The 116,622-nt window shown below is 39.3% G+C and overlaps 9 protein-coding genes and 2 long non-coding RNA genes across 14 annotated transcripts; 6 read left to right on the top strand and 5 right to left on the bottom strand.

Moving 5' to 3' along the window:
- Positions 1–5,504: 5,504 nt before the first annotated feature.
- Positions 5,505–5,825, bottom strand: LOC135652333 (inactive protein FON2 SPARE1-like). Its single transcript, XM_065173177.1, has one exon. It carries the CDS (start codon positions 5,823–5,825, stop codon positions 5,505–5,507), a length of 321 nt encoding a protein of 106 aa, XP_065029249.1.
- Positions 5,826–7,188: 1,363 nt separating this feature from the next.
- On the bottom strand, positions 7,189–9,550 carry LOC135652234 (uncharacterized). Its single transcript, XR_010502094.1, has 2 exons — positions 9,412–9,550; positions 7,189–7,430 (listed from the first exon to the last, which is right to left on the bottom strand). It is a non-coding gene; the product is annotated as an uncharacterized LOC135652234 (long non-coding RNA).
- A 475-nt stretch (positions 9,551–10,025) lies between these two features.
- On the top strand, positions 10,026–15,110 carry LOC103970579 (transcription initiation factor TFIID subunit 8-like). Its single transcript, XM_009384402.3, has 3 exons — positions 10,026–11,629; positions 14,742–14,930; positions 15,051–15,110. The coding sequence occupies exon 1, from the start codon at positions 10,428–10,430 to the stop codon at positions 11,511–11,513; it is 1,086 nt and encodes a 361-aa protein (XP_009382677.2). The 5' UTR covers positions 10,026–10,427; the 3' UTR covers positions 11,514–11,629; positions 14,742–14,930; positions 15,051–15,110.
- Positions 15,111–17,939: 2,829 nt separating this feature from the next.
- LOC135653333 (uncharacterized) lies at positions 17,940–20,305 on the bottom strand. Its single transcript, XM_065175209.1, has 5 exons — positions 20,099–20,305; positions 19,000–19,383; positions 18,825–18,874; positions 18,337–18,421; positions 17,940–18,212 (listed from the first exon to the last, which is right to left on the bottom strand). The coding sequence occupies exons 1-5, from the start codon at positions 20,118–20,120 to the stop codon at positions 18,166–18,168; spliced, it is 588 nt and encodes a 195-aa protein (XP_065031281.1). The 5' UTR covers positions 20,121–20,305; the 3' UTR covers positions 17,940–18,165.
- A 556-nt stretch (positions 20,306–20,861) lies between these two features.
- LOC135653334 (uncharacterized) lies at positions 20,862–21,708 on the top strand. Its single transcript, XR_010502393.1, has 2 exons — positions 20,862–21,190; positions 21,631–21,708. It is a non-coding gene; the product is annotated as an uncharacterized LOC135653334 (long non-coding RNA).
- Positions 21,423–39,527, bottom strand: LOC103970576 (uncharacterized). 2 transcript variants are annotated; one of them, XM_009384398.3, is made up of 15 exons: positions 39,342–39,527; positions 38,683–38,787; positions 38,536–38,604; positions 35,885–35,974; positions 35,712–35,795; positions 34,120–34,284; positions 32,868–33,055; positions 31,843–31,915; positions 28,982–29,035; positions 28,472–28,729; positions 25,992–26,198; positions 25,786–25,889; positions 22,634–22,778; positions 22,255–22,389; positions 21,423–21,806 (listed from the first exon to the last, which is right to left on the bottom strand). In XM_009384398.3, exons 1-15 carry the CDS (start codon positions 39,450–39,452, stop codon positions 21,633–21,635), a joined length of 1,962 nt encoding a protein of 653 aa, XP_009382673.2. In that variant the 5' UTR covers positions 39,453–39,527; the 3' UTR covers positions 21,423–21,632. The 2 variants fall into 2 exon arrangements, with proteins under 2 accessions (XP_009382673.2, XP_009382674.2); XM_009384399.3 differs by having other exon boundaries at positions 38,536–38,600; positions 39,342–39,481.
- Positions 39,528–41,443: 1,916 nt separating this feature from the next.
- On the top strand, positions 41,444–54,763 carry LOC103970575 (uncharacterized). The gene is made up of 11 exons (XM_009384397.3): positions 41,444–41,839; positions 43,826–43,894; positions 45,028–45,120; positions 45,329–45,450; positions 47,678–47,873; positions 48,507–48,682; positions 51,107–51,236; positions 52,548–52,708; positions 53,002–53,093; positions 53,331–53,424; positions 54,368–54,763. Exons 1-11 carry the CDS (start codon positions 41,546–41,548, stop codon positions 54,411–54,413), a joined length of 1,473 nt encoding a protein of 490 aa, XP_009382672.2. The 5' UTR covers positions 41,444–41,545; the 3' UTR covers positions 54,414–54,763.
- A 991-nt stretch (positions 54,764–55,754) lies between these two features.
- LOC103970918 (uncharacterized) lies at positions 55,755–94,824 on the top strand. Its single transcript, XM_018820266.2, has 4 exons — positions 55,755–55,833; positions 55,910–56,262; positions 90,543–90,615; positions 93,418–94,824. Exons 2-4 carry the CDS (start codon positions 56,062–56,064, stop codon positions 93,882–93,884), a joined length of 741 nt encoding a protein of 246 aa, XP_018675811.2. The 5' UTR covers positions 55,755–55,833; positions 55,910–56,061; the 3' UTR covers positions 93,885–94,824.
- Positions 94,825–95,523: 699 nt separating this feature from the next.
- LOC135652075 (ATP phosphoribosyltransferase, chloroplastic-like) lies at positions 95,524–109,103 on the top strand. 2 transcript variants are annotated; one of them, XM_065172720.1, is made up of 12 exons: positions 95,524–95,772; positions 98,680–98,914; positions 99,009–99,068; positions 99,981–100,094; positions 102,487–102,552; positions 102,650–102,757; positions 102,842–102,925; positions 106,238–106,339; positions 106,445–106,558; positions 106,640–106,720; positions 108,359–108,478; positions 108,670–109,103. In XM_065172720.1, the coding sequence occupies exons 2-12, from the start codon at positions 98,687–98,689 to the stop codon at positions 108,763–108,765; spliced, it is 1,173 nt and encodes a 390-aa protein (XP_065028792.1). In that variant the 5' UTR covers positions 95,524–95,772; positions 98,680–98,686; the 3' UTR covers positions 108,766–109,103. The 2 variants fall into 2 exon arrangements, with proteins under 2 accessions (XP_065028792.1, XP_065028793.1); XM_065172721.1 differs by lacking the exons at positions 102,487–102,552; positions 102,650–102,757; positions 102,842–102,925 and having other exon boundaries at positions 95,638–95,772; positions 108,670–108,929.
- Positions 109,104–109,262: 159 nt separating this feature from the next.
- Positions 109,263–112,306, bottom strand: LOC103970573 (beta-glucosidase 32). Of its 2 annotated transcripts, none has more exons than XM_009384393.3 (11): positions 112,058–112,306; positions 111,648–111,711; positions 111,490–111,548; positions 111,321–111,396; positions 111,168–111,239; positions 111,009–111,096; positions 110,664–110,919; positions 110,264–110,600; positions 109,960–110,184; positions 109,776–109,884; positions 109,263–109,570 (listed from the first exon to the last, which is right to left on the bottom strand). In XM_009384393.3, exons 1-11 carry the CDS (start codon positions 112,193–112,195, stop codon positions 109,369–109,371), a joined length of 1,626 nt encoding a protein of 541 aa, XP_009382668.2. In that variant the 5' UTR covers positions 112,196–112,306; the 3' UTR covers positions 109,263–109,368. The 2 variants fall into 2 exon arrangements, with proteins under 2 accessions (XP_009382668.2, XP_009382669.2); XM_009384394.3 differs by having other exon boundaries at positions 109,960–110,172; positions 112,058–112,304.
- A 1,814-nt stretch (positions 112,307–114,120) lies between these two features.
- On the top strand, positions 114,121–115,623 carry LOC135653427 (protein ROOT PRIMORDIUM DEFECTIVE 1-like). The gene has a single exon (XM_065175393.1). It carries the CDS (start codon positions 114,251–114,253, stop codon positions 115,556–115,558), a length of 1,308 nt encoding a protein of 435 aa, XP_065031465.1. The 5' UTR covers positions 114,121–114,250; the 3' UTR covers positions 115,559–115,623.
- Positions 115,624–116,622: the final 999 nt, after the last annotated feature.

The following is a 116,622-nucleotide window of genomic DNA, read 5'->3' as shown; positions in this document are numbered from 1 at the left end:
CAACACTATGGCTTGTAATTCCAAATTTTTGGTTCCTCGATTTTTTAATATTTTAGTTAATCTTCTTTCTAGGACAACATTTCTCGTGAACATATTAGCCTGACCAAGCTTTAAATGGGATAATTAGTTGTTGCCGCAATGTATGTTTTTGAGTCAAATTTGGAAGATGATTTTGTTCTCATTATGTCTATGATCAATGCTATGATCAACATATGTTTCCAAGCTGAATGGAGTATGTCCATGATCAATGCTAATGTTTGTTCTCGTTATTTCTATCAGCACTAACTTTGGACACATAGTAATGTAAATATTAGAGGAACATAGAGTTACATATATGCATTTATATAGGTTTACATGCTATAAATATGTAAAATCTGATCTGTCAGGCTTTGATGTTTTGGAAAATTAAAGGGTTTAGCTTTGGAAAGCATAACAATGTCTTCTTTGGTTATGTATGATGTTGCAGAATAATTTGACTGGAGCATTAGATAATTTATACAATAAACTTAGCTACCTGCTTCTCACTGTAATCTTAATCATTTTGATGTAGTTTTGTCTTACATTTGGAGTGCTAAATTATGTCTTTTATAGTAATAGTGTTCTTTTGGTTGCTGCTAATGCCTATGTGTATTTCATATTATCATCTTCTCAGAATAGCTTATTTATTGCAGTGAAGTCTTGATTTGTGATCTAGTGGCAATTTGATCATTAGCAAGTCATTTTGTAGGTTTTCAATAAAACATTATTATATCTGGTTTTGTCTTTTTTTTTTGCCTTCTTCATGAACTGCAGCTGTTAGCATGTGTCTTTATTTATGGAGACTGCATATTTTTCATCGTTGTTTCTTGGTGTCCTTTTTTCATATATCTGTAGTTGCTTCATGACCTACTCTTCTGAGTTTTAATCTCTAATTAACTACTGATACAATCATATTTGTGCTTCAGAAGAAATGGATCTGTCATTGAATCAGCATCAATCATACCCTTAAATTACCTGAACTTTATTATTTATTTGACTAAACTTTTGTTCCTTTAGCTGTTTGATCATATGGTAAAACTTCAGTAGACAAGTCATTTGGAACTAGCTGGCTATTCATCAAATATATTATTTGACTATGATAAGAAATAACTGGAATAAGAACCAATCAAGAGCCACACAGGTTACAAATTGCAGCCTCTGCTCTGTTTAGCTGAGGCCTTTGCTTGTTTTATATCATCTGATATGTTAATTTGTTCAAGTCCTAAATAATATGCAATCATTTGTTTCTTCCACAACCATTTTGAAGTAGAAAAGTTTGTACAGTAGCATCCATTGTGAACCCATTAATGCATCTCTTAATTGACCTTTACCCTGTTCAATAACAAAAACAACAAGAAGCCATAAAATAGTTCATTGTGTGTTAAATGACATTTTTATTGAAATCATAGTTCATTCATTCAAATGAATTTCCAGAATTTCTTGTGTTACTCCTAATCATAAAAAACTATGATCGATTTTGATCAAATTTGGTTGTGTAAATTGATGTTGTAATTCATATTGCTACTAATTCTTCGATAGGTGTGCCTTCAAGTTTTATTGCCCAGGTATGCAGCTTATTTTGCACTAACATTTGTGCTTCTCTTGTTACAGAATTAAAGATACACGTAAGATTATATTTCTTACTTAAATGAGTAAAGAGAGAGTTGTCATCCCAGTAACCCCTAAGGTATATAATAGAATAACAACTACAAATTCAACAGCAAAGCCAAATACCATGGCTTCACTTTCTTCTTCAAAGAGTGATGATATCTGTCAATATGGAATTAAGCATGTTTTTGATGTCAAGAAAAAGCATCTCATTTTCCCAAGGTTCTTAGGCTTGCCTGTTGAAGAATACAGTAAATCAAATTTTATGACTCAGCGGCAAAGAAGGCAGAAACTGGGGCGAAAGCAAGATCCAACATATACAAAAGATGCACTCATTGATAAGATTGGATTAATCAAGCAGATGGATCTGCCACCAGAGAAGATAATTAGTATTTCTGATTTAACTGCCAACCTAGCTGAAGGATCAGCTAGTGAATCATCAATCTTAAAGCATAATGCTGGATTGCAGGACCAAATAAATGATGCATGCCCTGAGCATTCTGTTGCTGATCAAAATGAAAAGTTGTCTGATGAATCTATGGTCATTGCATCTAAGGAGCAAGTATCAACTTACCAATCCAGTGGTTTATTTCGAGAACCAGAAACCACAAGACTCGATAGAAATAGATTACTGAATGATGTTGCAACTGAAGAGCATGTGCCCATCACTCAGGTTGGAGGATCATTTGACAAACCTGTCAGGAAAAAAATTGTGATTTCATCAGCAATTCAGGAATGTGTTACTTCTGTTGTGCATAAGTATGCAGATCCATCAAAATTATGCAGTGTGTTTGCTGAGTGTCAAACAGCTGATGGAACAGAAAAATCATATGGTAATCTGGTAGATGTCAAGGTGAAGACACTTTCTGGATCATCTGATCAACAAGCAAGGTTGAAGCTGAAGAATTATAAGACCAAATCACATGCTACTTGCAGACCTGTTATTCATGCAGATGTAGCATCCAAGGAAGTTTCAAGCATGAAGCTAAAGACACAATCAATTCAGAAAAATATCTACAAACCAACTGGTCTAACAAGTTTCTCAAAAGAACACACACAGATGAAGAGCTTGAGTATAGGTGAGAAAGTAAAGAGAGAGGTGAACAAGCCAAAGAATGGAAACAAAGACAGTGGAGTCTCCAACAGACATAAAGTAAACAAACAGGAACGAGATGAGACAACTAGGGAACCAATTTTTGTCAAAAAGAGTTATGCACTAAGGAAAACAACAAACTCAGTCAAGTTTCCAGCTGAACAAAAGGGCCAATCATATGCTAAGAGCACCATTGAATCTCTCAGACCCAGAGTAATCAAGAAGGAAACTTCATCCCCTTCTAAGACAACTGGCTCATCTGCTGAACCTGCAATGTCTTCAAAACTAGACAAGTTGGTGATGAAATCCTCATCCCCATCTATGTCTTCAATAGATCTATCTGGTCGAAGGAACCAGGAGAAGCTAATTAAGGAATTGGGCAAGTCAGATGTTGGTAAAAAGAAAGTGTTTTCACCAGTGTCAACCTCTCCATCCACTGAGCTTAAGTTTACTAGGGTATCAAGCATGAAGCTGAGGAAACATCGGGGAGTAATATCCCCCATCACAGTGAAGAATCAAGCCAAATCTGGAATATCTTGTACCAGTGAGAAAAATTGGAATGCCACTAAGCATAATCTGGGGAATGTATTTACTAAAACCTTCAATCAAAAGCTCGGGAATCGCAAATTATATCCAGACAGGAAAGGAGAAAATGTGGAATTTCTGTTTGAACTTAGTAGAGTGACTGAACCTAATTTGTACAGACAGGTAACTCAGAGAACCTACAGAGGTGTTCCAAAAAGTGTAATAAAGAGTAGACCAGGAAGTAGTAGTGTTAATTCAGAAGATAATGTTGTGGCTCCTCACAAGTTAGATTTCATCAGAGACAAGATAGCAAATCTTCATTCTGAAAGCAATAGTCCAAAGAGACTCAAATATAGGCTGGCTAACATGGCGGGTGACGATCAGAATGGTAATGTTTCAGAGTCCAATACTTCTCTGGAGAAGACTAGAAACGTTGTTTTCAGGCATCAAGATGAACATGCACAATGTTTGTTTAATCAGCTGATTGAGGAAACTGCAAGAGAGCTTCTTGCTGCTAGGAAAAGCAGAGTTAAGGCCTTAGTTGGTGCATTTGAAACTGTGATCTCTTTTAAAGAAAGCAAAGTAGCTCCACTAGTTGCAGTTCCCCGATTGCTTTCTGATGCTTCATTAATATTATGATGCAATTACCATATAATCATTCTTCATACACTGGTTAAGTGCCATTACTGGGAGGATCTTGGTACATGTATGTGCAGTGTAAAGAAGTAGCAACTTGAGAAAGCTGGATTTGCTTTGCAAGGCATACAAGCTTTCCATGATTGTTGTTGTTGTTGTCCCTATCCTATAATGCACTGATGATTCAAACAATCCCTGAGATTGTGATATAAATAAAGTGCACAACATTCAGACCAGTTCTGCCTTTCAGCAAGTACTTCTACTGTAATGAAAAAAACTTTGATTCCTCTTTGTATATGAAGATTTTATGTTGTTACTCTAAATAATATGATCTGTTTCTGTCTATATTCCCTCTGGTTCATTTGGTGCATGCATCTACACTTTTCCTTGTCTCTGTGGCTTAAGTTGTAATGCTGAAAACTTTGCATGGGTCTGCTCTGCTATTACAATATTCTACTGTGATGTAAATTTTAACAGCTTCAATCCATCCTTGAGCATAAGTTTCTACAGAAAGCTGCAACTGAACATGGACTTCTTTTACTTGCATAATTTGATCAGATACTTCACTCCAATTTGTACTGTATCCTTTGACATTTCTTGATGATATAAACTACTTATACAGTTTGTTGGATCCAAGAACCCCTTTTTTTTCTTAAAGTTACAGATTACACTCAAGAACTTGAATTTTCTTTTCCATTGACTATAGTAATTACTATTTGGTGTCATCCTTTAATCCTAAAATTGACACGACTTGCTAAATTTTGATCTTATTTATAAATGCATCTCTCTTGCTTTGTTTCAGCCCTTCAATTTCTCTCCAATCTTAATCGAGTATGCATCTATTAGTTTTCTTAAACCTCACAATTAATGTGGGCAATCAACCCCTCTGTTCCTTGTCATGCCCTTTTCTTTCTCTTTCTCTTGCAGTGGGCTCATTTTGAGACATTAATCTGCATCTGTTTCTTCATTACATTTAATAGCTTAAGAATATTATCTTATGAGTAGGTTCTGCAATCAGCCTTGCAGATTTACAAATGTAGGAAGTTACATTTTAATTCGATGCAAACATTGCACACTCTGAGTTACATCTGATAGCTTCTTCAGAGTTCTTCTCAGAACTGACATCTAGCTTTGTAGCTTTCCAAATACAATGTTTCATCTGATAGCTACATGAAGTGCAACCCCCCAAAGAGCATGTTTTAACCTCCCTTTAATGCCTACTTTATTGCTGTGTGGCATTGCCAAGATAGACAGTGAAATCACAGTGCGGGGAATAAGAGAAGGATTTGTGAGGCTCATGCATTCCCCATGACTCAGGACAACACATGAATGCATTGAGCTCTCCACCACCATCCAATTTAATGAAATCATGAGCCTCTTTTGAGTCGAACATATTGTAGAGAGAGAAGATAACTCAGATGAACTCCATGCACAGTCATCTCAAGAACTCAAACAACACTGGGAGATTTAACGCAGCAACAACTAAAGCAGTAAACATCCTCCATTGTGATTCCTTTCCGCATCTCTTACACTATGGATGGAAACCAAGAAAGCGCCACAGGTTAAAGGGAAAGAAAGGACAAGAGAGGATGAAAACGCCAACCACCGGGACTGATACAAGAACTCAGTTGTGAAGAGGATTGGGCCCGGTCGGCACGAGCCGCTTCTCGACGCCGTATCGGGGATCGACCTCCTCCTCCTCCTCCCCGGGCGGCGGCTGCGGACGGGGCTGAAGCTGGCCTGGCCGAGGACGGAGGCACCACGAAGGCAACCCACGCAATAAGGAGGAAGAACTCGCAGCTCGGTGGTGGCAGTGGCGGCCGCAAACGTAGGCCGAGAAGGTATCATCATCCTGAGAGAGACGACTCGTGGACGCCGGTGAGAGGAAGACGAGGACCAAGATAAGGGCCCAAAGCGCTGCAGAAGGAAAGGAAGAACTCGTCATGGCTCTCTCGGCCGCAGGAGATCATCAAGAAAGAGCGTCGCTATGATCCAAGAGAAGGAGAAGAAAGGAAGAGGAGAGAGAGAGAGAGAGGAGGTGATGGGCTTTAAACAGCATGGCGAGAGACCTATGAACAGATGGGGCTCCTCGGCAGTAAATGCATGCAAGGAGGACAGGGAGTGGAACTACAGCTTGTAGTAACTTTTATCTGGTCGTATTGCTCTGATAACACGTGTGGGAAGACAATGCATGCAAGAAGAAGAGAGAGAATACCATTGTGTTCATCATATGGACAAATGATAATATTCAATCTATTACGTAGATAATGGATCTTAGAGTTTGGTAGACGACCGAAATTGATATAAGAGTAGTCGAGCATTGAGTAGAGTAGCAGAGTTCATCTGGACTCAAGTTAAGTACTTGTAGTCGTAAGGATGAGGATTCACCTTCTTCTTCACCTTCACCTTCACCTTCACCTTCACTTGCCTTGCAAGCAAAGGATAATATCCAGTAGATTTGAGATCTAATGATGTCCCTTCCAACACAAACCAAAAATTACGCAGGGAGGTGTGGGCATGCAGCCAGATTGATGATTTGATACTGTAGGTTGACATGAAATGCTCTGAATGATTCAGCCAGACCTATATTTTTCTCTACCTCTCATTTTGCAAAACTCACTTGCAATATTGGTTCCTATAATCTTCGTATAGTTATGGATAAACAAATACAAAGATAGATTTTTTTTTGTTGTGTGATTATAAACAAATACAAAAATCTAAGGTTAAATCTATCACATATATACACTATTTAAAATAAGATTTATATATATTGACTCTCAAATAGAAGTTTCATGTACTGAATCTTATTTTTATTCCTTATCCATGAGGATGAATAGAACAAATTATGAGAAAAGGGGCAAAAAATATAAGAGCTAGCTTTCAGCATGCATAATTCATTTCAAACACCACAGTATTGTGATTCTGTAACTCAAACATCATGTTACCAGAGATGACATGCCTTCAAAAGTTACATCTTGTCATCATTTCCAGAAGCAAGCAAAACAACCATACATTTTTTTCTCAAATTTGAGACACAATTCAACCCACCATTATTGCGATATTACATTGTAAAACTCAAAACTAAAATTTGAAAAGCTTTAAACTCATTTTCTCACTTCATTTACAACAACCGGCAAGTAAAGTAGCCCTAAATTGAGTCTTTTGGGATGATAATAACTTACATGTTAATGGCACAGCAAAAGAACCCAGACTGGGGCAAGATAATATTAGTAAGAACCAAAAAAGGCCGACAAGAATGATTTAATAGGCAAGCAAACCATGCTACTGTACCAAATGCCATATGAACGTGATACCTGAAAAGCATATGCAGCTTATGACATAAACTGCAAGCAAAACATCTGAAATAACATTTAAGTATATAAAAGAAGAATTACAATCCGCTAACAAGATTGGAAGCAAAACATCCTAAATAACATTTAAGTATATAAAAGAACTACAATCCACTACTTCAGCTTTAGATAGCCATAAGATCTCCAAAGTTGCGCATTAGAACTATAGATGCAGCAAACAGCCCGGCAGCACGTAGCAGCTTCTGTAACAAAGTTAAGTGGGTAAATGAAAAATCTAGTATGAAGCTGGAAGGCTGTTAACACAAGAATATTATAAATGATTGACTACGATAAGCGAACAGGTAAAAAATGAACAAGACAAAATTCACTTTCCACTCCAATTATACGAAACTGTTAAATAATAAAAAAAGTAAAGGTACCGATATTAGAAAAAGACAACAAAAAAAAAGGTATGTGCCATTTAAGTTGTGTTGCAATAGTATTTGCTAGTTTCTCAGTTATGCAGATGTTACATTCACATCATATCCATATTAGACCATGCATTTAAGACTCCGGAAAGAACCTACCACACATAAAACATCATCTTGATTACTAGAAAGCATTAAAAAGGAGCAACTAAGATAATTTGATATTGTTTATATTTAGTAATACAAAAATATTGATGACGCTAGAAGGTTAGAATGCCCACTATGAGAAAGGTGCTGGCCATTTGCTGAGCAGACAGGTGGACAATTTTTCCCTCAAATGTCATCAATTAATGAAGTACAAAAGCAAGACTGCAAAAACCAAAGAAATAAAGAACGAGGAGTAGCTTTGCAGAAAAGCAAGACTGGGAACAGAGGATATTTAAAAAAAAAGACCAAGAGAAAGAAAGAAGCAAATTAAAAGTGGTGGGAAGAAGCAAAGGAAAAGTTTTGAGGGAGTGGAGGACTAAGATGATGGAAAAAAGAAAGAAAAGAAGAGGCTGCATGATTTAATTTTGTATTCTTTCTTCTATCATCCCCTTTGTTTTGGTAGCTTGTTTTTTACTTCAATTGCTGTAAAAATTCTAGGCATGAATTATCTGGATGATTGAAGGATAATATAATACATGAAAAAATGCATAGGTAATGTAAACAGCTATTTATCTGAATATTCAGCTACTGCACATCACATGTAAGCCGCACAAGCCCTGGATAATTTTTTGAGGGATTTTTAGGGTCAAGACATAAGAAATACAAGAGATCAATTTCTAAATATCTAATACCTAAGGGATAATATGTTAAAATAAACTACAGGATTTACAACAAGTTACATCTCTGGCGTAGCAAGGCACAAGAAATTAAGGGGAGAACTCATATAAAACAAGAAGACAACCAGTTTACTTCTTTCCTGCAAAACTCCTGAAAGATGCACAAAGTTTATGGATTCAGCATAACACCTACAATGTTATAGGGCACTATCATCAACTTCTAGTCAAACCTGCCACCCATATGTCGAACCGGTAAGCTCCAAAAACACAATGCAGTCATGAATTCGCAAAGAACGTACATAATTGTCAAATAATTTGCTAAAGCAGCCATACGAGTATATTTAGATCTTTTGGTATTTAATATTTACCAATAATATCCAATACAAGAAAGCAAATAATGGAGCAAACTGCAGCAGTTAATATGTCCTCTTCAACAAAAATAAAAATAAAAAATCAATTGATTCAAATCATAAAGCAAATTGCAGAACTTAATACCCTAATTCTTCAGATAAGAGCATTAACTTGATCACTCTTTAAAGAACTCCAAAATAATTTCTCGCCAATAATATGCTCACTTTTATAATTGAACACTACCACTAGCACCTTAAGTTCATAAAGTTATAACTGCTCTCCAAATTTTAGTAGGTATTACTTTATCAATCGAGAGATGATATAACTAGCAGATTTACCGGCATAAAACCTCCAAGATTTGGGCTTTAAACGACCAAACACTGTATTCTTGCTATCTAGTATTTCTTGCAACGGAGCATGTACAGAAAAAAGATTTGCTTTAACGGTTCAAATAATCAGCTCAACAACCACTTCGTGGTAAGAGAATAAATCCGATGATCATCAAACAATAAAGGAGGGCAGAAGAGAATAACTTAAGCAAACAATCACAAGGATCAAATGAAGCATTAACCTTTGAAGATTTCTGAATCCCATTATACCACGGGAACTCAGAAGAAACATAACAAAGGGAGATTTACCGAATTCAGAGCCCACTTCTCCTCGTCACTGATCTGAGAACTCAAGAATCCCTTAAGCTTCTCCATGGACGTCGACGATTTCGCCATCGATATTGCTCGCTCTAGGTTTAGGGTTTTTGGTTCGCTTTTCCTGGATGTCGAGGGTTTTTGCCTCAGCACCACTGCGCCAAAAATCGTGAGCCCGATCAACTCGTGATTGATACGTCTTAAAATCCAACGGCGGAAAGGGACATCTTACATACGGGGAAGCCATGTGACGCGAAGCAGTACTGATGCGTTACACTGAACACCAAGCACTAGTTATCACGATTCGCATAAAGACACGTAACATACGGTGACGTTGATGTGAGGCAGAGGGTTGGCCATGGGACGCCTGTGTCGATGTGTTACGTGCTGAAAACGTGTCCGTGAGACACCCAATCGAGACCACGCGGAGGCGGGCCCCACTCCACGGCCCTGAGATCCACTGCTCCGCCGGAACAGCATTACCCGCACCCCTACACATTCGAACTACAAACCTTCCCCAATGTATGCTCGCCACGTGTATTCATCGTCGCATGGATAAAACTACCCCGTCGACCCATCTGAAATCCTTCGATCCTTCTCTCGTGCTTCTCGAAATTTAGGGTTTATCGAGGGGTTTCTTTTGCTGAGTCTTCCCTTCCTCATATTCTGTTGTATTTTTTATCCGTTGCCGTCGATTCCTTCCTTTCGCAAACCTAGATTTTGTTCTTCTTGCGTTTAGTTAGTTCTTTTTCCCGATCTCAAAAGCTGTCGAGATTCATTGAGGAGCCGCTTTGTAACTCCGGACGCGTTCGCCAGCTTATAGAATTCTGCTGTGCGTTGTACTGCGGCTTCTGGTTCAGAACCTGCTAAATCCTGGTGGGTTAGAGGATCGCGCTGGCTTTTGGGATGTGATGACCTGATCGCGAGCTTCATAGGCGCGGCGGATGAACTAGGAGTGGCGGAGATTGGGCGAACCCTTGTTTTGGCGCTGGTAATATGATCGATCGAATATGAGCGATGGAAGAAAGAATAGTGGAAGGGGTCAACAGATCAGCTCGAAGAAGAGTCGGCTGTCAGGAGGTGACGATTTTGGTCATGCCATCGCCAAGATCGCAGTTGCCCAGCTTTGTGAGTCGACCGGGTTTCACTACTCCCGTCGCTCTGCGATTGACGCTCTTGCAGAGGTTGCCGTCCGGTACATTTGCGATCTAGGCAAAAGTGCCAATTTTTATGCCAATTTGGCTGGAAGAGCGGATTGCAATGTGTTTGATGTCATCCAGGGAATACAGGATTTGGACTCGTGGAGAGGGTTTTCTGGTGCATCTGGTGTTCACCGTTGCCTAGTGAATGCTGGTGTAGTTCGAGAGATCACCCAGTTTGTAAGCACAGAAGAGGAAATCCCATTTGTTCAGCCCATTCCTAGATTCCCTGTATCTCGAATGCCCAAGCCTGCACCTAGCTTTGTTCAGGCTGGGGAGGAACCGCCGGGAGAGCACATACCTAACTGGCTTCCAAGGTTCCCTGATCCGCACACCTATGTCCACACACCAGTTTGGAACAAGAGGGACACTGATGTCAAAGCAGACATGGTTGAACTAGCAAAGCGGCGGAAGAAGGCTGAGAGGTCTTTGTTAAGCTTACAACAGCGGCTTGCCTGCAACAGTACAGCTGGGTTTCGTCCAACCAAAGATGGCCATGTTGGGAATGGCAATCAGGTTAATAACAATCCTTTTCTGGCCTCACCTTTACCATATGGTGAGAAAGAAGTATCTGAAATTGCCAGTCCACTGAAAGCGTATGCTGGCAAGAGGTTGTCTGTTCTTGAGACTTTTGTCCCTGTCATCAAGGCGGCAAAGGTTGGTTCTCTCGACTTCAATACTAATGAGAGAAAGCTTCTTCATGGAATCAGGCCTACAGTGCATTTTAAGGTTAGGACTGTCAAGAAATCTGTAACAGCATCACTCCCTTCTGACACTTTGATTGCTGATAAGGATTCATGGACTCTCAAGTACGATGAGAAGGATGACAAGAAGAAGAGAGCAGAGATTATATTTAGAGCAGTAATAGACAAACCACATGAACTTGCTCAGCTATAAAGAACATCTAGACACGCTTGCAGAGTGGAAATGTAACTGTATTGTATGGCATGTCAAATTTGGTCGATTGTGCACTTTTCTGTTCCCAACGAGTTGGGCTGTGTGAGAAATTCTAGGTATGTGACACACTCCATTTGGAAGTCCTTTTCACCCTTTTCTCTCGTTTTCTCTTTATAAATAGCAAAGATCACATTTTTTACTAGGGTCGGCGACAAGACTGGTTGGTTGGTGTTTGGTACAAACTCCTAAGTAGCTCCAGTCTATATCTGCTATCCCTAACTCATCACCCATTTATAAATGGGTTGAAGGAAGTTAAACATGTTGGCAACCTTTTTTTTTCTGTAATTGCCTGTAGATAACTTGCTGATCTCTTGAATGGGAAAAAAATTAATTTGTTTTTTTGGTGGGGATTATGGAATACTCTGATAAATGATTAAAAAATTAATAAATGAAATAAATTTAAAAAATATGGAGTGACACAAATAACCACTCACTCCCTTATATTCGATGTCCCAAATGAATGGGACATATTATTTTTATCCATCTCATCCTCATCATCATTATCAATAGGTGTTCAGACCAAACTTCTTGAAATTCATGAATTCCTTTCCTAATAAAAAAAGTTTGATGGTTACCTTTTTTCTTCTTTTAGAAGTTTCAGAAGGAGAAAGTTTCTACTTCTGAAAATAGGGAAACTTTTGTTAAATACTTTCTAAGAACTTCAATCGAAAGAAAATTTGCCAAACATTTTTTCTAACAAGTACTTATAAGGTCTTAATTTTATAAGTAGAATGACACAAATCGTGAGTAATGCCAAATATCTCTTAATGAAAGCCAATATTTAGGACTTCAAGTATCAGCTCCCAGCACATATTTATAATGAAAATATGCTGAAAAATTAATATGATTGGTTTTTCATCCATCATATTCCATTTGGAAAAACCATACCGACCTCTCTTGATCTAGTGGGTGTTAGGATGACCCCAACCAATGCATACAAAGAGATTGTAGCTTTATAGTGTCCTTTGGAGTATTATTGTTGCCTTTCAACAATGCTTTATGCTGTTACTTGCTTCAACAAATTTCCATTTGATGATTAAGAAATGGATCTTTTGTCCATGGACTAGCTTAAAGAGATAAGGTTCTTTAGTCATGTACCATAGTTGAGTCTGGATTTCTCTATCAATTATGTCTCTCATTATATTCAATAATAAATCGTTGAAGCAGGTAGTTATTATACCTCACTTGAAGGTCATAAAAGGCAAATTCTTTTCCTAATTGGATTATTGTGGTTATTCACATGATGAATCAGTCAAATTTGCTCACACGGTTGCTGTTGGCAAGAATGACATAATGTCAGGAACTAGCGTGCAGTAATCCAAATATTAGAACCAGGGTTTACATCAGTTTGGTGCAATTGGTTGGATTGGAGGCATCGGTTGGATTGGATTGGTAGGCTTAAACATCAAAGTAGGTCAACAAAAAAAGTTATAATAAAAAACCATAAAAATTGTGAAATATTATAAGATTTTCCTGCTTATTCCAGAAGATATTTAACTTTTGAAAGCATAATGGATTGAAAATTATTACCCAGTGCACGAGCATTTGCTATTGTGAAATTAGCAATGGTAACAATAAAATCATAACAGATAATATTTTTATTAAGTAGAACATTGATATGTTTTTTAGAAATAATATTAATTATATTATACAAAGATGTTATTGTAGTACAAACTATTTACTTTTCAAAAAGTATAGTATATATGCAATGCAAGAAGATCTAGAAGTTGTCTACTTGTATCTTTTAATATAGAAATAGGTGTATGGTCTTAAGTCGTCCCTAATAAATTTTGTGGGTGAATTGTTAGACAATGCAAAGACACCTAAAGGACTCCACCTAAAGAGAGCTTTCACATGATTTTATGATGACATTCCTATTCATTAAGAAGTGTTACTCTCTCTCGTTCCTTTTTCTCTTACCCTTTTCTCTCCATATCATGTGGTGGTAGACAATGAACATTGCAATACTGGTGGGGGATGTCTAATGTAAATGCTGCAATGAGTGGTGAATACAATTGCAGATGCATGTTTTTCCTTGTTTCACAATCATAGTGATGTCTTTTTCTTCCCTTTCTTTGACTTTCCTGCACATGCCCTCCTATTATTGTGCTTGTGGTGACCAACTGACCATTGGCCTCCTCCCTTTCCTCTTCATTTTTTCTAAAATCATTTCAAGGTTATCAAATCTACCAAAATTGAAAAGAATGGGCCAATTCTGGCCAAGTTCAGTTTATTCAGGTGATTTTTCACCATTCTGGGATAAGGCTAAGAAATCAGTCAAAAATCAGGTTGTCCCTGGATGCTATTGATACGGATTGGGTATATCATATTAGATATGATCGATGTCATGAGCTGTGCTAAGACATCTGAATTCTGTTTTTATTTTTTTGAAAAATTTCTTCAGATACCAAGTTTGAGTTAGTTATATTCATGTGAAACAGCACGTGCATCCATGATGAGCATGCCATGCCTCTTCCTGATTATGTTTGAGTATGGGATTGTTGCTGTCAATACTTCATTGCCAGGAAAGAGCCAGTTTCATAGGACAGCATAGGTTATTGCTTGTGGCAATGAGTATTTTGTGATATATTATGTTCCAGTATGCCTTCTATCCTGGCACTTCTATGCATGTAATAGATTGACACTGTTCATGCACTTTGGTGAATTGCTTGTCTTCCTGGCAGACAGTCCTGGACTTGCAGCACCAATGAACCCCTCCATGGCATCGGTAGGGCCTCTAATGTCACCTGTGAAAAAAAAAGCATCATAAGTCTTTTGTGGAACTTGTCAAACCATGGAAATTCATAATGGGGTGGAATACCGGCGGTGCAACATGACATTGTGTATCTGATGTCTACCATACTGATATCTTTGCTTACTGTGTGCATTTGAAAGTTTTGATAAGCAGAATGATGCAAATCCTGTGGTTATTTTACTTTCAAGTTTTGGCATTTCATCTTAGGTGATTGAATTGCTAGTACCAATGCCAATTTGTGATCGATGTCCCAATGAACATGTGAAGCTGCTTAAGTTGATCAATTTACCTGAATTTACATGTATAATGCAGTAAAATGGTCATGACCTTACTGTTGAGTGTCGTATAATCACCTTTCACATTTCCTAGCAACTCAACACGATTTTACAAGTTTATTGTGTTTGTAATTGTAGGAACTTGGCAAGAAGAAAGATCTGCATCAGCTGAGATCCACTTACGGGAGATCAAAGCTTCTTTTTTTTTCTGATTTCTGGAGTAATTATAAAGGTATGATGCTTGGAAAGTGTTAAATATCTGGATCCTTGAAGAGTTGAATTTGTATCATGCTTGGAATGCGTGGATTAGTCAACCAGATTGGGGAGGTAGTTTTATACATTCTTCCATGACAAATTGATGTGTTTCTTTGTGTCAATGTGTTGAATTTGTGTCTACTCGTTCCACTGGCTACTCTTATTGACTTTGATTTGTTGTCTTCTCTGTAGCAAGTTGCAGAATAGAAGGGCAGAAAAATATCATCAAGGTGAGTCATTGTTATACATTCATCCTCCATTATTGCATTCTGTGATCAGATGCTTAGAGTAAATGCTGCTTTTGCTGATAGTTGTGATTTGAAATTGTCACCGGAACTTGGTCACAGTTTCCGTAGTGAGAATACAACCTCAATCACTCAAACTGAGAGTTTGAGAATGAAATAGATTTGTTTGCCCAGAAGTTGTCAATCCGAATTCAGATTTCAAATCTTGATACAGTTCGAGAATCATCTAACAACATGAAAATTGAGAGGGTACAAGTGACTATAGAGGTCTTTGCTATTTTTCTTAAGTAAAGACTGTTACCGAGATGAGTCTGATATCCATCTAATACTCAAGTTAGTTTAGTTAACGGTGACACAGGCCAAAATCCTAAAATAGTGGAGGGGTATTTGGAGTAGAGGGGAGAGACAAATCTATTGGTGCTTTGGTGGTCTATCTGTTCTCTTGTCTCAAGTGTGAGATTGGGGTATTTGGAGTAGAGGGGAGAGAAAAATCTATTACCCCCTATCAACATTCATATGTATATGGGATGTTGCAAAGTTAGTCTTTATCCCTACTCCAATTTGATTAGCACAACGGACGACAGCAAGTTGGATTCTTTTTTCGATTATTCAGATCCATATGTATATGGGATGTATATGAGAGTTGCTTTGTTACAAGTCTCTTGCTCTTCTTTTCCTTGTCCAATATGCCTTGCCTCCTCCCTATTCAACTGTCTTCTCAGATGCTGGCTTTTACGTTCTTCCAAAGCAGTGGTTGCAGAGATCACAGATATCAGATGGAGCATCAAATGGGTAGTTGGGTTGAAACCAAAGGTCGGTTTCCTTTCTTTCTTGTTGTTCCTTTTGATGCTATGGAGAAGGAAAGGAAGAGAAGTTTAGAGAGGCAAAGGATAGGATGGTCTTGTAATAATAAAACAATAATCATAATAATTATTAAATATTAATCAGCATAATAAAAAAAACTATTAATAAATATAATCATGATAAATCATAAATCATGTTTTTATGTAAAAAAATAAATAATATTTTATAATTGTAAATATATGTATGTGGATAATAAAATAAATGTTTAAAAATAATAATTAAATTTGTATCTAGTATATATAAAATATTATCAATATGTCATATGAAAAAACTATAAAGAAAAATTATAATTTATATTTTTAATTTTGTACGAAACTCTTATATTAGTTAATCCTTTTTAATTGGATAAGTCTAAATTTGGATTAATTATTCAAATCAGGCTCATAAATTTGGGTTAACCATTTAAAAATGGATCAAAATTTGATTAACTATAGTCATGATCAAAGTCATATCAAAATATTTAATTAAAATAGCTTAAATTAATCAACTTTATAATTGAGAATATAAGTTTAAAAAATTTAATTTTTAAAGGGTAAAACTATAATTTTATTTGGGATATATGTTGGAAATATATAGTTTCTCAAGAATAGAGCTATTAATAGAACATAAATTATAATTAAAATAATATATAAGGGTAAAACTGTAATTTCAATAAATGAAACCCTAAACATGCTCTCGCAACCATTGTGTTCCACCACACCCATTACATGGGTTAACGTTGCAATTTGTTGCTCGCAATGACGTGGCTCTTCTCACGTGACTGACCAATGATTGTTGCTTTCCTCACTAATGGAACACATCTGTGGATCGAGCATCACTGACGAATTGTCTCACTACGCAATCATGCATATGCGTCAACTAGCGACCCCCACGATTACCATAAGTTTTATTTGGGATATATGCTGGAAATATATAGTTTCTCAAGAACAAAGCTATTAATAGAACATAAATTAGAATTAAAATAATATATAAGGGTAAAACTATAATTTCAATAAATGAAACCCTAAACATGCTCTCGTAACCATCGTTGTGTTCCACCATACCCATTACATGGGTTAACGTTGCAATTTGTTGCTCGCAATGACGTGGCTCTTCTCACGTGACTGACCAATGATTGTTGCTTTCCTCACTAATGGAACACATATGTGATGCATCGTTGATCGAGCATCACTGACGAATTGTCCCATTACGTAACCGTGCACATGCGTCAACTAGCGACCCCCACGATTACTGCAACTTGCAGTTATGCCCACGGGTCTGTTACGTAGCTGTTGGGAGTCACGACCTATGACGTCCAAATGATGCCTGCCACAACCAGCAAATGGTGCAGTAATGTTATTGCAAGTAGCAACACTGTCGTAGCCATCGCAAGCAATGACCATAGCCACCTACAATCAAGTCAAGCCAATCATTGTAAGCAGTCGTGCATGTAGTCGCTGTCGGTTGTCACACCCTCCGATGCTTCCTCCGCATACATAGCCGAAGCTTGTGATTGGGTTGGCAACCATCGAAGGTCGTCGCCCACAATAATATTGTCGTCGATAATAAGCTGTCAACGGTGGTCCATCGAACTACTGTAATATGCTATTGCTATACAGAAAACTTTTTAGTGTCAAAAATTAAAATAAAATAATATATATTAAATATACGATGTATATCATTCGATGTCAACCAAAAAGTTTTTATCTGATGTACAAGCGTATCATCGTCGGATCTGAAAGCTACAACAATGTCGATTTGTAAAGATAACTAAACTCATATTTTCCTCTCTTCCTATCCTTTCCGCTATAAGTGATGGATTAGGAACAAGAGAGAGATAAGAAAAAATATATAGTATCACACATCCACATTCAGTTCCTAGTAGGTCATATCTATTTATAAACAAGACCACTTCTAAAAAATTAGGAAAGTATCTCTTATTAATGTTCTAGTTAGATTGTTCGAGATTAATATGCATTAGATGGGATGCTAATTCAATCTAAAAGTTTAAGATAAACTATTAGAATGTAGACAAACTTAATATACATCATCTGACTGTTTTAATGTTTATACAAATATTAGCGAATGCCTCGTACACCACCAGCTTTGTTGGCTTATTAGTCTAATTGGTGTCTAAAGAAGGACAATAGCAACATGAGTTATTATATATATGACATTAGAGAGAGAGAGAGAGAGAGAGATGTTTGCTCCATCACTCTCTAGCCTGTGAAGAATCTTTTCCAAGACTGCCATGGGAGAAATCCACCTGAGAATGAGCGCATTAAAACACATATTTAGTCAAATCATTTATTGTAGTTGGAATCTACAATTAATCGCTCTATTAAGTTCAAGAATGTGAGAGCAACTACAAGGAGATGAGTTGGACATACCACAGCCAGGACATCGGACATAGCTCTTGTCCTTAAGAAGAACAAGACCAGAGCCTGCACAAACTTCACATTTTCTTTGTGCTATCTGCAATAAAGATTGATCAAATTAGACCTTAAATAAGGGCTAATTATAAGAAAAATTAGACTCTTAGATTTGTTTGCATATACGAGATTGAAGAACACCAATAAAACTCAAATTCTTAAAAGTTGTGGATCGAATAATTCATCTCTTTGCATTTCACATGCATCAATATTTCCAACATTCTCTTATTTTTGTATGTCTTGGATCAAATTTTATTCAATACAACTCAAAAGCTTATTAAACTTATATATATATATATATATATATATATATATATATATATATATATATATATATATATATATATAATCACCCAAATCATTTAATTCTTAGTAATTTGAGACTATTTTTTGTAGTTTATCTTTCTTAATCCGAAAGTATGCATAAGTGTAGAAATGGAACTCACGATTCTCTTGCTGAACTCGATCCCGGCAACCACGAAGGGTGTAATTCCAGCTGAAAGAATCCACGCGCTAAGCAGTTAATTAATGGAAGATGAAGTGGACATGGCAGGTGAAGGTGCGCGAGTAATAGATAGATAGATTGTGAGAGAGAGAGAGAGAGAGAGAGAGAGAGAGAACCTAATGCGCCGACGGCGATCTGCCAGGTGATCTCAACAGGGGCCAGATCGGTTACTCCGACAGCGTTCACCCTCGTCGGAGGCTGTCCACGGCCGCCGAGTTGATGAAGCCGAGTGTTGGTTGTTCCTGTGGCAGTAACCGCAAGACGATCAGACGAGATGACTCTCCTTCTCTGAGGAATTGGAGGAGGAAGGCGACATCGAAGAGGAAGTGGAGTAGCTGCCATCAGGCGGATAGACTGATACGAACGTGAACAGCGGAGGGCTTCTCTGTCGTCTCTCTTGGAGGGCTTCACTCGGATCCACACAATGCATGAAGCGATCAACACCAGAGAATGCACTAAGCTGCTGCTGATCCTTAGCCACACAATTCTGACTGCAAACTCTTCACATTAACCATGAAATAATTGCGTCAAAAAAGTTAAAATATGATGCCGATTATTAACGTCAATTTTCAAAGTCCCATTGCTGATCTTATCGCTTTGCATAATAATGTTGAACAATTAAGTTTAATAATTATTTATATTTATTTCCCATCTGTTCTAAATTTTGTTTACTAATGTTATTTTATCGCGACCTATTATCTTTAAAGTTAACTTTGTTCTATCTGTTTTACCATTTTGAATTATAACTTATGTTCCTTCTTTTTCTAGAAGAAGCAGATGATGATATGTTTTCATCAAGAACAAAAGTAAGCGTAAAAGGGAAATCTAATGCATAAGGTTGCCGTGGATGGTCAATGTACGTAGTCTTCTTATCTTTCTAATCAGAGAGAATATTTCCGAGACACAAAACTAAAGAATGTTGTCATATAGGCATCAAACTCAAGGAAAGAAAAGAAAAAGTTTCATAACATGAAGAATGAGACATTTTGGACTTTGTCACCAAATAGGAATAGCCAAAGCACTGTAAGTTCTGCATGCTTGCTTGTGGGGAAGACTAAGACTAAAACTACATTGATCACAAGCCATGTTGTCACAAATTAGCAATTTAGAGACTGTTCTTGAAGCTACCAAGATGAAACATCCACACTACATGCTGAAGCAACACCATGAAAAGAGACGCACAAATCCAAAACTCGAAGGAAAGAATCAAGGTACCTTTTGGGAGGAATATTAGCATCACATCTGTATAAATTGCTGCTCCACTGCCACAAGAACATACGGAAACACAGCCAGAGGAGAAGAGCAAGAGCAAGAGCAAGATGATCACTGCTGTGCCAAGGTTGCTCTCACTAGTTCTGATCCTTGTGGTACTGACACCAAGATCAGGTAATGCACACAAGCACAGTCCGGATGATGTCTGTGTTCTAAGTCTTCATTTTCTTCTTTATGTCGAGTGAGATCAGAGTCGTCTACCTCCAACATTTCACCAGAATTGGGGGTGGTGGCAGATGGCGGTGGTCAAGGGAATCAGTGGTGCATAGCAGATGAGCAAACGGCGGCTGATGTTCTACAAGTGGCTCTCGATTGGGCATGTGGCGCTGGGGGTGCAAATTGCAGCATGATCCAACCAAACAAGCCCTGCTATCTTCCCAACACTGTCAAGGACCATGCATCCTACGCTTTCAACAGCTACTGGCAAAAACACAAACACCAAGGAGGCACCTGCTACTTCAATGCTGCTGCCATGGTCACAGACTTGAACCCAAGTACATACACGCCCTTCGATCTTCATCTTCCTCTAATGCAGTCGCTTCGCTTGGAGGATGGGCCAGTCGTGAACCAAAATACTTTGGTCCGATGCATGTTACCTATATGTCAGAATGCCTCGGAGACTTTAATGATAGCGATGAATGCCATGGCCTTGACTCGTTGATCCATGCTCGCAGGTCATGATGCTTGCCAGTTCGAATCGCTGCCTTGAGGCAGCTGAGGAGGGAACTCGATCGCCGTGTTGGAGTTTGTCCGAATAATATGCTGCAGGTCTTGACATCTGCCATTGGAAGTTGGAAAGGAAGTCCTACCATAGCCCATTCAGGTCTGATGTTTGCCGTTCCAAATGACAAAAGTCGAGTAGAAGTTGATTGCTATCAAACTTCACTAGTCAGTTGAAATTATTGGTTTTGCGAGCCATTTCTCTGATCTAAACTCTCACTTTATCTTGACGAGGCATACCCACATCAGCTTGACAAGACATCACGACCTCATATTTCCTGACTAAGATGTTTGCTACTGGAAGATTCTAGAAAGGTATATAGAGCTGAGTTTGTGCTTTTATTATATATGAACATAAATATGGTAAATTATATCCCAAAAAAATATTGAAAGAATGATTGCAAAAAACATCGTTTTCAGAATTAAATGCAGACCAAATTAATCCGGTGAACGTTTCCTCTCATGCGCACTAAACCTACTACAATGAACACATTTTATCACACAGATAATATTGCAAGTTAGACGAAAAATATAGAACAGTTAAGGGTGCGTCAATGGTAAGCATTGTTGTGTTGTGATGTGTTCTTAAGATCAGGCAATGACCTGATATCATAGATATTTTTTTACATTTGTTTATGACAATCAAAGAAAGAAAACAATATAGGAATAAAGTGTTTTCTGTCCTATACCTACATAAAAAAATTAAGATATTTCCGAACATGCACAGAAAACAATCATGCAGATTTTTTTTTCAGATTCAACTCACGTACTCGGATGCACTTGAGTACTCCCCATGTTCTTCGAAGTATTCAATTAGGCGCTTCAAGAAGTTGTCATGACTAACGGTATCGGTGTCGCATACAAGACAACACTGTCTTCTGGCGCGTGTCACTGCAACGTTCATTCGCCTATGGTCGCTCAAAAAGCCAACCTGAAAACATGGAAAGTGATATCATGTAACAGAATGCTCTTTTCTACTGGCAAGTACTATTGAACAAGATGGAAGATAACAGCCGTCCAGCTGAGAGTAAAGGACGGGGTTATAGCTTCTCTACCATCAGATTTAATTTTTGAAATCCCTATGAAATATTTATTTCTTGGATTTTAGCAAACCACTAATGCAGAATACCACAGCTCAGTGCCCAATGTCAGGCACAACTCTTGCAGATAGGGCACATCCATAAGCACTTGACCCACCAATTCTCACCCTCTGAATGTGCACCATATCCGACTCATGTCTCATGATAAATAGCGCTATTCCACATGAGATATTGGACAAGCTTGCTACCCATTCTAGGGAGCACTTGAGTTTAAAAGTAATTGAAAAGCTACGATGCATGCATGCCAACAAAAGTCATGGCAAGTCTTTCTTAAGATACCTCCTTTTTTGAATTAGATCGAACCATTGAAATGACAATGGCTTCTTTCTCCCGGCCTTGGAACCCATCGACTGTTGAAATTTCTACATCCTTCAATATGTTTTCTTTGCTCCTCATCATTTTAAGATAGGTCACCTGTAAGCGTATGTAATCCAATTATTATCCAAATAAACCAGCTAGCAGAATGAAAGCATCACACGTAACATGAAGCAAAATGGAACTAGACATGGCTTTGTCAAGATGGAGAGGATAGCGAAGAATCTGAAAACTAAATTGAAACCATTAAATTCAGATTGCAAATAGAAACTGACCATAACATGATAGGAACACTAACCAGATATCACATAAGGATGAGATTACATGAGGGAAAGAGTGAAACCTGTGCAGCATACGGAGTGATTATTCCAATATCAGATGCCTGAACACCACATTCAATAAGCTGCTTTGCATGAGCTATAGTAACTGCAGCCTCTCCCTCATTCATAGTGCTTTCTTCTTCGTCTTTCTTCTCATCCATGTCACACCTGTACCACAAGTACAAGTATTCAATACAAAAGATCCCCTGAGACAGACACACAGTAAAAAATATTAATCAACATATTGAGAGCCATAGTATAGAACAATTGAAACTGAAAACCAATGACTTCAAAAAGTTTGGCTGGATTTGATCGATATATCAACAAACTAAAACCTGACTGAAAATTATGGTCACAACTCAACTGTTTTCAGAACATGGCGAGTTTAAGGTACCATCTGCTTAAACTACAACTTCAGTAGTCTCCAAGTGTTGCCATAGATCTTGTTCCCATGTATGGACAAAAGGATAAGAAGTTCCTTTTATTTTTTGGTGCTTGTCAGCTTTCATTTTTCTCCTTTGCTTGTTTGAAGCGAAATCTCCACTATATTTTCCTAGTAACAAACAAGTAGGAGTATTCCAAACCACCATTCAAAACATGATGATGCAAAGGAAGCCATGATTATCATTACTATAATGATATGCCAGAAGTTGAAACAAAAAAACATATTACATATTTAGGCATGACCTTTTATATGTACATTCATCTGAAATGGCAAGTTTGACCTGTTTAAGTAACAGGAACATAATCATGTATAAACAGACACCGTGAGGATAACATTGTCATATTGCAATTTACACGGTTCTCTTGATGAATTCTATCAGCAACTGTGGAAGATTTTTCCACAACACTAAAGGATATTAATTATTATAACTTCTTAAATAAAGCATTAGGGTAGGTGTATGATAAGTTGTTTAGCTAGGAGGCTCAGATTCGAGGATAAGTTGTGCCTTAGGATAGGTTTGGTTAGCTTGGGCTTGGACAAGCTCCAACAAAACCAAACGTAGATCGAGTTGCAAGGGTAAAATCAGTGAAGGTTCAATCTTCAAAATTTTGAGCCAACAGCAAGCACAATAGTCAAGCATTTCCGTTAAAATAGTTAAACAATTATAGAGAGATTAAGAAGGGTAGAAGTTGTCAAAGCTAGTGAATGAGATAAATATGGAGAGGGAACAGCAAAACAGAGGTCATTCTCCAGAAAAACACAAAAAGAGACAAAACATGATGAACACGGGTGGTGGTGTCACTTTTGTGGTTGTGAATTGCAGCTACCAGTGCAAACTCAACATAGCCTTGTCATTCAGATTCGATCAAGGCATCATTGTCTCCCTTTTCTTGTGACAATATTTTACAAAAGAATAATTTCCAATATTCTGCATATGGGATTGCCCATAATACCCACCACACAAGCCACATGCCAAAAGCATATGTGATTGTTCTCAAGTTCAGTAGTGCACTTGAGATTATTCAATTTATATCAGATGTGAATCAAGGGAAAGTGAAAGACCAAAGAATATGCTAGAACCAATAGAACAATGGAAGAACATGATTATTCTCAGGCAGATAAAAGTTAAGCGGCCTTACATGGCAAATGTAGGTAAAAAGTTCCATGTAGTAAACCAAAATATGTGAACTTACAGCAATGCTAATTGTTCTTATAGGCAAGGTAGGCAATACCACCGGGCGGTACATACCAATCCGACGGCATACCGATACACGGACCACCCGCAACCGGGCGGAACGGTTAAAAGCACCCTGTATCGGACGATACGGGGTAATATCAGGCAGTAACGATCGAAATTTCGTCCGTTACCGCACTCGGTAACGGTCGAAATCGATCGTTACCGCACTGTAACAGTGCTACAGTGCTCCAACGGTCAAATTGATCGTTACCTCACTGTAACATTGCTACAGTGCTCCATCGTATTATGGAGAATCATACGGGCAACAACAGTATGGTGATAATTGGTCATCCTTCTCTGAGCAATAGTATGATACAGAACAGCAGATCAATAACAAAAGTAGAAGCTTTGACATTCACCAATATATGCCGCAAGAGCTACCTCGGACAAATATGATTCATGACGATCAGCCTACGATCAGCACCACATTGATGCATCAATGGCATACAATGTATCAATACACTATGTCATGGGATCAATTTCATGATTAGGTCCAACAAACATATCATATTGATATGCAGATGTATAGGATGGAGGACCCCGATCCACCACCCATGGAGGCCCGTCGTTCATTTTGGTGATAGAATCAACAATCAGGTATATCTATATATGTGATTATTTAATTCATTTGAATTTTAGAGTTTATATTGTAACAAAATAGTCTAACAATTCAAATAATTTTTCTGTAGATATTTCAATATTTACATAAGGACAATCCATAACGGACTGAAATACGAACCTTAAACAAGGCTTCCTCAAAGCCCGAAAAAGATATGTGATACTATTCTTACCTAATTTATATTGATTTTGCTAAACTTATACTATTACTATATTTATTTCTAACTTAAAAACCCTATCCTAACTTTTTTTTTATTTTCAGATATTTTCGGATGGTTTTACACCCTAAATTAGGTGTACCGCTCGGTACACTGTACCGTACCGAGCCAGCCTCGAAACACCGATACGGTACGGTATTGCAGACCTTGCTTACAGCAATACTACTTACATGAACACAAATAGATTAATTCCATCAATATCTAGCATATCAATGACATCACATGGTCGTGAAAAAGTATGCAGTTTTGTCCTGCTAAACACGGATTAAAATCTCAGCCCAATACCGGAAACATACCAGACCAGTACAGTAATGGTGCACCAGTTGCTATACCAACCTATACCGCCTAGTATTATTGAATAGAATAATAAAAATAACAAGAACGAATGATATTATACCTGGTATTTAGGTATTGAGCTATAGGTTCCAACACCAATACTTGGTTGGACTAGTAAATATCGATCCATGCCAATCGGTAGCATAGAGATATGAAAACTAGCTACCAAACATGGTTAATCATCTTGAAGTGCAACAGATAAATTTTCAAGCAATTATGATGATTCATTCTAAGCAAACTGTACAGTGACTATATGTTAATCTGTTTTGTTGTTCACCCAATCAACATTTACAAAAAAGTAATGGCAGAAAGAACACTTGCCCTGCTGTATCTATAAGAAGAAGGGTCGGTGTTGTTGATGATGAACTCTTCACACCTTCAACATCATGGAGCATATGTGCAGCTACACTAGAGTGGGCTTTCACCTGACATTTGATGATTTTATTAAAAAAAGCCATAAGTACTGAATTTCTTATCCCATATTTGTCAAGATGGAAAGAGCCAAAAAAATGAATAGGTTGAGCTACCTTATTATCGTAGAATTCTTTAGATGACCAGTTCATAATAAGCTCATGCATTCGGTATTGGACCGTGAGCATAGACATGACTTCCTCCCCGTACAAGCCTGCTAAACGTTCAAAGAGGGTTTTCCCTAATCCCTTCCTCTCTGCTTCTACACTTTGGATTGTAGGGGGAAGCTGAAGATGGTCTCCTGCAAGCACACACCTTGGTCCCTGCAACAGCACAGCAGAATTATTTATTTATGCACCCTGATAATCCAAGTAGTTACATTCTATCCTAGGATATCACGATCCACCTAGAGTACCTATAAAATAGCTCACCTTTTTCATGGTTTCTTGATAAATATAGAGCTACTGTGTAAAAGATATATTATCTATATTACTATATAGATGTCCAAATTTCCAAGCATCAAATGTATTTGTCACCGTCTAATTTCGTTGTTTGCATTAACTCTCTGACACTACTCACACAAGCATATTATCTTTGTTCTACCATTCGTGAAGGACAAAGAGTGGCATTTAACAAAGAAAGATTCATAGAATACATGACTAATCTCAAATTCAGTGGACACCTTCTTTAAATAAATTTGTCTAAGTTTGTATTTCCAGTAACTAACACTTCACACACATTATAATTAGAGAATTATCTAAGCTACAATAAGGTCTATAACTTTTTTCAAAACTTCAGGTGAATAAGTTTAAGGCTTTCGTATAACATCTATAAAATAGTTACGTACTATATTAAAATATTTGTATAATATGGCTATTATTTAAACAATATTTTTTTTATTGTCCTTCCGTAAAGTTTCTATATCTTACATTTTGTTTCAAGTCCTTTCAGAAAGTTATATGGAGGAAAAATATTTAAGCATATAATATTTTTATTTTTATTTTCTCATACTTACTTTCCCAAACTTTTTTTCATGATTTTTTATATATTTAAATTTAAATTATTTTCAAATAATTCTGATTCTATTGATATATCCACCAATTTTTTACTCAAGATCATATCATTCTCGATCACAGCACTGACAATGATTTTGTGAAGTAACCATTGTGCTTGCATATCATGATTAACGTAAGTAATTAAATAGCATTCAAGAATTATTCATCAAGAAAGAGATTGTTTCTATCTATTAATATAGTACTTCAGAAATATAGATAAGTTATCAAAAGTTTGCAATATTCAACATGAAATTTTTTTAATTTCATTAACCATGATTTCATGCTTAATAAAAACAATTCTATCAATATATCAAAATATCTCTTCATTATAGTTACTAAAAAAAATCAGTTTCCAAAGAAGACAAACTTCTTCGGCAAGAAGCATCCCCAAAGTATCCGTGAACTATCCCTAAGTATCCTAAAAGTAATTAGTCTTTATAATAACAATTTATAAGCACATACATACAAGAGTATCTAAAACATAATATGGATATGGCAAGCAATTCAAAATTTTAGTATTTCATAGACTCTGGGAGTAGTAAATCTTTCTTTTTCACTCACAATACACTGTTATTCTCAAGCTATAATTGAATAACTTACCTCATTGACTTGTACTTGTTGATTGAAAATTAAGCCAACATATAAAAGTCTTCAGAAGCTCACAGCTGTGACTGTGAATATCCAGACAGGTCAACTGATCTTCCTTCTGGTCCTATCATCAGACAACTGCTAAACAGCTGTCTAGATTTATGTTCATCTTTTACCTTGCATGAACTTAATTGCATCAAGAACAAAAGTATGTATGCAACCTTAACCCTGCAAGTAAAGAGATTGTTTCCTTCTCATGAACTCTCATCACCCATGTTGCAAAGGCAACTTCATTGGTGTTTCCATATCACGAACTCTCATCACCATGTTACAAAGGCAACTTCATTGTGATGCCAAGGCTCACCTTCAACATGTTAAACAACAACCGATATATCACTTTTCAATATTCATGCATAGTGCAAAGAACCTGCCAGTGTATGTCCAATAGTGTAGTTATGCACATGGTTACATTCAAATGTATTTAATAATTTTAGAAAGGACCTTCCATGTCAGCAAATATTTTGTTTATGAGTACATAAGGAAACATTTTTTTATATATCATGCAACCTATTTATATCCACTTTGAAGCTCAAACTAAATTCTCATGATCCTATTCACAAGAGAATACCCATAAAATATAGATATGAAATAAAAGGGGTGATCCAGTGCACAAGGTTTCAGCCAATATGAGTTTGGAGTGTCAATATACATAACCTTACCCCCTAAATAAAGAAGTTATTTCCATGACTCGAATTTTGGTCATCTAGATTGCAAGAATAGCCTCACCATGACACCATGGTTCACCCTCATAGACAGAAAAAAAAAACAAAAAAAAGCAAAAAAAAATGTAGGAATGTTAAATAAAAAGAACTTAAGACATGAACAATATTAAGCAAAATGTCCGGCACCATAAGAGCTACGTCTGTGGTTGTAGTAATTAATGAGCAACACACCTTGAGCAATGCTATCCAACATGCTACTTCAAGTGCCTGAGCAGCTTCATCAATTATAACCAAGTCAAACGCACTGCCCTCAAGTTTGCGAGAAAATGCACCAGTCAAAGTTGTCAAAACTACATCTGCCCGTTTAATAACATCTGTGACTGCCAGCTGCTGTCTCTTCCTCTCTTCTTTGGCAAGGGTTCTAAGCTCTTTCCTGATGTCTCTTTTGGTATTTCTATCTTTAGCTTTTAGCAGCTTCCCACTCAAAACCTGATAAAATGATTATAATCTTATAAAATAAAGAATAAGAAATGAACAAAAGGAGGAGTCTAAAATGGACAACTGCTGAATACAACAGAAATGTATGACCAAGTGGGGATGACCCATGTTATTAATCTGAATTACATGCAGCTCCAAATATATACTTCAACAAGTACATAGCATGCATGGCTTCTAATTCCACAACCACAACCACAATCCTATCAAACTCTTCAAGCATACTGTTGTCAAATACATGATTACCTTCATTTCCTTGCGAATATCATTTGCCAAGGCACTATTATCACCTCGCAGAACCTAGTCATGAATGGCAACAATATTTAGAATCACAATATATGGAACAAATAAAAACTGTATTCGTAACTCAGAAATAAAAACTTGATATACTAATTTCCAGCTGAAGTCCTTTTTGCACGTATATTGCACTTTAACTTTTAGTTACACCAGTGCTAAAATTCATTATGATAATGGAACAGTAACTATCCACATCTCACATACAGTTGATAAGGCAATACAAGATGGGAATTCACAATTAATAGCAGCAAATATAACCATGAGTTGACAAGTAAATAGAATAAACAACTAGCATTACAGAAGAAAGAAAACAATGAATCATGAAAAAGCAAGGACTGGCCAGAGCCAACTTAAGAAGTATAAAAAGGATAAAACAAAACCTTATATAGTACAATCATTTGTAAGGATGGTTGTGTCAGAAAATCATAAGTCAGCATTAAAATATTAAAACCTGAATTGAACTGTCGCTGGCTCCCCACTGCAAGTAACTACTCAAACCATAATTTCAAATTCAGGAACCAGATCTATACCAATCACTTACAAGATCGGTATGAGTCCAGTTCATACCAGTACGTGCTGCAATACCGAGAAGGGAGTTAGAAGGTTACCCAGGACAACAGCAACAGGCAATGGGTAGCACAAGCAATGGGTGGGTAAGAAGGCTGATGGTAGCGAGTGTGTGTGTGTGTGTGTGCATGTGTGTGTGTGTGTGTGTGTGTGTGAGAGAGAGAGAGAGAGAGAGAGAGAGAGGGAGAAGTGGAAAGGGGATCGCTGTTTAACCCTAATAAAAAGAAATGAATGGAGCCGGACCACTTGAAAAGGAACAATCCGAGTTCCGGTTCAGATCCAAACCAGAATATAGTGCCAGGTACATATCGATCAGGGTGCAATTAGGAACCTTGACTTGAACCATGATTGTCAATGCAACTAGCTATAATGGAACATGAAGTCTATATGCACTGTTCTAACACCATGCTGACACAATCATGGCAGTGGCAAATTAGAAGAAAAAGAAGCCAGTATCTGAGTGTGTGCGTGTGTGTGTGTGAGAAAAGAGAGAGAGAGAGAGAGAGAGAGAGAGAGCAAAAGAGAGTACATCAAGCCTCACAGTGCATGATGGATGCTACCACCGTTTCCACCACCAGGAAATTGGTGGTGGTCCTAACTCTCCATTGGTAACATGGTGTTGATTTGGTGTTCCATGTCTCCTCATATCACTGATGAGTGCTTAAAAAGAGGCCTTAAGCACAAACATACAAAAACTGATAGACATATTTTCCACCCATGAAGAACGCCTATATTACCCAGAGTGACAAGATCATTCCCTCATAAACAAAGAATGTTTTAGCCAAGTACACATTTCAGACAAAACACAAATCATGAAATAAATTTCCATCTATAAAAACCAAGGAATCCCGTTTCATGTATCAGACCCATATCGATCCCTGATCAGACTGGTAGGTACCAGTCCATACACATGTACCAGTGTTTCGAAGACGAGGAAGAAGAGAGAGAGGAAGGAACAGTGGAGGAAGAAGAAGGACGAAGGAGAAAGAGGTGGTGGTGGAGGAAGAGGAGGAAGAAAAAGAAGAGGTGGCAGTGGAGGAAGAGGAAGCGGTGGAAGAAGAAGAGGAGAGAACGGTGGCCAGCAAGTGGCAGGTGACGGGCAACAGGGGGGCTCGCATTCAGGCAAAGAAGGCTCACGAATGAGCCCTAAAAGTTTGAATGAGTCGGAGTGGACCAGTTTTAATGGGTCGGAGTGGACCACCCAAAATGAGGGTCGTTCGCGCACCGATTCATGCTCGGACTGCTACATTCCACCCATTTCATACCAGTCTGGGTGAAATGGCAGTTCTTGATCGTTGTAACATTTGTTATCCAAGACCTGAAAAGTTAGTGGTAGATACCTTAAATTGTCATGTTGCAGGAAATGGACAAAGATAAATGGAACCATATCCAAAGTTCAAAAGATCATGAATAGAAAGCAAATCCTAAAGCAAGGTGGATTCATAAAAAAAAATCAAGATCTCTTAATCAAGGTTTAAAAACTCGGTCCGGTGCTAATACCAGTTGGCAACTGGATCTGTACAGTCCGATGTTATTTTTACCTATAAGTATAGACTACAAAAGATTCAAGGACTGGAAAAGGAATTCCTATCTTAGGACAACAGATTTCGCTGCATGAGTGTTCAAAAGAGGCGGACAGAGAAAATGAAGGGGGCAAAGATAGCAGAGATAGAAAAGGGGAACGGAGACCACAAAAGAGGCAGAAAGAGAGATCTAAAGTGACAGATGTAATATCACACTAAACAAGAATAAAATAATTTACAACAAAAGCAATCTGAAAATATAAAGATCTACCTACCTATCAAATTTTCCTATATATTTTCAGCCGAGACCTATGACTTAAAGTTTTCCCAACTCGATTCTTAAACTAGAAGTAAATACATCTATACTAAGAAAATATAATGACCTAAAATAGCAAGAACAATAAAAAAACATATACACTAGATATAAGTCAACCTAAATCCAAAACCAACCACATGTTACATGAGTTGTTCGCCTCACTTCCTCAGGTGTGCCAAAACATGTTCCAATTCATATGGCACGATGCTAGTAGCATTTGATGATATGTGAAATGATGAAAGAAGCAATTTCTTGTATTACAGGTCAAGAGAAGGAAAAGCTAGCAAGTTTCAACAATCTAAGAAAACAGTGGAACTCCAAAATAAGATCTCTGTATGACTGCAAAGAAATTTACACAAGCATGAAAAAGCAAGTTTTAAGAGAGGCAAGATATGCCTCAATACCTGTGCATCAAGTGCACTTTCCAAAACTTGAGGTAACAAGCGAGCAGGATGTCCCAATCTCACCAACTTTACCCTATCAATAGAAAAGTAAAATTAACTCAAAAAAAATATTATTAAGCAATTAAAAAGGGCAGCAAAACAATTAAAGGTTAATTTGATATTGTCAGTTCCATAAACAAATCAAATTACAATTTATCAGAAAATGATTATCCAATTCAAATATTCAAAATCAAGTTAGGCATTTGGTACAAAAGGGAATGAATGAGATTACTGCATGTAAATCAAGGGAGATAAAGTGGAAAGAGAATTACAATAAAAAAATGGAAAGGGAATTACAAAGTGATTAAAGTTTATATAATATCATCAGTTCCATAAACATTCAACAACAACAAAGCCATAAGTCCCAACATTAAACATTAAAGAAAGAAAATTTCAATTTCTAAAAAAGTGATATATCCTAGTCAAATATTCAAAAACAAGTTAGGCATTTGGTACAAAAGGGAATGAATGGGATTAACGCATGTAAATCAGGGGAGATAAAGTGGAAAGGTAATTGACGGTGCTGCAGTCGATCAGCAAAAACCATTAATTCAGAAGCAAAATTTTACAGTATTTCAATATCTTATTTCAAAATTTGGAAGATCTGTAAAACAGTAAAAGCATGCCCAGAAAATCTAGTATACTCTAGATGAGAATTGAGGTAGATCAGTGATCTTGTTAGTTGTTAGTCAAGATAGTAAAGCAACATTGGGATTTGTGGAGTCAGAGGTAGCATCAATCTACAAAATAAAATTATGGTGCCACATTGACGTCCAAAGAAATGAAGCAAGCCACCTCTAGTCTAAAAATACAAAATGCCTGAAATAAGAAGTTCATAAACAAATGAGAGGATACAAAATCTAAAAGCATGAAAACAAGTTTTTACGACTAGTGATATGCGTGTGCATATCTTGACTACACGTTTGAATAAGATGGATTTGTAATTTGTGAAAGAGAACATAAGAAGATATACAATTTAAACTTACCTGAATGGAAAAAGGCGTTCAACTATGTTATCAACAGCAATATTGGAAGCAGCGCATGCAAGAATTTTAGATCCACGTTTGACTTCTTGTAATATAATCTCAATCACAGTTGTTGTTTTCCCTGTTCCTGGGGGCCCATGAAGCAAAAATACATCCTTGCAGGAAAGAGATTTCAAGACAGCATCTCTCTGCAAAATAAATTTAAAAAAAACTAGTAGCTTAGTAGAAAAAATGACAAATTAGATCTCAAAGAGCATGGAAAATGACTGATAAAACATGGTATTTGGTACTGCTGATTAAAAGGAATCCTTCAAACTGGTCAGGTCTTTAGCTGAAGCGATTAAAAATTTACTAAGGCCGCCATTGATAGGAAATAATTTTGTTTGACCAATGCAAATAACCAGATGAGATATAATTCAGCTAAGTTCATGACAGATGGGTGACTTAACAAATACAACATCATATACTGTCTTAAGTGTCATTAAGAGTCGGTATCATCTGGACCGAGAAAGAGAGAAGAGGACAGGAGCAAGCAGGACAAAGGAGAGAAAAAGAGATGAAGAACAAGAAAGGCAGTAGCTGCAAAACAAAGTAACCTGGACTTTGCAATGGCTGCAAATGCAAGCAGCAGTGGCAACGAGGTCCTAGGATTTGGAAACAGTGTTGTAGCTCTAGATGAGAAGCCGGTTGTGGTCTCAACTCCCAAGGAAGAGGAGATTCACAAGATGTTTGGCAACAAGCTCAGGAGGACAATAAGGAGGCAACAGAAGATTTTGGAAGATAATCTTATCAAGTGGGGCACCCCATTGGAACCATACCAGACAAAATTGACCATCCTAAGAAGGGTGAAAATGTTGTCCATCATGTTCAATGTGTTTTCTTAATATACATATGTCAAATATTCTCCTTTTCACTCTTCCCTTTATATTCCAGATATCCCATTATACTCTGTCATAGAGTTACATCACATGATTACTCTCTCATCACTTCTGTCATGTCTTCTGTATCAATTATCCTATCAGTGAGTCAAGTCAATAAAATCATGTTGAAGTTGTCATGGTTTCCAAAACATGAGATCAGTATGTGTAAGGTTTCCTTTAACTAAATTTGGGGCACATGAGCTGGCATTGCAATTGCTGCAAAGTGGGGGAAAGATCTTATAATACCTTGTACAGAACATTCTAAATAACAAAAATAAAGTACAAAAACATGAACAACATTTGCATGGAAGAATAACAGTGAAAAGAAACACCTGTGAATGATCAAGATTCTTGTTAAAGGGACTGAATTGAGTGGCTTTCTTTGAAACAACTGGCGGTTTCTCACCAAACAATACAGGAACCAGGTCTTCAGCTGGTCCCCTCTGTATGCCCTTGCCAAGTTGAATTAATGCATTCTTCATACTGCGATAGGTTACCTAAGTAAAGATTCAAAATATCAGTCTATAAATGAATGATAAAACTTGCAGTCCAGTACTCATGCGATTTTTTCAAATCATGTCCAATATTATCCACAACTCTTCATAAATGAAGCTCTCAGTACAAGTAAATGATTTAAGTTTAAACTTCGTATTGAAAAAGATAAGGAACTCAAAAATATCTTACAACAAAACCATTTTCTTAGAAATACATCATTAACTTACTAATGAGAAGCAGTAGACACTTCATAGTTTGTAGAATTGATGGAAAAAAAAAAAGAAACAAACAGGATAAGTGTCCCATCTCAAACAAAGTGAAGTATGTTTCAGAGAGAGTTATTGAGAAAGGGTATGTTTCAAAACAAAAACCATATGATAACTGGCTAACGGCAGGTATTCGAATTTCAACATAAAGCAGATTAGATTAAAGTAAAATATGCCAATTCCATTCACTTAATGCATCATGTTTCAGTTCATAGTTCTTTAAATAGAGAAATATATAATTGACCAATAAAGAAATCAAACTACCACTTATATAAAGGAACTAAAGACAGACCATTATACAGTTAACGGACTATTGACCAAGATTGAAAAAAAGAAATCGGCTCATATTGAGTTCTTTTTTCCTCTCTCTTTCTAAGAAAGTTGGACCATGTCCCAATGACCTCAACTTCAACAAGGTATCAGAAATAGTACATCATTTTTCACTGTTACTTTGCATTAACTCTTGCCTTTACTTGAATTTTTTTTGTGCCATACTATGATTATTTATCAAAGGACACCATCAAACCCATGCCTGGTGTCTTCTATTTCCTTGCAGATTGGAACTCCAAGCTTTAGGTCAGTTTGATGAGATGGTGCTTTCTCAGCGTAAGAAGGACCTGCTGACCAGGTCAGATCCACCATCTCATGTTAGTCAAACAACCAAAACAAGTCTCATCTTATCAGACAACTGAATGGAAATTGTAACATATGAAACATTTTTTATCGGACAACAATAATAATGATAAAGAATCATTGGAGAACAACAATAAAGAAAGTGGACAAAAAGAAGGCTAGGAACAAAAGAATTACCATTTATATATAATTTGTGTGGCCTGTTTTACAAAAGTTGACATCATAGAAAGGACCCATAGAAATAAAGTAAATAATAAAGAAAATTGAGCAAGTAATTGAATTCCTATAATAGACAAAATAAATTCACATTGCAGTTATCCATTTGTATTTATTCCTATCAAACAATGTGCTCATGAAAAAAGTTCTTAAAAAGCACATAGCTCATTAGGGTGTCTTAAACTACATTAACCAAGAAAACTGATCTTAAACAGAATTTTGGAACTTCCTGAAACCTAATTAATTGTTGAAAGAAATGAGTAAAAAAGCATAACAGAAATCCTTGCCAACATGTTCTATAGCCAGTTGAGTACCTCATTTGCAACCTTCTCAAGACGCAAAGGGCCATTTAATCCATCTTCAGGAATATCATCGAAAGCAACAATGATGGAAGAATCCTGCTTATTTCAACAGGTCAAGACGAATAAATATAAAATGTCATTTGCAATCCCAAATTTATCAAGCATTATGTGCTTGTGTTACATACCTTAAGGCGATAAACCACACCTTGACCAAGTAGAGGAGAACTTGAATCAGCCTTATTTGGTTTCACAATAACTACATCATGATTTGAGAACTGCATTAAAAAAATATCAGTTAAGAAACCACCTATAAGAACAATTTAGCATAACTATTATCCCACAAGAAGCCTACTTGCATAGTACAGTTTGATTTAGACTATAAAGAAAAATGAACTGGATGTGTCAACAAGCAACAGAACAAGTGGTACATTTAATGAGATGAAGGATTAGAATATTTTATATATAAAGGAAACTCAGTAGACATTAAAAGTTGAAAATATGATACATCTACTATATCATGACTTCTTGCTCAAAAATTTAGAAAATTTGAAATATGTGTTGATGGTCACAAAGTAATGAGATTTGTCATGAGTCACAAAGGGAATATCTAATAATTAAAGAAATTATCACAAATTGGAAAAGGAGAAAATTAAGAATTAATTTGATAGTCTTCTGTAAAATATCGTTAGCTAGAAATAGCATGCATTGATGTGGTAATTGATGATGTTGAACTAATAACAGTGGGAGATACAAGGATGAGCTGTGAAAGTCAACGAGAAGATGCTATTCATTTTTCATGATATTATGCATTTATGCACGGATCAGATAATCATGGACAATTCCTCAGAATTCAGTCTTTGAGGGTTTGAAAGTTATGCAACATTGTTTGTCCAACTTAAATCTAGTCAATTTGAAACAAAGACTACCGGCAGTGACCTAATTTCAACTAATTGGTCAACCTTACCATCGAAATATGCTTCAACAGCCAGAATTAGTTGAATTCCTATCAATCTGGTAATTGAGTTCCAAAAACCAATGAACAATTGATACCATACATGACCCCACTATATAGATGTCGTGATAAGGACAATAGCAGCATCCATATTGAAAAAGATAGAGGCAAAAGCACAGAACATCAATTGTTTCATTAATAATCATAGTTCAGTTCATGCATTAACAAAGAGACTCATCGAGTGGAAACTCCTACAACCTGGTGTTGACTCAGATTGTCCCCAACATCATCTCCTTCAAGTCTAACAGACAAAGAAAGACAAGACTCAAAACTACGTTTATATTTAGCTCATCCAATGGGAATTCCATGGAAAAAGGTATTTTTGTCCTCAAAATTCTGAGATGCAGTGGTTGAGATCATTGTCATTGTGAACCATTGTACGTAATCTTACACCAAATTGACATTAAAAAAATACATATACCACATTATAAACACTACCACAAAGAAGATTAAAAAAACACCCTCTAACCTAGAGATGTTTGAACCCTTCCCCTTGACCATTGATTGAAGATGGGACACTTAAATGTTGAGAGATTCTTATGTGATAGATAAAAGGTGATATATATTTCCAGTTGCCTTCAATTCTAAATGATAGTATTTCATAATTTATAATAAACATCAAATTATTAGTCTGATATATGTTACCACTTCAATCATGTATGCCAGTGCTAATACAATCTGGCCACTAATAAGGACCTCTTACTTGACCTTCATGATGTCATCAATAGATTGGAACCAAATGTCTCAAATGCAATCAGTGTGATTTATGAGGCATATGATTACCTTATTATTATGAGTCTTTTAATTCACTACACATGAACAACTGACTTTTTGGTGTATGCAACCTTTATGAGTGCTTTTCCAAAGCCTTGTAAAAGACATCGTCAAAAGGCCCTCTATTTCTTAATTGCTTTTCCACTGGAACTGCTGCCCTTGGTGACCATTTTCCTTAATAGTTGAACATTTCCACGATGCTTCCAACTATATCTTCCTTGCCATCTTTGCTAGCACCCACTACCTCCACCCTCATCACCTTTACTATTTAGTTTCAGCCACTTTCTACAAAAACATCAATCTTCTTTCCCTCTTGAAACTACACCATTTAATATTAATGCGGTTGTCCAAATTAAGGTTCTGAATATCGTACCGTACCAATATACCAATCAACTATCGATACGGTATACACTGAGCTGTACCGAGCATACCGACACATGGTACACTAAGGTGTACCGATGTATCACCCGTACAGGTCCTCTATTGGACCGGTACATACCGCCCATATCGAGCGGGACAGTACGATATTGCAAACCATGGTCCAAATCCTATATGTTCCTCTCCGACATCGGCATAATCGCATCCTTCTCCTGCAACTTAACCCTCTTGTGCCTCTCCAGTGTTCATTCCTGCTTCTCACTTTTGTGCCTCCACTACTTAAAGACGTGATCTTCAACCATGAAGAGTGCTTGAACTGATGGTTGCTTCCAAAGACATGGTGTGTTGTAGCAATAGATCTTTCAGGATGATAAATTGGAGGAAGCAACCAAAGCCCGAAAACAAAACAATTAATAAGCTTGTTTTGCATTTTTCAAAGCCAGCGGGGAACGAAAGGTGCATAACTGAAATCACATGCTACTACTGACCCTTTTTATCCTCAAAAGTTAAGTTTTCATATCTTGCATTAGACTAAAAACTGTAAATAACAACAATTTTATAGAAATGCAACCTTAAACTGACAATATGAACATCCATTTTTTTTCTTTCACCTATATATCTATTGAGAAGTACAGTTCTATATATACATCATAGCATATAAATGATCATGACCTTGTGAGCAGGAAGCAGGTCCCCCTTGTTAGATTGGAATTCAAGAAGTACTTTGCCCATCAACCCTGTCTAGTAACGAATAATTTTAATAAGAAGTCATTGCAAAGGAAGAGCAAATTAATAAGAAAGCAGAGAGCATATACAGACCTGAGCATCGGTGCATTTAAGATTAAGAAGAACGGAGCCTTTCTTTTGAGCAACCTCCAGGCTCTTTGATGAAGCTGAACCAATAGATGCTGTTATTTCAGCTTCCTAAAGACCATAAGCAAAAACATTTCAAAATTAAGAGCTTGACAATCTCATGCGACGATAGAGGAATTTACTATAAATGGACTATCAAAAACACACAGTTTCAACTTAACGAAGTAAAGAATGCAATGGTATGACGTAACAAACCATAACTAGTAAAGAAACATAAGAAGAAGATATCAGATATCATATAATCATGTACCGGAGGATCTTTACACGGGAACACAACTACCTCCCCCGAGTGAATCCCATCTCACTATATTTTACATCAAGAAAGCAGCTTCAGACGAAGAAAATGAAATGAGACCGAGAACGCGAATGGAATCACGACTTAAAAGGGAAAAAACCAAACCCTAAACCCAGAGCCCATATAGAAACACTTCCATCGCCCAGAGCGTGCGGGTTGATCGGATTCAGATACGCAAATGCGCTCACGTGGATGACATTTGACGAGAGGCACGAACAAATGAAGTGAACCGACCATCAGATGAGAGGAAGAGAAAACAAGTGATACGATGGGGACAATGAACGATGGAGGAGGAAAATGAGAACAAAACCTTCTCCAGATCGATCAGAGGGGCCATGAGCGACACGAATTGGTCCACCGACATAGGAGACGAAGAGGATCGGGTGCTGTGGCGGGAAGAGTTTTCTCCGGCTCGCTCCATCGGCGGCTTCTTTGGTCGAAAACCTCAGCGGCGGCAACAGCGCCACGGCAGTAGCAGCGAGACGGTAGTCCCAAATCCTGTCGTCGCAATTTAATCGTCTCTACCCAGTCCTAACATCAGAGCCGTCCAAAGAAATAGGATTATCCAATCACTGTGCTGATCGCCCACTAGTTGTGAGCCTCAACCGTCCGATGAGCACGCCTTGTCTCCGCTATTTTTGTATTTTTGGCATAATTTCATATTATATATATATACTAAGTTACATAATTGCCCATAATCTTAGAATATATTTCCTTATGAAATGCCAAATATCATACTAATGCATGATATATTGTTACATATCAAGAACATAATAATGGAAGAAGGAAAAAAAGAACCAATGGGAAAGATAATGGAATAGACATCAAATGAATAATGTCTTATTAATGATATCATAATTACCTTACAATTGTCTTTAATCTAATATGCATCGAATGATGGCACAAAGCTATTAATATCACTCTCAACTTTAACCATTAAGACTTATTTTTTCATGTGAACAATATCCTTATAATAATTTATATTCGGATACAAAATATCATAAACATGTACTTGTAACTATTTATCAAACTTAAACTACATCATTAGTTTTTCTCTTAGTTTATACTTCATATATTCAGTGTCAGCTATATTTAATTCAAAACCTTTTTTTAAGTTATATCCATAACTCAATTGTGAGATTAAAATATTTTTTTCAAAATAACAAGGAATTTTAGATATTTAAAAAATCAATGATGACCATTATAAATAGTAGTTAACTCAAATTTGGGCAACCATAATAAGAGTGCCAATTGTGAATTATTCAAATAGTTGAAAAATCTAAATTTTTAAAGGCATATATATAATGATAAGATTTAGAGGGGCAAATATCCTACTTCAAGAACTATACTAATCTTTTATATTTTTTTAATTAATAAAAAAACGATGAAATAAATATTGGATGATTTAGCATCCATCATCTAGAGGTTCATAAATAACATATTTTCCTCTTTGAATTTTGTTATTGTATTCATGATTATTCCTTCAAAAAGTATTCTTTCAAAGATTTTAATCTCTTATATATGCCTCTATCTTTAATATTGGTACCAAAAATTTAAATTAAGTTTCTTTTGAAAAAATAAAAAATATATATCATTGATCTATCATTTGGTATAATAGTTGAAATAAAATTTTCATACCAATAATAAAAAGAGTGGTTAGCTTTAGTTAGATCCGTAAAGTTTTATGTATTTATGTTCAATATCATAAGGCGGCTATATACATGTTATCCCTTTAATTAGTTATTTTTAGTATATTTAATTTTTTATATTTTAAAAAATTATATTGAGATCTCTATACTTATAAAAATAAAATATTTAATCATGTTTCTCTTTATGTCATCAACTTTATTGATGAAAATATCATGAAGTTTACCATCGAGTACGTATGGTATTTTCGTTAGTAAAATTGATATTATAAGGAGAAACGAGATTAAATATTTTACTTTCGTAAGTATAGAGATTTTAATGTAATTTTTAAATATATAAAATCGAGATAATAAAGATAACTAATTATAGAAATAATATATAATTAGTCCATCATAGAAGCCATGTCCAAAATGATATTACAAGGTTTCTTATACTCCAAGAGATTTTTTTTATGGAGTTGATGAACTAGATATGATTTGAGCCAACAAGAATATTTTTGAAACCGAAAAATATTATAGAGACCATCCAAGACAGCAACATGGGCTTGAAGCATAGTGTATAACCAGTTCATCAGAATAATCATGAATACCAATATTATTTTTTTAAAAAATAAAATATCTAAATACCTTTTTATTATCTTTAATAAATATTTAAATATCTAATTAATTTGTAGGAGCAAATATAAATCACTACTTTTGAGGATATATATGTAATTTTTCAGAGAATAAAATAAATAAACACGAGTTTTGGAAATGTGGAAACTAATCTCGCCTCTTCTCTCTTTTTGGTCCATACAACCAAAGTAGCCTTCGACCCCTTTCGCTCCTCCATGGCCTTCATATACTGGTAACAGACGCCAAAAATCCAATGGCGCTCTCCCTCTCCTCCATCTCCGTCGTCGTCCCCCCCTCCAAACCCTCCTCCTGCTCTTTCCGTAGCCGCGGCCTTGACCTCTCCCGGCGCGCCCACCTCCGCTCCGCCGCCTTCTCCGTCGACCCCTCTCTTGCCCTCCGCCAGCGCAGGAAGGCCCGTCGGCGGGGGCGCGGCGATGGCTTCACGAGCTTCGTCAGCGCGTCCGCAGACTACTATTCCACTCTCGGAGTGCCCAAGTCGGCCAGCGCCAAGGAGATCAAGGCCGCTTATAGGAGATTGGCTCGACAGGTGCTTATTTGTTGTTATGATTTTAGTTTATTTTTTTATTGTTTCTTTTTATTAATGGATTGGAATGTTAGGCTTTTTAATAGTTGCGTGAAACATTTGGAAAAGAACCGTTATTACTTTGTTACAATTCACTTAAGATCATTCCTTGCTGGTGTTGATGCGATTGAAGTTGTTTGAACTATGGGTTGTACCACTAGCAGGCATCATTTGTTCGTCCAAGTGAAGTCGCACTTTGCGAGCAACTTTGCATTTGGCTCAGTTGTCGAATGTGAGGATCTCGAATATTGCTGTTTGCAGTGTTAAAAGTATGCAGTCCAGAAGGATGGTGAAATTTTGCTTCTTCCACTTAAAGACAAAGCCTCGGAGGATGGATCTGTATATCATCGCTTTAATGAAAATAATAATAATCTAGAAACATGAGTAGAGGAACTTGGATTATGAAATCGTACTAATTGACAAGTTTCAGTATGCTGTCTGCTTTTCTGATCTAAATACTTGGACTCTAAAGGTTTAGATCATAGAATAACTTGCATTCTTAATATTTCTGTCTCACCGTACCGAGGCCCCTGATGAATGCTGATAAAAGGTTATTCCAGTTTTAGTGTTGTTTGTTATCTGCACAGAATTGCCTTTTTTCCCTTATAATGGGAATCAATGCTATTATGAGCCATTTGACCATTACTACGATGAAATTTGCTCTTGCAAAGGCTTTGGTCTTTCAGACAATTTTGTGTAGTCTGATTTTATTTATCTAACTAAGACCTTATTGTGGTCATCTAGAGGTCCCTTTAAGAAAACTTGTGATGAATATCCTTCGTGTAGATATATAGCAAGTGAATGTGAAAGCTTGAATCCAAACCGTGAATCACATGTTTGAGAGACAATGCGTCATTGTGCTTATTCTGATAGTCACAATGACTGATGGTTTGTAGGGCTTCAATCTTAATATCAAACCAATATTTTATTTCATGTTTTTCTGTTTCACCAGGACTGGTACGTACAGGGAGCAGTACTTACCGGTCCAAGGGTGAAAGGAGATGCTGACCACCCCTAACCGGATGGTCTGCATGCGAGTCAGGCGGTAAGCCTACCTGCAGGTCTTTGGAGCTCAAAGAGAAGCATTGGGTCTCTTTTGAGTTGTAAAAGAGGGCTGACAAACCCTCTTCTAACAACTATATTTCCTTACCCTTACTGTTAACTCCTCTTTTCACTCTATAAACCAACTATTATCAACCCCTGTTTGCTTTCATCTATCTCTCTTTCCCTTCCCTCATATCAATCCTCTTCTCAAACCTTCTACCTTCCACTCAAATCTCTTTCATATTCAAGAGTTTACTGAAGGGGAAATTTAATTTCTCAAGGTGAATGTTCTAATCGAAGATCCATCAGCTAATGTCTTCAAAGTTAGGTAAATCCAAACCAAGGTTTGCAATACCACACAGTACAGTATGGTACAGGCGGTATTTATCAGGTCAATAACTTACCGAAATGCGGACTAGGGTAAACTGCATGGTATGTCCAGTATAGGGCCTGTACCACCCGTGATGGTACAGGCCCTGGACAATTTTTTTTTGTTTTTTGTTTTATGTTTTTCAGACCTTTTCATTTAAACCTTGCTTAATAAATTTTGTTCACACCATTTTATGGATTGTAGGATCCAGAAAAAAAAATCCATTTGCTAGTATGTTTCTTTTACTTTTAATTAGTTTCCAAGATCCATGCTATTTTGCAAATCCTTGCTTATCATGAATGTTAAAAGTTGTACTATAATTAAATACTGTTAGTTGTACTTGGCAGATATTACTATATTAGTATGCTTGATACAGTTTTCTACTTAAATTATTTTTTCTGTACCATGGACTGAGCATGATTTTACCTGTAAAGCGTCCAGATGAAGAGCCTTCTATTTTCCGAAAGTAATTGCACTTTTGAATCCTTTGTGTTGCATCAGCAATAGTTTTCTGAAATTTGTTTTATGTGTTAAAGTATCACCCTGATGTCAATAAGCAACCTGGGGCAACAGAAAAATTCAAGGAGATAAGCACTGCATATGAGGTACTCAGTTGTTTCAGATGATTCAAGTTCTTTGATGTCTCCATTATATTTGTTCCTTTAATTCGAGTTCTTTGACTCTTCAGTTATATTTGTTCATGTTAACTTTGCTTCTTGTATTTGATCTTGAGGATAGTTATGTTATAGAATTATCATTTTACTTCTTTCTGTGCCATTGACTTGGTTTTGATCATTAAGTTTGGAATTACTATGGATCGGCTAGTGTTCTTCCTTTTTCCTTTTGATCCTTTTGTGACATCAACTTAATTATCTCAACAAGAGAATTATTTGTTTTGTGCTATGGACACAATCCAAACTAGTCTCCAGCAAGCATAGTGGCATTCACTAATTTTAAATTGATGTCCGAATTCTGTTTGCAACTTTTACTAGCCATCATAAAACAGTGGTAATCCTTAAAGATCTACCTGAAACAAGATTTCTTGTGCAAGAGAAGGCTCCTGTTGGAATGTGTGCTTGTTTATTCGGATCCAAAGATTATTAACCATATATGCTGTCGTGGCTTGAGAGACTACGATAACTATCTTTAACATCCATAAGCAGGGTCTGCAGCATGTGACACCTAAATACACTCACTCAAAATGACTAATATCATATTGCTTGAGCTTTTTAGCATTCCACTAGAACATGAAAATTGGTTTCTAACCAAGACTGCAAGTTGACCTATTCAGTCTTCAGTCATAGGATAGGAAGACTAGTTGTGTCAATCTGAAGCTTTAATCACTGTTTAGCTTCAGATTCAACAGAAGTTTTGAGCCTGGGATCAGCATGAAACCTGAAAATTGTCTGGCTTTTGGTCTTAATTCTGTCTACTGAATACCACAATTTGTCAGTCTAAAATATGGATTTTAGTTTTAAATTTTGTAGCAATAGAGGTTAAGTGATAAATGTCTATTCTATTAGGTAAACTATATGCCTTTGTGCAACCTTGAATTCTGTGTTTTGATTTTTTTTTTCCAAATTTGATATGGACTATACAATTACTTGTTTTCTCAGTTCTGTTCTTTTTGCCATATCATATATTTTAGTTTTTTCATAATTAATGTTTAATAGTTCAGAACTTCAGATATTATATAGTGGTCTTTCCTAACTATATTGGCTTGTTCTTGCATTTAAAGGTTCTGTCAGATGATAAGAAGAGGGCTTTGTATGACCAATATGGTGAAGCTGGAGTTAAGAGTGGGGTAGGAGGTCCAGCTGGAGCATACACGGTAATCTATGTTGCCTTTTAATTTGTAAGATGTTTCCAACTATACTTTTGTCCTTTCCTTTTCACACTGAAAGTATTCAAGAGTCTTGTTATAGGATTCAATTAGATTTATGGCAAGGCAAAGTTATTAGGTTACATTTAAGGGTTTCCAGAGCTGCAAAATGATGTTATTGAAGTATCTACATAATTCTGGTTTTCTTTTTCCGCAGACCAATCCTTTTGACCTCTTCGAGACTTTCTTTGGTGCAAGCATGGGTGGTTTCTCTGGGATGGATCAAACTACATTTAGAACACGTAGATATGGTGCCGCTGTGAAGGGTGAAGATATACGGTAAGTACATTTGAAGAGTTTGTTACAATTATTATTGGTCTAAGATGAGCTATAATTTTAGGTTAAGTGCAAACTGTGATTTTATAGTTCATGTGGACTTTACTTTTGCATACTCTGTAACCTTTCTATTTCCTTATTATAATGAGTTTGAATGAGGCTTTGGCCTATTTTTCGCTTCAAAATAGAGTTAGATGTAGTTATAGAACTCTGTTTATTCTTTAACCTGAGAGATTATGTCTAAACTATAACGATTTTTTATAACCTTTTTTCTCTATATATTCAGTCAGAGAATGTGTTTTACTCTAATTCAGCTTTAACCACTGTTCACTGAAGGACAATTTCATGTTGATTTGGTTATGCTCTCTCTGCATTAAAGTATTTATTCAATTACCCCACTTTTATAATAAAGGGCTTGATTTTAAAGATATAAAGTTCAGTGTGGTGCCTGCTTTCTTTACGTTAATGCCTTTTCTAATAGTTTGTGAGGAAAAAAACTATGTTATGACCTAACTAATAGTTGGTAATTTGTTTATTGTTGTCAAGTGGCAGTTGGTTGGCAATTGGAATTGCAATTAGAATTGAAATTGGAATCAGCAGTTTAAATTATGTGAAGTGGAATTGTAATGGCCAATTTTCTTCCTGTGTTTGGTTCTTTCAACTTTGAAATGAATATCTCTTTCAGCTTTGGATCCAAGATCCAAATCAGAATTGCGGTATTTTTGCCTTTGAAATTCCTTTTTGGGAATAAATAAATATGGTAGTGTTTGTCATTGGCAGTCTTGTTCATTCCATTAGAATGGGAATTGAATTGAGATCACACTGGTCTATCTTCCCCAGAAGGGAATTTGATTTCCCTAAAAAAGGGGAGTCGATATTTAGTTGCTCCCAGACACTATCAAGAATTGGTACAGATGTCGACTTAGATTTGAGATGTAGAGTTTTTAAAGTGGTTTAGACATTACACAAATTTATCTCTGTCCATTTAACATGAAAATTGATAAAGGAGGGGCAACCCTATATTTCTTAGGGAAAAGTCAACGGCTGAATTTAAAGGTTCTTCTAGACATCATCGAAAATTTATTTAATCAGTGTTGCAATACAAGGTCTGTAATTTCGTATCGTACCGGAGTTTCGACGTTCGCTCGGTACAGTACGAAATTGTATACCGAGCGGTATACCGAAGCGACGTTGCCTCTCTCTTCTCCCAGGCGAAGCGACGTCGCCTCATATATATATATATATATAAATTAATATATATAAAAGATTATATATATATATATATTTATATATATATTTTATTTAAAAGGCGACGTCGCCTTTTCCTTCCCCACGTGGGGCGACTTCGCCGAGGCGATGCGACATTGCCTTGTTTATATATATATATATATATACATACATATATATATATAATTTTATTATTATTTTTTGTTCTGTCCGATAGCGGGCGGTCCGCGTATCGGTATGCCGTCGGACCGGTACGTACCGCCCGTACCGGACAGTATCATTCGGTATTGCCTACCTTGTTGCAATATATGTAATTCAAGCAAAAATTAACTGTGGATACAGGTGTAGTGATAAAGTTATTAATTTTGTATTATGTGTTGATGAGTTTGTAGAAATTGGGAATTTGTTTATTGATGTTATGAAATCTTCGTGACAGAAAACTTAAATTTTGCGCAAGAAAAGAAAATTGTAGCCGATTACCAACAAAAATGAGGACACTTTGGTCAATTAACTGTTACTCTAATGGTACATGGAAGATGGAACATACTTTTCAGAGCCTACACATATAATGTTTTGCTCCTAGGAGATCTTGAAAATTCTTTAGATGTAAAATAGAGCTGGGAGAACTTGCTGTCTGAGAAACTAATTTGCAATTAATAAGTTGCTGTTATGTGTGTGTACTGTGTATATTTATCTTTGCATCCAAATGGTGCACATAGCTCATTCATTCCTAGGAAAGGCAACCTGGCATCCAAGACTGCCAATGTAGGGTATGGGATGCCAATACTCTGATGGACAGCTGGCTATTTTACTGCCAGGTATTTGACCTGCTTTTCAACTGTTAAGCAGTCATGCATATAATTAACTATTTTTAGGACCTGAGGGATACATGCTTCAGTTATGCAATTATCTTTAGGTCTTTTTAAGAAATCTCTTCTTTATGTTTTTTCTTTTGTCTCTGTTCAGGAAATCATAGAGTTATTTAACTGAAACAAATTCTCAGGTATGACATAACTTTGGAGTTTCCAGAGGCCATCTTTGGAGGAGAAAGGGAAATTATCTTGTCACATTTGGAGACATGTGATGCTTGTACTGGTACTGGATCAAAAATTGGCTCCAAGATGCGAATATGCGCAACTTGTGGTGGAAGAGGTCAAGTAATGCGAACTGAGCAAACACCCTTTGGCCTATTCTCTCAGGTTTTTAAGTGCTTTTTTTTTTAAATTTTTTTTGCTTTAATTAGTGTACTGACAAAGGATTAAAGTATCTTTCCTGAAAGCTGCAGTCCATAACTTTTGGAGAAAGCTGGAGCTTTTTGATAAAATACATTAGAAAATTTTAAAAATGAAATAGAGAAAGCCTGGAGCTTTTGGTAACATACATCGGAGAAGTTTAGAAATGAAATAAAGAATGCCTGAAGCAACTTAATAGAGCTTCAAAATTTTGTATCCTGGATAAGTATGGATAAGAAATTTAAAATATTTTGAGTGATTTTGAATTTTTATAACATCTGATTTGTACTCTCTGCTGCTTTTGTCTCTTCTATAGTCCATTAAATTTTATATTTGTTTGAATTTTTATTTAATAACTTTGGTACAGCAGTCTGGACCCCGGTCTAACATATAGGAATACTTTCTTTTGTCTATTCATTTGATAATACAACACATTTTAGGGATCATAAACTGATATCACCTAAAAGGAGTTCTATTCATATACACTACTGCATTTTTCTTGACTCCCAATTATTCCCTAAACCTCACTGTCTTTAAGCAACCACTATATAGACTCTATACTGCTACCTCATTCTCAATTTCATATGCTACTTCCTGTAGGTTTCTATATGTCCAACTTGTGGCGGAGAAGGTGAAACTATTTCAGAGTATTGCCGGAAGTGTGCTGGAGAAGGGCGATTACGTGTTAGAAAGGATATTAAAGTAAAAATTCCTCCTGGTGTTAGCAAAGGTAGTACTCTTCGTGTCCGTGGTGAAGGTGATGCAGGACTCAAAGGGTATGGAAATGCTTTGCTATTGCTAGTGTTTGTTTTTTTTTCAATTTTTTTTGAAAGATTTCATGTTTTCTGCCGCAACTTAATTTAACTCTATTTCTTGGAATTTCAAGTTTGATTAATTGTGCTTATACCAAATGAATTAGTTATTAAATGTTAAATCTCTTAAATTACTTGTCATGTGTTTGGGGAATTATAACCAAGGATTTAAATCTTGGCCTGATCTTGATTTTTGTAACTTTCTGACTGGTATGGTACCAATGTACCAGATGGCAAATCAACCTATACAGTATACAGCTTGGTATTATTGAATAAAACAATAATTACTTGGTGGAACATTAGTTACGAGGTCGTACCTTCTAGTATGATCGAGATTGGGAGCCTTGATTACAGGAACTACCAGATCAGGCTTTCAGAATTAGTTCAATTTAGCACGAAGAATCAACGGATCAATAGGTTCTTGTCCCAATCAAGTATAAGGGAAAACCAAGGAAGCCTAACTTACACATGTTTTCCTGGGCTCCAATTTTGTGTGTAACCTCAGCTGTCTTGTTCTTTTTAAGCTCAATGAATTCCGGCAAACTTTTTAATAATGCAACTGTCAATTATTTGGCTGCTAGGTTTCCTTCTGATGGCTGTATAACTACAGACTTGACTATATGCTCAACTTAAATTGTCAATGAAATGAACTTGTGAATAATCAAGATCCTTCAGACTCATTTTGGTTTCATTTTTTGGCTATAGGGTATCAATATGATAAAGGCTGGTCGCCGCTCATCTTTGTTAAAAATGAAGTTTAACCAAGCACATTAAGCTTTTCAACTATTAGGTGGCATCAATTAATCCTACTTTTCAGGCTTGAAACAATCTTACGAAAATTTGATCAAGCCTGGGGTCTGTGAATTTGATGGATTTCAGGATCAATAAATACCTAATATGGTGGTCTTTAGATCATTTTGTGGTATAGAACACTGTTTTGCTGAGTTGAGTTAAACAGGCAACCTTGTGCATTAGCCAACATTGCATTTTCTATTCCATTTTTGTGCAGGAAATTCTACTATATTGAGCTTGATGAAGCTTCACTTGGGAAGGATATGCCTTACTTGTATTGACAAATGATTTAGCTTGGACAAAGAGCATTTAACTAGTTGAAGATGCTATATTCAGTGCTATGACATCTATTAATCTCTTCACCAAACTGACCATATATTTTTTGAACAAGTTATGAATTCCAAACTCCGCATCTAAGTGTTTTCCATGTTGATCTAGAACAATGCAAAATTCGTTTTATTGCTTGTAGGAAATGTTATGATTACTACAATACTTTTCGGGAAAGAAATACTTTTCTGCCTCAGCCAGAAAGGTGTAGTCCATAGTCTTGTAATGCTAGGGTTTTAGCTGAATGTTAGTTCTTGATGTTTGTTAGGTGCATCCACTAATGGTCATTCTATACAACTTCAGTGCCTTAGTACTTGTACAAAAGTTTGTATGTAGATTCAATATGAGATTTTTGATAAATTAAGATGTATGTATTTGATCCTTTTAACATTGCATACATTATCTTTATAGAGGTTCATGAGGCTCCAACCAATGCGACATATTAGAAAGGTCAATCACACTCTTACCTTGCAACTAGAGAGACTATTTTGATGACATATAATGTCATTTTATTAGATGGCAGATGGACTTGAGTATATGTTTTTTGAAGAATTGCTGCTAGGGTGGCAATTTGTGCAGGTTGGTTTGGGAAATATATCGGGTTAGCCTAGAAGTTTTCAACCCGAACCCAAACCATTTATAATTGGGTTAGAATGACTTAACTAGGTTTGGTATTTAACAATAATCAGAATAATAAAAGCTGAAAAATTAAATATTTAAACTATAAAATGAATTATCATATGATGTTTCATTTTTCGTTTTATGAACCATCAAGGATTGAATACATTGAATACAATATCCTTCATAAATCTATTTCACAGACTGAAATTTCAAATAGTAGAGAAGTTAATCTAACTAAAACTATTGAAGAGGATTGAACTTAGATCATGTTACTTACCATAATCTTCTTTTCTTGTCCAATGTAAATGAAACATGTGACCTAGGAAGGTTACCTTTAAGTTTATGTAGGATGGTATTTATTGTACTTTCTTGACCTTGCTAACCTACCAGGTCCTGGAGGCAAACCCAAGCCTGATTCATTTAATGTCAGGTTGAGATTGGATTCAGATTAATTGATCTGAATAACAAATTTCCTCATTCAAACTTGGTACATTTCTAGCGGATTTGGCCGGTAGGTGCATGTTAGTCAGGCATTGCTGCCCCTAATTTTCACTGCATTGAAGTTAAACACATGGCATTAAAACTCTTGAGTTGTTTTTGACTGAGTTTATGTATTGACTAACATTTTCTACTTTCATTCTCTATAAGGGGGCCGCCTGGTGATCTGTATGTCTGCCTTGACATAAAAGAGATACCTGAGATACAAAGAGATGGCATCAATTTATGCTCAATTGTTACAATAAATTACATTGAAGCTATCTTGGGGACTACTGTTAAGGTGATCCCTGAACTTTTTTTAAACATTTATTAATTGTTTTTCTCATGGATAAATCTGAGTTTAACATGTGTTAGCCTGACAGATGCTTATTGTCAAATGAACCACCTTGGTGAGAAAGAGGTAATGAGAAAGGCCAAAGCATACAGATCAGTCCCTGTCATGTCACTATAAAAAAATACATAATACAATTGGAAAGTGTATTGTCCATTTCATGTGGTCATTTAACTAGACAAAACAAGACATGAATGTCACAAAAACAACATAGTTCAATACTTAAGTGCTTGTTGGTTCTTACGATTAAAATCTAGACATGAATGCCACTTCTTCACAAGTTGAAGTATACCTGTTACTTGTGCCTGGGGTTCCGAAGTTGGCTAGTTTTGAAATATCGTCTCACATGGTATCGGTGAAAGTTCATATTGAAGAATTTGTTCCAAGTGCATAATTTTCATAACAATTTTCATAAGGCCCATGACCACTTTTGCGAGAATTTAGAGTGGGTTTCTTTATTTATTTCTAAATCAGGGATGAAAACTATATAGAAGACCTAGTTCCATTTGTAGAAGAGATAATGAAAGAAAGTATAATGGAAAGCAAAGGAAAACAAGAATTAAGAAAAGATTTATGGATATTGATCCTTTAGTGGAAGAAACTGGAAACAAGAATGGAGGTATAAAATATAAATAAAAACCATGAATAACCGTAATACAGTTTTGCTCAGTGTTCTATGCAGGCGTTATATTATGGTATGAGTGTGATGTGGACGATATCCACTTGATCTTCTGGATCTTGAATCTTGATGATATGTGGTGACCTCTACAACATAACAAGAGGAAAAAAAACTCATAATACATCATCAGTGCTTGGTCATGGGTGTCGGTGTTGAGGAATCTGTTTTCACAATTTTGTCTCAACTCTTTGATGAGTCTTTAAAGCTTGTGCATGTTGAACCTGATCCTCATAGTTCTCTGTTAGAACATTGGACTTACATGGATCCAAGGAAGAAAAAAAAAAGTTGGCTTCTGAAATATTGGGAATACAGTGTGCTCTTCCTCCAGCTTTTATCATAGTATGTACTAGCCAAGGTCTAAAATCTTTGAGCTAAAATCTCATGGTTACACAAGAGTGACCATTTGTGTCCTTACTGCCTCCTGGTTCATTTTTTTTTCAGTTACTTGATTATCATTCTTTTTCATATTTAGGAGTAGAATGTTTCTTTTTCTTTAGTAAGTGGTTTTCCTCCTTTCTTGACTTTCTTATTTTACGTTATAATTGTATGCCCTTTTTCTTACAAAAGCTTGCATTGGGCAGGTAAAGACAGTTGATGGGATTAATGAACTTCAAATACCTCCTGGCACTCAACCTGGTGATGTGGTTGTTCTAGCAAAGAAAGGTGTGCCTAAGTTAAACAAGCCATCTATACGTGGTGACCATTTATTTACCATCAAGGTTACTATACCCAATCGTATCAGGTAGTGCTTTTCTGCTATAATCTTAGTTTTTTGATCCGTCTTTTTGAATGAAGGGGTATGAAACATAGTCAAAATTTCAAATTATTTTGCTATATTGTTGGTATATCTTCAATAAACTTTTCCTCTCTTTCGACTTGACCCTTGGTTCTTTTTTCAGTATTTTTCCTAAATTATGTTTTTCTGCTGTTTTTGGATGTGCAATTATGCTTGTTCCATATTGGATAATTTTACTATTCCAACCCTCATCTGAACCTGACAGTTACTAATATGGACATTTCATGTATGCTCTGTAGTGGAAAGGAGCGGGAGTTGCTCGAGGAACTTGCATCTTTGAGTAGAGATTCTGTCAGCCGTGCGAGTCCTCGTACTAGTACAAAAGCACAGGGTAAGATGAGAGTGGTTTGTAACTATATATTTTGTTGTGTGATAAAAGTAATTGAGATAAGGTAAATAGGCATGAGCGTACAGAATTATTGCCAAGTGCAAGCTACACTTGATACTTTTATCTCCTCTGTTTTTGTGAGTAAGTTAACCTCATTGCATATGGCTACATCTAATATACGCGCAACATGACCCTAATGGTTATTCAAATAAAGGCTAAGCCTGATATACTTGTTTGCAGTTAATAGAGCAGAAAGTCAAAAGAGTCTGGAAGCAGAGGAATCAGAAAAACCTAGTCAGAATGACTTTTGGCAGTCACTAAAGGATTTCGCCGGGTATGTTTTAATCTAAATAGTATCTATCATGTTCTCTCTGGTGGTTAGCAATGCCCTTTGTCTATATAATCATATATCCACATCTGCCATTTACCTGTGTAATGGTAGTTAATTCTTAGTGTCACATACCTTATTTACTCATAATATGGGAATAAGTATTAAGTTTGTCATCTCATAATGATGGCATTGTTAGTCTTTCACAATCTAGATTCCTAGTTAGGTCTAACTTGTGCCTTGTATTGTATTAGTTTACACCAGGTCAGGTAGTTCTTTCTTCTTCTATTGTTGTGCAGGATTAGAAATTTACCAAAGAAGAAAATTCTCCACAAGTCTCCTTATATTACTTGGGTATTAGATCAACGTGAAGTTTGCAAATAAATAGCTATACAATGATCATAACGGATATTGTAATTGGTGATTACAAGATGAGAAGTTTGTGCTTTTTATAGGCCAATAACCTGGTTTCTTCTTCTCAGTCTCATCCCTGTTAGTTTTTCCTCAATTGTTCTCATTCAAAACCTGTTATGAACTCTTCCATGGGCTTATAATCTTCAAGTATGATCGATATAAGCTTTGCTATTGGCTTATAATTTTCAGTTTTGATGGATATGATTTCATGAAACACAAAGTAGAAACATTGTTACCGAACTAATGATATATCCTCCTGTTAACACATTTGTTTGTAAAATAAGAAAAGATACTACAAAAGATACCACAGGGACCCCTAAATTTGCCTGACATGAGAATAAGTTTATGCTTAAAGCTATCATAAAATGTAAATGCTACAGAAGCTGGTGACAACATTGGTTTGTATTTGCTTTTGCATCTATTTCTACATCCAGCAATTTTAGTTGAAAAAAAAGAATATTTGGAGTTAATATTTCATGAACAAGTAATCTTTTTGATGAATTCTCATAGTGCCTAAAATCTAAAATTCTTGCAGGTCAGTGGCTAACGGGGCACTAAAATGGCTAAAAGACAACCTTTAGGCCAAAAGACCATTCTTTAACCAAGATGATACCATCTGCGACCTCTTTTTAGCACCATCCAGTTTCTCTCCTGTCTCTCGCTGACACCATTCCTAGTTATCACTTCCATCCCTGCTTAGTATCTCAGACACTGGATGCTGATCTCGATCATGATATCAAATTATGGATAAACAGCTCTCTCGTATGGAATTCTTTTTCTGCTATTTTCTTTTTTTTTAATCTTGTTTCTGTATACTTAGGCAACTGTAATATTGAGAAAAGCAGTTCATTGCAAATACTTTTTTCTATCTGTGATGGATACCATGTTAGGACAATTTCAAAAGGTAATGAGCGATTCTTTTATTCCCTCAGTTTCTCATGTTGTTTGTTGAATATTTATCATAATAAAGTGGCATTTAAATATCCAGAGAGGTGTAATTTCGTTTTTCTCCTTGATCGTGATATACAATTAGGTTGCTTGCCAATTGTTGTTTCATAAGAAAGCTCCTGTTTTTTTACCTTTTATTGTACGTTATTATGCTTTTGCAGATATTAAACTGAGTTTAAATACAGATATATGACCAAAATTTTCACAGAAATTTGTTATCGGGCATTATTCTTGTTGTCAAACTATCATGTGACAGGGCAGTTGAGCCAAGAGTGAACATGGAAATGAAAACTATGGGCATTACCAAGGAATTTTGACTAAAACATTTTCAAAGTCCTGCTCAATATAGAAGAATTCAAGGCACATTTTGAGATATAGATTCTTTTTCTCCACATGAGTTTGCTAAAATGCTAAATTTGTATTAAGTGATATATTTCCTTTCAGGGTTAAAAATCCACTTATTTTAGGATGATCCGACAAGCAAATTGAAATGGTTCTGATGATTGATTCAATTATCAATTGGATGATTTGAAATACTGGAAAACCATCATATTTGAAGAACGTCAAATCTTTGAACCCAAGATAAATGAGTTTGATATATTCCTATTAAATTAATTTTTTTTAAGCATTCAATTTATAGGACTACTCTATTTTATAAAAGTTTAAAAATACAACTCTATTTAAAAATAACATAACTATAGCTTAAATTTTAAATCTCGTAGATTACTTTGTACATTATTTATATATATATTTTTTGTGCTATATATTTTATAATTTGTGAATTTTATTTATTTATTGCTGATATTTTACTTATTTCAATTAAATTTATATTAAAATAAGAACAACGAAGACTATTTATTTTATTGTTTGAAATGTACGGATTGTAACGGTTAGAATTGTCACGTGCGAGCAAAGTACAATAATTCAAGCTTTCACATTTCGGTCTTCTTGTATCCTGTACATGAATAAGCTCCCTTCCCCTTCCACCTTGCGTCTCAAACTCTTCCGTTCTCGCCAGCGGCCATGGAAACCTAAAGCCGCGATTCTCCAAACGTACACACACACACACTCTCTCTCTTTCTTTCTTTCGCTTGACCCTAATCCTACCAGTAACCTCTTTCATCTCCAGAACCTGACGATGTCCATCGAGACGCTCGCTCATCTGCCGCCGTAGTGAGGGTCGTTTCCATTCGGCCTACCTTGCTCTCTTTGATAGCTGGTTTCTCCATCGTACTGCCCGATTCGGTGCTTGCGATTTGCTCTGAGTTGATCGATCTGAGAATGGAGGCGAAGGAGGCATCGGCCGCACCAGGGGCGGCAGCCTTGCCCGAGACGAAGGATGGTCCGGTGAGTGACGAAGGACATCCGCTAGATGCTGAGAGTTTGGCCAAGGCGGCTGCCTTCCTGTTCCAGAGCTCCCGACTCCAGGACTGCTTACATGTGTTGAATCAACTCCTACAGAAGAAGCAGGACGATCCGAAGGTGCGTGGCAATTTTTTTTGGGTGATTTGATCATTTTTTTCATTTTGCTGGTAACAATTTTTTATGTTAAAAAAATTGATATTCACTTAATTTGTTTTTGAAATGTTTCACTTTCTTTATTTAGGATAGACGATTTACAATTTTCTGACCTTCATCTCATCAGAGCGATGTGCTGTTGTGCAGTTTTGACTCTTAACTTCTGCAACTATTTGCATAATCTGTTGATGGGTTAACATATTACCTTCTGCAACTATTTGCATAATCTGTTGATGGGTTAACATATTACCCTCAAGTTAGTTATGTTTAGCATCCCGAATTTTATATTTTAAAATATTATATTAGGATCTCAATACTTATAAAAGTGAAACATTTAGTCCTAATTCTCCTTGTGTTGTCAACTTTATTGACCGAAAAAATCGCAAATGCTATCACAAGCAGTAAGGGCACAAATAAAAGGGGCAAAAAAGTAATTTTATTATTCTCATCCGTTTCAAATATTAATTTCACAAAAGGAGAAGGATAACTTCTGTAGCATTGGTAAAAGGGCTTCACTATCCTGCCTTTCGGCTTTCCTCCCCTTCGGTGCACATCTTCTCGAACGGTTGATCAAATGACGTCGGTGGCACAGGAGGCCAATGGTGTTCCAGAGAAGATTCGAGCATCACCACCGACCTCTATGCAGCGTTATCCTCTCCTCCAGTTTCGTTATCCTCCTGGACGACCTACCTAAAGGCGGCATCGGTGTCGCGCGATGCTGGTGGTGATCCAGAGGAGATCCGGGCATCACCTTCGACCTCTGTGAAGGGCTATTCTCCCCTCCAACTTAGCTATCTTCCTGGATGGCCTACCCAATGGCGACGTTGATGGTGTGCGCAAGGCCAGTGGCGTTCCATAGGAGATCCGAGTGCCACCTTTGACCTCTGTGAAGCGCTATCCTCCCCTCCAGCTTCATTATCCTCCTGGACGGCCTACCCAACGGCGGTGTTGGTGGCATGTGATAAGATATATTTTGGGTTCAAGACACGTCATAACCGATGCCATGTCGTGCTATAGTCGAGTCAGCAAGGGGAGCACCCCCACGTGCCAAGTCAGTGCCTCCGTACCAAGGCGTTGTTTGGTATGTCTTGTCCCAGAAGCTCGGGACAACGTCGTCTGGCATCGTTCCGCGTGTCCCGGGACGACGACCACACAAAAGTGTCGTCTCATCCCTCGAGGATCGACTGCCACGCCAAACCCACGTACGACCGACCCTTGTACAGTAGTATAAAAGCCCCCGGCCGACATCCGACCGGGGGAGAGGAGGGAGGAGGAGGAAAAAGAAGAGAAAAACAACTACTGACTTGCTCGTCGGAGGGGCCAAAGTCGGGAATCACCGGACGAAGGTAATTTTTGCAGGAAAGCGGCCACCCTCAAGCCGCGAGTGTCTCAACCTGGGAATTGCCATCCAGTGTACGAAGGTGAGCTATAGACCAGCCTGAAGACGGAGAGATGCTACTCAACACAAATGACACCCGGATCGAGGAACGCCGATCAACACCCTGTCACGAGGGCCAGGCCTACCTCGGAATCCAACTCAGCTGACAAAAGACTCCTGACATCGACCCGTGGTCCAAGCCGTGCTGACTCATAAGCCACGACACATTTGTTCACCAACATTTTTGGCGCTAGAGGAAGGGCCCGGCCTACCTCGGAGCCTTCTTGTTCGTAAACGGAGACTCTCCTGAGGCGGTTTTGGGAGTCATTCGCATTGCCCATAAGACGCTAGGGAGCTGGTCCACCCAGGGCTCCGTGCTCGCCCGAGATCCTCTTCTTGAGGCCCTCTAGAATCGCCTGATTCATTACTTTCTGGCCGTTAGTTTGGGGGTGTGCAACCGAGCTGAACCTCAACTGTATCCCATATGACTGGCAATAGGCCTTAAACTTAGCGTTGTTGAATTGAGCTCTGTTGTCGGTGATGATAGCCCCCGAGATCCCGAACCAGGTGATAATGTTCTTCCACGTGAAGCTTTGGATTTGTTTCTCGGTGATGGAGGCCAAGGGTTCGGCTTCAACCCACTTCGTGAAGTAGTTGACCTCGACTATAAGAAAGCGTCGTTGTCCCGATGCTGGAGGAAAGGGTCCAAGGAGATCGAGTCCCCATTGGGCGAAGGGCCAGGCCGCATCCATCGGGGTAAGAGGGACTGCTAGCTGATGTTGCGATCGGGCGTGCCTTTGACATTATTGGCACTGCTGCACGTATGATATGGCGTCTTGGCGTATAGTCGGCCAGTAGTACCCCTGTCTAAGAGTCTTGAAGGCCAAGGTTCGTCCCCCGATGTGCTCCCCACAGATCCCCTCGTGGAGCTTGGCGAGAACTGTTTCAGCTTCTGATGGCGCGAGGCAGCGCAAGAGGGGTTGAGAGAAGGCCCTATGGTATAATTTTCCGTTGACGACGCAGTACCAGGCTTGGGTTCGTCTCAACCGTCTCGCAGCCGTCGGGTCATCGGGTTTCGTTCTGTCCTTCTTGAAGCGGAGGATTTCTTCTGTCTAGCTTGGCGGTACCTCCGTTTCGACGACCTCGTGAGTCGTCACTGTTGGCACCGTTACGGACTCAATTGCTGGGGTCGATGTCGGGCTGCGGGTGGAGGCCGATCTGGCCAACGCATTGGCCCGCGTGTTCTACGCCCGAGGTATTCTAGCGATCGAGAGGCGGTTGAAGCGATGGGTGAGCCGCTTCGCCTCTGTCAAGTATAACGCTATCATTGGGTCCCGGGCTTCGTAGCTCCCATTTACGTGTCCCGTCACCAGCTGGGAGTCGCTGAAGACTTCGAGGTTGCCCACATGCATCTCCAGAGCGAGGCGTAGGCCGTGAAGTAGCGCCTCGTACTCGGCCTCGTTATTGGTGGCCCAGAATTGTAATCGGAGCGATCTCTCGTAGGTTTCTCCGGACGGGTCTTTGAGGATAAGCCCGACCCCAGCTGCTTCGGTAATGGACGAGCCATCCACGTGCAGGGTCCATATGCTCTCGTTGTTCTCCTGCCCAATAGCATAGTCTTCAGGAGTTAGCTCGGAAATGAAGTCAGCCAGTACTTGAGCTTTGATGGCGGTCCTGGGGGGGTACTGAATGTCGAATTCGCCGAGCTTGACTGACCACTGCAGCATCCGACCTGATGCGTCGAAGTTGGAAAGGATTTGTCGCAATGGCTGGTCAGTGATCACTTTGATTGTGTGAGCTTGGAAATAGGGCCACAGCTTTCGGGCCGTCTTCATTAGCGTGAGGGTTAGCTTCTTGATCGGGGAGTATCGCGCCTCGGGCCCGACGAGGACATGGCTGACATAGTATACGGGTTATTACGTTGATGGCATTTCCCGAACTAACACTGAGCTGACTGCATACGTCGAGGCCACCAGGTAGAGACCAAGGGTTTCGCCTGGCTCGGGTGAGGCGAGTCGGGGCAAGCGGGCGAGGCATGCCTAACTTTTCGAAGACTTCTTCGCATTCCGGGGTCCACGTAAAGTTGTTGGCCTGTCACAAATCCCGGAAGAAAGGGAGGTACTTGTTGCTCGAACGTGACACGAACCTGCTGAGCGCTGCTAACTTCCCGGCGAGTCGTTGCACCTCCTTGATCGAGCGGGGGGAATGCATCTCGGTTATGGCCCGAACCTTTTCCAGGTTGGCATCTATCCCCCTCTTGTCACGAACGATCGTCGTGCACCCGCAACAACTCCGTTCAACGAACCGTTCGTCGCTCTCATCTACATGTACAGTTACTTGGCAGCCTATTTTGCCTTGGTTTTGAGTCATTTTGCTTGTAAAAATGTAAGTTCGAACAAGCTGTAGTGTTACAAAGCGACCGCTCACCGAACCGAGCAAAACAACCCCAAAACAACCCAAAACAGCTTCGTTTTCGTGTGCCGCGGGCTGATTTCTGGAATCTGCCTCCGCTCACCAAAACGTTAGCCATCTCAACCCCTTTGAACCCCCCGGGTGGCACAGGGCTGGATGGGGCTTCGGTATAGTACCGGGCGTTGAACACTTATTCGCAAGTTCGCACGTTTGCCTTGACGGGAACTTGTTGTCGCGCCTGGGACTCAGTGAGCAGCTGTTTGTGGGCTTGCAGCTGTTCGTTCAACCTTCTAAAGCCCTTGTTTTCCCCCTCTCTCTCTTTTCTCTTGTGTATGCAAGGTGCTCGCTGAATTGCTTGTAAAGCTTCCCCTCTTTTCGCGAGACGTCAGGACTTGTCCGTCGCTCGTTCTTTCGAACTAATCAACTTTCTCTTTTACAGGTCCTTCGGGACCTGTAAGAGGTTACAAGTGGGCTGATCTTTGCGGAGCAATATCGCAAGGGCGAAGCACGACTTAGGCAACGCAAGCTAAGTTCGCGTTTTGGCCGCAAGGATGCCTCACGCCTTAGGCAATTCTAGCTAAGGCCGTGACATTGTGGTATTAGAGCGGGCAAGCACTTCGAGCGAGCAGCGAAGGGACTTCGTAACTTCGCCATGGCTAAGCATCGTGGCGAATCCAGCAAGACGGGGCAAGTCGGACCCTTGCCCCAAGCAGTCGCAGGTGGGCTGCATGTGCACACTCGCTCTCATGCTGTTAGAGCCGCTCAAGAGGAGCGCGGCAGCGAACATGATGAGTGAGAAGTTGGCTACTCTCCGCTAGCGGAGGAGGCGCAATCTGGAGCGCCAACTGGGAAAAAGAGTCACAAGGAGAGACTCACAATGGCGAAAACCCGCCTAGATGTTCTTGAAGCGAGCATGGAGGAACTCTACCACGGCCAACAAAGGGTTGTTGGGGTAGAGAGCTCGCAAGAGGAAGCGGAGTCTAGGATCGACAAGGTCGAGGCCCTAGTCGACCGACTGTCTGATGACACCAAAGACTCTGTGCAACACTTACAAGATGTTGTGGCGGAACTCACTTCAAAGGTGGTCATGCTCACAAGAGCACTAAATGCGAGAGGAAGCAACACCCACGTTGCACCAGCACAAAACTTGAAGGCACCCGAGCCTCATGGTTATGGAGGGGCCAGAGATGCCAAAGAGCTCGAGAATTTTCTGTTCGACATGGAATAATACTTTCGAGCTACGAGGCCCGATTCTGAAGATACCAAAGTTTCTATAGCAACAATGTATCTGAACGGAGATGCGAAACTTTGGTGGCGAACCCATTGGGAGGAGATCCAACAAGGTCGGTGTTGGGTTGACACATGGGAAGACTTGAAGCGGGAGTTGAGAACTCAATTCCTACTTGAGAACACAGAGTTCGTCGCAAGAAGGAAGTTGAGACAACTCCGCTAGAGTTCCACCATTCGAGACTATGTGAAACAATTTTCTGCACTAATGCTGGACATATAGTACATGTTCGAGAAAGACAAGTTGTTCAGCTTCCTGTTAGAACCCTTGCAGATTCTAAACTTGGGCTTGATCTCTTTAGGGGATCGGCCTCCTTGGAACTCTATAGGGGTTTCACCCTCCAAGTTGTTGCTCAAAGGCTGCAAAAAAGATTCATCTATTGCTTGTGAAAAGAGGAGAAATACATGACTATTTATAGGGCTTCTAAACCCTAACTCCTAATAGGACTCCTACTCAAGACTCCTACTTCTAACTAACTCCTAATAGGACTCCTACTCAAGACTCCTATTCCTTTACAACTCCTTATTTTTCTCTAAGAAATAACCTCCTAACCCTAGCCGGCCTCTTTACCTCTTTAATAGGGGTCGACTTAGGTAGGTTTTACATGAATGTCCCTCTCAATTAGGACTCTCCAAGCTAGAGTCCTAACAGACCCGCCCTCTTCAAATCAGCCTTGTCCTCGAGGTTGATGATTCATGAATTCTGGGAATTTGATCTTCAAGTCGTCATAGTTCTCCCAAGTGGCATCTTCTATTGGTAGGTTTGCCCACTGTATTAGCACTTCATTAGTGGGACTGTGACGATGACTTGGCACTTCTAACAAGAAAATTTAAAAAATTCATTAAAAGAAACAAGTTTAAGAATGACACAAAAAATAAACTTGAACCTAAGAAGGACCAAGTTATTTGCTATGAGAGCAAAAAGCCGGGACACTACAAGAGTGATTGTCCCCAAGTCAAAAAGAGAACATCAAAGAAGAAGGCGCTCAAAAGCAATATGGGATGACTCGAGCGCGTCCGAAGAAGAGGAGTCCAACACTGAGCAAGTTGCTCATTACGCCTTAATGGCCATCGGAGAGGAGGTAACGAATTTAATAGATGCAGATTTATCATTTGATGAATTATTAAATGCCCTCCATTACTTATTTGATGAATGCAAGATTATTAGTAGAAAATACAAATTGCTAAAAAAGGAGCATGATAGTCTTACTTGTAATTTTGATAAGTTAAAGACTGAATATCATGATAGTTTAGGTTCATGCATAAAATGTCATGATCTAGAAACTCTCCAAAAGGAAAACTTGCTACTTAAGGACACCTTGAAGAAATTCGAGGTTGGTAGCAAGTCCTTGAACATGATCCTTGCAAACAAGGGTCACGTTCCCAAAAGAAGTGGAATCGGATTTGTGAGAAGTCCTCACCAAAACCCAACCACCTTCATAAAGGCCCCATCTTATATGTTCGACATCAAAGCAAATGCAACTTTTGTTGCAAACTTGGACACAAAACGCATTATTGTCCATTCAAAAAAATTAGTCCGAACAGATTAATTTGGGTTCCTAAAGGAACCATGATAAATTCTATGCAACATTATAAAAAATGTAGATCTATTTTTGAGGCACCCAAAAGCAAATGGGTACCTAAAGATCATCCTTTCCTGTAAAGACACAAAACATCATAAGCTGGGAGCAAGAAATAATATCCTGCTCTTTGGATTCTCGATATTCATGACCCGAGATCCAAAAAGAAGTCGCGATGCTCTCTAGCCTAAATAACAGAAGAGGATTAGAAAATTAAAATTACCAATACGATATAAATACAATCCCATTGGAAACCCATGATTCTCACTTCACATATCCTCTGGATTTTCGAACCCATTGATTTCATCCGTTCGTTACTTTCAAATCCAACTATATCATGAACTTACTAAGTTTGTCATGAACTTGCAAGGCTTACCAACCTGAACAATCTGTCACAAACATGTACACGACATTTAGAGTATGCACGTCACAAGATCTATCTTGATCATGCAAAATTTCTTATCTTACAATAGAAAATTCTTACGTAATTATGTAAGTAAAGTTGATTGCTCTGAATGAAAATTCTTCTCAAGTAAAAAACATTTAAATCAGATCACACTGCAGTCAGAACAAATGCTCACCGCCTGCAGGCGGTGGCACTACCCCAGTTGGAGGTAGCACCTCCAGCTGTCACGTGTTGCAAGCGGTTGCACCGCCCCAGCCAGCGGTGCAACCGCCCACAACTCTGCCTCTTTTTAACCCGAGCTAGGGCCGACGGTGGAACCGACCCCAACTCACTCCCTTCCCCTCTTTACTCTTCCAAAGCTTCGCCACCTCCATTTCACCCCTCATAGCATCCCAAATACTCCTCATTTTGAAGCAAAAGATCAACAATCTCTCCTTCTATTGAAGATCTCACTAAGGTATTCTCTAAGAACCCCTTAAATTCTGTTTTTGATTCATTTACTCTTGCTTATTACTATCCTCTTAAATAGCAGTAGTTATGGGGTCTAGAAGATCCTCAAGGGACAAAGGGAAGAGGAGATTAGTGGAAGATTTTGATCTTACCCTTTTCGATTCAAAATAACATGCTGAAAAGTTTTCCTCTTTCGAACTTAGGAGTGTCAATGAGGGAAAACATGTAGATTTAAATGAACTAAGAGACTTAGAGACAATCCAATGGTTTGCAAACTTAGATCTACACCCTATTTTACAAATTAGTGAACCCATCTATCCAAGACTTGTTAGATTGTTTTACAACAATATACAAGTGGATGAAGAAGAAAGAATGTCTACCTATCTCTTAGGACAACACATCTCCATTACGGATAAATTCATTTGCGACATGATAGACATTCCCATAAAAAATAGAGGACTTTACTTTAGAGGATCATGGGATGATGAAACTTTTGGGACAACATATGTTGAAGCCTTAGGAATAATTTTCGCCAATCCCAACTTAGCATTTGTTCCTAAAAGTTGTGAACATCTACTGCCACTAAACACTAAGGTACTTCATCATATCCTAACTAGCATCATTCTCCCTAAACAATACCATCATGATGAAGTAAGCCAATTAGAATTAGGAACTATGTATTGGATCATGAAAGGACATGATATCTGTCTTGGTTATCTTATCCAGCAAAACATGTTAGAACTATCTAAGAAAGACATGATGCTTCCATATGGTGGTATAATCACTAGAATACTGAAAGCCTATGATATTTCAATACCACCGGAAGAAGAAGTAATAAAAGTAGATAGGTTTAGCATAATAAACAAAAATCTACTTCACCGATTAAGATGTGTTTATAGAAACGGTAACTGGGTTAGAATGCCTAGAAGAATCGATCCCCCTCAACCTGAACCAGAACCGGAAACACCAGTCTTTAGGGGTACTCAATCTCCTCCGATCTGTCCCTTTGAGGAAACACACTCATTTGAGCAAGCGCATACATCATCTGTCGAAGATATTGGGATTCGGATGGACCGATTTGAACAAAGACAAGAACGACTTGAACATCGACAAGATCAAATCCTATCTGAGCTGCAGCAAATTCATCGACAATTTGACTCTTTATTTAGGCATTTTAATTTTTCACCTCCTGAATGAGCTTATATGTGTATTGTAAACTCTTTATGTTACTCACTATAATCACAATGCCTTGTGCCTTGATCTTTGATATGGTTACCTGATGTATTTATTTGTGAGCAGAGTTACAAACATCACTCATTGTTTAATCTCGTTACTCACTGTCGGATTTTACATCGAAACTAAATGTTTTTGAAAACCTTGTGTCTTGGTTTCTATGATTTGTGAAAATGATATACCAATGCAGTTGATGCGTCATGTTATTATATTGCCATAACATTAAACATCAACTAGCTGATATTTTTACAAAACCTCTAAGTGAAGAACAATTTGATTTCATAAGAAGAGAATTAGGAATGTTGATGTGTCCGAATACATAAACTAGTTAAAATTATTTTTCGGACTTTATTGAATGATCAAATCACTTGACTACCATTACATGCCTAAATAACATGTTGGAAATTATATGTTGAATACAAAAATTTCCATAACAATAAGCATGTTTTGTCTTCATGATTGAATAACATAGTCTTGTCCGAATGCATGAAAGTGTTAATTTCATTTTCGGATTCGCTTAACAATTAGTATCCTAAAAATCGGATTTTCTCATACACTTATTATATGAAAAATATTTTTCTGAAATGGATTTGATGAAATGATTCCTGCTTATAAATTCCATCTTGAAATATGGATGATAGTGTTTTTACTTGCAAAGATTTGTTTCACATACATATCTTGATCCTTGTAAAAATGAAGCATGATTTAATCTCTCATCGATTTTAACTTTACTCAAAGTAAAATCACAAATAGCTTTCCTCCTTCATACAAAAAGATTACAATAAATAAAAAGGAAGAAGTATTTAAAGCAATTTATGTATCATGCTTTCCTTTATATGCTTGGAAAACAACATGTAAAGGCATGAACAACTATCACACTTATGCTCAAAATTCGCTTATTGTTCTCCTGCTATCACAATTACCATGCTTTTTGTTGATGACAAAGGGGGAGAAATATATGAGTATTAATGCCATGCTTGCATCACCAAGAGATATATGAATTGATGCTATGATTGCTATAATTTGCATTATGCCTTGTTTGTATCATGTAATGATATCAAAATCTTACTTCGCAGTTTTACATGTTGATATCTTACAATATGATGAATTGCTACAATTACCATCATTCAAACCTGTTATGTAAAATTTGAAAATGAATGTCAAGCCTTGACATCATCTTCGGAGAGATACATCATGATGAGAGTATTGATAAGTTTAAATGATTTTAACTTATCAATATGTCTCTTGAATTCAAAGGGTTTGAATTCAAGAATGACTTGTCTCAAGTATGACATATAGACAGGGGGAGTTAAGGTTAACTCCATTATCAATTGATTGTCATCATCAAAAAGGGGGAGATTGTTGAATCTCAGATTTTGATGATGAAGTCAATTGTCATTTGTTATCTAATCTATATGTTGAGATAAGTGTGCAGGATTAACTACGATGAAAGTAAGATATGCAACAGGAGTTGCGTCGGAGTCAAGACAATGATCACGTTGGGAGTTTGAGAGTTCGACGGAAGTTCGGACAGTCGTCCGAATCGGCGTTTAGACGTAAAACAGTTTCATCGTACGATCATCATATTTCTGTTTGCGTTTACGTTTTGATTTCTATCATAACTACAAACCGCCTTTATATCCTTGCTTAAACTGCATCTCGCTTAATCAAGTAATTTACGAATCAGCATTTAGACATAAATCAGTTTTTTCGTACGAATATCATATTTCAGTTTGCGCCTATTATCTTATTAGAATCATAACTGCAAACTGCATCTATATCTTTGCTGCATCTCGCTTAAACAAAAGTTAAAGTGATTTACGAATCGGCTTTCTTACCAAAATCACTTTTAACGAACGAATGCAGTTTTTATTTTTCGTAGAAGGTTTTCCGCTGCACTAATTCACCCCCCCCCTCTTAGTGCTTTTGATCCTAATAGTAACCTCTCGCAGGTCCCGAAGGACCAGTAAAAAGAGAAAGTTGATTAGTTTGAAAGAACGAGCGGCGGACAAGTCCCGACGTCTCGCGAAAAGGGGAAGCTTTACAAGCAATTCAGCGAGTACCTTGCGTGCACAAGAGAAAAGAGGGAGAGGGGGAAAACAAGGGCTTTAGAAGGTTGAACGAATAGCTGCAAGCCCATAAACAGCCGCTTACCTGGTCCCGGGCGTGACAACAAGTTCTTGTCAAGGCAACGTGCGAACTTGCGAAAGAGTGTTCAACGCCCGGTATATATCCGAAGCCCTATCCAGCCCTGTGCCACTCGGGGGGTTTAAAGGGGCTGAGATGACTGACGTTTTGGTGAGCGGAGGCAGATTCCAGAAATCAGCCCGCGGCATGCGAAAACGGAGCTGTTTTGGGGCTGTTTTGATCGGTTCGGTGAGCGGTCGCTTTGTAACGCTGCAACTTGTTCGAACTTACATTTTCACAAGCAAAAATGACCCAAAACCAAGAGAAAACATGCTGTCAAGCAGCTGTACATGTAGGTGTGAGCAACGAACGGTTCGTTGAACGGAGTTGTTGCGAGTGCGCGATGACCGTTCGTGACAATAGGGTTGAGGTCCTCCTTGGTCAAACCGAGCTTCTTGAAGGCGTCGAGGTACAGGACATCGGCGGAACTCCCGGTGTCGACCATCACCCTTTTTGTTAGGATCAAGAGCACTAAGAGGGGGGGGTGAATTAGTGCAGCGGAAAACTTTCTGCGATTAAAACGAAACTGCGTTCGAACGTTAAAAACGATTTTTGTGTGAAAGCCGATTCTAAGATTACTTTAACTTAAGATCAAGCAAGATGATGTTAAAGTCAATCTATGAATGCAGTTTGCAGTTATGACGAAAACCAGAATATAAGCGCAAACTGAAATACGACGTTCGTACGAAGAAACTAATTTACGTCTAAATGCAGATTCATAAATCACTTGATTAGGCGAGATACAGTTTAAGCAAGGGTATAAAGGCAGTTTGCAGTTATGGTAGAAATCAAATCGTAAACGTAATCTAAAATATGATGATCGTACGAAAAAGCAGATTTACGTCTAAACGCTGATTCGGAAAGTGCAAAGCTTGAAACCCGATCGTATATGCGCATAAAGCAGTAAGCTTCAGAGGAGGTTTGCAGTAAAGATAATATGCTCAAAGTAAATGCAAACCGAGATTTAGAGTGGTTCGGTCAATCTTGACCTACTCCACTTTTGGCTTCCTCCACCGACGAGGTCACCGACGTCAACTAGGGGCCTTCCTTCAATAGGCGAAGGCCAACCACCCTTTTATAGTTTCACTCCTTTTGACGGGCTTAGGAGACAACCCTTACAGAATTTTCTCTCCTCTCTTTACAACTCAGAACTTGGAAGAACAGAGGGAGAAGAACTTTTGGCCTTTACAACAATTTTGAGCTCTAAGAATCACAGAAAAGGATCAAGATTTCGGTATTAATTTTCTACCTTTCAGTGCTGAATGGGCGGGGTATTTATAGGCCCCAACTCAGTTCAAATTTGGAGCTCAAAACTGTCAATTTTCGGAATTCCGGGATCAGGCGGTTGCACCTCCTGACTAGAGCGGTTGCACCGCCTGGCAGAGCTCGAAGACTGAGCCTTTGGGCGGTGCTACCTCCTGTCAGGGGCGGTTGCACCTCCTGACAGAGCTCGAAGACCGAGCTCAGGCGGTTGCACCTCCTGACTAAGGCGGTTGCACCACCTGGCAGAGCTCGAAGACTGAGCTCAGGCGGTGCCACCTCCTGTCAGGGGAGGTTGCACCGCCCAGTCTCGCTCGGAGACTGAGCCCCAGGCGGTGCCACCGCCTGGCTGGAGCGGTTGCACCTCCCAGTCTCGCTCGGAGACTAAGCCCAGGCGGTGCAACCTCCTGCCTTGGGCGGTTCAACCGCCTGGCAGAAATCAGGGTCCGAATGGGTTGATCCATTCGGTCCAATTCGGGTTTTTCAGGGGCCCAATTGCCCCAAGATTAAGTTAATGTTATTACCTCCCATTTTCAACTTAATCAAAGTGCTAACTACGATTTTTCCTAAGACATTTACTGCAACTTGCTCCGGTGCGTCAATCGCTTCTTCCGGCGAGCTTCCGGCGAACTTCCGTCGATCATCCGATGAACCCTCGGTGATGCTCCTGCGGACTTCCGGCAAACTCCTGGACTTGCGACGATTCACTTGGCGAGTTCCGACGAGCTTCTTTGGCAAGCTTATGGACTTCTTGGATTTGTTCCCGCAGAACCTCCAACGACTGTCCAAACTTCCGTCGAACTCTCAAACTCCCAACGTGATCATTGTCTTGACTCCGGCGCAACTCCTGCTGCATGTCTCACTTTCATCGTAGTTAATCCTGCACACTTATCTCAACATATAGGTTAGATAACAAATGACAATTGACTTCATCATCAAAATCCGAGATTCAACAATCTCCCCCTTTTTGATGATGACAATCAATTGATAATGGAGTTAACCTTAACTCCCCCTGTCTATATGCCATACTTGAGATAAGTCATTCTTGAATTCAAGACCTAAGAATTCAAGAGACATATTGATAAGTTAAATCATTTGAACTTATTAATACTCTCATCATGATTCCCATCATGATGTATCTCTCTGAAGATGATGTCAAGGCTTGACATTCATTTTCAAATTTTACATAACAATTTTGAATGATGGTAATTGTAGCAATTCATCATATTGTAAGATTTCAACATGTAAAGCTGTGAAGTAAGATTTTGATATCATTACATGATGTACACATTTCAAATATTTTAGCAAGTGTTGCATTTCTTCACATGGTAAGATATCAACTCAAGGCATAATGCAAATTAATGCATGGCATCTGTTTATATATCTCTTGGTGATGCAAGCATGACATAATCATAGCATCAGTGTTTATAGCATCAATTCATATATTTCTCCCCCTTTGTCATCAACAAAAAGCATGGTAGTTGTAATACCAGGAGAACAATATAAGCAAGTTATCAAGCATATAAAGGAAGGCATGATACGTAGATTGCTTTGAATACTTCTTCCCTTTTTTTTTGTTATAATCCTTTGTGCATGAAAGAGGAAAGTCATTTGTGATTCCAACTATTTGTGAGTTTACTTTGAGTCAAGATATGTGTTTGTAACAGCTTTTTGCAAGTAAAAATACTATCATCCATATTTCAAGATGGAATTCATAAGCAGGAATCATTTCATCAAATCTATTTCAAAAAAAAATATTTTTCATAAGAGTGTATGAGAAAATTCGATTTTTAGCATTCCAATTGTTAAGCGAATCCGAAAAGTGAAATGAACTCTTTCATGCATTCGGACAAGATTATGCTACAAATTTTTAAATACAATCATGAAGACAAAACATTTTTGTATTCAACACATAATTTCCAACATGTTATTTAGGCATGTAATGACAATCAAGTGATTTGATCATTCAATAAAGTCCGAAAAATAATTTTAACTAGTTTATCTATATCAACATTCCTAATTCTCTTCTTATGAAATCAAATTGTTCTTCACTTAGAGGTTTTGTAAAAATATCAGCTAGTTGATGTTTAGTGTTAATATCATGACAATGACTTATCAACTACATTGGTATATCACTTTTTCAAACTATATTTATCATGGAAATCAAGGCACAAGGTTTTCAAAACATTTAGTTTCAATGTAAAATCCGAGATAAACAACGATAGATGTTTACAACTCTGCATATGCTCAAAATATATTAGGTAACCATATCAAGGATCAAGGCAAAGCTCATCATGGCGAGTAACATAAGGAGTTTACAATAACAACAGATGATTGTGTTCATACAAGCTCATTCATGAGGTGGAAAATTAAAGTGTCTAAACAAAGAGTCAAATTGTCGATGAATTTGCTGCAGCTCAGATAGGATTTGATCTTGTCGATGTTCAAGCTGTTCTTGTCTTTGTTCGAATCGGTCCATCCGAATCCCAATATCTTCGACAGATGATGTATGAGTTTGCTCAAATGGATGTGTTTCCTCAAAGGGACAGATCGGAGGAGATTGGGTAACCCCTAAAGACTGGTGTTTTCGGTTCTGGTTCAGGTTGAGGGGGATCGGTTCTTCTTGGCATTCTAACCCAGTTACCGTTTCTATAAAAACATCTTAATCGGTGAAGTAGATTTTTATTTATTATGCTAAATCTATCTACTTTTATTACTTCTTCTTCCGGTAGTATTAGAATATCGTAGGCTTTCATTATTCTAGTGATTATACCACCATATGGGAGCATCATGTCTTTCTTAGATAGTTCTAACATGTTTTGTTGGATAAGATAACCAAGACAGATGTCATGTCCTTTCATGATCAAATACATAGTTCCTAATTCTAATTGGCTTACTTCATCATGATGGTATTGTTTAGGGAGAATGATGCTAGTTAGGATATGATGAAGACCTTAGTGTTTAGAGGCAGTAGATGTTCACAACTTTTAGGAACAAATGCTAAGTTGGGATTGACAAAATTTGTTCCTAAGGCTTCAACATATGTTATTCCAACAGTTTCATCATCCCATGATCCTCTAAAGTAAAGTCCTCTACTTTTCATGGGAATGCCTATCATGTCGCAAATGCATTTATCCGTAATTGAGATGTGTTGTCCTAAAAGATAGGTAGACATTCTTTCTTCTTCATCTATTTGTATGTTGTTGTAAAACAATCTAACAAGTCTTGGATAGATGGGTTCATTAATTTGCAAAATAGGAAGTAGATCTAAGTTTGCAAACCATTGGATTGTCTCTAAGTCTCTTAGTTCATTTAAATCTACATATTTTCCCTTATTGACACTCCTAAGTTCGAAAGAGGAAAATTTTTCAGCATGATATTTTGAATCGAAAAGGGTGAGATCAAAATCTTCTACTAATCTCCTCTTTCCTTTGTCCCTTGAGGATCTTCTAGATCCCATAACTACTGTTGTTTAGAAGAATAGTGATGAGTAAGAGTAAATGAATCAAAAAACAGAGTTTAAGGGCTTCTTAGAGAATACCTTAGTGAGATCTTCAAGAGAGGGAAGGATTGTTGATGTTTTGCTCCGAAATGAGGGGTATTTGGGATGCTATGAGGGGTGAAATGGGGATGGAGGAGGCTTGGAAGAGTAGAGAGGGGAAGGGAGTGAGTTGGGGTCGGTTTCACCGCCGGCCCTAGCTTGGGTTAAAAAGGGCAGAGTTGCGGGCGGTTGCACCTTTGGCTGGAGCGGTGCAACCGCTTGCAACACGTGACAGCTGGAGGTGCTACCTCCAGCTGGGGTGGTGCCACCGCCTGCAGGCGGTGAGCACTTGTTCTGATCGCAGTGTAATCTGATTTGAGAGTTTTTGTCTTGAGAAGAATTTTCATTCAGAGCAATCAACTTTACTTACGTAATTATGTAAGAGTTTTCATTTTAAGACAAGAACTTTTGCACGATCAAGATAGATCTTTTAACGTGCATACTCTCAATGTCGTACACATGTTTGTGACAGTTTGTTCAAGTTGGTAAGCCTTGCAAGTTTATGACAGACTTAGTCAGTTCATGATACAGATTTGGATTCGAAAGTTATGAACGGATGAAGTTGATGGGTTCGAAAATCCAGAGGATATGTGCATTGAGAATCATACGTTTCTAATTCTGAAAAGTCAAATAGGATTGTATCTAAATCGCATTTGTGATTTTAAATTTATAATCTCCATCTGTTATTTAGGCTAGAGAGCATTGCGAGTTCCTTTTTGGATCTTGGGTCATGAATATCGAGAATCCAAGGAGCAGAATATTATTTCTTGCTCTAGCTTAATTTTTTTTTTTATGTTTTTACAGGAAAGAATGATTTTTAGGTACCCATTTGCTTTTGGGTGCCTCACAAATAGATCTACATTGTCTATCATGTTGTATAGAATTTATCATGGTTCCTTTAGGAACCCAAATTAATTTGTTTGGACTAATTTTCTTGAATGAACAATAATGCGTCTTGTGTCCAAATTTGCAACAAAAGTTGCATTTGTTTTAGTGTCGAACATGTAAGATGGGGCCTTTTATGAAGGTGGTTGGATTTTGGTGAGGACTTCTCACAAATCCAATTCCACTTCTTTTGGGAACGTGACCCTTGTTTGCAAGGATCATGTTCAATGACTTGCTACCAACCTCGAATTTCTTCAAGGTGTCCTTAAGTAGCAAGTTTTCCTTTTGGAGAGTTTCTAGATCATGTCATTTTATGCATGAACTTAAACTATCATGATATTCAGTTTTTAACTTATCAAAATTACAAGTAAGACTATCATGCTCCTTTTTTAGCAATTTGTATTTTCTACTATTAATCTTGCATTCATCAAATAAGTCATGGAAGACATTTAATAATAAATCAAATGATAAATCTGCATCTATTAAATTTGTTACCTCATCTCCGATGGCCATTAAGGCGTAATGAGCAACTTGCTCGGTGTTGGACTCCTCTTCTTCGGACGCACTCGAGTCATCCCATGTTGCTTTGAGCACCTTCTTCTTTGATGTTCTCTTTTTGACTTGGGGACAATCACTCTTGTAGTGTCCCGTCTTTTTACATTCATAGCAAATAACTTGGTTCTTCTTGGGTTCAAGTTTATTTTTTGCGTCATTCTTAAACTTGTTTCTTTTAATGAATTTTTTAAATTTTCTTGTTAGAAGTGCCAAGTCATCATCACAGTTCTCATCACTTGAGTTTTCTCTCAAGTGGCCTTCTGAAGTTTTAAGTGTCATATCCTTCCTGTTCTTTGGAAGGATGTCTTCTTGCTCTTCATGAGCTTTACAAGTCATCTCGTAGGTCATTAATGACCCGATTAGTTCTTCAAGAGGGAAGTTGCTTAGATCTTTCGCCTCTTGAATAGCAGTGACTTTAGAATCCCAACTCTTAGGAAGGGATCTTAGAATCTTATTTACGAGCTCAAAATCCGAGAAACTTTTTCCGAGTCCTTTTAGACCGTTGACGACATCCGTGAAACGGGTAAACATGTCGCTCACTCGGTTTCATCCGGAAAAGTTCGAAAGAATGTAACAGAAGATTGATTTTTGACTCTTTCACTCTACTTGTGCCTTCGTGAGTCACTTCGAGTGTGTGCCAAATATCAAATGCGGTTTCACAAGTTGAAACACGGTTAAACTCGTTTTTATCAAGTGCACAAAATAAGGCATTCATAGCCTTTGCATTAAGAGCGAAAGCCTTCTTCTCCAATTCATTCCAATCGATCATTGGAAGAGAAGACTTCGAAAATCCGTTTTCGACAAGATTCCAAAGTTCAAAATCCATAGAAATAAGAAAGATCCTCATTCGGGTCTTCCAATAGGTGTAGTCCGTCCCACTGAACATGGGTGGACGTGTAATAGAATGGCCCTCTTGGTTTTCGGCGTATGCCATCTTTCTTGGGTTTTAATCCGTTAGAGAGTTAACCCCGCTCTGATACCAATTGTTAGGATCAAGAGCACTAAGAGGGGGGGGGGGGTGAATTAGTGCAGCGGAAAACTTTCTGCGATTAAAACGAAACTGCGTTCGAACGATAAAAACGATTTCTGTGTGAAAGCCGATTCTAAGATTACTTTAACTTAAGATCAAGCAAGATGATGTTAAAGTCAATCTATGAATGCAGTTTGCAGTTATGATGAAAACCAGAATATAAGCGCAAACTGAAATACGACGTTCGTACGAAGAAACTGATTTACGTCTAAATGCATATTCGTAAATCACTTGATTAGGCGAGATGCAGTTTAAGCAAGGGTATAAAGGCAGTTTGCAGTTATGGTAGAAATCAAAACGTAAACGCAATCTGAAATATGATGATCGTACGAAAAAGCAGATTTACGTCTAAACGCTGATTCGGAAAGTGCAAAGCTTGAAACCCGATAGTATATGCGCAGAAAGCAGTAAGCTTCAGAGGAGGTTTGCAGTAAAGATAATATGCTCAAAGTAAATGCAAACCGAGATTTAGAGTGGTTCGGTCAATCTTGACCTACTCCACTTTTGGCTTCCTCCACCGACGAGGTCACCGACGTCAACTAGCGGCCTTCCTTCAATAGGCGAAGGCCAACCACCCTTTTACAGTTTCACTCCTTTTGACGAGCTTAGGAGACAACCCTTACAGAATTTTCTCTCCTCTCTTTACAACTCAGAACATGGAAGAACAGAGGGAGAAGAACTTTTGGCCTTTACAACAATTTTGAGCTCTAAGAATCACAGAAAAGGATCAAGATTTCAGTATTAATTTTCTACCTTTCAGTGCTGAATGGGTGGGGTATTTATAGGCCCCAACCCAGTTCAAATTTGGAGCTCAAAACTGTCAATTCCCGGAATTCCGGGATCAGGCGGTTGCACCTCCTGACTGGAGCGGTTGCACTGCCTGGCAGAGCGCGAAGACTGAGCCTCTAGGCGGTGCTACCTTCTGTCAGGGGCGGTTGCACCTCCTGACAGAGCTCGAAGACCGAGCTCAGGCGGTTGCACCTCCTGACTAAGGCGGTTGCACCGCCTGGCAGAGCTTGAAGACTGAGCTCAGGCGGTGCCACCTCCTGTCAGGGGAGGTTGCACCGCCCAGTCTCGCTCGGAGACTGAGCCCCAGGCGGTGCCACCGCCTGGCTGGAGCGGTTGCACCTCCCAGTCTCACTCGGAGACTGAGCTCAGGCGGTGCAACCTCCTGCCTTGGGCGGTTCAACCGCCTGGCAGAAATCAGGGTCCGAATGGGTTGATCCATTCGGTCCAATTCGGGTTTTTCAAGGGCCCAATTGCCCCAAGATTAAGTTAATGTTATCACCTCCCATTTCCAACTTAATCAAAGTGCTAACTACGATTTTTCCTAAGACATTTACTGCAACTTGCTCCGGTGCGTCAATCGCTTCTTCCGGCGAGCTTCCGACGAACTTCCGTCGATCATCCGATGAACCCTCGGTGATGCTCCTGCGGACTTCCGGCAAACTCCTGGACTTGCGACGATTCACTTGGCGAGTTCCGACGAGCTTCTTTGGCAAGCTTATGGACTTCTCGAATTTGTTCCCGCAGAACCTCCGACGACTGTCCGAACTTCCGTCGAACTCTCGAACTCCCAACGTGATCATTGTCTTGACTCCGGCGCAACTCCTACTGCATGTCTCACTTTCATCGTAGTTAATCCTGCACACTTATCTCAACATATAGATTAGATAACAAATGACAATTGACTTCATCATCAAAATCCGAGATTCAACACTTTTGACCTGAGCGTTGGCGATCCGAATGGAGATCACCAAAGCATCGTCATGATGGGATCGCTCAACTTCTTTGGCTCCGAAAGTGATTTCAGGCTCGAGCTCGGGTCGGGGACGTTTCTCGACTGCGCTCCGGGCGTAGGCCTTCCTCGCCGTTGAGCTGCTGTCGCCGGCTGCTGGTCCTCTCGAGATGACGTCGATCTGTCTTTCGACGGGTCCCCTGGGGCGTGGAGTTGCTTCCCGAGGTTCCTTGAGATAATGCCCGAGGTGACCTCTCCGGATCAGTTCCTTGATTTGATTCTGGAGGTCGCGACAGTCTTCCGTGTCGTGGTCGTAGTCCCGATGGAACCTACAATATTTGGACCGATCTTTGTAAGTAGTTTTCATAGGGTTGGGCTATCGCAAGAGACCCTTCTCCCTGATTTGGAGGAAGATCTCGGTACGACACGTGTTCAGAGGGAGAGGCGGGGGCCTCGGGAGCAGGAGCTCTTGTCGGTCGGGCCTCCGGCAGGGTTGCGCCGAGGCTGCTGAGGTCGTTCCCTGGGATTGTTCCGCCCTTGGCCTCTTGCCATCCATGCTCTTTCTCGCCACCAGAGCTTCCGCGATGATGTATTGGTTGGCGCGTTGGAGCATCTCGGGGATGGTTATTGGCGACTTCTCGATCAGCGACTAGAAGAACCTTGAAATGTTTTTTGCAGCGCGCAAAATGTCAGTCATCTCAGCACCTTGGAATCCCCCGAGTGGCACAGGGCTGGATAGGGCTTCGGTATATTGTCGGGCGTTGAACAATCTTCACAAGTTCGCACGTTTTCTTGACGGGAACTTGCCTTCGCGCCCGACACCTGGTGAGCAGCTGTTTGTGGACTTGCAGCCGTTCGTTCAACCTTATAATGTCCTTGTTCTCCTCCTTTCTCCATTTTCTCTCATGCATACAAGGTGCTCGTTGAATTGCTTGTAAAGCTTCCCTCTTCGCGAGACGTTAGGACTTGTCCGTTGCTCGTTCTTCGAACTAATCAACTTTCTCTTTTACAGGTCCTTCGGGACCTGAGTGAGGTTGCAAACTGGTTGACCTTTGCGGACGCACATCGCAAGAGCGCGTTAAGAATTAGACAATCCCAGCTAAGTCCAAGAATTTGGCGCAAGTGTGCTTTGCGACTTAGGCAACTCAAGATAAGTTTGCGTCTTAGCCGCAAGGGTGCCTCACGACTTAGGCAATTCCAGCTATGTCCGTGACATTATGGTATCAGAGCGGGCAAGCAATTCGAGCAAACAGCGAAGGAACTTCGTAATTTCGCCATGGCAAAGCATCGTGGCGAATCAAGCAAGCGGGGCAAGCCAGACCTTTGCCCCAAGCAGCCGCAGCTGGGCTGCAAGTGCAAACTCGCTCTCATGTTGTTAGAGCCGCTTTGGAGGATCGTGGTAGCGAACATGATGAGCGAGAAATTGGCTACTCTCCGTGAGTGGAGGAGGCGCAATCTAGAGCGCCAATCGGGAAAAAGAGCAATAAGGAGAGACTTGCAGCGGTGGAAACCCGCTTGGATGTTCTTGAAGCGAGCTTGGAGGAACTCTACCAAGGCCAGCGAAGGCTTCTTGGGGTAGAGAGCTCGTAAGAAGAAGCTGAATCCCTAATTGACAAGGTCGAGGCCCTAGTCGATCGACTATCGGACGACACCAAAGACTTCATGCAACATTTGCAGGAAGTCGTGGCAAAACTCACTTCCAGGGTGACCATGCTCACAAGGGCACTGAATGTGGGAGAAAGCAACACCCGCGTTGCGCCGCGACAAAACTTGAGGGCACCCGAGCCACATTGTTATGGAGGTGCTCGAGTTGCCAAAGAGCTCGAGAATTTCCTGTTCGACATGGAACAATACTTTCGAGCTACGAGGCCTGATTATGAAGAAATCAAACTTTCGATAGCAACCATATAGTTGAATGGGGATGCAAAACTTTGGTGGCGAACCCATTGGGAGGAGATCCAATAAGGTCGGTGTTGGGTGGACACATGGGAGGACTTAAAGCGAGAGTTGAGAACTCAATTTCTACCCGAGAACACAGAGTTCGTCGTAAGGAGGAAGTTGAGACAACTACGCCAAAGTACTTCCATCCAAGACTACGTGAAGCAATTTTCGGCGCTAATGCTGGACATACAGGACATGTCCGAGAAGGATAAGCTATTCAGCTTCCTCGATGGTTTGAAGCCATGGCTCAACAAGAACTGCATCGAAGGATTGTCTCCGATGTGATCGGGGCAATTGCTATCGCAGAAAGGCTCACCGACTTTGTTTCCTCTGAGGACCTGGGAAAAAGAAAACAATCTTCAGGAAACTGCCCTCCAAAATATTCTCGAGGGAAGGAGCTCGGAGGCGAACAGAGGAAGAAGAGTTCCCACAAAGGGTCAAGCTCAAAAGGCAAGGCCCCGAAACCTGGCGGATGCTTCTTGTGCGGAGGGTCGCACATGGTGAGGGAGTGTCCACAGAAACAGGCACTCAATGCTTTAACAACTTCCACCCATCCCCCCAAATCAGACAAGGGCAAAGTCGTCGCCCTTAGTTCAAGCAGTTTAGAATCTAGCAGCGACGATGAGGAGTCGCAGGGTCCCCGAATGGGAGCAATGCGTTTTTTTAATGCATTGCGGGGTCAAGTGGGGGAGAACATGAATGCAAAAGCTATTGAAAGCAAGGAGTAGCGAGCTCATGTAAGTGGACATTAAGCTCAATGGCCAAACAACCCGTGCAATGGTGGATACGGGCGCTACCCATAACTTTATTGCCGATCAAGAAGCAAAGCGACTTGGGCTGATTTTGGAGAAGAACCCAAGTCGAATGAAGGCGGTGAACTCGGAGGCCAAGCGAATCTCCGGGTTGGAAAAGGGAGTTCCCATCAACATCGGAACGTGGAGCGGGAGTACTAACATGATGGCGGTGCCACTGGACGACTTCCAAGTGATTCTTAGAATGGAATTCATGCACGCAGCAAAGTCGGTGCCAATGCCGTTCTTAAACTCCTTATGTATAATGGGAGATGACGACCCCTGTGTGGTTCTTGTCTCTCGGAGGGGAACCAGGGAACCCCAACATATATCGGCATTACAACTAAAGAAAGGGGTACGAAAATGCGAATTAATATTCGTGGCTGCTATGAAGCTAGAGCCACTTGACGAGAAGGCCATTCATGAACCTACTATGGTGGATAACTTGCTGAAGGAGTTCACAGATGTTATGCCACCCCAAGTTGCCGAAGACTCTACCACCATGCAGAGGTGTGGAACATCATATTGAGCTGGAGCCAGGAGTGAAGCTTCCAGCGAGACCACCATACCGCATGCCCCCTCCTGAGTTGACAGAACTCAGAAAGCAGTTAAATGAATTGCTAAGCGGTGGTCTCATCCGCAGTTCTAAAGTACCATTCGGAGCTCCAGTTCTCTTCCAAAAGAAACAAGATGGGAGCCTCCGACTATGCGTCTATTATTGAGCCCTTAACTAAGTGACGGTGAAGAACAAGTATCCAATCCCACTCATCACGGACTTGTTCGACCAATTGGGCAAGGCCAAGTATTTCTCCAAACTCGACCTCAGGTCGGGATACTAGCAGGTGCGCATTGCTGAAGGCAACGAAGTGAAGACTACTTGTGTGACCAGGTATGAAGCATTTAATTTCTTGGTGATGCCTTTCGGCTTAACCAATGCTCCGGCCACGTTCTGCACTCTTATGAACCAATTATATAAAGAGTATTTAGATAAGTTTGTAGTCATCTACTTGGATGATATCGTCGTCTACAGCCAAACGCTCGAGGAGTATATCGAGCACTTTCAGATAATTTTCAAGGTTCTCAGGGAGAACACTTTATTCGTGAAGAGGGAGAAGTGCTACTTTGCTCAAACGAAGATCTTGTTTTTGAGGCATCGAATAGGTGATAACTCCATTCGGATGGACCAATCAAAGGTGCAAGCAGTTGCAGAATGGCGAACTCCAAAGAAGGTGCCAGAGTTGAGATCCTTCCTTCGTCAACTACTATCGACGCTTCATAGTGGGGTATTCGAAGCGTGCAACTCCACTGACGGAGTTACTGAAGAAGGAGCAGCCTTGGAGGGCGTCTGACAAATGTGAAGCTGCATTCCTAGATCTGAAGGCTGCTGTGTTTGAAGAACCAGTGCTCAAATTGTCGGACTATGAGGAGCCCTTTGAAGTCCATACAGATGCTTCAAACTTCGCTATTGGGGGAGTACTCATGTAGGAGGGTCACCCGGTGGCCTAGGAGAGCTGCAAGCTCAACGAGACCGAGCGGCAGTATCCGGTGCATGAGAAGGAGATGACAGCGGTGGTCCACTATCTACGAGTTTGGCGGCACTACCTTCTTGGATCGCGATTTGTGCCGAGGATGGACAACTTCGCTTTGAACTATTTCCAAACTCACAAGAAACTCTCCCCAAAGCAAGCACGATGGCAGGACTTCCTGGCTGAGTTTGATATGACAATGGAGTATAAGCCCGGACTTTCATTGTCATATCAAACTCCCGATTTTCGAAGTTTGCAACTTTCATTGTCATATCAAACTCGGCCAGGAAGTCCTCCATCGTGCTTGCTTTGGGGAGAGTTTCTTCTAAGTTTGGAAATAGCTTAAAGCGATGTTGTCTGTCCTTAGCACAAATCGCGATACAAGAAGGTAGTGCCGCCAAACTCGTAGACAGTGGACCACCGTTGTCATCTCCTTCTCGTGCACTGGATATTGCAGCTCGGTTTCGTTGAGCTTGCGGCTCTCGTAAGCCACCGAGTGACCCGCCTGCATAAGTACTCCCCCAATAGCGAAGTCTGAAGCATTTGTATGGACTTCGAAGGGCTCCCTATAGTCCGGCAATTTGAGCACCGGTTCTTCCAACACAACAGCTTTCAGATCTAGGAATGCAGCTTCACATTTGTCAGACCACCTCCAAGGCTGCTCCTTCAGTAACTCCGTCAGTGGAGTTGCACGCTTCGAATACCCCGCTATGAAGCGTCGATAGTAGTTGATGAAACCAAGGAAGGATCTCAACTCTGGCACCTTATTTAGAGTTCGCCATTCCGCAACTGCTTGCACCTTTGATTTTGGTCTATCCGAATGGAGTTATGCCATGAGTTCCTGGAGATGTTGCACGGAGTCTTTGGTGTCGTCCGACAATCGATCGACTAGGGCCTTGACCTTGTCGATTCGGGATTCAACTTCTTCTTGCGAGCTCTCTACCCCAAGAAGCCTTCACTGGCCTTGGTAGAGTTCCTCCAAGCTCGCTTCAAGAACATCCAAGCGGGTTTCCGCTGTTGTGAGTCTCTTCTTATGGCTCTTCTTCTCGGTTGGCGCTCCAGATTGCGCCTCCTCCGCTCGCGAAGAGTAGCCAATTTCTCGCTCATCATGTTCGTTGCCATGATCCTCCAAAGCGGCTCTAACAACATGAGAGCGAGTTTGCACTTGCAGCCCACCTGCAGTTGCTTGGGGCAAAGGTCCGACTTGCCCCGCCTTGCTTGATTTGCCATGATACTTTGCCATAGGAAAATTGAGAAGTTTCTTCGTTGCTTGCTCGAATTGCTTGCCCGCTCTGATACCACAATGTCACGGACTTAGCTGGAATTGCCTAAGTCATGAGGCACCCATGCGGCCAAGAAGCAAACTTAGCTTGCGTTGCCTAAGTCGCGAAGCACCCTTGCGCCAACGTCTCGGACTTAGCTGGGAGTACCTAAGTCTTGACGCGCCCTTACGATATGCGTCTGTAAAGGTCATCCAATTTGCAACCTCACTCAGGTCCCGAAGGACCTGTAAAAGAGAAAGCTGATTAGTTCGAAGAACGAGCGACGGAGAAGTCCCGACGTCTCGCGAAGAGGGAAGCTTTACAAGAAATTCAGCGAGCACCTTGCGTGCATAAGAGAAAACAGAGAAAGGAGGAAAACAAGGACGTTAGAAGGTTGAACGAACAACTATAAATCCACAAACAGCTGCTCACCGGGTGACGGGCGCAAAGGCAAGTTCCCGTCAAGAAAACATACGAACTTGTGAAGATTGTTCAATGCCCGACAATATACCAAAGCCCCATCCAGCCCTATGCCACCCGGGGGTTTCCAAGGTGCTGAGATGGCTGACATTTCGCGCGCTGCACCAGGCTACAAAAAACAGCCTGCGACACACGAAAACGGAGCCATTTTGGGGCTTTTTGGCCTGACGCGGTGAGCGGTCGCACTGTGTACTGGAACCTGTTCGAACATGTAATTTTATAAGTAAAAACACACAAACCCAAGGCAAAATAGGCTGCCATGTCTCTGTTCAAGCATGCAAAAGCGACGAACGGTTCGTTGAACGAAGTTATTTCGAGTGCGTGACGACCGTTCGTGACAGAATGGTGCTTTGAAACTATGGATAAGACCACAGCTCTGCCAACTCTGAAGGAGGCATGCGGTATGGTGGTATCGCTGGAGGCTTCACTCCTGTCTCCAGCTCGATATGATGATCAACACCTCTGCGTGGTGGTAGAGTTTTCGGCAACTCGGGTGGCATAACGTTTGTGAACTCCTTCAGAACGTTAGCCACCATAACAGGTTCATGAATGGCCTCCTCGTCGAGTGACTCTAGCTTCATAGCAGTGACGAATGTTAATTCGCATTTTCGTACCCCTTTCTTCAATTGAATGTCGATATCTGTTGGGGTTCCCTAGTTTCCCTCCGAGAGACAAGAACCACACAGGGGTCGTCACCTCCCATCATACATAGGGAGTTTAGGAACGACATTAGCACCGACTTCGCTGCGTGCATGAATTCCATTCCAAGAATCACTTGGAAGTCGTCTAGTGGCACCGCCATCATGTTAATACTCCCGCTCCACGTTCCGATCTTGATGGGAACTCCCTTTGCCAACTAGGAGATTCGCTTGGCCTCCAAGTTCACCGCCTTCATTCGACTTGGGTTCTTCTCCAAGATCAGCCTAAGTCGCTTTGCTTCTTGGTCGGCAATGAAGTTGCAGGTAGCGCCCGTGTTCACCATTGCACAGGTCGTTTGGCCATTGAGCTTAATGTCTATGTACATCAGCTCGCTGCTTCCTGCATTTTGTGACCTTGCCTTCATATTCTCCCCCACTTGACCCCGCATAGCGCTTAACAAATACATTGCTCCCATCCGGGGTCCTTGCGACTCCTCATCGTCGCTATTGGATTCTGAACTACTCGAACTAAGAGCGACAGCCTTGCCCTTGTCCGATTTGGGGGGATGGATAGAAGTTGTTAAGGCATTGAGTGCTTGTTTTTATGGGAACTCTATCACCATGTGCGACCCTCCGCACAAGAAGCATCCGCTAGGTTTTGGGGCCTTGCCTTTTGAGCTTGGCCCTTTATGGGAACTCTTCTTCCTTTGTTCGCCCTTGAGTTTCTTCCCTCGAGAATATTTTGGAGGGCGATTTCCTGAAGATTGTTTCCTTTTTCCTGGGTCCTTAGAGGAAACAAAGTTGGTGAGCCTTTCTGCGACAACAATTGCCCCGATCACATCGGTGACATTCCTTCAATGCAATTCTTGTTGAGCCCATGTGTCACGGACAAAGTTCTAAATAGGATGTTTGATGTAATACTTATATATGTCCGTGTCTTTTGGTTTGTTCATGCTTTACACAGTATGTAGAGGGACGGTCGAAGGCTTAAAAGCCCCATTTTAGTTGGGTTTGGTGGCTTTCTTAGGCTTGTAAATAAAGGTTGTGTCATGTGGACACTTGTGAGAGATATTCGGTCTGTAGTGGACCATTTTGACCCTTTGTTGTGCAACTGTTCAGAGCTTATAAAGTCTGTTTGTAATTTGCATTGTCTATGAAGTGTTTTCGGAAATGTTTGCTTGTGGATTCCGAGTGAGGCGTTTTCTCTAACCCGTTTTCTCTTTTGTCCTAAGGGACCATGGGAGGCTTCGGGGAGGCTGACCTTTGCGGACGGACACGCAAGGGTGCCGCACGACTTAGGCAAACCAGCTAAGTTCGTGACATATGGCTACAAACCGTCGAGGAAGCTAAATAACTTATCCTTTTCAAGCATGTCCTATACGTCCAGCATTAGTGCAGAAAATTGCTTCACGTAGTCTCGAATGGAAGTGCTTTGGCGGAGTTGTCTTAGTTTCCTCCTTGTGACGAACTCTGTGTTCGCAGATAGAAACTGAGTTCTCAACTCTCGCTTTAAGTCCTCCCAAGTGTCCACCCGACACCGACCTTGTTGGATCTCCTCCCAACGGGTTCGCCATCAAAGTTTTGCATCCCCATTCAAATACATGGTTGCTATCGAAACTTTGATTTCTTCATATTCAGGCCCCGTAGCTCGAAAGTAATGTTCCATGTCGAACAAGAAATTCTCGAGCTCTTTAGCATCTCTGGCACCTCCATAACAATGCGGCTCGGGTGCCCTTAAGTTTTGTGGCGGCGTAACGCGGTTGTTGCTTCCTCTCGCATTCAATGCCCTTGTGAGCATGGTCACCTTGGAAGTGAGTTCCGCTACGACTTCGTGCAGATGTTGTACGGAGTCTTTGGTGTCGTCTAACAGTCGGTCGACTATGACCTCAACCTTGTCGATCCAGGATTCAACTTCTTCTTGTGAGCGCTCTACCCTAAGAAGCCTTCGTTGGCCATGGTAGAGTTCCTCCAAGCTCGCTTCAAGAACATCCAAGCAGGTTTCCGCTACTGTGAGTCTCTCCTTATGGCTCTTTTTCCCGATTGGCGCTCCAGATTGCGCCTCGTTTGCTCGCGGAGAGTAGCCAATTTCTCACTCATTATATTCGCTACCGCGCTCCTCCTGAGCGGCTCCAACAACATGAGAGCGAGTATGCACTTGCAGCCCACCCGCGGCTACTTGGGGCAAGGGTCCGGCTTGCCCCATCTTGTTTTATTCGCCACGATGCTTTGCCATGGCGAAACTGCGAAGTTCCTTCGCTGCTTGCTCGAATTCCTTGCCCGCTTTGATACCACAATGTCACGAACTTAGCTAGAATTGCCAAAGCCGTGAGGCACCATTGCGGCAAAGACGCGAACTTAGCTTGAGTTGCCTAAGTTGCGAAGCACCCTTGCACCAACTTCTCAAACTTAGCTGAGATTGCCTAAGTCGTGGCGTGCCCTTGCGATACACGTCTGCAAAGGGTCAGCCAAGTTGCAACCTCACTCAGGTCCCGAAGGACCTGTAAAAGAGAAAGTTGATTAGTTCGAAAACGAGCGACGGACAAGTCCTGACGTCTCGCGGAAAGGGAAGCTTTACAAACAATTCAACGAGCACCTTGCGTGTATAAGAGAAAAGAGGGCAAGGAGGAAAACAAGGACTTTAGAAGGTAGAACGAATAGTTGCAAGTCCACAAACAACTACTCACCAGGTGCCGGGCGCGAAGGCAAGTTCCCGTCAAGTTAACGTGCGATTTATGAAGATTTTTCAACGCCCGACAATATACCGAAGCCCCATCCAACCCTGTGCCACCCGGGAGGTTTGAGGGTGTTGAGATGGCTGACGTTTTGGTGTGCAGTTGTGGCTTGCAGAAAACAAGCCATGGCATGCGAAAATGAAGCCATTTAAGGGCATTTCGGCTCGGCGTGGCGAGCGGTCGCACTGCAGCGTTGCAACATGTTCGAACATGCATTTTACAAGCAAAAACACACAAAACCAAGGCAAAACAGGCTATCATATCTCTGTACAAGCGTGCAAAATCGACGAATGGTTCGTTGAACGAAGTTGTTGCGAGTGCGCGACGACCATTCGCGATAGTGCGAACTTGTGTATATCGATCAATGCCCAACACTACCCCGAAGCCCCACCCACCTTGTGCCACTTGGGCGGTTCCAGGGGTTTGAGATGGCTGATGTTTCGCGAGCGGCTGTGATCTATAGAGAACAAGCCATGACACGCGAAAACGAAGCCATTTTGTGGCAGTTTTGCTCGGCGTGGTGACCGGTTGAATTGTAGTGCTACGAACTATTGCTTACATTTTTCAAGCAAAAACACACAAAACCAAGGGAAAAATGTTGTCAAGCATTTGTACAAGCATGCAAAAGCGACAAACGATTCGTTGAGCGAAGATGTTGCGGGTGCACGACAATTGTTCGTGATAGTTGGGTTGGTCGTCCAAGAGGATAGCGAAGTCGGAGGGGAGGATAGCACTTCACAGAGGTTGGAGGCATCGCCTGGATCTCCTCTGGAATGCCTCTGGCCTTGCCCGCCACCGATGCCGCCGTTGGGTAGGCCGTTCGGGAGGATAGTGAAGCTGGAGGGGAGGATAGCGCTTCATAAAGGTTAGAGGCGATGCTCGAATCTCTTCTGTAACGCCATCGGCCTTGCGCGCGCCACCGACGCTGTCGTTGGGTTGGCCGTTCGAGAGGATACCAAAGCTAGAGGGGAGGAAAGCCAGAGGGAAGGATTGTGCTTCACAGAGGTCAGAGGCGTCGCCTGGATCTTCTTTGGAACGCCACTAGCCATGCACGCCACCGACGTCACCGAACGCCACTATCCTTCTTCTATAAAATTAATATTTTGAAAGGGATGAGGATAGTGAAATTACCTTTTTACCCCTTTTATTCGTGCTCTTTGTACACGTGACAGCATGTGCAATTTTTTTCGTCGGTAAGGTTGACGTCGTGAGGGGAATTGGGATTAAATATTTTACTTTCGTAAGTATAGGAATCCTAATGTAATTTTTTAAGCTGTAGAGATTGTGTTGCTAAACATAGCAGCTAACTATAGGTGGTAATCTATATTAGCCCTCTGTTGATATTAGGTGAATGACTCAGTTTTCTAGCTTTTGTTTCTTCTTTAGAATCAATACATAAAAGTTCCCAATGATGAATGACATCACAAACATGAATCTGCATTAGTTTGATGATCTACTTTTTAGTCAAATTAGACAGCTAGCAATATGGTTATATATTCATTGAATTTAGATACATAACATGAGCCATAAGTAAATTTCCATGCCACTTGGATTCTGCCATTAAAGAAATAACAAATTCATGTTCTTGTTATGATTTGGCATGTGTGTGTTTTTCAACACACAAAAAAGGAAAGCATGCCATCTTTCAAAATGGTTATTAAATAGTTGTGATGTGAATGCAATTTGCACTGAATATATAGGTTTTATTTGTGCTGTTAATGCAGTTGCTTGCTTGATTTGTTCTGCCTTTATGGTTCTTCTCAATAAATTGTACCATCATTCATAAGTTTTATGATATTCATATGTGCCTAAGAATCTCATCTTTTTAATAGAACAATTCAAGACTTACATGTATATGTTGAATTCTCTTCTTATCTTTTTTCTATTGAGAAGTAGCTAACTATTGAGTAAATTTAGAAGAAGAGTGTGTGAATGAGCTGTCTTATAATGAGATTTAAACTTTGAAAATTGTAGGATCATTTCTTTGTGATTTTTCATTACTAATGTGAGTGTCTGTTGAAATTCTTCTAGAGTTAAGTTCGAGCATATCAGTAATCACTATGCATTTTCTATTAATGCACCGGTAAAAGTTTGAAGTCTTCTAAGGAGTAAAGGGCCTTTTTTGAGAGGCTAAGTATCTGAATTGTTGGACAAACATTTTTTTGGTTGTCTGTGACCTTTTTATTTATCACTTTTTCCCTTTTATTTTCTTCTAAACTATCAACTTCTTTTGAATAAATGAACAGTCATAATAAACTTGTGTATATCTGAGTTGGTACTTATTAATTGTACTTCATGTCCTACAATGTCGTTGTGCCTGAAGGCTGGAAAACTACATCTGGGGATCTGATATACGAAGCTCCTTGACGAGCAAGGCTGTGAATCTTGGTTGTTGTGGCTCGAGAATTCTTGGTATTAGAGTCTGTATGTTTTGTCCAGGCTTAGTGACCCTCATCTGAACATCTTTCATCATGTTGAAAGAGTCTCTAGAGAATTTGTCTTACAGTCTTACTCACATTGCATGTGACGATGGAGAATTCTTCAACTATTGTTGTTGTTATGGTAGGTTGTCTTGAACTCTAGATGTTGATCAGGCATCAATTTGGTACCAAATTTATATGATTGTTGTGTGAAATTCAATTAGTGTTTAATAATGCTGGTTCAAAATTTTAAATATCCTTTTAATTTTTACACTAATAAGCTTGAGCCATCATTTTCCATGAAATTATAATATATAACTGCTTCTTTGAAGTTCATTTGATATTCTCTGCATGTTGCCGGCATAGAGATGACCATAAAATAACTTTTGTTCAGCCATTTGACATAAGTTGATTACTGTTTGTTTTTTATTGTGGTCTGTCATTTGTACAGTAGTCTTTCATAGTAATAACATTCTAGTCTAAGTTTTCCGTGATTTAAATAACCTGACTGACTGGATGTATAAATTAAGACTGTTTATGCCCTCAAACATGTTTTATTTTATTAAGCTATAAGCTACAATATATTATTATATTGTTGTACTATATAGTATTGTGTCATGTTTTTGTTCAGTGACTTGCTTATGAAAGTACAAGGGGTTATTGTGGATATTTCTTGTCAAGTGAGTATCTTAGTTGGCCTTCTTTTTCCCTTTTCAGGTTCTTCACAACATTGCTGTTGTTACATATTTTCGACATGATTGTTCTGATCCTAGGAATCTGTTTAGTGTACCTAATACAGTTAAAGTTATGCTAATCAATATTTGCTTATTCTTTTTGGGGCCTGAATAACTGTGTGTAGAAGAACTTTTTAAAGTCATAGTAGCATTAAGTTCAGTTTTTTTGCTGTTTCGCCTTGTGATCTTTGACTTATATCAATTAACAAATTTTTTTTCAGAGATTGTTAGAACAATATGGAAATCTTGCACTTTATATCTGTGGCAAGATTTTTTTTTTTTTGAGAAATAGCCAACTGGTATTGTTAACTATGCAACAGCTTTAACTTTGTGAACATGCCTATTCCAATTTTAGTGTCATCACACTTAGGTAAACGACCAAAGATTCAGTTTTGCCTCTTTCTTTTATTCATATAAGCCAAAGTAGTTTGCTTTACTTTTGGAGGACATTTTTTGTATCATGATACATTTTTAAACTTCCCAACTTGATGTTGTTTTGCTCAAAAACTTCTACCTTAATAGTTTTGTTGCAAATAATGCATGTGACAACATTAGGGACTTTCAGGTGCTTTAAATAGTTGTATATCTATCGAGGGTTCTGTTAAATGTTTCTTGATAATGATTCTTCTAGTGTGTATATAATTATCATTGTACCTAAAATATAATTTGAATCGTCATGTTAAATTAATTTATTAAAGGGAGGAGAGGAAAGGGGAGAGAAGAAGATGGCGGGAAACAAGGAGGACAATGACAAAAGTGGAAACCTACAAAGAGGTGAGGAGATAAGATGAAATAGAAGATGATGAAAATGATACAAAAAAGGTGAAAGAGGGGAAGTGCAAGTGCCATGATAGTCTATTTATTTGCATTTGCAATCTCAATGGGAGCCTTAGCCAGTCCTTTTATTTACATTATAAAAGGAATTATAGAGGAGAGGAGGTGAGAGATGAAGCAATAGAGGGCAAGGCCTGCTGGCCATGGCAGTGGAAGGAGCTGCCTATGCACAGAGGAGAGGAAGGAGGGAGGGTTTTGCACAAAGAAGAGAGGTTGGCAGGGAGGAAAAGAAAGAATGGAGGAAAAGGTAGCGAACAAAAGAGGATATATATTAGATGGAGGAGAATCAAATGGTGGTAGTGGATTGACAGTGATGGCAGTTTTGTGTGTGTGTGTTGGGGAGAGGGGGGTGGAGTGGTTGGTGGTGGGGTTCACGTGAGGTCAATTACACATTTTCTTGTTCTTGGTGGTGAGAATTTGTTTTAAATGTGGCTTTGCCAACATGTACTTTTTGACTAATTGATTGTTTCTGTTGTAGGAACAAAGTGAATTACTTGCTTGTTCTTCTCGAGGACAGATCGAATCTGGTAATAATAGTGAGAATAATGTGTCAAGATCTAAAGTGAATATTGCTTCGCTTCATCAACTTTCTGCAATAAATAGTGGCAGAATTGTTAATGCAGAAGAGTTTGACACTTCAGTAACACTGTTGAACATTGTACATAGTTCTGCATCTACTTCTTGACCAAAACTTCCTTTTTCCAGGGTCATTGAATGCAAATCAAATACTGTTCATAACTTCATATAGTGACACTATGCTTGCTCCATTTTGGTGAACTACAGGCTGTTGTTCTCTACCATGTCCATGAATATGCACGTGCATTATTTCTCCTAGAAACATTATATCAGAACATTGAGCCCATCGATGAGGTTTCGTCACTTAGTCATCTTATGTGTCCATGTGATGTTCTTTTTTTTTTCAACCAGTGGTTTGTACCATGCAGAGAATTGTTCTTCATGTGTGCCTCCTGCTACTGGATGTTTGCATTAGCCTGCCGAGATGCTTCAAACGCTGCAGTAAGTTTTTATGGATATATAATTTATATTTATTTTCCCGGTTCAATGTTTGTTCTACGTGGATCATGTGATAAAACTGGTGTTATGCACTTTTGGACTAGAACACAAAACTCCTTTTGTGACTTGTTGGTATAATAATATCTGTATTATGTATTGTTACCTTCTCTTACTATAAGCTACTTAAAATATTGTTGCTGATAATTAAGCTGATTCTGAAAAACTGAAGGAAAAAGAATTCTTTTGCCTGTAATAGAACTTGGTGCCTTGGTGTGGTGTTCATGGAGCCTATCCAGCATTTACAGGCTGGAGCTTTTGTTGTTTCATTACCTTTGATTCATCATTAGTTAGGTTTATTTTGTGAATCATGTTGTGTTTGAGGTTATCCTTCAGTATGCCGACTCATGTCTGATTGGAAACTGTGATTGCAAAAACTAATGGATGGGTGTCCTGAGGTTTGTGGCATTGCTTATCTTTTAGGAAATACCATAGGTTTGGGAGTCCAGTGCATTTGAGATATGAAACCTTGTTGCAATCTTGGGTTTGGATTCATCTTTTCCTCTTTTCTCTTTCTTCTACTCTTTTTTGCTTTTACGTTCTTTCCCTGTTCTCACACATTTTCAGCACAACAGTCAGCCATCTCCTTCAGAAACCTAACTGAACATCTCATGCATCTAGGCAATGGTATATCACCAACTTTGAAAACCCAAATAGTTGTTTTCTGTTACTCTACATTCTGACGACAAGTTTCGGAATATCTACTTAAGTCTCTTGATGTCCAACTATTTTTTTAAATTTTATTACAACACCAGTTTTTTTTTTTTTTTTTTTTCTACCCAATATGCATCCAATCAAGTTGATTTATCATTTACTTAAGAAAGTTAGGCGTATCTGAGGTTGCTTAAACTTTCTTTATACCTAGATCATGCATGTGTATCGAATGTGACAATAGTTTTGACTAGCCAAATACTCCAAATCTTATTGGTTAAAGAAATGCTGACTCACTAAGACCCATAAGATGATTTACACAACAATGTATTTACAAAGAGTAAAGATGCCAAGAGCTTTTACGAATTGCCACTTCTTCAAGGTGGTCCTATAGTGATCGTGGCTCTTGTCACAAATTACCCGAGGAAACGGGGAGCTCAAGTGGATCAACAACAACAACAAAGGCGTAATGTGTCAACACTTCGGGGTTGACTGAATACATCTTTTATTGTCATGGTGCTCCATAGAAAATCATATTTTTGGTGAGTATTTAACTTCCCATTTATAGTTCCTAGTAAAGTATTTTTGTCTCCCTCTATCTTTCCTCGTAACACTCATAGTAATTGTTTCTCCTCTTTAAGCACAATATCAACATGTTTCCTTAGCATATGTTCATACCAACTTAGACCATTCTCTCTCAACCACACTTAATTGTTCACAAATAAAAAAAATAATTTTTTTTCTAGTAACACTACACATCCACCTCAACATTCTCATTTAAGCGATATAGTTTTTTGTGTATGTCATTTTTTAATTGTCCAACTTTTGGAACTAACAAAATGCTTCTCTTAATATAAGAGATACTTGATGATAACATACGGCTCCTGACGTTCCTCACAATTTTAATCACCCATTTTTTTATTATGAATGTTATTTTCATCAATAATAATCAATCCAAGATACCTAAAGCTTTTAAGCAGTATATCTAACATTTGTGCTGTTTTTTTGTGGGATTTGCATGTGATGGACCTAGAAGTGTTTTGGGTTAAGCTCATGAGAATGCTTGAGTTTTGAAATATTTGGTTCTTGATAACGATCTTGAAATCCTGATATTGAGTGAATCCCTAAATTCTTGTAGTACCACGAGGAACTCGTTTCTTTTTTCTGCTGACACCTGTTGAAATATTTGGTACATGATAATGATCTTGAAATCCTGATCTTGAGTGACTCCCTAAATTCTTGTAGTACCACAAGGAACTCGTTTTTTTTTTCTGCTGAAACCTGTTGAAATATTTGGTACCGGATAATGATCTTGAAATCCTGATGTTGAGTGAATCCCTAAATTCTTGTAGTACCACGAGGAACTCGTTTCTTTATTCTGCTGAAACCTGTTGAAATATTTGGTACCTGATAACAATCTTGAAATCCTGCTGTTGAGTGAATCCCTATATTCTTGTAGTACCACAAGGAATTTCTTTCTTTTTTTCTACTGAAACCTGTGTCCTCAGATAATTGGGATTGTTTATTCTATATTCTGTCCTTGTGTGCTTGGACAATGTGATTGTTGTTGTACTGCATAGTTGGTTTGATAGCTTCGTATTAGTAATCCCACAGCACTGCTCTATGTTGGATCAGGAAACTTATCAAAATCTATTTGGAATTTCGGCTCCCCTGTCATAATAGGTGTTGGGACTTCTATGGCCTTGTTTTTGTTGTTTTAGTGTGTCATAATAGACTTCCACAACATGTGCTTCTTGGTATGCTGCTCCACGGCTTCCTTGACACTATATCCGTCTTAGGTTAAAATGCCGAGAGATATTGCATGGACAGGTACTTTGTGGTATTTTAGTTGGTGCTAACGATTTGATCTTGAAACTAATGGTAGTACTCATTTTCATGTTAAATGAATAAACAGATGTCGTTCTTGCTGACTTTTTAATGTGAAATGCATCACATGCTCTGGAAAGGTGACTGTTTCCTTGTTGTTCTAATTTGTGATGGTGGGATTCATATGTGCAGAATTTTATCTAGTGTTGTAGTCTTTATGTGTTCTACTTTGCTATGTTGAACATCTTATTCCTTTGTTTCATGCATTAGGGCAAGGAGAAAGTGGAAGCAACATTCAACCTCAGTCTAACCATGGATTAAAATTTTCTGGTATAAATAACATCCCTGCTTCAAATGTGTGCAGTACAGATTTTAGTGGCAGCGTAAATGCTCAAGAAAGTGCTTTGACAAGAACTTTATCAGATGAGACACTAGAATATGAGACTTTATGTTCAACATTGGATAGTGGTACTTATAACTTGGAGAGACCTACTACTAATGCTAACTCAAAATTAGCAGCTGTAGCTTCTGCCGTTGATTTAAAGCTAAATTTGCATCTTTACAAGGTCCGACTACTGCTGCTTACAAGGAACCTGAAGGCTGCAATGCCGGAAATTAAGCTCGCTATGAACATAGCACGCTTTGGGGATTCATCTGTCACTTTTGTTAAAGTCTCAGTTAGAATATGCTCGTGGAAACCATTGAAAGGCTATAAAACTATTGATGACATCCAGTAGCAGGTGTGATCCAGGAATGCTTTGTATATTCAACAACAATATGGGGTGCATATATCACCAGCTTGGGAAACATCATACTTCAGCGTTGTTTTTCTCTAAAGCATTAAAATGCAGCGAGTCTCTTCGGTGTAAGAAATCCCCTGAAGCTTTCTACTTTTTCTCAAGATAAATCACTATATATACTATACAACTGTGGTTTGCAATACTTGCTATGTGGAAGGCCATTGGTTGCAGCTCGGTGTTTTGATAAAACCTGGCCAATCTTTTACAACATTTGAATGCTGCTTGTCAGCTCTGGAGAAAGGTCTTCTAAGGAAAAATGGTTCATCATTTGAGGGTGAGGAGGTTAAAGTTCATATAGTTGGATTGGGTAGATGGAGAAGATTGTTGACTGATGAGTAATGGTGACTGTACAGTCAACTTCATATACTGAATAAAAGTGAAATGATACAGTCAACTTCTTCACTCTCTAGGAAGGAAGCAGATGATTCCAACTAGGCAACTTCTGCAAGTGCCAAGAACTTGAACCACAAGAATATATTGGTTGGTGATTCAAAAGCATCTAATGTCACATCGGCCTCCATACCTGCTAGTAATGGTGACTTCAAAGAAACCAAGGCAGGTATGATCTTGAGCACTAGGTTGGAGAGCTCTCTTTCTTCTTACGAGGAAATATGTGGAAAAGAAATCAACATAAAGCAGGCTGTGCTAGGGAACCTAGCTTATGTGGAATTGTGTCTAGGAAATCCATTGAAAGCATTATCTGCTGCAAAAGAGACAATGTAGACATGTCAGATTCTTTCCTGCTCCTGTAACAATCGGTAGTAGGTGACTGTACAAATGCTCAGGTGATTACCTTATACTAGAAGTTTGTACTGTATCAGAATTAGGGATTTATGTACCCCCACAGATAGCTGTTTGTAGAATAAACGTTCTTACATAGGCGCATGGTGGTGCTGCACATTTATGTGTTTGAACTGTAGCCCAGGTTTAGGCAAAAAGAGAAGAGCTCCTTTCCCCATCATTCATGTTGTTCTCTCGTTTAAAAGATCCTCTCAATTCTTGTGATCAGCCTTCTCTGATATGCTGAGGTTGTCATGGATGGACTCAAACCATATGGGCTTTTTGGTGCAATGGTGTGGCAAACAAATTTCTGTAAGTTCTTGGAAATATTTTTTCCCTTTTAGTTCGGTTTTTATTGGAATTTCTTTCACTTTGATCTTACCGTCAAGTTGTTTCCCAAATAGATCCTTTTTTTGATGATATATATATATATTATATTTGTAAGAGAATGGGATGAAAATTGACTGACTCATAGATAGTTGAATTGAAGCACAAACCAAGGGTTTGGTTTAAGTTAATACAGAGTTAATGGTGATTAAGTTAATCTGATGAATCGTTTAAACGTCCTTGACACTGTAGTCCTCCTTAATTATCATATTAAGTGCATGTCAATTTGGTTTAGGACAATCTTCTGTCCACGGACCGGGCGCAGAGTGGTTCGCGACGGCCCGCACCCGGTTCGAGGTAGCCCCGAACCGTGTTGGACGGGACGTTGCACGAATCACAAAGCGTAATGCACGTAGAGATCGGGACTCGTGGTGAACATGGTTACTCTTAGGTTTCCTAAAGGCGAACGTGGTGCGATTAACGCTCTCTAATCGCCGCAGGGGCATCATCCGAATCGATTCGGCTTCCGGCGGCGCACTCGGCGTTCCTTCATCGCCGCCACATTTACCGAGCAGTACCACCAGCTTCTCCGCCGCGCTCGCGAGCGCTCGTGCGGGATTCACTGCACTGCCCGCTTCTTAATCCGTCACGCCGACCGCAGCCTTCCTTCCCGTTCCATTCTCACCGAAGCTCCACGACCAAGGACCAACCTTTCTGGGTATCTGCGTTCGCCCGAACCATTCTCCTACTCTTCGAGAGTTTAACTCGTCTCTTCTTCTATTTTCCTGGATTGATTTTGGTGGTTGGAGAGGTGAAGGAATTCGGGGGCAATGGGACTGGGTCCCGATGAAGCCCCTTCTTGCTTTGTCAGCTTTTTATCTTTAAGCCGTTGTGTCTTTATATTCCTCGCCCTGGCTTAATAATGATGCACCTTCTTTAGGTTCATGTATGGTAGAGATGTTTGTTCCTCTTCTCTAGGTTTATGCTTTGTGTAGATGTCTGCTCATTGGGTTATATTTGAATATTTTTCGCCCCCAGTGCTACTTTTAGTATTTTCAACCAGTGGTTGTGACCAAATCTTTCTTCTAATCTGCAAATGAAGGTGCCCATTCACTTACCTAGATGGAGAAAATCTTCTTTCTGATACGAAAAGTTTACTTGTTTGTAAAAGTTCCGTTATTTATAATTGTTATGAAGATTCATGGACGACTAATTGGAGTGGTTTTGGCCACTTTCTTCTGAAGCGGCGAATTTTTTGTTTGTGCTTTAGTTATGGATTTACTTCAGAAAAAAAAAAATGAAGGGAAGTTTGTTGTAATGGTGAACACTGGCTTTTCAGATTTATGCTAAGCTGCTATACATGTAGGAATTTAATCATGTGGATGCATCTTCCTCTTCTTTTTTTGATGAAGTTTGACAAGCATTGATGTTCAGTAAATTCACCTTGTTTTTGGTTAATTCATTCTAAATAATGAGGAAGTCTGTCTGTACTGGGACAACGAAGAGTACCGTGGCTTGAATAGTGTCTTTCTTTCCCCGCTTGCTTCCTTGAGAGAGATTCCACTAAGGAGTGTAACCGTGCTTTATCGAAGAATCCTGCAGTCACTTTCTGCCACTTCGTGTAAGTAAAGCAAATCCATCTGTACTTTGCTGCAGCACGAGAAGCTTTGGTGAAATGAATCAATCGACTCTCCCTGTATTCGTGGACTCATTGAACAAAAACTTAGCCAGTTCAGTAAACACTTAAGAAATTAGAATAAATTCACCTTGTGGTTGTATACATGGGGCATGGACCAATAGTCCCATGTAGGTTGTGACTTGAGTAAGTTTGTGGCTCCCCTTTTTCTTTGATGTGCCTTTTTGCACAGGCAAGGCTATGTAGACCACGAGCCAAAGCTGATATTACCTCCAGGGAAAATAGACCATTGGTACACCCCTAATATAAGATACTTATTATTTAAAAGATGAAATGCATAAACTATAAAATTTTACATAGTCATCTTTGAGTTTGCTCAAATTGTATGATTTTTTTTGTCTTTAGTGAAGATCTTGTGGAATCAGATATTGTTGTCAAGAGATCAACTAATCTATAACTGTTTTTTCTTTCTGAGAGTTAGAAGGGATGAGCAAATAATAGAATAGATGTAACAGTCAAGCTTGGTCATCGTACAAGTGAGCATGGCCATCCTACAAGTACACCAACATTTATGGAAACTACTTTTCAACTAAAAACTAACAAGGAAAGCAACTTCAAGCAAGTTGAAGTATATGACCTTCCGGATCATATGGGAATAATAAGAAGCTTTTGGATCAGATCAAGAACTGCTTATGGGCATAATAAGAAGCTTATGTGAGTATTTGACATTGTTCTACATAGATCCGGGCTAGTCCCATGTGGATCTGGCTTGACTATTTGGATCTGGCTAGATGCATGTGGATATGACCTTCCAGATTTAGGTTAGATCATCCAGCTTACACTTTCATAGATCAAGGTCTGATTTGTGCTAGTCCAGGTTAGATCTACATAGACCTAGATTGAATCTTCATGAAAACAACCTATCTCTGCTTGGTTCTAGGTTGGACGCTCACAAATTTAAGCTAGATCCATGTGGTTCCTATATGCTGTGATCCAGAGAGGTGGCTGACGGAGAGATGAACAACTTTTTTATATATGCCGCCTAGGATGAGGATTATGACTGGAGAAATTAATAAAATTTATGAGGGGAAGATGGAAGGTAGTTGATGATTTTGAGCTTATGAGAGCCTCATAGATTGATTTGGTGGGAGTTTGTCATGGTTACTATCTTCCTATCAACTTGGATTTCATAGGTCAGAGTATGAAATTGACTTGTAGTCTCAATTTGTTGAGTCAAAGAAGCCTTAATGTTTGCAAGAGAACAATATTCCTCGATAACCGGTTTTTAAACTCTATCATCAAACCTTTATGGAGTTGTAAATATACAGATCTTGTACTTGATTGATAACTGAACTCCTTTGGTTTTTGCATATCTTATTAGCGTGTACTATGATGTGTACTGGCACTATATGTGCGAGGAGCAATGCCATTCTTATGTTTTAAACACATCATATTGTCCTTCAGCCACAGGCAGATCCTGAGCAAGTATGGTACTCTTTTGGTATTAGGATAATAGGATATTCATGAGGTGGACATCATAGCTGGTATTTGCTTATGTTGATGATTGACTTGGTGTCATGTTTGCATACTTGCTTAATGATTGAAGATATCATCTGGTGATTTGTTTCTTGTTAATCTTTGCCCAATCCACCATTAGCTACTTCAGACTTTTTTGCAACTTCACCGTGAGTTCCATCAATCCGGCGAACCTTCGAGTGTCCCTCTACCGTCCACCAGAACAATGTCAACGGCAATGACGATATCTGTTTCATGGTTGCACTTTCCTCTCTTATTGACCACTTAGTTTGTGTGGCCATTGTCATTGGGAAAGTGACTTTTATAAACTTGGTTTTAATTTTTAACTAGATGTAATAAGGCTATGAATGTGATTGTACTTTAGATTGCGTCAACATTCATGTGGAGTATATTTTTATAAATTTGGTTTAGTTTTCCAAACATTATATTATTTGTTATTTTTTCTCTTCTCAGTAAGAGGATGACAACCTTCTTGGAGCCCTCAAGCTTCTTTCAGGTACGACCCTCCTCTGTTCGTGCCTTCTCCATGCCCTTCCGGTCATATGTCGTATGTTGCTCCAATGGCAACCCCTCCACGGTAGTGCTCCTTGGTAGTTCTCGTGATCTAGAATCACGTGAGCGTAAAGTTGTCCGCCTTGGTCTTCCAAGCAAGGGCCGTATGGCTGATGAAACGTTGAGCCTTCTTAAGGTGCCAACCTTCCCTCTTCTTGGATTAACTCCTATTCTATTTGATTCTTCTATTTTCCAATCATGCCTGACAGAGTTTTCTTTGTTGTTCTTAGAATTGCCAGTTGTCTGTAAGGCAACTTAATCCACGACAATATGTAGCTGATATCCCACAGGTGATTTTCTTTCATTGCTGATATCCTTTGTATTGTGACTTTGTTTACTCAATATAAGCACTGTGTTCATGAAGATGTGAAGATGGTAGCAATCTGCAAATGTCCTGGTTGTATTTTGTGTTGGCTTAGTACAATCACTATACTTTGTTTCAACAAGATCAATCCAAGTTTGTTTTGATTTATAAATAACATATATTTTTGTTTATAAATTATACATCATTGTACCGGCATTACTTGTAATGCTACTCTATAATTGGTATAAGTGCAACATATACATGCCTGATTACATTACATGTTACACGACTCTATAATTGATCCACTTGTTTTGTCATTTGATGGTATTCATCTTGTAGCCTTGTCAATCTTGTTCCTGGAGGAGTTGAATTATAGGTTTATCTTTAAGATGCAAAACTTGGAAGTCTGTTATACTTATGAATTGGCTACTCTGTTTCCAATGTTGATTATATTTATGGGCCTGGATTCCAAGTTTAAGTTGGATATTAATTTAAGTACAGTAGCTAATGAGATACTATGTACTATGCAGGCAATCACCTACGGAAAAACATCTATGTTGCTATTTTCATTTTACCAGTTCTTTGTTGTGGCTTTTAGGTTGAGGTATAAATAAAATAGATGAAACTATTTATCTACCACAGTTTTAGAGTTGCTAGTGACACTTTATTTTTTTTACCATCTTCGTCAGTTCTCTTTCTTTTTTTAAAAGGAAATTTCTTCAAGCTGACATAAATCTTACCATGCCTAGGTTAGCTTTTGTTACATGGCTTGTGACAACTGTAAATGTTTCTTTTTTCTTTCTAACTTTTTCTTTCACCAGTTGTCACCCGAATTTAGCATCTTTTAAGGTAATGCTCATGTGTTATAGATTGTGACATCCACAAATGTTATTTTCAGCTCTCAAACTTGGAGGTGTGGTTTCAGCGACCCAAAGATATAGTTTGCAAAATACAGTCAGGTGATTTGGACCTTGGTATTGTTGGTTTTGACACAGTTTGTGAGTGTGGACAGGTAATTATATTGTATCACTAATATCTAGACTATTGCTACTTAAATAATAGTGTATTCTGTAAACGCTAATGCTAGAAAGCCATGTTTATTGTTGATTTTTATCAAACATTGCAAAATGGAGACTGGAAATCAGAGAAATAACATTTAGCTGCAATTTACAAAGCACCTTATTAGGTGTTATTTGTAAGTTAGGCATGCCTTTTGTAATATGTAGCTGTTTTCTAGGCTTGATATATAATGTCTATGGCTTCATAATATATCAGCTGGAATTGGCAAAATATTGTAAGTCAAATTCAAGGGCCTGTTACTGTTCTAGATTTATTATCCTAATCTCTATGTGATGCTGTGTGGTTAAAGAAATCAATACAAGTGCTTCAGTTTCCTTAGAGTCTGTCACAACTAACATGACCATTCTTGACCCTAGTTAGCCTATTTTGAAGCTAATTTCAAGCACATGACATACATAGACAGAGCAAATCTTCCATTTCTTTGAGTTTCTTTGCTTGGGCAAGAATGTATATTGACCATTTGGCCAGAGCCTCATGCAACCTGCTACCTATTTTTTAAGTTATTTGCACACAACTTTTAGTAATTATTTGTCTAGTTGTTGGTGATTAGTCTTTACTAGATTGTATAACTTTCCATAACAATGAAAGGATTACTTGAGATTGGATATCTGGTCAACTAATGCACTTTGCCAATACTTATTGAGAGTGTGAGATTTGTCTAAATCATACCTTTTTGACACATTCTTGCTGTTTGATCTGTAATTATTTCTGCTTCTACTCCTCTAGGGTTAGAGTTCTCCTCAGAAGTTATCTTTCATTTTTTCTTCTTTTAGTCTGATATTGAGGTCAAGAAGGGCTCTGAGATGGAAACTGTCAACTTCTGGAATAATCTGCTGTTGACAATCTGAAATTAGTCTAGGTCCACTAAGGTTGTTGCGACATTTTAAAAAAAAGCAGAGAGGTTCTAGTAATGACATCCAAAGGGAGTTATATTAGAACTTATTCAATATTCATCAGTTGATGTACTAATGACCTAGAGTATCTTTTCCTTTTTTGTTAGTTCTTCGTAATTGGATAAAGTTTGCACCCAAATTATGTGTTTGATTCTTGTTATAGATCTTCTCCGTTTCTTATCACAAGTTTGGGATTTGCACACTTGATACATTTTTCATGTATAATGATACAACAATTGTGAACACATAGGGTTAGGTTGATGTAACACTTCCCAGACCCCACATTGACAATAGCCTTGTGAATTAAGTTCACACTTTTTCTTTAGACATGTAATCTAGGGTTTTCAAGATAGATGGCATACTAGTGAGCATCATGGCAAGGGACATGAACCCAAACTGGTACATACATGAATAAAATATTTATATGATTATCAAATAAGCTATTTAATCAATTCTAGCAGATATATGCAACAATGAATGTCAATGGACAGCGAAATAGAACAGTGAAATATTATTAGGAGTTTAGGACCAACCATCTTAACATCTGAGTCCTCTAACTTGAGGAGAAAAGACAACCCAAGGATCTAAACTAAGAAAAAGTGGTCACTTTATTGCTAAAAAATTAGTAAAACAAGAAGGATATATGTAGAACACTTACAATCCTATATAGACTAATGCCAATTTGTACCTATATATTGAAGTCAGTCATTTGGAGTGATAAGGTAGTGAAGCTGGATTCACATCCAGAAAATGTTGCAACTTTGTAATCTTATGTTAGAGTTGTAGGATCTCATAAGTCATCTAGAAAATCCAAAGATTGTTGGGAATAAGTCTAACTTCACCTTTCCTAGGAACACTAGAGAGCACACTGGTAAGAGTCTCATGCACTGTGTCATCTCTTTTTTTCTTTTTCGGGGGTAACAGTTTAGCTGTGTAGATGGCTTGGAACAGGGGTTGGTACCAATCTTGGCTACATGCTGATATAATATTTTGCTAGTGAGGATGGCTCCTTGCTGAACCATGGACAGAAGACATCAAATAAGTGTAAAAGGTAGTGTCACAAATGATTGTGCTTTTTTTTCTTTTGCCTTATATATAGCTCAAATAAATCATAAACAAATTGAAGTTAGGGAAAAGTGAATTAGTTCAGGAGATTGATCTGCTGTGGTTTTGTAATGGACATATTGTGACAGATGATTTTGATCATCTCATTGATAAAGGTTCTAACAAAGCTTGTTTGTTTCTTGATTGAAAACCTACTTATCAATTTCTATTTGAATCTAAAATTGCTGATTTAGAAATTCATCTGACACTATCATTTTTCAGTATGCTTTATGTTGAATAGGTTTTCTGGTTATCACTTTTATCAAGACTTGTATACATGGGTATTTTTCTAAAAAGATTTGGAATGTTTATATTGTAATTTTACAGGGAAATGATGATTTAATTGTAGTTCACGAGGCACTTGGTTTTGGAGCCTGTCGTTTATCAATTGCGGTTTGTATGCACTGGTTTGGTTGTTATTATTCAAAGGAAGATCTTTTGGTTTCTAATCTGGATTTAAATTGAAAAAAGAATTGTAACTTCTACTCAGATTCCCAAGTATGGAATATTTGAAAATGTAAATTCCCTGGGTGAGTTAGCAAAAATGCCTCAATGGACAAAGGACCGACCTCTGCGGATAGAAACTGGATTCTCATACGTATGCTGTCTTCCAAGGTTTTTCTCTTTTGCTTCATTGGTATCCGGTGCTTAATTGTTGAGCTGTTAAACTCTCTCTGCACAGCTGGGGAACAAATTCTTTCAGGAGAAGGGTTTTGAGCATGTCAGATTTCAACGCTCCGAGGGGGCACTTGAGGCTTACCCTGCTGTAAGAATCCTTTTCGAACCTGTTTTCCCAGTGTGAACGAATTTTTATCTTTTTGTTGATAGGTAATATTGGCTCACAAAATATATATAAATTCAAATATGTAATTGTGCTCACACATTTGAAACAATATATGTATATGTTCAGACAAGTGTGTTGTCGGGTTCTATGGAAGTTAGCCTTGCCTGCGATGGTAAGGTTGCTTGTTTGCATCCTGAGTAGGCTGCATGCATTTATCCTAATTCAATCCTGCAATAGGAGGAGCCTTGTGCACTAGGCTGTCCTTTATGTACTGTAGGTTATTATTATAACTTTTTTTTTAAAAAAAATTGGTTTGGTCCTGGCCTCTTCTTTTTTAAATGTAGTTTGTACATTTTAGCTTGAGACAAATTTGGGGCTGACATTAGGGTCCCATGCCTCGTGTAACATTTGTCTAATTTTTAGTCCCCGAACTTTTAACACTCTGTCACGGACTTAGCTGGAATTGCCTAAGTCGTGAGGCACCCTTGAGACCAAGACGCGAACTTAGCTTGAGTTGCCTAAGTCGCGAAGAGCGCTTGCGCCAACTTCTCGGATTTAGTTAGGATTGCTTAAGTCATGATGTGTCCTTGCGATATGCTTCCGCAAAGGTTAGCCAATTTGCAACCTCACTCAGGTCCAGAAGGACATGTAAAAGAGAAAGTTGATTAGTTCGAAAACGAGTAACAGACAAGTCCCAATGTTTCATGGAAATGGAAGCTTTACAAGCAATTCAGCGAGCACCTTGCGTGCATAAGAGAAAAGAGGGGAAGGAGGAAAACAAGGACTTTAGATGGTAGAACGAACAGTTGCAAGTCCACAAACAACTGCTCACTGGGTGCCGAGCGCGAAGGCAAGTTCCCGTCAAGAAATCGTTGTGAAGATTTTTCAACGCCCAACAATATACCGAAGCCCCATCCATCCCTGTGCCACCCGGGGGGTTCCAGGGTGTTGAGATGGCTGACGTTTCATGTGCAGCTGCAACTTGCAGAAAACAAGATGTGGCATGCGAAAACGGAGTTGTTTTGGGCAGTTCGGCCCGACGAGGTGAGCGGTCGCACTGCAGTGCTACAACCTGTTCGAACATGCATTTTTACAAGCAAAAACATATAAAACTAAGGCAAAACATGCTATCATGTCTCGGTACAAGCATGCAAAAGCGACGAACGGTTCGTTGAACGAAGTTGTTGCGGGTGCGCGACGATCGTTTGTGACAACTCCTGTACCAGTTTCCTGTTAGCTCACTAATAACCTCATTTGGCATTGTACATTGTACTACTCTCATAGCCAGGGTCCAATTTGATAAATCGTTCTATGAATTATGGGTATTGTTAGGGGTAATCAATAAAAATCAAGTTCAATTTTTATATATGTATATGCACCTTTATGTGTGCGCTTATATAGTCAAAGCTTTTTAAATTTATGTTAAAATTCTTGTTCATTTCTTTGAGCCTTGCTAGGCTTTTGTGATTGCACAAACTAGATTAGAACTTTTGTAATCCACTATACTTAAGTTCTAAATACCAGTCAAATTTTGGTTTTTGTAATCTTTTGGACTGGTACAATATTAGTATACCAGATGGTATACCAAATGCCAGCCTATACCACTTGGTATCATTGAATAAAATGATAAATAACAAAGTGAACAGTATCATACCAGTATCAGCCATATGATCTGATACAGATGCTTGGTTAGGCTGGTAATATTGGTTGGTACATAGAAGACTTCTGTAAAAATTTTAGTTGCCAATTGTCTTATCAGTTAATTTCATGCCTCAGTTATGATGTTAGCCAAATGAATTTTCCTCGTCTTATGCCATATTTAAAATTATTCCAATAAGTTATTAATAATTGCCAGTGACAGACAGTTCCCTTTTTGCATATATAGTTATACATGGAATTATGGGACTGCTTTCATGGTTATACATGTTCTGTTTCAGACACTAGTTGGTTTTGCAAGCTAAGTGGTGTATAAGTACTGTTGTGCTACCTGCTGTACAACTTTAAGTAGGTAGCTTCCTTTTCTGTTTTGGGAAATGAAAATAAGATTATACGCTATAGAATAAAGAAAATTGATAGGTTTAGCCAATGAGGATTTCTTTCCTTCAGGTGTTATTCTCCAAATAACAAAATATGTTCCAGAGTGTTGTGCGACTGCCTTCTCTGTGAATCTTTATATCCTATTCTGATATCTAGATTTGGCACTTGGGGAATCTACTTTCTTTTCTTCATTAGATAATTTGATCGGTTGTTATTGATTGACTCAAGGATTTCAATTTCAGTCTGATGCCAGTTTTGATAATCTACTGGAGCTGTATAGTATCAGTATACTGATCCATATTGCCTTGTAACAGTTGAATAAATATTATCAGGATTGGTACCAGACCATTTGGTATGACACCAATCTTTGCCCAAACTGGTAAATGTCACCAACCGGTATTTGAAACAATGGATTGACTCATATAAGTGAGTGGATTCTTTTCTTCCTTATGATCTTATACGACAACCATAACAACCATAATCCCTTGTGTCATGACTACTTCCTTATGATCTTAATGATATAATCAAATTGATCAAAAAGCCTGAAACGTGGAAATGACTCCAACCTGGTTTTTGAAACTGATTTCTGAAAGTACTTTCTAAAAGTTAAAAGTTACTATATTTTTTGGTAGTCATAATTTGCATTGTGTATCTTCTTTGTCCTATTTTAACTCTCCCGCATTTGGTTTTGCATGAGATTGCTGTAAATGTGGCACCCTTCTGTTAGTCACATTATTTATTTGCTTGGTTATCCATTTAAGTAAACAATCTGACTGGTTTGCTCTTCAAACGCTTATCATAAAAGTTTCTTGGATGCTATATTCTGTTACATTTTACTTCAAAAATCGTGTTGTCTGTGTAGCACTTAGTTGTGAATGTGTTGGCTAACTATTTTATGTTGGTTTTCCAACTATTATCTTCCGGGTATTAGATTTTTCAGTGGGAGAATACCATTATTCCTTTCAGTGTTGTGTAACTATTTTTGTTGCTTATTTATTTTAAACTTCTTTCCGTTTCCATTCTCTTTGACAAGTAGTTGAAATTGGAATTGCCATCGATACATGGACTGAATTTATATTTGCAACATCTTTGAGTTCTGTCTTGAGTGGCATTCGCTTGCTGCTCAGGCTAATATAAACATCAAATATTTGGATTCCTCAAATTTTCCATGAGAACTTATCTTTGCTTTGGGTAAGTTCATAGTCATACTTGTAACGGTAAACTGTGAGAATTTTCTGGTGTTTTATATTGTTTCAGATGGGCACAACTGATGCTATTCTGGATCTTGTGAGCAGTGGAACAACATTACGAGAAAACAACTTGAAAGAAATCGAAGGTGGTGTTGTTTTAGAAAGCCAAGTACGTGCTAACCTTTTAATATCACTTAGTGCTATTACCTATGGAATTAAAAAATATTAATTTATTTTCTTTTAATCCGCTTCTGTTACGTTGGCTGTTCTGCAGGCTGTGCTTGTTGCAAGCAGGAGATCCTTAAACATGCGCAAGGGTGCATTGGAAATTACTCATGAGATACTTGAAAGGCTCGAGGCACATTTAAGGGCAATTGGGGTAGTAACGGTATGGCGAACAGGTTTTTGGTTGTCGTGATCATCTTCTTGTTTTCTTTTGTTTATTTGTGTTTCCATGATATAATGCAAGGTCGTCGCAAATATGAGGGGCAATAGTGCAGAAGAAGTGGCTGAGAGAGTTCTAAGTCAACCATCATTATCTGGCTTGCAGGTAAATGGTACACTAAACCAAGTCCAGTTATTAATATAATTCCTGATGCCCATATCCTAGGGACCTCTACTGCTGCCTTACCACTGCCTTGTCACACATCTGTGCATCGTTACTGCTGCTGAAATAGAGAGGGATTCCTGTGTTTTCTTGGGTTTGAAATCCTCTAGATCATCTCCAAATAGAAGGAAAACTACAGTTCTCACAAATGCCCCATCCAGTAATGAGGAGAAAAAAGAGATGAAAAGAGTGCAACATAGTTTGCTGTAACAGTTTCAGATTGGTTACAGATGATATGACTTAGTAAAATATTCTCTAGCCAATTTAACTTTTTGATGCTTAGGGGGATGAATAGGGCAAAATTGAGTCAGCCAATTTAGTATTTTCCCTTTGAATTGTTATCTATAGCTTAACCTAACCTACTAAGTTGATTTCAGTAGGCTCTCCAAATTATGACTATAGGTCTCCATTGTATCCTTGTTGAGCTTTGGCTGTAAACAATGTTTTAAACAAAACCAGTATGGTGTTGTGAGTTGAGCAGTCTAGCAACCTTATCTCGTGCTATATCTCTTGGGATCACCAGAAACAAAGCAGGATACTTGATTTGATACTGATACTAGTTGGTTGGATAGGTATGGTATTGGTTTTTAGTATACCATGTGCCAGTATAGATTATGTGTGGGCATTGATGGGACCAGCTGGTATCATATTTGGGCCTGTCCTTTCCCTTTTTGATGCATGTTTGATCCCAACTTTTTAATATATTTTCATGACCTTTATGAACTGTGTCATGTAAAAATAGAAGTAAAACATCATACTGGACTGGTCTTTTGAAGGTTTTCACCTTCAATGCATATTTGACCCCCGTTGTTCTAAATTTTTTTATCTATCATTTATTGTATCATGAAAACAAGGAAACTAAAACTTCCAAAAACATAAAATTAATTTCCATACAAGTTTAATTATTCATGCGAGGTTAAGATATTTTTTAGATTCATAAGTTTATAACGTACATACTTGAGTATATGATACATTTTTTGTAGGCTCCTAATACCAAAATGAATGATATTGCTTCCCTAGTTAAATGATATTAGTAGACTTTGTGGTACATGTTGGCATTATCATAGTAACTTGATCACTGGATAACGGCCCTATATATTACAGACTTTATATGCTTCTCCATCTGATAAAGATGGGAGAGGGGCAATGGTTCCATCTGCAATTGAGCACCAACACTGCTATCACTTTGCTTCTCTAGTGGGAAATAGGAGGCCTCCGCAATCTTAGCTAGGCTCCCTCTCATTTCCTCAAAGTCGGTATCTGTCTTCTCCTTACCTTTTCCCTTCCTCTCATAAATTTTCATAGACTTGAAGCTATGATCTTTCATCCTAGGTACACCAGTAAATCTCTGCTCCATGTGCCACCTCTCTTAGGTTGTGGCAATGCTGGCACTAGCCATCATGATTGATTCTATTGACATCACTATCGTCGGCTTTACAAAAAGTGATATTTCTTAATATGCTTGCAATTTGTGGTTTTCTTTTCTTTTTGGCAATTTATTGGAAGTATTGTCATTGATGGATTTCGTTGCTCTTAATTTGCTTCTGTTGATTTTAAACTTATATTGATTCATTGAAACAGGGGCCTACTGTAAGTCCGGTGTTTCGCAGTCGTGATGGCAAGGTCGTATTAGACTTTTTTGCGATTGTCATATGTGTTCCCCAAAAGGAACTTTACAAGTCTGTTCAGCAACTGAGATCAGTGAGATGCCTTCCAAAACATGGATTCTATTTATACATCTATTTGTGCTATCTTGTCTACTTGGATTGTCAGAACCTATTCGAGAAACTCTTTCATTTAATCTATTCAACAACCATAAAGAGATATCTAGCTTTTTGTTGATTACTGCACGCTTCCAAGATTATTCATCTCAACTTCTTCGTCTACTGCAGATCGGTGGCAGCGGGGTCTTGGTTTCTGACCTGACTTATATTTTCGAGGAAGAGACCCCAAGATGGCGCAGGCTTCTTTCTGAGCTTGGATTATAATCCTCGTCATCAAGCACTTTGCGGTGTTATCTATTTCGTAGCAACAAACTAGGATTTGAGCATCAAATGGAGTCCATTGATTTAGTTCATGTATAATACTCGGACACCAAAGTTAAACCTTTCTGATTATGTTGATGAAACTTTTCATGGACAACTGGAGAACACGGGTTGTGCATAAGCATTGTGGAATGTGGTGCATAAGCATTGTGGAATGTGTCGACAACACGGGTCGTGCATAAGCATTGTGGAATGTGTCGACATATCGAGACATGCAGCTTTTCTTAGAGCTCATGATGGAAATTTCACTGTAATAAATTAGTAGCATTCGATTTCTTTTATCGTTTGACCTTTCTTGTTGGCTTGTTTGATGGATGCTGGTTAATGTTGGTAGATTGAATGGCCACTGTGCTTGACATTGCTCATTTCAATAAAACATACAAAATAATTGCGCATAAATTATAAGTAATTCGGGTAGGTTTTTGGCTAAAAAACAACAGTAGAACCAATGGAATAACATAAGCATTTTTCAAGGACTATAATATCCTCGTCCCTTACAAAGCAAATCTTTTATTCAAGGACTCATAAATTCTAGAACAAAAATGTTTATTCGATCGCCACATTTCTCCCCTCTCCATTATGCTGAAGAAATTTGGAATACCACTTGCCCGAACTCCTATAATATCTCGTCCTGTTTTTCGTCGTAAAATCGACTCCAACTAGTCCATAACGAGATGTATAACCCATTGTTAGCTCATAGCAATCGATGAATGACCACGCAAAGTATCCTTTTACGTTCGATCCATTCCTGAAACATTATATTTCCATAAACCAATCATTAAAAGAGTTAATATGTAATATTACAGAGAATTATTAAGACTCACAAACTATATTTATGTCATTCACATAATACACACTAATTCACATACAAAAGAGTATTGCCATATCATGTGTGATATGGCTTGTGATTTTAATGGCTAAGGTGTAGTTATACTTGCACAAGATTCAAGTACCTTATGGACGGAAGCAAGCTTTCTATGTACTGTTGAATGAAGTTTGTTCTACGGTCGTCGTCCTGTTCATGTTGTCCGTTTGCAGGGTCGACGTTGAACTCCGGATACCCTAAGGAAAACCACAGCACAGTTCATGTAATCTGCAGCAAGATCTGAAACAAAGTGTAAGCTTCGACAAAGGTACCATTCTCGTGGATCAGGACCGGTGGATTTCCGTATGTTACTTTCATGTACTCGAGTAGCTTTTGCAGAGCCCATGGAGTTGCAGGGAACGTAGGTGCGTCGTCCGACACAAAATCCTGACGCGAGTTTTGGTTCCCGTCGGAAGAAGTTCTTACCGTTTGCTTAAGAATCGGCAGAGTTTGGGGGGGCACCTTCGTGAGTATGATGTTTGGCACTGCATCGGTAGCTGATGAAATGAGTTGAGTTGCAAGAACATCTACAGTGATGCATGAGTTGAATCGGATGTAACCAAATCATTCTCTTACTTGCAAATTTCACCGACATGTCGGTGTAGTATTCTCTGCCGCTCTCGTCGGGATCATAGGTAGCTGCTTCCAGAAAGACTGCAACATAGTGATTCAGTCCGATGAAGTCGAACGATCCTCTCAGCATCTTTGATTCTTCTGGTTCGAAGGACGGTAGACGAGACCCGACGAACTCTCTCATGACAGAAGGGTAGGTTCCGTACACAAGAGGATCCACGAACCAGCCGATTTGGAAATCCAGGGCTCTCTTCGCGGCTGCTATGTCCTCTGCCAAGTCCGTGAAGGGCTCGTACCAGAGGGCAAGCAGTGTGATCCCGATGTAACCTCCTTGTTTCACCTGTTCCACGAGATCCATGTGAAGCTGACGGGAGTGGAGCGAGAGGAGGAAGAAAGATCGAACCTGGTACTTCTCTTTGTACAGAGCGGCTGCTGATGCATGCGAGAGCAGAAGGTTATGTGCGGCGATGTATGGCTCACTGGAGGAGTTGCCCTTGGTGCAGTTGAGGCCGAAGGGATAAGAGCAGCGGCCAGGCGCGAAGATGCCGAAATCGTGGCCGAGGACGGGATCTATGTTGGGTTCATTGATGGTGATCCAGTGCTTGACTCGATCCCCAAACTCGCTGAAGCACACGTTGGCGTAAGCGGTGAAGTCCTCTCTGCATCGAGACGGAAGCCATCAAAGCCACCGTATGCTGCCGTGAAGAACAATCCGAGAGAGAGAGAGAGTGAAGGTGGAGAAGGTTACACGATCTTTGGGCTCAGCTGCCCGGCGTACTCGTCTTCCAGTGCTTGCGGAAGGTCGAAGTGGTAAAGAGTGACATGAGGCTCGATTCCTGCACCAATTCTTCGGCATTCATTTCCCACCCCAACGCTAAGAAGAAGCTTCACTACAAATCAAGCATACCATATCTTTTGAGCTCATCGATCAGGTTGTTGTAGTACCGCAAGCCTTGTGGATTCACAGGCCCTCGACCATCTGCAACAAGCATATATTAGACGGAAATCACCGCTACAAATGTCTGGCATACATCATCTGTGGCAGTGTTGTTTTGTTTACTGGGGATAACTCTGGACCAGGAGATGGAGAATCTGTAAGCATCGAAGCCCATCTCATGCATCAGCTTCACATCTTCCTGCCAACAAATGAGACCAAAACAACATCATCCTCTTCTTTCCTCTCGTCTACCGAGAGCAGAGTGTCGTGCAACAGTGATGACGAGCCTCACCTTGTACTTGTGATACTGATCAGCTGCTACGTCTCCGGTGCTCTGGTCGAAAGTTCTCCCTGTCATCGACAACCCACATTAATTACTTCTTCCAACAGTAGATTACGTTATGTGCTTGTTGTATGTAGCGGCAATGGTGGAGGGAGCAACTACTAAACCTGCATGCGTAAACGTGTCCCAAATGCTGGGTGTTCTTCCCCCCTCTGCAGCTGCACCTTCTACCTGCATCAAAGCTACAACAGTTAATTTACGATCGATTGCAGAACCATCAAAGCTTCCTCTCTCGATTCATGTGATTGGATCTATTACCAATGGTTCATACCTAAGATTTTCGGAATTAATCTATAAACTTTTATGATCTGCTTCGAACAGTATGACTGTTGGATAAGTTCTTTTATGATCTGCTTCTTGCGAGTGAATTATATGCTCTGTCTGTAACTTCGAACAGAATTTTCATTCATATTCTTACTAATCTTTTTCCAGCAGTAAGAGAAATCGTATGTAAAATGCATGCTTATTTCTTTTGCTCAAAGGGGAGAGAAAGAAATATAAAGAAAAGAGTTACCACCTGATAAGCGGAGGTGCCTGCGCCAAAAATGAAGCCGGCGGGGAAATCGTCTCTGCTGAGTGCCTTCACACGAACAGCCACCGCCAAAGCAGAGAGCAACAGCAGCCGCCGCTGCAACAGAGCCCGCCAGCTCCCCATCTCCGCCACGCCACCTTCCGGCGCTGTATTATGTGGCCGAAGGCAGGCCTTCGTCTGCTCACTTATAGACGCACAAAGGCCCGAGCGAGCTGTGGATGATGGATGACGACGCGCGGTCGTGGTGTCAATACTTGTGTGGTGGTCGAAGGGGCGACATTCGTGTGGTTTGTTGAAGATAGAAACGAGGAATGGATACAAAGTTCCTTGTCAGCGAGCGAGAGGCGTCGTGAACCCGACAGCAGAGAGGCTAACGAGGACCGTCGATGCGAGCTCTGCAGGCGTATTCGTCGAGACGGCAGGTGGGGGTCTCTCTTCCGTTTCGTGATGCCCGTCTCGGTGCGCGTTCACGTTATGGAGATCGGCATCTGCCTCGCGTCATCCCGTCTAATTACATATTATCTTATATAATTATATAATTAATTATTTTTAATATTTAATACTTATATTTTTTAAAAAATATATTAATATTTTTTATATTTATAAAAATTAAATATTAAGATTCTTATATAGGATTAAAAAGATAATTTTATAAAATAAAATTAAAAATAAAAAAAATTATTAAACAACCGTTTTACTTTGATAAATATATGAATTTCAATATAACTTTTAAAAATATAGAGATTAAAATACTAAATATGATTAATTACAGAAGATAATATATAATTAATTTTACGACACCGACATAATAATTTAATCAATATTTTCTCAAACCGTGGATTATAAATTAACATAAATATTTATTTAATCAATATCAGTGAATCTAACAATATCTGTACGATGCTTAAGTTAGAATATAAATATAATAATTATTTATATTGAGTATATATTCATAAAAAAATATTATTGCTCGTATTTAGTGAATAATTATTTTAATCGTTGGGTGTCATCAATTGACTGTGAGAGTTTGATTAGGTATTGCTACGGTGGAATAATAGCTCAACTTATTGCAAAAGACAAGACAAAACAAATTGAAAATGGAATGGCGTGGCCACGAAAGTCAGACGGATTGAATGGCCTCATCGCTACAATTTCAACAGTTTTAAGGTTCTTAAATGGGACTGTACACTTAAATATCCCTAACGTAGACGAGTGGCAATGACTTGGTGACAACCTTCCGGAATAGCCAATGCAATCCGGCAGCGGCCACAACACGTTGCTCGACGAAGTGGAGTCGCCATGGCAGGCACGCTGCAGTCGTGTCTTTAGACCGAAGAGAGTTAAAGAGATGGGGCGAGAGAGACGTAAATAAAAAGTGGTTTGTCTGTGAACGAAGAAGAGATGGGTGAGAGAGAGACGTAAAGAAAAAGTGGTCTGTCTGTGAACCCGCAAGTCGTATAGGTGGATAGAGACGGCTGAGAAAAGTTGCTTTTGCTTTTCCGGTGAACTCATCGAACACGTATCATCGATCGACGCTTTCAAGTTAGGCTGCTCGCTGATGGTTTGCGTTTGACCTCATTCACTTCTTCTTGATACGGAAAGAATGCGAATTGGTGACGGAGATATCGGCGTGACGTCTAAATCAGTGTAATTTGGTTCGAATACGTATGTGTATGTGTAAAAGACTCCCAAGTAGAGTTGAGGAGGACTTTGTTGTCGGATCGGGTCGGGTTTCTGATGTGATTTTTTCTCGATACTCTAATTAGTCGGAAAATGAAATATAAGAATTTCAAGTGAACCATGATATGATTGGATTTTTATAATTAATTTAATGAGAAAAATATTTCATGATATGGACTAAATATTCATTTTAATTTTTATATTGGGTCGGGTCATTAAGTCCTCAATCATTTTGGTTTTGACTTAATTATTATCGTATGTATGTCGAGTCATTAAACATTTCACGTATCATCAATTTACTATTATTATTTATTATTATATGGTTTTTATTATTGTTTGAGCTCCGGCCCATCATGGCCCAACCCCTGTCGCAAGTCCAAAACCCAAAACCCTAGACCGGATCTCCTTCTGCGAACACCACCAACGGCGACGCCAGCTTTCCCGTAAGCCCCATCTCCTTCGTCGAACACCACCAACGCCGACGCTCGGTTTCCCCCCATGTGGAGGAGATCCCCAATCCACCTCCGCCAATCCTTCGTCGCTCGCTCTTTCTCACAGTCCACCTCGATCCCTAAGAATCTGCAGCGCGTCCGCGACCACGGCTTCGACGACGTCATGGAGGTGGAGAAGAAGGTACGCCGCGCCCTCCACCTCCAGTCCTACCTCCTCTCCCAGCCCTCCGGTTCCCTCCCCGTCTCCCAACTCGACGTTGTCGCCCGCCGCTACCACGCCTTCGGCCCCCACGAAACGGGTAATTTCCTCCTCAAGCACCCCCACGTCTTCCACGTGTTCGACCACCCCGTCCAGCGCCGTCTCTGGGTCCGCCTCACCCCCCGCGCCGCCCTCCGCCTCCGCCAGGAGTCCGACGCCGTCCGCTCCATGCTCCCTGACGCCGTCCGCCGCCTCCGCAAGCTCCTCCTCCTCGCTGCCCGCTCCCGCCGCCTCCGCCTCGAGCACATCCGCCTCGTCCGCCACGACCTTGGCCTCCCAGATGACTTTTTGCAGTCCGTCGTCCTCGCCAATCCCTCCTTCTTTCGCCTCGTCGTCTCCTCTGACTTCCCCGACGACCCCCGGGCTAAATATGTCGAGTTCGTTGACGAACCTGACGACGGCAATGACTTGGCGGAGTTCACCATGTGTGCCATTGAACGCACCCGCGAGCTCCAGTACCGTGAGCGCGGCGCTGACGCCGAGGACTCCCGCTTTGCCTTCCTCATCAATTTCCCCCCGGGATTCAAGATCGGCAAGTACTATAGGATCGCGGTGTGGAAGTGGCAGCGGCTGCCCTACTGGTCTCCTTATGAGGATGTGTCCGGCTATGATCTCCGGTCGCTCGAAGCACAACGGCGGATGGAGAAACGAATGGTGGCAACAATACACGAGTTGCTGTCTTTGACGGTGGAGAAGAGGATGACGATGGAGCGGATTGCACAATTCCGGCAGGCAATGGGGCTGCCGAAAAAGCTTAAGGCGTTCTTGCTGCAGCACCAGGGAATATTCTATTTTTCGACGAGGGGGAATCGTGGAAAACTGCATACAGTGTTCTTGAGGGAGGCATATCGCAAGGGGGAGCTTGTGGAGCCAACTGAGTTATATCTAGCAAGGAGAAAGCTAGGTGAACTGTTGTTGCTTAGTCCTAAGAAGGCAAATTTGGATAGGATGCTGACTAGTCTTGGGAGGGGCATGGATGCGTTCAGTGGAGGGAGTGGTGCTAAGAGTAAGCTGATTGGCGATGAGGGTGAACAGAGAAGTGAAAACGAGGACAGTGGTTCTGATTCTGGTGTTGAATCTCAGTTTGTTGATTGACAAAATTGAAGTTGACCCCAAGTTCTAAGGATTATCAATCTAATTATCATTAAGTATTAATTTAATCTTTGAAGGTACTCACTGGATCAGAGCTTAACTGTCTTATTAAATGATCGTCACTTGCAAATACCTTAGGTAGATGGCAAAATAAAGTCAGTTTTGATCTGAATATCAAATTATTTACTTCAATTTGTCATCGAAAAGAGTTGAAGTTGGAGGAGCATAAGATCATGTCCATGCTGGAAAGACAGGAGATATGTTCCACAGGATGCTTGGTTTTGCATGAACTCTGACTTTAAGAGATTGCCACGGCATGATGGAATCATGTGAGTTGTTCAAATTGCTGCTCATTCCAGATGAAGGAGCTGCATCACCTTGAGGTGCTTTTTTGGACAGAGTTCCTAATCCATCTAACAGTGATTTATAATCTATTTATGTGCTAAAAAGTGCTCTTGTAAGTTTGCTGAAACAATTGCTACTTTGAATCTCATTAATTACTTTGATTAGTTCAACTCTCATGCTTCCTTGAATACATACAATAAATGATTCTTCCCTATTGTTGCCATAAATTACTGAGATAAGTGATTTCATCTTGGATTATCTCTGTGTTCTCTGTATATGTTTTGCTGTGGATTGTCTTAGCTAAGTTTTAATTTTTTGCTGTTTACCAGTTTCTACTGATTGTTTCACTTCACAATAAGCGATTTATTACCCTGACAACAAATGCTTGTGAGACTTGGAACACTAATTATTTCATTGTGGCTCTTTCCGTTTTTTCTACTCATGCACATTGATTATTTTGAACTACCAAGTGATGCAGTTCATGCATCAATGTTATCTGTAACTTCATTTTTTTTTTTTTTTAAGTCTAGGATTGGTTATGTTAACTTATCTGTTTGCTTATGGTAATTTCTTTCTTTATTTTATAGAATTTTTTAATTGGAATTCTTCCATTGTTTGGTTGCATTTTTTGGAGGCCTAAAGGCTTGTTTGGTTGCTTCTTAAGTGATTGATGTCAGAAAAACTAATTTCTGAGGTGGCAGTTCTGAAAAGTGACTTTGAGG

This window comes from Musa acuminata, chromosome BXJ3-11 (assembly GCF_036884655.1).
Source record: "Musa acuminata AAA Group cultivar baxijiao chromosome BXJ3-11, Cavendish_Baxijiao_AAA, whole genome shotgun sequence".
Classification (NCBI taxonomy): Eukaryota; Viridiplantae; Streptophyta; class Magnoliopsida; order Zingiberales; family Musaceae; genus Musa; species Musa acuminata.
Note: the sequence above shows the minus strand (reverse complement) of the source record. Positions and strands in the feature narration are given on the sequence as shown.

What these genes read in the sequence shown, in the direction of transcription:
- LOC103970576 (XM_009384398.3), bottom strand. Translation starts at nt 39,452, where the DNA reads ATGGAGCGAGCCGGAGAAAACTCTTCCCGCCACAGCACCCGATCCTCT. An exon ending in CTCTGATCGATCTGGAGAAG is followed by an intron (nt 38,788 to 39,341) that starts GTTTTGTTCTCA and finishes TATGGTCTTTAG; the next exon opens with GAAGCTGAAATAACAGCATC. An exon ending in AAGAATTCTACGATAATAAG is followed by an intron (nt 25,890 to 25,991) that starts GTAGCTCAACCT and finishes ATCAAATGTCAG; the next exon opens with GTGAAAGCCCACTCTAGTGT.
- LOC103970579 (XM_009384402.3), top strand. Translation starts at nt 10,428, where the DNA reads ATGAGCGATGGAAGAAAGAATAGTGGAAGGGGTCAACAGATCAGCTCG.
- LOC135652075 (XM_065172720.1), top strand. Translation starts at nt 98,687, where the DNA reads ATGACAACCTTCTTGGAGCCCTCAAGCTTCTTTCAGGTACGACCCTCC. An exon ending in AAACGTTGAGCCTTCTTAAG is followed by an intron (nt 98,915 to 99,008) that starts GTGCCAACCTTC and finishes TGTTGTTCTTAG; the next exon opens with AATTGCCAGTTGTCTGTAAG. An exon ending in TAGAAACTGGATTCTCATAC is followed by an intron (nt 102,758 to 102,841) that starts GTATGCTGTCTT and finishes CTCTCTGCACAG; the next exon opens with CTGGGGAACAAATTCTTTCA.
- LOC103970918 (XM_018820266.2), top strand. Translation starts at nt 56,062, where the DNA reads ATGGAGGCGAAGGAGGCATCGGCCGCACCAGGGGCGGCAGCCTTGCCC. An exon ending in AGAAGCAGGACGATCCGAAG is followed by an intron (nt 56,263 to 90,542) that starts GTGCGTGGCAAT and finishes TGTACCATGCAG; the next exon opens with AGAATTGTTCTTCATGTGTG. An exon ending in GAGATGCTTCAAACGCTGCA is followed by an intron (nt 90,616 to 93,417) that starts GTAAGTTTTTAT and finishes TTCATGCATTAG; the next exon opens with GGCAAGGAGAAAGTGGAAGC.
- LOC135652333 (XM_065173177.1), bottom strand. Translation starts at nt 5,825, where the DNA reads ATGACGAGTTCTTCCTTTCCTTCTGCAGCGCTTTGGGCCCTTATCTTG.
- LOC135653427 (XM_065175393.1), top strand. Translation starts at nt 114,251, where the DNA reads ATGTGGAGGAGATCCCCAATCCACCTCCGCCAATCCTTCGTCGCTCGC.
- LOC135653333 (XM_065175209.1), bottom strand. Translation starts at nt 20,120, where the DNA reads ATGCTAATATTCCTCCCAAAAG. An exon ending in GCTAATATTCCTCCCAAAAG is followed by an intron (nt 19,384 to 20,098) that starts GTACCTTGATTC and finishes GTTAATGTGAAG; the next exon opens with AGTTTGCAGTCAGAATTGTG. An exon ending in TGTCCGATGTCCTGGCTGTG is followed by an intron (nt 18,213 to 18,336) that starts GTATGTCCAACT and finishes GCTCATTCTCAG; the next exon opens with GTGGATTTCTCCCATGGCAG.
- LOC103970575 (XM_009384397.3), top strand. Translation starts at nt 41,546, where the DNA reads ATGGCGCTCTCCCTCTCCTCCATCTCCGTCGTCGTCCCCCCCTCCAAA. An exon ending in GTGAAGGGTGAAGATATACG is followed by an intron (nt 45,451 to 47,677) that starts GTAAGTACATTT and finishes ACAAATTCTCAG; the next exon opens with GTATGACATAACTTTGGAGT. An exon ending in CCTTTGGCCTATTCTCTCAG is followed by an intron (nt 47,874 to 48,506) that starts GTTTTTAAGTGC and finishes TACTTCCTGTAG; the next exon opens with GTTTCTATATGTCCAACTTG.
- LOC103970573 (XM_009384393.3), bottom strand. Translation starts at nt 112,195, where the DNA reads ATGGGGAGCTGGCGGGCTCTGTTGCAGCGGCGGCTGCTGTTGCTCTCT. An exon ending in CTGGTCCAGAGTTATCCCCA is followed by an intron (nt 111,240 to 111,320) that starts GTAAACAAAACA and finishes TGCTTGTTGCAG; the next exon opens with ATGGTCGAGGGCCTGTGAAT. An exon ending in CGATGAGCTCAAAAGATATG is followed by an intron (nt 111,097 to 111,167) that starts GTATGCTTGATT and finishes GAATTGGTGCAG; the next exon opens with GAATCGAGCCTCATGTCACT.